Source organism: Nelumbo nucifera, chromosome 1, assembly GCF_055504915.1.
Source record: "Nelumbo nucifera cultivar China Antique chromosome 1, China Antique-T2T, whole genome shotgun sequence".
In the NCBI taxonomy this organism is placed as follows: Eukaryota; Viridiplantae; Streptophyta; class Magnoliopsida; order Proteales; family Nelumbonaceae; genus Nelumbo; species Nelumbo nucifera.
In genome coordinates, this window is record NC_142649.1 from 15,406,348 (window position 1) to 15,550,526 (window position 144,179).

General features: G+C 39.0%; 3 protein-coding genes and 1 non-coding gene across 6 annotated transcripts; 1 reads left to right on the plus strand and 3 right to left on the minus strand.

Moving 5' to 3' along the window:
- Positions 1 to 20,553: 20,553 nt before the first annotated feature.
- RECQL2 (RECQ helicase L2) lies at positions 20,554 to 104,669 on the plus strand. Of its 2 annotated transcripts, none has more exons than XR_737689.3 (20): positions 20,554 to 20,753; positions 22,054 to 22,274; positions 22,629 to 22,775; positions 22,857 to 23,072; positions 23,755 to 23,859; positions 23,942 to 24,046; positions 24,138 to 24,260; positions 24,995 to 25,083; positions 54,665 to 54,701; positions 54,846 to 54,879; positions 56,624 to 56,676; positions 56,755 to 56,832; positions 56,927 to 56,992; positions 67,827 to 67,893; positions 68,008 to 68,061; positions 77,124 to 77,231; positions 78,056 to 78,120; positions 86,135 to 86,213; positions 86,734 to 86,827; positions 103,400 to 103,620. XR_737689.3 is itself a non-coding variant. In XM_010278660.3 (20 exons), the coding sequence occupies exons 1-20, from the start codon at positions 20,693 to 20,695 to the stop codon at positions 104,340 to 104,342; spliced, it is 2,127 nt and encodes a 708-aa protein (XP_010276962.1). In that variant the 5' UTR covers positions 20,555 to 20,692; the 3' UTR covers positions 104,343 to 104,669. The 2 variants fall into 2 exon arrangements, 1 of the variants encoding a protein (XP_010276962.1); XM_010278660.3 differs by lacking the exon at positions 86,734 to 86,827 and adding an exon at positions 104,145 to 104,669 and having other exon boundaries at positions 20,555 to 20,753.
- On the minus strand, positions 101,968 to 102,071 carry LOC148802941 (U6 spliceosomal RNA). Its single transcript, XR_016081793.1, has one exon. It is a non-coding gene; the product is annotated as a U6 spliceosomal RNA (small nuclear RNA).
- A 1,495-nt stretch (positions 104,670 to 106,164) lies between the features above and the next one.
- On the minus strand, positions 106,165 to 109,511 carry LOC104611611 (receptor-like protein 45). The gene is made up of 2 exons (XM_088896563.1): positions 108,476 to 109,511; positions 106,165 to 108,391 (listed from the first exon to the last, which is right to left on the minus strand). The coding sequence occupies exon 2, from the start codon at positions 107,674 to 107,676 to the stop codon at positions 106,558 to 106,560; it is 1,119 nt and encodes a 372-aa protein (XP_088752689.1). The 5' UTR covers positions 107,677 to 108,391; positions 108,476 to 109,511; the 3' UTR covers positions 106,165 to 106,557.
- Positions 109,512 to 119,594: 10,083 nt separating this feature from the next.
- On the minus strand, positions 119,595 to 140,873 carry LOC104611561 (Ubiquitin carboxyl-terminal hydrolase family protein). Of its 2 annotated transcripts, none has more exons than XM_088896813.1 (3): positions 139,551 to 140,873; positions 121,876 to 121,916; positions 119,595 to 121,369 (listed from the first exon to the last, which is right to left on the minus strand). In XM_088896813.1, the coding sequence occupies exon 3, from the start codon at positions 121,319 to 121,321 to the stop codon at positions 120,050 to 120,052; it is 1,272 nt and encodes a 423-aa protein (XP_088752939.1). In that variant the 5' UTR covers positions 121,322 to 121,369; positions 121,876 to 121,916; positions 139,551 to 140,873; the 3' UTR covers positions 119,595 to 120,049. The 2 variants fall into 2 exon arrangements, with proteins under 2 accessions (XP_088752939.1, XP_010276966.1); XM_010278664.3 differs by lacking the exon at positions 121,876 to 121,916 and having other exon boundaries at positions 139,551 to 140,268; positions 140,415 to 140,869.
- Positions 140,874 to 144,179: the final 3,306 nt, after the last annotated feature.

Consider the following 144,179-nt stretch of genomic DNA (forward strand, 5'->3'; position numbering starts at 1 on the left):
TCATTAAATCACCACAAGTTTTTGAATACCTTGAAGGGATGAGAGATCCATCGTATGAACGTTTAAATCTTGTGAAATAAAGGGGCGAATTCCAAAAATTTTTCTCCCTTTCAACTGGGAATCGCATTCCCTATTTAGAAAATCATATTTTCAAGGATCAATCTTGAACAATAAACTAAACCAGATATGAACCAAAAGTAGTAGGAGAAGATTATACCTGATACGGAGAAGTAATATCTCCCAACGAATGTGTTCACACCCAAAGAAGGATCCAAAGACTGCTCCCACTGAATATGGCGTAGTGCAGGATGGAGCAGAATCAGCAGTTCTCTTCTCCAAGAATTATGTCCTTCGCAAAAACAGTAGGATGGCACGTGAGCACAGCTTCCTATCAATTCTTTCTCAAAGAATTGATGTCAATATCGAATCTTGACTTCTCCCACAACTGGAGATCGAACTGGAAAACTGGGCGGCAAGAAAGAATTCTGCAGGGTTGCTTAATTTTTTCTTCTGTGTTTTTCAGCACTAAAGAGGATGTAAAACCAACTCCCCTAAAGGCTACGGCCCCTTCCTTCTCTTGTAACCCTAAAGGATCAGCTCCTAATCCAATTAAGACTTGCTGATCCAAATCTCGGATATCCCTTTAGGTGATAAGGATTAACCCTTATCTTATCTGCAGATCATATTAGCCTTCTCCTAATCTCATTAGGAGGTTTCTAGATCTGAATCACATTCAGATATGGACTCTTTGAGTGGATAGGGTTAAGACCCTAACCCATATGCTAATCCATCTCAGAATTCGCCCTATATTTAACTAATTAAATAGCTCAGTTCAAAATGGGTTTTAGGCCCATTAAGCTTATGTGCTCACTTAACCTTTCTAACTGCTGCCTAGTTGGGCTTCCTTGTATGGCGTGGGACCCAAGCATTGATCTACACATCAGCTACATGGGTTCGGCCTAGCCTTTGTTACAAGGCCTGGCCGAATACACTGTTATGAACAGTGCACCCCTTGAAACCCATCAAATGGGCTCTATGGGCCCAACACATACCCTAAGTGGTCCCTGGGCCAAGCCACCTTGTAACACCCACGGACTGTGGGCAGATGCAAGATTAGCCCATCAGGTATTATCCTCAATGGTCTTACACTTAACCTCTCAGCCCATAATGATCATACACTGCCCGACAAGAGAGGACCTCTCCCTCGGCTGCAAGGAACAGTGTTGCACTCTCTACTTATATGGATCCCGGGAATTAAAACCTTTTTGCAAACCTTTTAGAAACCATAATATATATACTTTTATATCTCATATAAAATATACTTTGCAAAATAAATCTCAACGCTTGAAATCGGCTACCAACAGTTTTGGTTTCCATCAGTGAGAGTGCATCCCCGATCATTACCTTTGTCCGACAAAGGGGCTGATCCTGTCACTATGATCACCCACTCAGATGAATTCTCAAACTATCCCAACATACCCAGGTTTTGACCCCCACTAAGGATTTCACTGATTGGTACATCAAAGACAGCCCAATCCGACACCTAGTGCAGTATCATAATCGAGTTTAGGGGTCGGGTGTAACTTTTCAGTTTTGCTCATCAATCTCCAAGGTCTAGGGCAATACTGGAAATCTGGTACAGTTCAAAGATTCAATTAATCCTACACTGTATGCGCCTAGGGTTTCACCCTGGCAGCTGAGACATGCCACCCCAACCGACTTGGTGGCACAACAGTGTCAACCTTAATAGGATAGGTCTTCCCAGACCGACCCACTGGCTGTGAACATTCTAAACTAACACGAGTCTCATTAAGTGTCCAGTTTAAGGGTATTACACAGAAACATACCAAGGGAACATGAATCAAATATGTACTTTTATTCATTTACAATAAACTCATAATGTACATCATTCTGATTGAAGCTAAGGGCATACAAAACTGTCTAACAGCTCCCACTTGCACTTAGGTCCAATCAAGTACAAGTCGGAGTCTCATTCTTTCCACGTGTTTCTCAAACATTTTCTGTGATAGTGGCTTCGTCAATGGGTCTGCTACATTTTTTGCTGACGCTACCTTCTGAATCAAGACGTCTCCTCTACCAATAATCTCCTGCAGTATGTGGTACTTCCTCTCAATGTGCTTCGACTTCGAGTGGGCTCGTGGCTCCTTAGTGATGATAGTAGAATTTATCACATTTTTATCCCCAAATATTTTGTCTTTCATACCTAATTAGTACTTACTTGGACTCATATCTCTTGTATTTCGGTTTAGGGCATGAAAGAAGGCATCAGGAGCAAAGAAAGGCAAATTGGATGATTTTTCTCAGTTTCGACACCGTTCAATAAACACAGGGTTCATTCGGATTCTGCTTGAAGTCAAACGATTTGATAGCAGAGTCAAAACGGATGTTCCAACTTCTAGAAACTTGCTTAAGTCCATAAATGGATCTATTAAGTTTACATACTATGTTTTCCTGACCTGCAACAATGAAGCTTTGCAGCTGTTGCATATAGATATCTTCAGTAAGATCTCCATCCAGGAATGCAGTTTTGAAACCCATCTACCAAATCTCATAATCATGGTATGCTGCTACAGCTAGCAGGATCCTAATGGATTTAAGCATGGCCACAGGCGAAAAGGTTTCCTCATAATTGATGCCCTCTTTCTAAGTGTACCCATTCGCCACCAGACGAGCTTTGAAGGTCTCAATCCTACCATCGGGGCCCTTCTTCCTCTTGTAAATCCATTTGCAACCGATTGCTTTTACCTCGGAGGGCGGATCTACTAGAGTCCAGACTCCATTGGTCTCCATTGAGTCCATCTCTGCTCTCATGGCCTCCACCCACTTCTGGGAATCTATGTCCAACATAGCTTCCGTGTAAGTCACGGGATCCTCCTCACTAGTCAAGGTTTCCACCAGGTAACTATCCTGGTCATAACCATAACGGACTGGTGGCCTGAATACCCGAGTGGATCTTCTAGGTTAGTCACTACCTGGAACTTGTGGGACATCTCCCACTGCTCCTGAGCTCTCCTCATCAAGAACTATTTTCTAACGATGGTTGTCCAGGATATAATCGGTTTCCAAGAACTGTGCATTTCGGCTGCAGAACACCTTCTGCTCACTTGGGTCATAGAATAGGTAACCCACAGAGCCTTTTGGGTAGCCTACAAATAGGCAACGGCTGGTTTTGGATTCCAACTTGTCTGCACTTGTTCTTTTAACATGTGCTGGACAACCCCAAATCTTCAATTGTCTAACACTTGGTCCAAAGTTCAAGTGTCTGGCACTTTGGTGCTAAGGACTTCTCCAAAATACAATGTTACGAACGCAAGGGGTTTGGTCACATTGCTTCTCATTGTAAAAAGAAGAATATCTACACTTATTGTAAGCAACATGGTCACATCATCCTAAACCACTACTATTTCCTCTTCCAAGGGTAAGGCTTCTACATCTTTTGCATCTATGGATGAGGACAGAATTCAGCAATTGGTATCATATGCATTTTCTGCTATTGGCCTATCTGGTGAGTTTTCTGGTTATTGTTCTTCTCAATCTCACATTTGGATCATTGATTCCGGAGCAACTAATCACATAACATGAATTAACCTTGAACCCTCATATAGCATTTCTAAAACCTATTATAGACATATTATTACTATCAATAGTGAAAAATTGAATATCATTGGTAGCAATGACCTATCCCTTAATCTGTCATCTACTACCTCTTTTCCTCTTACCAAAACTTTTCTTATTCCTAACCTCACTACTACTCTGATTTCTATTGGAAACCTGTTGATGAAGGATATACACTTGCATTTTATTATGATGGGTTTTTGATTCAGGACCGATACACTAGGAAGGTAAAAGAGAAGGGGCGTAGGCTGGGCCATTTATTTGTATTGAAGTTCGAGAATTCTAAAGCACCAACATCATTAGCATATTTTAGTTCATCTATTTCTAAATCTTTTGTTAAGCAAAAAAAAAATAATGTTTGGGATTTATGGCATAAACGTTTGAGATATCCTCATTTTGAAAAATTGAAATTTTTGTTTTACTTTGATTTTATTAAAAATAAAATTCCATTTTTAAATACTTTTAATACCTCATGTGTTTCTTGTTGTTTAAATGAAAACCACACTTTACCCTTTCCTCACACATCTAAGCATGCCACCTCACCATTTGAAATTATACAAAGTGATGTTTGGATTTCATCTGTTGTTTCTCAACTTGGATACAAGTACTTTGTCTTGTTTATTAATGATTGTACCAAATATACATGGATTTACTTTCTAAGACATAAATAAAAAATATATCCTACATTTCAGCTTTTCCATGCTATGATACGAGTCTGGTTTTAGTCTCATATACATATTCATTATTCAAATTCAAGGGGAGAATACATTGATGGAGACTTACTATCCTACCTCAGAAGTCATTGGATACAAGTTCAATGAAGCTGTCTAGATACACCTCAGTAGAATGGAGTGGATGTGTGTAAGAATGGTCATGTGCTTAGTGTTGTTAGAACACTATTGCAAGAATCTCATGCTCCTTCGTTTTGGGTTGAAGCCACTAGTACTGTTGTTTTCTTGATTAATTGTGTTCCCTCATTATTTCTTGCTAATATGTCCCATTTTGAGAAACTATTTGGTCCATCAGACTTATCTAGCCTCCATGATTTTGGGTGTCTTTGCTTTGTTCATCTCCCATCTCGTGAATGTTTCAAGTTATCTACTCAGTCTATTATGTGTGCCTTTGTGGGATATAGTCTAGATCACAAAGAATTTCTTTGTTATGATTCCTCCGTTCGTCGTATTCGTATTTCCCAAAATATTGTTTTTCTTGAGCATATCTCATTTTTTGTTGTTGTTGCAAAGCTATTTGATCCATCTGTTTCTGTTTTGCAAAATTTTGACTCACAAGATGCTTCTCCTCCAGCTAGTATAAAGACCTTTCTTGTCTTCTCTCTCAAAAGGTTATGTGCCCTAGATCCTACGCCTACAACCCCACTTCCTCCCAACTTGGATCATCCTCCCATTGATGCTCCTGTAAGTGATGTTCCTTCAGATTTTGTTACTATTCCTACCACATCTCTTCATCATTCCTCTCGTATTTCTAAACCTCCTATCCGCTATGGTTTCCCTTCAAACCATAGTTCATTGTCTGTTGTGTTATCTTTCATAGATATTCCCTGCTCATATCAATAGGCCATTACTTGTCCTCATTGGATAGATGCTATGGATGTAGAAATTCATGCCCTACAAAAGAATGACACTTGGGATTTGGTAGTTCCTCCCTCAGATGCTTCAGTTATTGGAAGTTGTTGGGTTTATAGAGTCAAGTTGAAATCAAATGGTTCATTGGACCGGTACAAAGCTCAACTTGTTGTTCAGGGTTACACCCAAGAGTATGACATTGATTATGAGGAAACATTTGCTCCCGCTGCAAAATGACTACAATTCATATCCTCTTAGCCTTATCTATTGTGCACTTATGGACCATTTATCAATTAGATGTGAAGAATGCTTTTTTCTTTAGGGTAATCTGAAGGAGACAGTATACATGAAGCCTCCTCTTGGATACAATGGTGATCCCTCCCTTGTTTGTCAATTAAAGAAATCCTTATATGATCTCAAACAAACTCCTCAAGCCTAGTTTGAGAAATTTTGAGATGTCATTGTTGTTGATGGATATCATTAGAGTGCCTCTGATTATTCTCTTTTCATTTGTCAAAGATCTCAAAGCATCACTAACTTGTTGTATGTAGATGATATGTTGTCGGTAGGGGATGATGAGGATGGAATTCAAGAACTCAAGTCTCTTCTTCATAGATCCTTTCATATGAAAGACTTGGGTTCTCTTATTTCTTGGGGTTGGAAGTACTCCATAGTAACCGAAATTACTTTGTTTGCCATCACAAGTATGCATATGATCTTGTTAAGCTTGTTAGTCTTACAGACACCAAACAAATTGATACACCTATGGAATTTAATGTCAAGTTGTCTAAATCTAATAAGACTTTGCTTCCTAATGCTAATCTATATCAACAATTGGTTGGGTCCCTCATCTATCTCACCATGACTCACCTAAGCATTTCTCATGTGATTCAGGTAGTTAGTTAGTTTATTTCAATCCTACATGACTACTACCCACCAGATTATTCATTATGCTCGTGGCACTTTATCTCAAAGATTATTCTTTTCTTCTTCTTCTCCTATTTATTGAGGGCTTATGCTAATGCAAATTGGGCAAGTTGCCTTAACACCAAACAGTCTACTACAAGGTGGTATGTCTTTTTGGGTGGCTCCCTTATCTCTTAAAAATGCAAGAAACAACAAACAATTTCTAAGTCATCTATAGAAGTTGAATACAGGGCTATATCATCAATGTGTAGTGAGATTGTTTGGCTTCAATCTCTCCTTGCTGATCATGGTGTTCACCTCCCTACGCCTATTCCTCTCTATGTTGATAAAACAAGTGCTATCAAGATTGCATATAATCCAGTGGCCCATAGGAGAATCAAGCACATTGAGGTGGATTGTCGCTCTATTAGGAATCTATTTCTTGTTGGCTCTATCTCTCTTCCACATATAGCTTCCAACTTGCATATTGTTGATATACTTATGAAGCCTATGACGAGATCTAGACATCTATACCTTTTAGGCAAATTGATTTTGAGGGGGAGTGTGAAGGCACTTGATGTACTATAGTCCTATGGTCCCTATTATATTATAGTCTTTCTCTCCTTTTTAGCTTTAATCCCTCCAAGGGTCCTTTTTGTAATTATTCTTTTTCTCCTTTAGCCTTTCAAGGGATCCTTTGTAAATGCATATAATTAATATATATTTAGACTCCTTGGGGTGTGGGTCAACTTACTCATTTAGACATCCTAAAATTTTGGTGTATTCTCTTATTAGGATGAATGAATGAACAACATTAGCAAATAGGCATGTACCTCAACTGTTAGGTTCTAAAAAAGAAAAAAAAACAAAAAGGCATAAAATTTTCAATAGGTGCACACTCGGGTTGAGGCACATTAGGTGCATGCCTAGGCACACCAAGCATGTGCCTTTTGAAGCGCTGCGCCTAGGATCTGGGCGAGGTGCCTACCCTAAAATGCACCTCACCTACGTGCTTAGGTGCACTTTTTAAATCATTATTCAGGGGCAAGATGGGTCTGTGCAACTTCATTCCCTTCACCCTTGGGAGAATCATCTTCACCAATCACAATAGCAACTCCAAAATGGATCTGCCCTTAACCACCAAGAAAAATCAAGGAAATGGACTTTGTAGGGGTGGTGGTTACCGTAGCATTGGTCTTTGGCCTCTTGGCTGCAGTTGTGATTGCTTGTGTACCTTTGCCTTTCTTGGCAACATGGCTTTAGTTGCATAGTACAATAGATGCCTTAACTCATGTATACCTGAATGTTAGGATCCAAAACACCCATGGAATGCCCAAAAGTACAAGTCTAAAACAATGGGAGGGTTATGTATAAGTCCCACAAGTATCATGTCGTTGATTTTGTTTGTGGGAGGATTATGTACGTTGCAAAGAAAACTCCAACTGTTATACAAACAAAAAAACAAGCACAAGATCACTTGTATTTGAATGCCATCTTTCTTTTATTCGGTTCATGCTATGGATCTAGTCTCTCTCTCTCTCTCTCTCTCTCTCTCTCTTTGTGTGTGTATGCATGGTTTTAGCTGCACAGAGATCCTAAATGCTGAAATTGCACTCTTGTCTACATAGAGAATAGAGAGATAAAGGAAAGAGGAAATGAATGGGGGCATTATAGGTTAGTAGTCAAGTCATTAATTGAACTTTCAAATGCTCGTGCTGAAATTGCATTCTTGTCCACATAGCATTGTATCAAATAACACATCTCCCTTTTGGGTTAATTCCATATTCTGAAGCAAGTAAACAAACTTGTTCTGTTACCCAAAACAATATATACTTGTAGTTAGGATTATTAACACTATGTTTTGATGATGATAATAAACTCATTGAAGGTGTATTGATGAAGATTGAATCCAAGTGTGCTAATAATGCAATAGTCCTCCCACACATGAATTGAAGAAATGCAAAAAGCATCTTTTGAAAGAAGAAATATATCATGTTCAAGAGTTGTTAAAAATCATATATTTATAGGAACTTGATATAATTAATAAGCATGTGCATGCAAGGGCTTAGTACAAACCTACTTTGGTTAATCCTATGCCATATAGACCAACGGTTAGCTTAAGAAAGGCCTTAAGCAATTTCCCAAATCTTAACTTAAGTGGAAAATTCATTTTTATTGATTAAAAATTTGATTATCAGCCTTTGGGAGCCTAAGGAGTCAACTACTTAAGCTTTCCAGAGCTGTTGTGGCAAGTAGTTGACTACTAGCCTAAGTAATTGACTATTTGTAACAACACATTTTGGAAGTGCCTAAGTAGTCAACTACTTACTACTAGTAGTTGATTACTTGAGACATGCAGATTCCTAACAGGTTTCTAATAGGATTAAGTAGTCAACTACTTAAGCTAAGTAGTCTATTACTTTGCACAGAAAACTTCTGACAACATGAGTTTCACAATCATATTACAACTCCAAGCCTCCAATGACTCTTTCCTCTTTGGGTGGCTCGAAATCACTTGGGAATCATCTCTATACTTTTCCTATTGAGGGAATCTAATGATGTAATGGATTTAAACAGTCACATGGTTCATCTTTTAAATGCTTGATATAAAATCTTAGAGAATGAGAAAGAACTCAAGGAACATGAGAGAGATTCAAAAGGATTTAACAAGAAAAATAAGAAGGAAACAAGATAAGACAAAAAGAAAGATCTATTTAGCAGCTCGAGCTAAAAGAGAGAAAAACCCTTGAGCTTGAATGTGTTGAGTGCAAAAAGTAGAGATTTTAGTGAATCCCAAAAAGCCCCATGGAGCCCAAGCCTTCATTATGTTTTCCTGCATGCTAAGATAATTTTGCCTATAATGCTCTGCTAACCTTGTAGAGGCAAAATATTATTAGTTATTGATTGTTATATCATTGTATTTGTAGATAGTAGTTCTCAGTTAGCTAAAGGGATTATAGCCATGTTGCATTGAAGAGTTCAAAGATTGAACATAGGAAATGTCTTGTTGGCACCCATAAGTCCAACTAAGTTTGTAAGAGGTCTCGTTGGCACTTATAAGTCCAACTATGATACTAATTTGAAATTCTTAGGTGTTGTGCTTGAGGAGAGGATGTAAGCTGGGAGAGCTGAACCTCTATAAATTCTTGATGTTCTTGTGTTTTCTATTTTTGTATTTTACATGTGATTATTTGCTACACCTAATTATTTATCTTGTAAGACAACATTCACACTCACACTCACTCATCGAAATAGGGGGAAGACCTTAGGTGAAGAATCAATTGAAGGACCTAATTCGCCTCCCTCTTGGGTTCAGCTACCAAGAAACAAAGATAAGGTTAAAACTATTAATATATGGGTAATGTATCTAAATCATAGTTTTCAAAGTCCAAAGTGCCAAGGCGAGGCTAGGTGTGACAGGTGCACTTTGTCACCTAGTCCCCTAGGTGATGTTCTTTTTTTTTTGAATAAAAACTATGAATCCTAGGTAAATTCCCTAAGTTCAATAGCAAGCAACAACCATCTTTCACTATTACTTGTCTATAATCTTCAGGTATAAACTTCATTTAAAACATAGAAAATCAACATATCCATAAAAAAAATTGGAAGAAAGAAAAGAATTTTAAGAAAATAAAGGGGCTAAGCCTCTATTTTTGTCTGAGAAAAAGGAGAAAAAATGATAAAAGAATAAGAAGAATAAAATCAATGTGTGTTGATTTTACACAATTTTTTAACTTCTTCCTTACATATAAAATGAGGTTTTGTAGTTTTCAAGGGTTTAGGAAAGTATACCAGATCATTGAACCCTAACAAATAAGATGAATAATAAAAAGAAATTTGTATTTTAACTTACAAAGTGAATAATTTAATTTAATAGTGTTTGCTTTATTATTATAATCTAAAAAGTAAAGAATATAAAAGTATCCAAGAAAACCATGTAAAATATATCTTGGTGATCAAGGTTCTAAGTAATGATATAGTCCGATATGCCGGATGGGGTGTATCAGACTTTACCTAAGGGTGCTTTATATTTTTTTTTTAAGTTTTTTTAAAACCTATTCAGGGGGGGTTGGTATATGGCCTGTCTACCCCCTGAAGCATTAATTATTTTGCATATTTGTGACCCATGATACGGGTTGATGTATAGCAAAATTTTGATACTTCTTGGTGATTAACACGGGCTGATGCTTAAGCAAAATTTTGATACTTGTTGGTGGTTAAGCAAGGCAACACTCCATGAGCACCTTGTTGCCTAGGTGTGGTGTCACATTGACAACTATGATTTAAATTAAATTTATATATTTTAAAATTTAATCAAAATATAATACAAAATTATATGTAAATTCTTGTAAATATGTGTAAGAAATAAATATTTTGCAATTGCCTATTGAACTGACTTGATTTTTGGGTTTCCCATTCTTCTTTTTAATTATAAATTATAAACTATTAATTAATATTTATCTTAATTTGCATTATTTTTTATCATTGGCATGTATAATGTATTATTTAATTTTTGGATGCATTATATATACTAATTTATAATTGTGAGTACTTCATGTGTATTTTGCAAACTGTATTAACTTGTGCCGCTCAAAGGTCAAAATTCCCAATTGGGAACATATGCACATTATAATCGTGGACAATGTGCAATTGATGCATCAAATACAATCAAATCATCTTCATTATTGTCAAAAACAAAAATTCAAATCTATCTAATGTCCATGAGCTGAGAATGATCAAAATTAAGCACATATTCCATTGATTAAAATGATCACCAGTACCAATATGCTAATGTTGCAAACAATCAGAAATCAGTCATCTGTCATCAACTCATCAAAATTTTGCAATGATCCTTTTCAAGTCAAATGCCTCCTTATTTTAGCAGCTAGGTAGGCCTAGATCGAAATAAGTAAAAACAAGCTCTCTTAAGCTAATAATTATCAGAATATATGTAGCGAAACCAACAAATTTTGGGATCACAAGGGAAGACAAGTATTGCTACCAATTTAAACATTCATATACAAGATAGTGAACACATAGTTTAACTAATGTCATAACTTAATCAAAGCAAATTAACACCACTGAGTGTATATATAATCAGTATTAATAATTTATATTAAGCAATCAGGTGTATATCAAGATCAAAAGGGAAGTAAAATACAAATGTAGGTTATTAGAAATTGGTAATTATCCACAAATTGAGATATAAATATCCTCTTTTATACTTTGTTATAGAAAGTTCATTCATGCTTAATATACTTTCCTTCCTTCTCCTGTTTGGGTGATGGTTGAGCTGGCCAAGGATGCCACATGATGATCTTCGTGGCTGCCCCCATTATAAACCACGTTAATGCCACGTGTAATGGAAGAGGATGACTAAGAAAGAGTTTCCCGCATGGACAAGGAAGCGGACTCTGCCGGCAAAGAGTGAACCTTCCGAAGACCTCAGAAGACGCCCTCATCTCGACAACCTCAGAAGCCCTATCCGTTTGGGACATGGACACCCAACTATAAGTAGGTATTTCCCACTTGAAGTAAGGGACTTTTTGGAACCGCACTCTTTGAATACTTCTCTGCACTATCTTTTCGGCTTGGACCAATACTATCTCAACTTGCTCATCCTGGCCACATCCTTCTCTTCCATACTGACTTGAGCATTGAAGTACCTACCCGAGGAACAACTCCTCGGGCCTCTAACCTTTCTCCTAGTTGTAGATCTCGTTGCACAACTTCGTCCTTCCACCTCGGCCTCATCCAGTTGGTAAGACTATCTGATCATGTCTTCGGTTCGGAACACCTCGGGTCGGACATCATCAGATTAGCGCTGTCTATGGGAAACATACAAAAAGTCATTTCACAAACCCCTTTCCATGCACTAAAAGCAACCATGCCTAAGAACACATCCGACCACTCTGGAGCCCATTCCCCATCTCGGGGATCTCACTCACTTTGTAGCTCTCCGCCTCGAGAGCCCTAGTATCAAACATCGGTTGACCTCGCATAGTTCCTCGCCATGCAGTAGAAAGTTGACCATATTCTCACCATGATGGAGACACTGGGACAACTGGCGCACACCCCCCAAGCCACTCGCCCTGCCGCGCAGGCTCCTACTACGGTTGATCCTTGTACTAACGACTCCAAAAGGCACTACACAAACAGGTACAAGGCCCAATTTGATCGCAAATAACTACAACCATCCAGAAGATCCAACTCCCTATCCCGGCCTCGCACGCACAATGCCCATAGTAGATTCCATCACTCCGCCGCTTGGGTACCGATGAAAGAAATGCTCGGCTAATGTCTATTGTAGCTGTTGATCTCGATAGTCAAATCCAGCTCAGTCTAAGACCGACCTACAATCCCAAAAGGGGAAAAGTCCGCAAACATTGTCCCAACTGACAGAGATGCCAAAATTAGAGAACTAAGAGAGTGCTTGGCTGAACTGGAATGCAGCCAAGCGGATATAAGTGCAGCTTCTCTAACAGCCCGACCCTCAGAGCAGTACCACTACTAGCTCCTAGAGGAACATGTCTTCGTCTAGGAGATTGTTGACGAGCTTCCCTCAACTGCCTGATGACCCCCTCAGTTCGAGAAGTACAATAGAGCCTAAGACCCCAACGATCACATTGAGGGGTTCAAGGCGATAATGGTGCTGCATGGCTCCTTTGAGGTTCTCATGTGCAAGGCCTTCATCGTCACCCTCCATGAAGTCACCAGAACCTGGTACGTCTCCCTTCCGTCACGGTCCATATCCTCCTAGAAGCAGTTGGAGACATAGTTCCTGGCATAGTTCACCGCTAGCCAAAGGCACTGGAAGACGTCAGCCAACCTCATGCAAGTACGACAGAGGAAAGGAGAAACCTTGAGGGAATACTTGGCAAGGTTCAATATTGAGGCCCTTCAAGTTTGAGCTCTAGACTAATCGGTAGCTATAACAACCATCATGGGTGGGTTGCACTCCTTAATGTTCAGCTTCTTGTTGCAAAAAAACACACTGCCCAACCTGATCGTGCTCATGAAGCATGCACAAAAGTATATGAACGCCAAGGAAGTCCAAGCGCTATGTAGGAATGAAGAGGACCAACATGATTGGAAGCGGAAGGACCATAATGAGTGTAGATCAGACAGAGAGCAAGAGATAGGATCACCAACCTGACTACAAACCGAGGAGCCCACTGTCGACATACAGGAACTTTACTTCCTTGAATGCACCGCGGGCCAAAATATTGATGTAGATCCACGATCGCAGTTTCGTCACCACCACCTTCACCACGACCACGACACCGAAAGCTGCCATGACCTTCACCACCACCTGGAAGACCTTGTCTGACGTGGATACCTCCATGGGTTCGTCGATATCAAAGAGCATAAACCTAGAGAAGAGTTGCACGGCACCAACGAGCCCTCCAACCCAAGCTCCCCTAATCAGTGTCATCGCCATCATCTTGGGCAGGACGACCCTTAAAAGGGGAAACTAGGTGTGGAAGACCTACTCCAAAGAGTTGGAATGCCAGGACTAAGATGTACTTATGACGACCGGTATTGAGATCTAACGGTGATTGGGTTGTACAAACTCAATAAATAAATAATTTTCTTCAAGCATAAATGACCAAACACCCCCACATAGTTTGACCGAACTCCGCGTTGACCAACGGTCACAACACGATGGCAACTTCGTTAAAGACCTGACTAACCTATAATGGTTAAGGCTCGACAACCATCAAACAAAAGACCCGACCAATCACAGACAATCGGGGCCAGAACAAGCCCCCGACGGGCACCGCGGGAACGACATCCCCGCCACATAATGGCAAGAGGTTGTGTTAGACAGTGTATACCCTTATCTCCAATCAGATTGATGTGCATATACATTTATTGTAAATGAATAAAAGTACATTATTGTTTCATGTTGATATTGATATGCTTTTATGAAATTACCCCTTAAAGTGGACACTGATGAGACTCATGTTATTTTAGAATGTTCTCAGTTATTGGATAGACTTAGGGAGTTTATCTTGCCAAGGTTGACATTAATGTGTTGCCAAAGATGTTGGGGTAGCTTGTCTCAGCTGCTAGGGTTAAACCCAAAGCACATGCAATGTATATTTGGTTGAAACACTAAACCCAAACAATTTTCCAGTTATGCCATCGACCTTGGAGATTGATGGGCAAAACTTGAAAGTTACACATAACCCATAGACTTGATTATGGTACTGCACTAGGTGTTGGAAAGGGTTGTCTTTGATATGCCAATCAGTGAAATCCATTGAAGGTCAAAACCTGAGTATGTTGGGACAGTTTGAGAATTCATTTGAGTGGATGATCATAGTGATAGGATCGGCCCCTTTGTTGAACAAAATGAATGATAGGGCTTACGCTCTCTCTGATGGAAACCTAAATTGCCGATAGTGAATTCAAAATGTGTTTGAGATTTGGTTTTGTAAAATATATTTATATGATACATATATATATATATATATATATATATATTAATGTTTTATGAAAAATGTTTTAATTCTCAGGATCCATCTGAACAGAGACTGTGACATTGTACCTTGCAGCCATGGGAGAGGTCATTCCCTGTCAGGCAGTGTTGTAATCATTACGGGCCAAGAGGTTAAGTGTAAGAGGCCATTAAGGGTTGATTAATCACAGAGGTTGGGCTGAACCCATGTGAAATTATGTGAAGTCATTGTGGGGTCTCACGCCATACAAATCAGGCCTAAATTGGCCATGCAACACCCTTGGGTCGTGAGCTTTATAAGGCCCATAATTAATAAGATTAAGTAAGCCCTCATATGACAACTTACTCTGGGTTGAACCTGGGTTTGGAAATGGGTATGGAACGTACATCCTCTTAAAAGGATAAGGTTTGTTCCTTAATAGAGTCCATATCTGATTTGGATTATGATTATCTTGTAATTAGATTAGGAGATGGCTCCATAAGAAATTATAAAAAAAAAGGGGGCAGACTAGTCCAAGACAACTTCAAAAAAAATCCAAATTAGACCAAATATTAACTAAGTCGGTCCTCATTTTTTTTTATCAAAGAAACTTAACATACCAATAAGGATGTTTGAACCGTCGGCGCAAAAACTTCTCTTCTTGTCTATCTTCTTTTGTTCACCTGCAAAATAAAATTTGATGTTCAGCACCTGACTGCTACTCCATTCAGTCCTTTGACTGGTTGGGATTTGATTGATGGGAGCCAAAAATCAATGGATACTTTTATCCTAGTGCCAAGGAGGTGACCAAGTTCAAATCAAATTTCCCATCAAACATCTTTCATTCTTCCCCTCCACACGTACAATCCTTCTTTAAACTCTTCCATATTAGACTCAAAACTGAAATTATATCATCTGCAAAACAACTGTTGGGTGCATGCCAACCACTCCAACAGTTTATACAATGCCAATCAACTGCAAGACCAGAAAAGCATGAAGCATCCAAGCAGCTGATGGTAGGTAGCTCATTTAAAGGTTATAATTTCCAAATTAAGGAAAAGATAGACAGCTCGTATATAGCTAGGGGATTAATTGAATGAACAGCCAGAAAAACATCATATATAACAATCTTTGATCAATAGAAATTACACTCACGTTATTGTTATTATCCATCTGCAACTCCTGATCATCTCCAAAGAGAAAAGAAAATGTAACTTGAAGGACAAAAATGAATGGTTTTGATGGATTAACGAAGTCAGTTAAGATGTTGCAGAACTATTATCTCTATGTTTTTGGCATTCAATTCACAAAATCGCAACATATTTCGAATGGAACAAGCATCTTTTACTTTCTCGTTAATATTACGAAAAGCTACATTTCTCAATTCTCAATTTCTCACTCGGGGTGTAGCCGGCCGCGAATGGAATAATCGGAAGCTGCCTCCCCTTCACTATTCCTTCTGAAGAAGAATTTTCCGGCGGAAGATCGATCTGGGTGGCGATCACAGGCAATCAAAAGGCCATTTATCTAGCACATGGTCTGAATCCTGGATGAAAATGGAACCCAAAGCAAAGCCCACAAGATGACAATGCTACGAAGATTACACATGCAAACAGATCGATCAAAGGTAGGCCGGCTTACATTGATACCCTGGAACATATATAATTTGCCTTTGAAGTATATGAACGAACATCTTTAGGACGACATCGACAATGCAAATGGCGATTCAGAGTCATTTGAACGAGCAGCAGAGCCTTCTCTATCGTTTGCTTTACTTTCTGAGGTGCCATGAGACCCTACTTCCTCATCGTGGGTTGGGGCTTGATGGGTCTGTGCAGCTTCATTCTCTCCATCACCGGGAGAATCTTCTTCACCAATCGCAATGGCAGCTCCAACGTGGGCATGCCCTTGATCACCACCTCCACCACCAGTAGAATCCACGGAGGAGGACTCGAAAGTGGTCTTGGCCGCAGCTGCGGTTGCCGACGTACCTTTTCCTCTGTTGGCACCCTGGCTTGGGTTGCGTAGTATGATAGCGGCCTTGACGCATGTATAAAGGAATATAAGGATCCAAAACACCCATGGAATGGCCACAAGTGTAAGTCCTGCAATGGGATACCATGTCGTCGGTTCTGTTTCCGGCAAGGTTACGTACATCGACAGTAAAGCTCCACCAGCTGTAATACAAATAAAGAACAAGCAGGAGATCATGTACACTCGGATGTCATCTTTTTTCTTTTCTTCAGCTCTTGCCATGGATTCCAGGCCTCTGGTCCTCTCTCTCTCTCTCTCTGTGGTTTCAGTTGCACGGAGCCCAACAGATCGGATGCAAAATTCTGGAGACAAGAAATCAAGAAAGAGAGAAAGAAGAAATGGTAGAAGCGCGGGGAGATTATCGGTTAGTAGTTAAGTCGTTAATTGAATTTTTCGTGTGTCGATACTGAAATTACACTGTTGTCCATGGCATTGTATCAAATGACAATACCTACTGTTACGGCAAGGTTAAAAGACTTAAAACTATCTAACATATGTATAATGCATGTAGATACAGTTATTTTTTGAATTAATTTATATATTTTGAAACTTAAGTAAATTAAATATAATAAAAAATTATATGCCAATTCTCATAACATTGTGTAAAAAATAAATGTGATTAATTATTGATATATGAATTTTATATTCTTTTCTTATAAATTATAGATTTATAAAGAATTAATTAATAATACTTATGTTAGTTTCCACTGTTTTCACCATTCACATGTATAATGTATTATTTAATTTTGGGTGCATTATATTTTTCTAATTTATAATAGTGAGTTAACGTAGTAGTAGCTGTTGGAATCTATTTCCACTGTTTTCACCATTCAAACTTTGCTTAGTGTGTTAGTAGTAGCTGTTGGAGTCTATTATTAGTGTATATAAAATTTGTATACAATCTCCGCATGTGTATATGTTATTAAAAGATATACAGAATGAAGGAAGCTTGTGGAATGGCAGTTTGGAGAATAGAAATGGAGGTTAATGGATTGAACTGAATGTGGGTGGAGGAATGGCATAGAACTGAATGCCTAAGGGGTGCAACTTGGGTAAGCCTGGGTTAGGCATATGTTAAAATTTGAAAGGGCTTGGTCTAAGGGCCTGGTTCTAATGCAGTGGAGTTTCTTTAAATTGGGTAACCAATTTGCTGGACCCCTTTGAATGAGTTGCGTAATGGCTCAGAGAATGAGTTACATAACCATTCCCCCAGAACCAAATTATCTCTTTCTTTCAACTCTTGCCTTGCTAACCATCTGCCAGGCCATTGCAGTTCTATAAGTCCACTGAACAACAACAAACCTGTCCCTTTTTAGCTCGGGAATCTCCCTCATGATGTGTCTGTACTACCAAGGACATCTTCATTACAAACCCACTCCACCACCAATTAAATGATGATATTGGTTAATTTGGTTCTCTTGGCCAACTTCAACCCTTGTAATACTCCTAGTGCATCCCCTATCTGTACTGACACTTGGAAAGACATAGATAATAGAAATTTTTATGCTTAGGAATGCTCTAGTCATTTTTTCAAGGATGATTTAACACTCAATTCATTAGCATGTCCCATTCTATTCATGCAATTCAATTTTTAAATTGTTTATTAGTTGCAAAATTTTGATCTCGACATTCTTTTGCAGCTCAAGTGTCAAACATCCAAGTTGGCCAAAGTCAGCCCTTACAAAGTGAGAAAACAATATTCTTTTAAGCATTTTACTTGATTTTGTATTTTGAGCATTGACCAATTTTTTACTGGTAAACATAATCCATTCCCTAACAATTTATATGGTACAATTTGCAGGTTCAAGCATTATGTTAAATGGATTTGCATTGGAAGACATGCTACATTATCTTGGAAATTGATTTTTTTTTTAATTCCTTGTACTTTTATACATCAATTGGGTATTGTATTTAAACAATTTGTTTTGGATATTATAATAATAAATAATTCAACTAATAGATTTTTGTTTTAATTGTATTATTTATTTATTTATTTTTTATGTATCACAATATCAATTGTCATGAGATTTGTATTAAACTAGTATTAAATTGAGATTTGTCATGGAATTAAACTAGTATAAAAAATAAAAAAAAAAATTATCAAAGACGGCGGTTAAATAGGATCTAAGCCGGCAGCTCAGACCACTGCCTAAGAAGGCAATTAGAGTGTTTTCACTAGCATAAGGCGGCAGTCAAATAGAACCTAAGCCGGTGGTTCAGACCACCACCTAAAAGGGTAGGTAGAATTTTAATTGACCTAAGGTGGTGGTCAAATATGATCTAAGACGGTGGTCAAAACCGCCACTTTTATTAATTGTACCACCGCTTTAGAGTTAATTGAACCGTTTCAGACCGGCCTTCAAGGGCGGTGATCTTTTATGTCTAAGCCAACGGTCTTGACCTAAGCTGGCAGAGGTTTAGGGGGGGGACTGAAGACCGCTGCCTTAGATAAAAACACCGCCGGCTTAGGCCAATCTTCACTCCCATAATTGAGGGAAGAATTCTTCTGCAATGCCTATGAATGTTACGACTAAAGAAGATGGAAGATTTTTAGATATTAACTCATTGACTTGACCACCCACTAAAGGTATCAAGGCAATCCTTTATCCTTGAAGCTCAGCTAAGTGGGTGGTTCGAGAAGCATGGAACACCGTTCAACATCAATTGCATGAATGATAAAGCCATACACGGAGAAATAAGTTCACAGAAGTGTGAAGAAAAGCCACTTAGTTGTAAGCATTTAATCACAAAGCTCCACTCCTTCCTTTATTTCTAATCAACTGGGGAGAGAATCCACCAGTTCCTGGTTTTGACAGTCCGACGGTCCGGCCTTCATAGGTGCATTATGACACATGACCTTACACTAGAAAAGCTTAAAAAATATTTACCATGGTTGAAAATGAATTATTTTCTATCAAGTATTATTTTGTTTACACTCAATCTATTGCTTGTTATTAACATGCACAAAACCAAATAAAAAGATAGAGCTTATGTCTACTCATTCCAAGGAGGACGTTTGCATCCTTTCGAGTAGGGCTACAACCAGTATCCATTTCTCCTAAGTTTGAATTTAATTCATTTATAATTGGATCAAATATGGATATGCCCCTATTATGCTATGCTATCAGAAAGACATGATATATATATATATATATACCTTCGAACCCTCGATAAATATATACTCATAATAGCAAAGCTGGTTTGAATGTTGTATTTTTCCTAGCTAAATTGTCATAAGCTTAAGTTTCAAATAATTAATTTTCAATTCAGTTTGTTCATCAAATACAATATCAATCATTTTTAATTCATTTTATAATTTATAAATAATATATAATATTTTGATCACTTTTTAATTTAATTTATTTATAATATTTAATATCAAATTGCAATCCAAATTTGATTCAAACTTGATATGAATTCAATGGATAAGATTTGAGTTTGAATATAAATGAATCAAACTTATATCTATTTATATCCAATTTGTTTCGATCCTTTTGCAACCTACTTCAAGAGATTTTACTTATGAACATGTTAGCTTGAAAAAATATTCCCAGCTTTTATTCAATCCTAAATGAGCCAAGTTTTTTTACAAAAATAATATTTACTCCCTGAATTAGGGTTTATCATTTTGGCAACTATTTTCTTCTAAGCATTTTATTTTATTTTTTTGACAATTAGGCTATGTTTAACTAAAATTCTGCTTTTGAGCTTTGGGCTGTGGAATGTGACAAAAGTGCTTTAGGCATTTGGCAAAATGTTTCTTTTAAAAACATAATTAAAAGTAAAAAACACTTTCAAGCCCAAAAACGGACCTAAAATTGAGGGTTTGTCCAAACGCAATCCAAGTGTCCAAGACCGGAATTTTACTTTCTTACATGCTCACGTTTTTCCCACGTGACATCCCTCGTTACCTTAGAACTACAAGTCTACAACAGTACAACTGAAGTACTGAACTCCTAGCAAAAAACCGAAAAAAAAAAAAAAAGAAAAAGAAATACTGAACTGAGAATCGATTGTCCCGTTTGGTTTTGAAAACGACGCGCTTTTTCTGTTGCCGCTAGGTTTAGCGGCTGCCACCAGAACCAGAGGATGGAAGATGATATCTTAGAGGAGCTGCTAAATGTGGAGACGGAGCTTCAAGAAGTTCAAGGTCCTGTTTCTAAACTCACCTCCCAAAACGGTCTTTAGAATTAGTTAGATACGAGTAATCACTCCTTTAGATACATTGAAATTGAAATTCGTTGTGTTTTCGTATAAATTCGATGGAATCGCATCTGTTTTCCTAATTCTTTGTTAGGCTTAGTTCGTTTTTGGTATAGTTTAACTGATACACCATTCCACTATTCATTCAACTCTGAATTTTACAGTGTAGCCCTACCATTAACTGGGAATGTAGGTTTTTTTTTTGTTTAATGCTTTACTGGCATTGTTCCTTTAACTATATTGCCTCCAATCTTCTTTTTTAATAAAGACAATACAATTGATCCATAGATTTGGAATTTTGGAAGGTTTGGTCTACAATGAAAGAAAAAAAAAAAAAACTGTTCTACTATGGTGAATAGAGCATACCGCAATCAGCCTTCTTGTTTAATAATAACAGTAACTTTTTTTTTCTTTGCCAAACAAACATGTCACAATCAATATCTCCCAAATGGGAGATATGCCAGCTTAAGATCAGTAGCCAAGTGATGAAGAAGTAGGGGGATGTTTAGTTGGAGGAATTGATTTGCCGATTCTGATTTTTAAATTTGCCACATGAGCTGGTTCCCCAAATTGTATGAAAATTCCCATTTGGTAAGACTGGTTCCTCAAAAATCAGTAGAGGAATTGATTAATCCTGATTTCCATGATTATGGATGATGCCCAAAACTTTGGGAGATAGCTTTGCAAATTGGGGTGGGGGTGATTCTTGAATTGAGTTCTGACATGGTAGTGACATGTCCATGCCAAAAATGTTCAAACCATGCATGTTTTTATTTATTCTTTTTTTTTGTGACAATTTGCCTCAACAGCGTTATTTCTACCAAACATGTTTTCTTGGATGAATCAGCGATTCTCCAAACCCCTCAAAATCATTGATTCTTGAGGAAACAATGTCGATAAATGGATTCCTCCAAGCAAACATCCACTAGATATATGGTAATTCATCTTTTCTGAGTTGTTTAAAATGGTTTTTCCTGGATCAGTTCTGTTGATTAAATGGTTTGTGATCTTCTTAGGTACTGCCTACTTTGAAAGCTACTGGAGATTTAATATGATTTAATCCATGTATTTATTATCTGACTTTTTGGATTACCTACACCTTTCTAAGAGTACATGTTTTTTATTGCTGATAGCATTGTATGGACAATGGAGTATGTATCATAATAGGGTATGAAACACCTAAATCTTATTTTGAGGAGGTTAAATGGTCATTTTTTCTGACATTATCCTTATATCCTTTTCTCCAGACCAGATAAAAATATTGCTTGATCGGCAAGAGAAGTTGTATGCAAGACAATCTGAACTGAAGATCCTATTAGAAGAATGTAATGCATCTGGAAGCCCAGCTGACGGTGGTGCTTCAGTTACTGTAGAGAACTGGTCAGGGCCATTTGGGTGGGATTCTGAGGCTGATGATATTAGGTTTAATGTTTTTGGCATATCTACATATCGTGCAAATCAGCGGGAGGTTAGTTCCCTATCAGGAAGTTCTTTAATTGTTCTTCCATATCATTATTTCCTATGTGATTTTAGGTTCACATATTCAGTGTCACATTTCCCATCTAAATTTCATTACTACGCTGTCTACAAGTTTCTTCTTATGGTCATTGACCTGATTTTGATAATTCTTAGCTATTTTCTTCTTTTAATTATTGTTTTTTCTAACAACGTAAATAAGTTCTTACATGCTTTCTGATTCATAAATTCCATTACATGTAAGTTATTCTTTCTTCTAATTTTTGCTGATAAATATCTCAAACTGCTGTTCCTCATCATACTACATGTAAATGTGCTTACCGAATTAAATCTCCATTGCTGTCAGATAATAAATGCAGTCATGAGTGGAAGAGATGTTCTGGTCATAATGGCTGCTGGTGGTGGCAAGAGTCTCTGTTACCAATTACCAGCCATACTTCGTGATGGAGTTGCTCTTGTAGTCAGTCCTTTGCTTTCCCTAATCCAGGACCAGGTGCATTTAATTTTGTTCTTATGCATCATCTACTACATTCTGCATTAAATGAATGAACTTTTCTCATAATTATTGATTCAGGTAATGGGATTATCTGCTTTAGGCATCCCAGCTTACATGTTGACATCAACTACAAGTAAGGAAGATGAAAAATTTATATATAGGGCCCTTGAAAAAGGAGAAGGAGAGCTCAAGATTTTGTATGTTACACCTGAAAAGGTATCAAAAAGCAAGAGGTTCATGTCAAAGCTTGAAAAATGCCATCATGGCGGTCGTCTCTCTCTTATTGCAATTGATGTGAGTAGATGGTTTTCTTCATGTTCCTTGGATTTTGTTTCGAACTGTGCTAACAACTCCAAAATTGTCATTGGTCACAAGTTGCTCAATCTACTAGCTTACTATAGAATGTTTTGCCTACTAAATAATATGAACAACAAAGGCTTGAATATGATGCCATAGGTAGCCACTTTAATGTGCTTGTGGTATCTCCTGATTATTTTATTTTATTTTTTTATCATGTTACATCTTGATAGTTTTCTTGCCTGCACCATCTGCAGCTACATTTCCTATTGGATTGGAGATTTTAGCTTTTATCATGGATGGTGTATATGATGAATTAACTTATATTATGACACATGTTATTAGTCATGGGTGATGACAATTAAAAGCTGTGCTAAGGCAAACATCAAAATATATGGTGCGACCTTGACTCATGACCAACATTGATAGTTATAACAAGCACAAACTTTAATCATATATCACGTTAAAGGTATAACTATTGTTTTTTTTTTTTTGAGTTTGTATGAGGATTTTTGTAATTATCAGACATGCCATTGGTATAGATTGCCTGCTTTGATATGTAACTTGGCATTACTGTGTTCCTATTTCATGCTTTTAACTGTTACAGGTACTTTCTTTTAGACACATGCCAGTGAAAGTCCTTGATTGCTTACTTTTGATTGTTTAAATTACTTGTTAGGAGGCACATTGCTGTAGTCAATGGGGCCATGATTTTCGTCCTGACTACAAGAATCTTGGTATTTTGAAGACTCAGTTTCCAAGTGTTCCAGTGGTCGCTTTGACTGTATGTTTCACTTTCTTGACTTGAATTATTGTTATTCCAATGAAATATGTTCAAACTCTACATTATTTATTCTACTTTTCAGGCAACTGCTACTAAGAAGGTTCAAGCAGATCTGATGGAGATGCTACATATTTCGAAATGTATTAAATTTGTCAGCACAGTGAACAGGCCTAATCTATTTTATATGGTATATTGGAAATTATATTTATGTCTCTGATTCTAAACATTTATGTGGCTGAAATAGAATATAAAACTACAATACCTTACTTGCATTGCAGGTACGAGATAAGTCTTCCGTTGGGAAGGTGGTTGTTGATGAAATTGCTGATTTTATACGTAGTTCATATCCAAATAATGAATCTGGGATTGTTTATTGTTTCTCCAGAAAGGAATGTGAACAGGTCTGTGTTAGGTTTATTACAAATCTTCCCCATTCCTTCTATAGTTATCACTTAGATCCCTGGGTTAGAAGTTTCTACAGTATTACAATACAATCTACTTTGCCTTTCTCCAAAAAAAAAGTTTTGGTTATGATACTTAATGGTCATATGGGGTGTTATTAGTGTATAAAGGTATTCCAGCATTGCTTCTATAATCATTTTCATATGTGGGATATTTTTTTTTGGTTCTTTCAGTCTTTTCAAATGCACCAACATAGAACAAATGGACAAGGGGAAATTAACATATGGTGGTTTATTTTTGGCTTTCATTGTTGTTTATGAGGTGAAGTTTTCTAATGGGTTTTAATTTAGAAAGGGGGTTGTAGCCTTGTAGGTTTTAGCCTTTTTACTGCTTTTTCAGTAGAAAGGTCTTTGTTTGTTTGTTTATTTTATTGGCTTTTACCTGTTATATTTGGGTTTTGGAGAGCTAGGTCATGAACTCTAGTAATGAACCCACACCTTATCCATGTAAAACTTTGATCAAGATGACCAGAATATCCATGCAGCATCTGCAATAGGGAAACTACATGTTTGACTTACATACATAGATACATGTTTTATATTTCTCGTGCATTTTTTTTGTTGGTTTAGATTTGTTTGTTTTTTTATTTGTTGTGCTTTTTATGACTATAGTTTGTATCTCACGTTTTGAATGAAGAAAATTATGGCTTCTCTTATATTCCCAAGAAATGTAGGTTGCAGAGGAGTTATGTCAGAGAGGAATTTCAGCTGGTTTCTATCATGCAGATATGGATGTGGGTGCTCGTGAAAAAGTTCATCTACGGTAAATTCATGATCCTGGCAGATTATGAATGTTTCATGTGATGTGCATGGATCCTGTTAACTTTGATTCTATGGATTTACATTTTGGATTAATCTTGGGTTTGGTAATACAAAATGTATGGGTCTGGAGCCCCCAGAACCTGCTATCTATCCCATGTTTTGAGCATCCACATCCGCCAACAGATGGGTCTTACATTTCACATCAGTTGGACCAAAAATCAACCTGTACAGAAAATTATGACCTTTGGTTTTATTGCATATATTTGGATGATTGACAAACTTTTCCTTCTCCAATGCTCCATGTGTAATGCCCAAATTAGATAGTTAAAAAATTATTGATTATGATTATTCTTGCATATGTAATGTTCTAGTTGGGACTCAATTCAGTGGTGCCCCAACCTATACACGGTGAGTGAGATACAAATATTCAAGGTTTAAGAAAAATATTATTTTCTTGATCATGTAGGATGGGAAGCATGTTGAAAATGATGAACGGTTGCAAACCTATAAACCTCACTAAACATTAAAAGGAACTCTGAATACACTACTTGAATCATCACTAGAAACAATCTTTTTGAAATGATTTAATTTCAAGAATGCATATATCTTTGGGAGGGAGGACCACTTAGAGTAAGTTTCTGATCTAACTTTCTTGTATATCAGAAAGTGGTCGAGTGATATGATAAATGCAAAGGAACCTTCATTTTTTTCAAAATAAATAAAAAGGAAACTTCATTCAAAGCAAAGGATAAGGGAATACAAACACAAAGAGAAAAAAAGAAAAGCTGAACACCCTCATTACAACTCTTAGGGATACAATTTTGAGCCTCCTCATAGACTTAAACAAAAAAATTGAGTCTCCCCCACTCTTTTCTCGCCCAAAATCCACAACACCAACCCCCTGCCACACACACAAAGACCCTAACAACCCAAAAAAACTTAAAACAATTACAAAGAAGACAAAGACATTTTTTTTCCAATTCCAATAATGTTTTTTTTTTTTTTGATCAGCAAAAATTTTTTGATTAATAACAGAGACAAAGTTGCAATCAGTTACAATAGTTATAGGTTGCGGTATGCATTAACCAGACTGCAACCACAGACAATCAGCTACAGTTCTGCCCAGTACAAGGTAGATCTATTTTCCCTCTGTTTTGCTAGGGTATCCGCCACCCCATTTGCATTCCGTTTGACCCAACCAAACTGAGAGTTGAGCCTCCTTGCAAGTATGTCAATTTCACTGAAGATAAATTTGAGCTTCCAAGGTACTGATGTGATGTTTTTAGCCTAAGAAATGACCAGTAGTGAGTCTCCTTCTATTTCTAAATTTGTTGTTCCAATCTGCTCAGCCATCTTCAGACCTTGAAGTAGAGCTAGATATTCAGCCTGTATTGAGTCACCAATACCTATTGGTCCTGAGAACTGAGAAGAGTGCCACCACCACACCCAGATGGTTTCTAATCACACCCTCTACGCCTGCCCTTCCTGGGTTACTAAAAGAACTCCCATCAAAGTTTAGTTTTAGTTTGTTCAGTACAGGTGGCTTCCATTCCACTCTAAAAACTACTTTGGGTGCATCTGTTTGTGATACTTCAGTCCAACTTCTTAGAATCTCATTTGTGGAGAAATTTTTGAATAGCTCCATGGTCATCACTCAATGTGCAGTTCTTATTTTAATGACTTCAATAACTTCCTCCTTTGATTTACTATTTCTAGAGAAAAGTCTTAGGTTTCTTTCCTCCCATATAGTCCATACTGTAGCAGCTGTTTTCCTCTGTTGCCTCAGGAAGGAGGGGCTGAATAGACTTACCACATCCTGTGGGGGAGCCCACCTACATCCAAAGAGAGAACAAACAAAATTCCAAATACCAGAAACAAAAGAGTAGGATAAAAGTAAGTGGGGTAGGGTTTCACCACAATCCATACAAAGGACACACATGAGGAGAGAGGCATTTGTTTGGCTTTCTTTTCTGTAGCATGTCACAAGTGTTTACCTTCCCTAGGAACACTTCCCAATAGAAATCTTGTACTTTTGGAGGGATCGATTTACACCAGATTTCTCTCACTGGTAAGTTCACCCCCAAAGGATCGGAGTGAGTGAGCAAACCAAAGGAGGCACAAGAAAATAAACCATCAAGAGTTGGGGACCAGACTCTACTATTAGCTATAGATTGGTCTAAGTAGACCTTCTCAAGTGTTGAGATCAAAAGCACTAGGGACTTGCATTCATTTTCCCTCAACCCTCTTCTGAAGCCAAAGTCCCAAGAGATACCTGTAGAGAACACTAATGTGGACCCCACTAAGGTGGTCCCCACTGTTTGTATGTCAGCAATAAGTTATGATTAGGATTAGTTCTTTATGATAAGATTAGGACTAGTTTTTTTCAGCTTTATCTTATCTTATCTTGCCATGTAAGCAATTCAGTCATTTTACAAGTATGATACTATGTATATAAATTTAAGAGGGGGGCGGCTGTTTAAACACACCAACCACTCTCTCTTTTCTCAAACCTCTCTACAAGTTCTCCTTTTCCGTCTCTCTACTTCTTTTCTCCTCTCCTCTTATCTTTTCCTTTTCTTTTGTTTTCTGTTCGAAACCCAAGGCTGATTGTAGTCTTATACGACTACTTGGTATCAGAGCACTCGATTTAGGAAATCTCATGTGGAATTAATTCAGCCGACCACATGAGAATTAATTAGGGCTGGAAGCTTAGAAAAGTTTTTTTTCTTCGGCTGATTCTTGGAGGTCACAAGGAGTCTTCAGCAACTGTCCAAGGATTGGAGGATGCTCCTTGTAATCAGGAAGAATCAGAGAAGAATTGGTGATCAAGATTAGGTCTTTGATCAAGATTGGAGGTGCCGATTAGTTTATTTCTGATCAAGATTGAAGTTTTTTAAAGAGGATTCTCTCAGGATCAGTTTTTTTTTCAGAATTTTCTGAGGTTGATCAGAATCAAGGTCAGTTTTTTGGAGTAAGACTGAAGGTGACGATCAGAATTTCCATAAGATTTTTTTTTGGATGAAGATCAGTTCTTCTTCAGAAACTTCTGGGTAAGATTTCATCCTTTTTTGAGGACGGCAACAAGGATAGCTTAATTTGAGAGGTATGGCTATATATATACTCTTTTTTTATTTAGGGTTTTAAGAGAAAACCCTGAAACCCAGGACTGTTACTGTGTCCAAATAAGAGTTAGACTTGACTTTTGTGATTTAAGCTTGGCTGATATCAGATTTCTGTTCTTTGTTCTCTGTATTTAAAGACCTAGTACCGCTGAATCTGATTTCTGCTTCTAGATTTATTGTTATTAGTTTCAGACCCAGTAGGCTGATTGTTACAGTAATTAGAATGTGGTTTTGATTAACTCCTAACCAAGAATAGTGTTTAAGAGCCAGGGGGAGGGTGTTTTTGGTTCAGGTAACATGACTGAAAACACTTTCTAGATTACAACTGTTAAGTTTGATGGATCAAACTACTTAGAATGGGCCCAATCAGCCATAATGGCCATTGGGGGTAGAGGAAAACTGAACTATTTGTTGGGGGATATGAAGGAACCAACTAAGGAGGATACCATTTATGCTAAGTGGATTCAAGAGAATTATTTGGTGATGACATGGCTGTGCAACTCTATGTAGCCACACATCAACCGAAACTACTCATGGGCAAAAACAACTAAGGAAATATGGGATGTTGTGAAAGAAACCTACTCTCAGCCCCTTAATGTTGCTAGGGCTTATGAGCTGAAATGTGAGGTTAAAAATCTCAAGCAAGGAGAGAAATAGGTCTCTATTTATTTTTCCACCTTGAAATCCCTGTGGTATGAAATTGACCACCTTGAAACAATTGAATGGGAGAGTCAGAAGGATGCACAAACTTACAGAAAGAAGGTTGAAACTAATAAAGTGTTTGAGTTCCTGGCTGGTCTAAATTCTGAATATGATATTGTGAGACAACAGTTGTTGACAAGAGACAGTGTAACTCTATCCCAGGCCTATTCCCTAGTGCACAATGAAGAGGCTAGGAGAAAAGTTATGATACAACAACCTTTCGAATCAGCCCTGGCAGCAGTTAAGCCCAAATCTGGGGGTGATAAAGAAAGGGATATGAAGAAGGAAACTAAGAAGGACCTAGTATGTGAGCATTGCAAGAAATCTAAACATACTAAAGACATTGTTGGAAGTTGCATCCACATCTAGTTCCAACAAAACTCAAAAACAAAAAGGGGAGTGCCAATATGGCTATCAACACTGATAGTGTAGCTTCAATGGCCTCAAGAGGCAATCCTCTAGATACTCTAGCTGCTGTCCGAACTGCTCTAGTTCAGTTGAAAAATGAAGTTGGTAATTCAGCTCCACTTCCTCAGACACCATCAACACCCCCTACCTCAGCTTTTGCTCATTCAGGTAATCGGGCCTCAGCTCCCCATGCCTCAAATACAGGTAATACAAAACATTCATGGATAATAGATTTTGTTTCATTGAGAAAACTGAAGAAGAAGAACAACAACAACAGGCCCCTGTTTTATTGAGAAAAATAAAAAAAAAGGGTGAAGCCCCTGTTTTACTGAGAAAAATCGAAAAAAAATAAAAGGGGCGGAGCCCCTGTTTTTATGCATGCATTGTATGAAGAAGAAGAGACATAGGGCGGAGCCCCTGTTTCAGCTTGGACTACCAACTGCCGCAGGAAGAAGAAGAACAAAAAAATAAATAAATAAATAACATACCTCTGGTTTGAATGAGCTTTGTTCGATTCAAGAATTAGGCTTGGACTGGAACTAGACGAACTTGAGCTTGAAGAGCTTCAACTTCCTCTAGGTTGTCTTCTAGAGTCTAACTTTTGAACGAAGGAAGCCTTCCCTCCAAATTTTCTTTTTTTTTTTTTTTTCTTTTGGTAGTTTTGGCAAAGGGATGTCGATTCAACTTTCTTTTTTTGTAAGTTTCCTATTTGTTTTTTTTTTTAATTTTTTAATATTATTTTTTGAATCATATGTTAAGTCGGATTGTGTATATCATATAGGTGCTCACCTGGGCCGCTTGTCACCTGGCCTGAGGTGCACGCCTAGGCGCAAAGGCGAGTTCCTGTTCAAGTCATGTGCGCCTTGGCCTGGGCGAGGCTCTCAGCCTGGAATGCGCCTCGCCTCTGCGCCTGGGCGCGCCTCAGGTGCACCTTGTAAAACACTGCATTGGCGTTGTCGCATAAAACACTGAGAGATAGGATGCAATGGAGGTGGCAAAGTGGGTGAGATAGGTAGGTCAAACATTGGAGTAGACAAAGGAGTTGGAATAGGAAGTGGTATAGATTGTTCACTTCCTTCTCCAAAAAAACTTCCCTTGAGAAGAACCCCTCGAGAAAAAAGGTGTGGACTCAAAAAATGTGACATCCATAGTAACATATCGACTCCCAGAGATTGGGTCATAACAACAATACCCCTTCTGATTTCCTACATACCCAAGGAAGACACAGTTCTTTACCTTAGGATCCAGCTTTGAGCGGTGGGGACCAAGAACATGGACAAAGCACACACATCCAAACACCCTTAGAGGAATATGGAATGTCTCCCCCTTAGGAAAAAGAAGGCTGAACGGAGTGCTATATCCAAGAACACGAGAAGGCACCCGATTAATCAAGAATACTACTATAAGAACTGCATTACCTCAAAAACGAATTGGAACTGTAGAGCTCAACATCATGCTTCTTGCTACTTCCACAATACGTCTGTTCTTCCTTTCCGTTACACCATTCTGTTGTGGAGTGTATGTACAACTGCTTTGATGGATAATTCCACATTCCAAAAGGTATGATGACAGTTTTTTTTTTTCAAAGTATTCATAGGCATTGTTTGGTTTAAACACTTTCACTTGTGCCCTAAACCGTGTCAACACCATCTGATGGAATTATTGAACCAAAGACGGTACCTCATCACGGGATCTCATCAAATATATCCAAGAGTACCGAGAATAATCATCCACAAAATGAAGAAAATATTGATAGCCACTCATAGAAGAAACATGGTATGGCCCCTACACATCAGTATGAACAATATCAAAAACAAAAGAACATCTTTTATTGCTTGCTTTAAAGGAATGCCTACAATTCTTTCCAAGTTGACAACCCTCACACTCCAAATTGGACAAGTTGACAAACTCAAACAATTTGGGAAACAAAAAATGCAAAGAAGCAAAAGACAAATGTCCTAACCGGTTATGCCAAAGCATAATCTGACCCACTAACTCTGACTCAATACTCCTGTTGACATTATGACTCTGACGACTGGGAAGCGCATTAATAAGATATATTCCATTCACCTCACGACCACTCCCAGTCGTCCTCTTTGATTCCAGATCCTGCAAAACACAATGACTAGGAGAAAAAATCACAAAACAGTTCAAATTCTTTGTTAAGCTACTAACAAATAAAAGATTAGTGCTCTATCTAGGAACATGAAGGACAAAAGGTAGGATAATGGTATCAGTTATCCTGACAGACCCTTTCCCAGCATTGGGAACATGTGATCCATCAACTGTGGAAACTCTTATCTCTGCTAGAGCAGAGGTGGTATGAGGTGAAAATGATGGAAATGTTTTTTGATGAATGATAATAAATTTATTAAATCAGAAGCAAATTTAGAGTGAGTTCATACAACATCCCAGCGAGAGGCGTGAGCTGCAGCCCCCCATTGAACCTTACAAGTAAACTAGGAAAGAAAAGCAAGAATCACAACTGAGTCCAAAATAATTCTTCCCTATTTACCCCTTGCTTAGCTAACACATCTGACAAAGTATTTGCTGATTTCCCCACCCACTGTACAGTGACCAACATATTCCTTGTCAACCAAATAAATTTCTTCATTTCATTCTTGTAACGCCACATAGCCTCTTTAGGATTTTTCAACCAACCCACCACCACTTTGGAATCCCCCTCGATTATTAGGTGTTGTACCCCCAGCTGGTTTGCAAATTGCACCCCTTGTACAACAGCTAAAAGTTCTACCCTGATGGAGTCCCCAATTCCCAAGGGACCTGAGTAGAGCAACAAAATCTCTCCCTTCTCATTTCTCAAAGCACCCCCCATTCCAAATAATCCTGGATTACCCATGCTACTTCTATCAAAGTTCAACTTTAGTGAGCCTTCGGATGGAGGAAACCAGCTTCTAATTGATTTGTCCTTTAGAGATGAACACCTCGCTATTGCTGACCAATTTCTCCAAAGGTCATTAAAGGAGAATTGATGAAAGATTTCCAAGGTCTTTAGCCAAGGTATTGCCCTATTTAACACACAGTCTTTCAAATCCTGACTGCTTCTTTCCTTTTCTTGAAAAATTCTAATATTCCTTTCTTCCAAAAGAGTCCAAATCAAGGCAGCACGAGCACATCTCCACATAATTCTCCCTATTGTTGTAGGCCAATAAAAGGTAGAATGGTTGAAGAGCATGTGAACTTCTGCTGGTAGACTCCAACTACCCCCAAACAATGAAATTAGCCAAGCCCAAAGGTCTGTAGAAAAGGGACAAGATATTAATAGGTGGTAACAATCCTCACCGTGAGCTCTACAGAGGATACACCAATTAGGTGAAATACAAAGGAAAGGTCTTCTCTTTTGTAGGTTATCTAGAGTGTTTACTTTCCTATGGAATACTTACCAACAAAACGCCATAATTTTTGGGGGAACTGGCCTACACCAAATTTCTTTTGACGGAAAGGGTTGGCGAGTAGAAGGTTGAGAGATGAACTTGAAGAAAGAAGCACAGGTGAAGGTTCCATTGGGTCTAGGGGTCCAAACCCTCTTATCGGGCTTGGAGGGATCCAAACAAACCTGCAAGCAAAACAGAAAGAGAATCAATTTCATCATCCCTAAGTCCTCTGCGAAACCCAAAATCCCAAGTAGGATCTAAGGGTGTTCCAAAAGGTGAGAAATTTTGAGACCACCTCTTTTTTGTACAAAGAAACAGAAAATAGCAAAGGGAACAAATCCTTTAAAGGTGTGTCTCCTACCCAAATATCCTCCCAAAAAAGGACAGAGTTGCCAAAACAAACTTCATACCTGATAAAATTGAGGAATTGAGGAAGGGTGTTGTGAATAGCCTTCCAAGGTGCTGCTAGGTTAGCTTGCCTTGATACACCAGCATCCCATCCATTCTCTGACCTCCCATGAATGCTTCCCACCACCTTATGCCACGATCTCTCTCTCTTTCCAATGGCCATCGCAACAACCATTTCTCTAACAGAGCTTGATTTTTTCTAGTTACCCTCCCAAGTCCCAAACCCCCCTCTTCTTTACTTCTGCACACAATTTCCCAATTAACCAAGTGATCCTTTTTTTCTTGTCCCGGCTCCCATAAGAAATCTCTCATCAATTTCTCCAGTTTCCTAGCTTCCCTAACTAGTATCCTAAGAACAGACAAAAAATAGGTAGGTAAGTTAGCCAAGGTAGCTCTTATTATGGTAATTCTCCCTCCTAAAGAGATATAATTCCTCTTCCATGAGGCTAATCTCTTCTCAAACTTTATAAAACTGGGGTCCAAAATCTACTCTCCCTAGGATTTGCCCCTAAAGGAAGCCCTAAATAAGACATAGGCCAAGCAGAGGTGGAACACTCAAGACACTCCGCAATAGCCTCGACCTCCCCTACCTCCAAATTTATACCTGCTATGCAGCTCTTTTCCAAATTTATACTCAAATTAGAAATACTTTCAAATCCTTTGATTAGCTCCTTTAGGTTTGCTACCTTTTCGCTAAAACCTCCTTCACAAAAAATCATTAGGTCATTTGCAAACTGAAGGTGGGTGATGGGGACTTGGTGTCTCTCTATTCTCCAACCCCTAATGGCATCTTTACTGTCAGCCTTAGTAATGATCCTACTAATCACATCAGCTACTAAGGTAAAAAGGAAGGGTGAGAGTGGATCCCCTTGCCTGACACCCCTACAAGCTGGAAAAAAGTCCCTCACCATACCATTTACCAGAATAGAGTAGTGACAAATACTAATACACCCAAAAATCCAACTACACCACTTGTCCCCAAATCCACAGTTTTGCATAACCTCTAATAGAAACTTCCAGTCCACCAAATCATAGGCCTTTTCAAGATCCAATTTACAAATGAAACCTCTCTTACTAGACCTTTTCATTTCCTCCACACACTTATTCGCAATTAAGATCTGATTTGTTATTTGTCGCCCTTGAATGAAAGCCCCTTGGGTTTCACTAATGATAGAAGGGAGGACTGTTTTGATCCTCAACGAGAGCACTTTAGCCAGAATTTTATAGATGCTTGTCACCAGACTAATAGGCCTATAATCTTTTGGGTGGTTGGCATCATTCTTCTTAGGTATCAAGGCCAAAAAGGTGGCATTATTTCCAGGTCTTATAGTGTGATTGCCTGCAAATTCCTTAAAGACTTCAACTAAATCCTCTTTCAACACCTCTCAACAGTCTTGATAAAAACCCATTGTAAAGCCATCTGGACCTGGAGCTTTGGATCTATCCATTAGAAAGACAGCTTTCTTAATCTCTTCTTTCCAGAAATCCCTTTCTAGCCATCTTGCCACTCCGTCATCAATTCTTGGCCAGTCCACCCCTTCCACGATTGCTCTCTCACTCAAAGGTCTTCTATAAATTGATTTGAAGTGGTCCACAAATTTTCTGGCTATGTCATCCTGGTTGGTAATCACCTCCTCTCCTATCTCTAGCTTGGTCACAAGATTCTTTCTTTGTCTCCCATTTGCCAAATCATGGAAGAATCTAGTGTTCCCATCGCCTTCCGTAATCCACTTGTGTCTAGATTTTTGTCTCCAACAGATTTCTTCCCTCAGTAACACCTCTTCCAAATCCTTTTTCAATTGTCTCCTTAACACTCTGTCCTCCTCGGTCAGCCCATTTTGAGATTCCTTTACATCCAAGTTCTCTATTCGAGAGATTAGGCACAATTTTTGCTCCTCAATTCTACCAAAATGATCTCTATTCCACTCTTTTATTTTGGCTCTCAACCTTTTTAATTTCTTATGAAACTTGATCCCCTTCCATCTTACCCTCCTCTCCTCCTCACCCCACATTCCTTCACTTTTTTCACAAAATCTGGATGGGTAAGCCACATATTTTCGAATCTAAAAGGTTTGGGTTCTATAGGAAAAAACTCAGTACCTATCTGGATAGGACAATGATCGGAGGTGACCCTGGTTAACGCTCTAGCAACCAAGTTTTCCAAACTATTCTCCCAGGCAAGGTTAAATAAGAACTTGTCCAACTTCGAACACAAAGGGGTTTCCTGAAGGTTGGACCAAGTGTAACTGGATTGCAGCAGAGGTATTTCCTTCAGTTCACATTCTTCAATAAAACCATTAAATTTCCTCATGCTTGTTGTAATTACTTGTTGGGGATTACTGGTTTCATCAGAGAATCTAATGACATTAAAATCCCCGCCCAGGCACCAAGGGCCATCCCATAGCCCCTTGATTGCATATAGTTCCTCCCACATCTCATTCCTCTCTCTATAGGAATTAGGGCCATAAACATTGGTTAAGACCCGTACACACCCATTCTCTACATTCTTACACTTAATGGAAACTGAGAATCTGCCTCTCAATTCTTCCACTACTTCTACCACATCCTCCCTCCACAGTGTTACGATCCCCCCCGAGACTCCCCAAGAAGGAGACGAGCTCCAACCTAAACCTCTAGACCTCCAAAAACTCCTCACCCATCTCCCATCTAATTCCATCATTTTGGATTCTTGTAACAGCACAATATTGGGTCTTTCCCTTCGGAGTAGGTCTTTGATCACTCTTCTCTTTCTTGCACTCCCTAACCCTCTTACATTCCAGCTAATAAATTTCATCGAGACAAAATAGCAAAAAATCCATGAAAAGGCCATAATCACTTCATTTTAGGCCTTTCCTTCTATCCCCTCTACCACTGAATTCTAAATCCCCCTCAATGTCTGAAATTAGCCTTTCCACTTCAGATCTTTTTTTCTTCTTTGTTCCTTCCCCCCCTTCCTAATACAACAATCATCATTTTTCTTTTCTCCATCCTTTTCAGCCAATGTCTGAGGAAGAATTTTACCCTGCTCACACTTATTTTGGCTACAACATCTTTCTAAGAATCCTTCCTTTTTTTTTAGTTCCTCCATCATTGTACAGATCAACTGATAGGCTCTAGTAACATTTTCATTCTATGAATAGGTTTTTGCTACTCCATCACAAATCTCCTCAGTTGTGTTAGCCTATAAAAAGTTTTTACTTATATGGGGTAACATGGAATTACACAACCAAGTCATCACCATGTAGTTCTCCTATACCCATCGGGAATGGTTAGTTTTAGGTTTCTTTTCTTTACCGGTGACTTACCCCAATTTCCCATGAGCACCAATGGCCATCTTTGTAGATTGTGACCATTCTAAGTAGTTTGTACCATCCAACTTGACTGTAGTGATGGTTCTGGCCCCAAAGAGGTCTCTAGCACCTCCTTTCCCGGATTCCATTTCTCATGAAAATTTGTTTTCAACTACACAACCCTCCATAACTTTCAGAATAGGTTAGGAAATCAATTTGAGATGAAAAAGAAGGTATTTATCTCCTTTAGAAACTTCAAACACCCTCCTGGAGCCCTAGAAGCCCCTCCCTCCAAAGATTCCTTTTTCTGTGGAAGCGGGAGAAGAGAGAGAAGAGGCTGTCGCTCCCTCCAGAGACCTCCAAAAAGGTTAGGACTTGAACCACCCCCTTCAAAAAACCTCAAGGAACCCTAAAAAACTAGAGCACCACTTCCTAGGTTAAAATTGAAGAGTCCTACTAAAACAGGATTCTCCCCCTTTCTCCAATTCTTCCTGATTTTGGTGTAAAACCCTAGAGCAGCTACAAGGGATTGCAATTCTACCAAAAAATCCAAAAACTGGGCTTACCTGAAGTCTTCGATCAGCCCTTTACCTTATCATGTAGTCGGCCGATCTAGGGATGCATGATGGAGTACCTCGAGAAATGTTTAAACTTGCTTTGATACCAAGTAGAAAGGTTTGGACAACCTGTTTTGGTATAAAAACTGTAAAAAAAGAAGAAAAGAAAGAGGAGAAAAGGTTTTAGCAAAGAAAGAGAGAGATGAGAGATTGAAGAGAATGAGAGAAGCTCAGAATTAGGTCTGGCCGCTCCTTTCATTAGATTATATACTCATAAATAAAAGAGAGTGCAAAGACAAGTATGCCCATAGTACGTTAGCTACTTGTGAGAACTTAAAAAACACTCTTAACTTATACCATAAACTAATGGGCCTAAGGCCGAATAACTCCCTAACTATGTTATGTAAATAAAAAACATGTTATATCAGCCTAGAACTCAACAGTTATAGATGCCAATCATGCCTAATTCATTGTTCTACAAATACTGTAGGCCCTTTGTAAGAGCATTTGCAAGTTGCTCCTTGGAACTAACATATGGAGTACACACCTCACCTCTTTCAAGCTTCTCTCATATGAAATGTTTGTCAACCTCAATATGCTTAGTTCTATCACGGAAGACTGGGGCAGCTATGTTGATGGCTGCTTTATTGTCACAATAAAGTGACATGGGGCTATCTACTACAAAACATGGTTCTTCGATTAAGTTCTTTAACCAAAGTACTTCAGCAACTCCATGTGCCATGGTTTTATATTCAGCTTAAGCATTGGACCTTGTAACAACACTTTGTTTCTTGCTTCTCCATGTAACTAAGTTTCCTCCTATGAAGGTGCAATACCCACTAGTGGATTAGAACCAATATGATGTCCTTGAGAAGAACCAGTTATAGTACTATTGGTTTGGGACCCTAGTTCTAATATGCAACATTGGTTGTATTGTACTTCTTGGGCTTTTGCTTCTTGGTGGGTTTCTTTGGTTGCACTGCTAGATGCCAACAAGTCTCAAGGGTGTGTCTAGGGCATTGACACTTGACAATTTGTGCACCACAATTTGTCTTTCTCATCACCTTTTGGCTTTCTGTCAATCTCATTCTTCACCCTAGCCCCCACTACTGCCACCCTATGCAATGAGAGCAATCTATGCCCCTTAGTAGGATTCATAGCATTTCTCATGCTCTCCTCTGACTGTACCAAAACATACACCTCTTGTATTGAAGGTAACTCCTTGCTCATTAGATCTAGACTTTGGTGGGTTCATATATTAGATTTGGACCCAATTGAAGGCAAAGATTCTCAATTGAGACACCGGTTTCTTGTAAACTTTGGCATCATCCTAATCCTTTTTGTCAATAAGCTGCTAGTGATCTAACTCTTTCCACATAGAGGTAAGGGCATAATAAGTTGAGACTTGAGAGGCTCCTATCTCTTTGTTTACAAGCTAAGTACTTAGGTTGTAGTTGGTACATCCTGGCATAGTGCCTCTATTTTGCATAGTAGTGTTCACTTGTTCTCAGATCTCATAAGCAACATCTACACAAATTTCTTCCTTAGATGGGGTTGCTTAGACGCAAGAAGCCAAGACAAGATCATACTATTTTCCTGTGGTCCCACCTATCATGTTCTACAATGCTAATTTTAGGTTCCGTAACTTTTCCATTGAGATATCCAGCTTCTGATCTCCCTTTCCAACAATGAATAATCTAATACTCTTGGACCATTCCAACTTTCTAAGTAATTTAATCCATCCAAAGGTGTAATTTCCATAGGGAAATTAATGCTATCCATGCCACATTCAGCATTGACTATGAGAAAGCCTTAAGTGGCTGAATCCTCATTGGCCATAGGGAAGACTTCTACAACTTCTAACTTCCCTTTCTAATGAATGGAAGCACTGAAAAACTCCAAAAGGAAAGTTATGCCCTTAGCTCCAAACGGATTAATGTACATAGACTTTTATGTATGAATGATATAAGTACATTATTGTTTTATGTTCAGATTGGTGTGTTTTTGTGAATTTCTCCTTAAACTGGACACTTATGAGACTTGAGTTAGTTTAGAATGTTCTTGGCCATTGGATAGATTTGGGGAGTCTATCATGATAAGGTTGATATTGATGTGCTGTCGAATTGGTGGAGCAACTTGTCTCAACTACTAGGGTTAGACCTCAAGCACAGTCAATGGGTGTTTGTGAGAAGCACTAAACCAAGACCAATTTCTAATTATGCCCTGGACCTTGGAGATAAATGGGCAAAATTGGAAAATTACACTTAGCCCCAGGCTTGATTTTGATACTGCACCAGGTCTTGGACTAAACTACTTTTGATATTGTAGAGTAAGATGGGCCGAATGGCCCATAGGCTGTTTATTCTTTCTTACTGTTTATGTTCTTTTCTGTAACGGGCCTTATTCCGGGCCCATCCTTTCTATGTTATGTTCTTTGTAATTTCTTGCCCAACTAAGGGCCTCCTTGTAATTATTCAAATATATCTTAATAAAATAGTGTTAGGGTGCTGAGAGGGAGAAATGTTCGAAACTCTCACTCTCAAAACCCTCATTGCCGAACTCTCAAGGTCTGTTTTCTTCAGTTTTCTTCATGGTATCAGAGTAGGCCTGAACTTCAGTATTCTAGGGCTGGAAGCTTCAACTCGTGTTGCCTGATTCTTGGAGGTCATTGGAAGGTGCCCAAGACTCAAATCTCTTGGAGAAGGGGTTCGGTGGCCAAGAAGAATCAGAGAAAAAAGGGAAACAACTTGGTTTCTGATTTGAAGCTTAAATATTGTAAGTTGTGCTCAGATTTCTAGGTTATTTTTTCTGTGTTTGGACTGTTGAAGTGTCCGAAATTTTTGGGTTGTTTCTGTACAGCTATTCGGCTGTCTTTTAATCTGGTTTAACCAAGAGATCTCTGGGTTGTTTTCACTCCTTTTTGGACTATCAAAACTGCCGAAACATCCTTGGATTCAGTGCTGCAAATTGTTGCTTCTTTTTGGCTGTGTTTTGGGGGCCTGTACGGATTGTTCTTGAGACTTTTTTCACCTTCGACAGTGGGGTCTTTTCTATTGCCCACACTGTATTTGTAAAAAGGCCTCTTCATCAATACGGACTGGTATTTACTCTTCTTGGCTACTTTTTGGTGATTACCTTGAAGTTCCTGATTAGAAAAGGAACTTCGATTGAGTGCACAATGCTTAGAAGTTTTCTGATTACTTCTTGAAGGCCGAACCAAGGTTCTACTTCAATCTTGGTTCTTGCAACTTCCAGGTGTAGTTTGGCCTTGTGTATTGCTGTCTTGAGGTTGGTTGAACTCAGTCCTTGCTTATCCTCATTCGGTACACTTGTAGAAGTCATCTGAAATCATATTTGAAGTGTTTACATGATGAACTCCTCAGAATTTGAAAACAAGATTGGTGCTGAATATGGACTGATTCAGGGGACTCCAGGTGATTCTTTATTGACTGTGACCACAGTTAAACTAGATGGAACTAAATATCTGGCATGGTCACAATCGGTAAAGATTTATATATGTAGTAGAGGAAAGTGGGGGTTTATTTCCGGGAGCAAGAAGGCTCCCCCAGAAGATGATCCATCCTACGAGAAGTGGATGCAAGAAAATTACACTGTCATTGGGTGGCTTGTAAATTCAATGCAGCCACAAATTAGTCAACACTACCTATGGATGAATTCAACAAAGGAAATTTGGGACAGTGTTGCAGAAACCTATTCCCAAAAACTAAATGTGGCTAGAGTCTATAAATTGAGAAGTGATGTGAAGAATTTAAGGCAAGGGGTGAAACCTTTAGCTGTATACTTCTCAACCCTAAAGTCTCTGTGGCAAGAAATTGACCTAATAGAAGCTGTAACTTGGGACACCACCAATGATGCAGAGACTTATAGAAAACTGGTTGAAAGGAACAGGGTGTTTGAGTTCTTAACCGGACTAAACCTAGAATATGATATCACAAAACTGAATATTCTTTCCAAGGAGAGTGTCTCATTGTCACAAGCTTATGCTTTGATGAGCAGTGGAGAGAGCAGAAGGGCTGTTCAGGTTCAAGGGGCTGGTATTAGTGATCACTTTGCGAATATGGGGGTTAAACCCAAAGGTGTTGTTGGGACATCTAGTGGCTCAGGAAAGAAAGAAGTTGTATGTGAGTACTGCAAGAAGCCGAAACACACCAAAGACAAGTGCTGGAAATTACATCCTGATCTTGTTCCCATTCAGTTTCAGAAAAAACATGATAGTAAAAGGACAGGAAGTGCAAATGTGGCTGTTGGGCCAGATAGTGATAAGTACTATACTGAAAAGATGTCTGCTTGTGCACAGTTGGCAGCCATGAAAGCAGAATATGAAAAGTTTGGGAAGATGATCAGTCATCTAGAGGATGTGACTTCTTCTTCCAACCCTTCAGGAAATTCAGCTTCTGCATTTGCTCATTCAGGTATAAGGGCCTCTGCCAATCATGTAACCACTTCAGGTAATCTTAAGATCCCTTGGATTATTGACTCAGGTGCTTCTGATCATATGACCAACCTTTCTACCTTGTTTGTTTCATATAACTTGCTTCCTGGACGTGATATAATCACTTTAGCTGATGGTTCACTTGCCCCTATTTCTGGCAAGGGAACCATCAAGGCTACAAATTCCTTGTTCCTACCTTCTGCCCTTCATGTACCTAGACCAAATACAAATTTGTTGTCTATAAGTAGTTTAACCAAGTCACTAAATTGTTGTGTAACATTCTTTCCTTTCTACTGTGTTTTTCAGGATTTGGAGTCTCAGAAGGTGATTGGGAGTGGCCATGAGGCGAACGGAATATACCTGCTTGATACTCCGGGACAATGCACTGATCATCTTGGGAATGTTGCTTTCGGGTCTGTTTCTTCAAAGTCTATAAGTCGGATTATGTTGTGCCATTGTCGTTTGGGTCATCTGTCTTTTTTTGCCTTGAGTCATCTATTCTCTGAACTGTTTAAGGGAATTAGTTTGTCCAGTCTTCATTGTGAGTCTTGTGAGTTATCAAAGCATTGTAGAACAATTATCCTTTGAGCAATAAAAGATCTTCTTTTCCTTTTAATATTGTGCACTCTGATGTGTGGGGGCCTTACCACTTACCCTCCATGGGTGGCTATAAATATTTTATATTGTTTATTGATGACTTTTCTCGGTTCACTTGGATATTCCTGATGAAATCCCGTGATGAAGTTCCAAGACTTGTAAGACAATTCCATGAATTTGTTCTAACCCAATTTGATACCAGGATTAAAATTTTCAGATCTGACAATGCAAAAGAATATTTTGAGAAGAACCTATCCTGCTATCTCTCTGACATGGGGGTTATTCATCAAAGCTCCTGTGTTAGGACCCCAGAACAGAATGGAGTTGCTAAGAGGAAAAATAGGCATATTGTTGAAGTTGCAAGAAGTATCTTATTTGCTTCACATGTTCCTACAAGGTTTTGGGGTGATGCCGTTCTCACAACCACCTACCTTATAAACTATATGCCATCCAGGGTTTTAGGTTTTAAGTCTCCCTTCAATCTCCTTCATCCGGACAAGGATCTTTTTCCTATTCCTCTTTGTGTCTTTGGCAGCACCTGTTATGTACATGTTCCAAGTGTCCAAAGGCATAAATTTGAACCCAAAGCCCACAAGTGTATCTTCCTTGGTTATTCCCCCACACAGAAGGGCTACTATTGTTTTGATCCAAAGACTGGCTCTTGGTATGTCTCAATGGATGTCACCTTTGATGAGCTTTCTCCCTTTTATGGTTCCTCTCCGGATGGACATTGTCCACAGGGGGAGGATTTGTCACAGGTGTTTGCTCTTCCTCTTCCTGTCCCAATTGAGTCTTTTGATGAGTCTGCTTCTCCTTCAAATGAATCAAGGGCGGATTATTCGTTCCATTCTCCCTGTCCCAGTGTTCTTCCACCTTTACCTCCTCGTCCTATCCTCAATCCCAAGGTGTATCAAAGGAAAAGATCCAGAAATGAGCAGGTTGTTTCTCCTACAACACATGAGCCTTATACACTTCCAGTCATAGATGAGACAACAGGTACAGTTTCAACACCCTAGGAGTCATCCTTCCCTGACCTTGATATTCCCATTGCTGTTAGGTAAGGAAAACGGAAGTGCACTGCTCACTGCATTTCCAAGCACCTTTCTTACAGGCTGCTTTCTCCTTCATACTTTGCCTATCTATCTTCTGTTGCTTCTAACCCTATTCCCAGGTCTGTGTCTCTAAGCTCTTAATATTCCAGAATGGAAGGATGCTATGAGGTCTAAAATTGATGCCCTACACAAGAATGACACATGGGAAGTGGTTGATTTGCCTGAAGGGAAGGATCCAGTCGGTTGCAAGTGGGTCTTTACTATCAAATATCGAGCTGATGGCACCATTGAAAGATACAAGGCCAGGCTGGTTGCAAAAGGCTATACACAGACATATGGGATTGATTATCTGGAGACCTTTGCACCTGTTGCCAAGATGACATCTGTGAGGGTTCTTCTATCTTTAGCTGCTCACTTTGACTAGCCCCTTTATCAATTGGATGTGAAGAATGCATTTCTGAATGGTGAATTACATGAGGAGGTTTATATGTCTCTTCCTCCAGGGATGTATGGAACTGATATGAAAGGAAAGGTATGCAAGCTGAAGAAATCCCTTTATGGACTAAAACAGTCCCCTAGAGCATGGTTTGAGAGATTTAGAACAACACTTGTTAACTTTGGTTATGTGCAGACACAGTCTGATCATACTATTTTTGTGAAGAGGAGTGGACCTCTGGCAGTATACCTCATTGTATATGTAGATGATATTGTAGTGACTGGTGATGATGTTTTAGGAATTCATGATTTAAAATCTTTCCTCCATACAGTGTTTGAGATTAAAGATTTGGGGGAACTGAGATACTTCCTCGGCATAGAAGTTGCTCGATCCAAGGATGGGATTCTTATCTCCCAAAGGAAGTATGTTCTTGACTTGCTCTCTGAAACTGGAAAGATGGGTGCTAGACCAGTTGCTACTCCTATTGATATGAGTCATAAACTCTCTGCCTCAGATGGGACATTGTTAGAAGACAAAGGAATCTTCCAGAGACTTCTTGGGAAACTTCTGTACCTATGCATAACTTGGCCAGATATTGCATATGCAGTCAGTTGCATTAGCCAATTCATGCATTTTCCCCGAGACACTCATATGGCAGTAGCAGAGTGAATCCCATGTTATTTGAAGGGCTCCCCACGAAAGGGAATTCTGTTTGCCAAGCATGGTCACATGAAACTTGAAGCCTACACCGATACTGACTGGGCCGAAAACATTGATGACAGAAGATCTACTTTTAGATATTGCAGCTTGGTGGCTGGTAATGTTGTTTCTTGGAGAAGCAAGAAACAATCGGTTGTTGCTCGGTCTTCAGCTGAAACAGAATACAGGGCCATGGCACATGGAGTTTCTAAACTATTATGGCTAAAATCATTGATGAAGGAACTTGGGGTTGAACATGACAAGCCAATGATGTTGTACTGTGATAATCAGGCTGCCATCAACATTGCTCACAATCCAGTGCAACATGATAGAACTAAGCATATTGAAGTTGATTGACACTTCATTAGAGAAAGGGTCTCTTCGGGTGAAGTATGTCTTCCTTTCATCTTATCTGAAGGACAGTTGGCAGATTTTCTCACCAAAGGCATTCCCAAGGCAAAACTTCAGCATGATACTAGCAAGCTTGGCATGATTGACATCTATGCTCAGCTTGAGGGGGAGTGTAGAGAAGATGGGCCGAATGGCCCATAGGCTGTTTATTCTTTCTTACTGTTTATGTTCTTTTCTGTAATGGGCCTTATTCCGGGCCCATCATTTCTATGTTATGTTCTTTGTAATTTCTTGCCCAACTAAGGGCTTCCTTGTAATTATTCAAATTTATCTTAATAAAATAGTGTTAGGGTGCTGAGAGGGAGAAATGTTCGAAACTCTCACTCTCAAAACTGTCTGTTTCAGATATGCCAATTAGTGAGATCCATCTAGGGTCAAATACCTAGGCATGTTGGAGCAATTTAGGATATTTCCTGAGCGGGTGATCATAGTTGTAGTGAGAATGGGCCGAATGGACCTTAGTGTTCTTTATTTCTTTTAAGTAGTATTTAAAAGTTATGTTTCTTAGTTATGGTCCTTCTTTTATTTTCTTTAATTATTTCTTTAGTGCTGGCCGCCCCATTAAGGGCATCCAAGTGATTGTACATAGACTTAGAATTATTAATAAAAGTGATGAAAGGGGGATAGAGAGAGAGGTTCGAATTCTTCTTTTCTCTCTTCCCTTCTTTTCTTCTTCGACAATCTATTGCTGAAACTTCTTTCTTCTTTCTTTTTCTCTCTTTTCTTCTTTTCTTGCATTATTTGAATTACTATAGGTGTAATTTTCAACTTGGTAAGGATTGTATTCTGACAAGGGCAATCCTTTAGCTAAAATCTATAGATCTCTTTGTGGATTACTCTAGTGATGACCTTCGAAGGAGTTGGGCAGCAGTAGTCTTCACATCATCCAATAAAAATAGAACACATGCAAGTTGGTTACCCCCTTTGGAAGGAGTTGTAAAGTTGAACTTTGATGGGAGCAATTAAGGCAATTCAGGACCTTTGGGTATAGGAGGGATCTTGAGGAATAAGGATGGCAACATTTTGTCCTTATGGAGACTCTACAAGGGTTGAGATATTAGCTGTGCTACAAGGACTACAGATTTCCAACCAACTTGGAGTGACTAATTCGATAGTTGAAGGAGACTCTAAGGTGATAGTGGGATGGATGTCAGACCCAGAAACTGTTGTTTGGGGATATAGAGACGTCATTAAAAAAGTAAAATGGCTTATGAGAACCATGTCGGTTAGCTTTCAGTGGGTTAGTAGATCGGCAAATGCTTTGGCAGATTCTTTGGCCAAACAAGGGGCTTCAAGGGATTCTTTGTTTTTGGCTAACTGCAATATGAAAGGAGTTGGGTTTGGAACCACCTTTAAGGGGAGGAAACACCTCGTGCCTCCTCTTAGGGTGCTTCATGCTTGTACTATTTCTATCTCTATTTAATAAAATACCATTCATTCATAAAAAAAAAAAATTTCAACTTGGTATCCGAGCGGGTTCTCACTTTTGACTTTTTTCTCCTTTCTTTGCCCATACATAGTGTGTATGGAGGACTGATCGGTTGATCAATCAGCTACTTATGCAGCCTAGTTAGGAAGGTTTTTGGAGAGTTTTGTGGAGGTTTTTCACTTGGAGATTTTTCCTGAAATCCCTAGATAACTAGAGAAACCTTGTTATAGGTCGTAGAGATAGTTTGAACCAGGCACTTGTGGATTAGAGGTAAGCCTTTTGATTTCTATTAGGCGGTTTTGGTTGGATTGAATTCTGGATCCTCTGGAAGCGGCAGTTGAAGTTTCTCTCTTTCTCCCCATCCCACAAGACCCTATGAAACCCTAATTTTGGGGGGTTAAAAGGTTGTTCTTTGCTTAGAACAGTAAACCTAGCCTAGTAAAGCCCTAATTTGATTTTTGTTTGCATCCGTTTACTCAATGGAGAAAATTGGAGAAGAGACCAAATATTCCACAGATTTCGGGTTTGGACATGGGGGGTCAATGGAGAATCTTTTTGAGGCTGTGACTACTGTGAAGCTAGATGGGACCAATTATTTAACTTGGTCTCAATCTATTAAGATACATGTGTGTAGTAGAGGAAAATTGGGTTATATTACTGTGAGCAAGAAGAAACCGGAGGAGGATGATCCTACCTAAAGGTGGATGCAGGAAAACTATACAGTAGTGGGTTGGTTAGTGAATTCCATGCAACCACACATTAGTCAACATTACCTATGGATGGAAACTGCAAAAGAAGTGTGGGATAGTGTCACAGAGACCTATTCCCAAAAACTTAATGTTGCTCGAGCCTACAAATTGAACCATGATGTGAATAATCTTAGAGAGAGGGAGAAGCCCTTAGCAATCTACTTCTCTATGCTGAAATCTCTTTGACAAGAGATTGATCTGATGGAGACTATTGTTTGGGGTTGCACAAAGGACGCAAAAACACGTAGGAGGTTGGTGGAGAGAAATCAGGTCTTTGAGTTCCTCACCGGACTCAACTTAGAGTATGATATTGTGAGGCAGAATGTTTTAGCAAAGGATGGGGTGACTTTGTCTCAGGCATATGCTATGGTGAGCAATGAGGAGAGCAGAAGACAAGTTTAGTCAGTTGAACTGCAGGTTGATCACTATACTAATGTTGGGAAGCCGAAGGTTAGCACTAGGAAGAAAGATGTTATCTGTGAATACTACAAGAAGCCTAAAACACACTAAAGACACATGTCAGAAGCTGCATCCAGAGCTTGTTCTTGCCAGATTCAAGAAAGAAAATGGTGGAAAAAAGGGTTGAAACTAGAAAATGTGGAAATGCAAATGTAGCCACCTCTTCACAAGGTGAACAAGGACAGGGTGGAGAGAAGTCAGTGGGAGAACAACTTGCAGCCGCCAGGGATGGATATGAGAAGTATGGCTGAATCACCAATCACTTAGAGTCCACTGCTACAGCTCCTTCAGAGATTGTTCCTTCCTCTACAAATGCTAACTCAGGTATTTGTGCCACTGCACATCATGCTTTTGTCTTAGGTACTCATAAAACCCCTTGGATAATTGATTCTGGTGTTTCTAACCATATGACTAGTGTTTCTTAGTTATTCACCTCTTACCAACTTCTTTCTGGCCAGGATAAGATATCCCGTGCTGATGGCTCCCTAGCCCCTATCACGGGATAGGGAGACATTAAGAGCTCTAATGCCCTGACCTTATCATCTATCCTTCATGTACCTAAACTTAATACCAATTTGCTTTTAATTAGTAATTTGACTAAATCCCTAAATTATAGTGTGACCTTTTTCCCTTCATATTGTGTTTTTTAGGACATGGAATCTTAGAAGGTGATTCGGAGTGGCCATGAGGCGAATGGGATCTATCTGTTAGACATGCCTGAGTAGAGCCAAGTACAACCTAAGAGAATTGCTTTTGTTTCAGAGTCCTTTAGTCATATTATGTTATGTCATAGTCGTTTGGGTTATTTGTCCTTTTCTTTATTGAGTCAATTGTTTCTAGAGTTATTTAAAGGAATTAGTCTATCGAGTCTTCATTGTGAGTCTTGTGAGTTCTCAAAGCATTGTAAGAGCACTTATCCTTAAAGTAATAAAAGATCAACTATTCCTTTTAATATTGTTCACTCTGATGTGTGGGGGCCTTACCATTTACCATGTGGGTGTGTATAAATATTTCATCATGTTTATTGTTGATTTTTCATGATATACTTGGATTTACCTTATGTGCTCTCGGGCTGAAGTGCCTAAACTTGTACAACAGTTCCATGAACACATACTCACTCAGTTTAATACTCTTATCAAAATATTTCGGTCAGAAAATGCTAAGGAATATTTTGAGAATGACCTTACCTCTTATCTTGAGAAGTTTGGAGTTATTCATTAAAGTTCTTGTGCCCGCACTCCACAACAAAATGGAGTAGCGGAGAGGAAAAACAGACACATTGTGGAAGTTGCAAGGAGCATTCTTTTTTCTACCCATGTTCCTATGAAGTTTTGGGGTGATGCAGTTTTAACAGCTACATACCTTATTAACTGCATGCTTTCTCGAGTCTTGTGGTTAAAATCTCCTTTTGGAGTCCTCTTTCCTAATGTTAAGATTTTCTCTATTCCTTTGAGGGTCTTTGGTTGCACTTGTTATGTTCATATTCCTAGTTTCAAAAGTTTGACCCCAAGGCTCAGAAGTGTATCTTCCTTGGTTATGCCTCCACACAGAAAGGGTACTATTGTTTTGATCCCATTAGTGGCACCTGGTTGAGTCTTGTGTTGAGTCCTTCACAATTACCCCCATTCTCGTGGAGGGATCCTTTCCTTTGATGTCTTCCACTCCTGCTCCTTCCCCTCATCCTACTAGTCCTCTAGTTGTTTTCACTCATCCTATTCTCTAGAGGTGGTTCCAGTAGTAAAGGCTAAGGCAAACACAGGTTGATCCCACACCTCCAGTTGAGTCTCAGGCACTCTTGATTACTAAAGAGAGTACATGTCCATCACCTCCTCCACCAGCACCCTTTTTTCCAGACCTTGACCTACCCATTGCTTTGAGAAAAGGTAAGAAGAAATGTACAACTCATTGTATTTCCAAACACATTTCCTAGAGCTTGTTGTCTCCATCCTACTATGCGTTTCTAGCCTCCATTTCCTCTCAATCCATCCCAAAGCCTATTTCAGAAGCCTTAGCCACACCAGATTGGAGGGATGCTATGAGTATTGAAATAGAAGCCCTTCATAAAAAACAATACCTGGGATATTGTTGACTTGCCAATTGGGAAGGAATCCGTTGGGTGCAAGTGGTTTTCACTATCAAGTATCATGCAGATGGGTCAATTGAGAGGTATAAGGCTCAACTTGTTGCCAAGGGATATACCCAGGTATATGGGATAGATTACACTGAGACCTTTTCTCCAGTTGCTAAGATGACTTCGGTGAGAGTTCTTTTATCCTAAGCAGTGACCTTTGGTTGGCCTCTGTATCAATTTGATGTTAAGAATGCATTCCTAAATAGTGATTTCATTGAAGATGTAAATATGTCCCTTCCTCCTGCTATATATGGCAAGGAAATGCAGGGTAAGGTGTGTAGATTGAAGAAATCACTTTATGACCTGAAACAATCTCCATGAGCTTGGTTAAACAGGTTTAGGGCTGCTCTTGTTCGGTTTGGCTACACTCAAAACTCAATCAGATCAGACCTTCTTTGTTAAGAGAAAAGACACTCTGGCGACATTTCTTATAGTTTATGTAGATGATATTGTGGTTATTGGCAGTGATATAGAAGAAGTTAGTGCTCTCAAGTTTCTCAATTCTGAATTTGAAATTAAAGATTTAGGGGAGTGTGGTATTTTTTGGGCATTGAGGTTGCTAGGTCCAAGGAATGTATCTTTATTTCTCAACGGAAGTATGTGCTAGACCTTATTGAGATTTGAAACTTGGTGCTAAACCTGCCTCTACCCCTATTGTTGTGAATCATAAACTCTTAACTAATGATGGATAACTTTTAGTTGATAGGGGAGTGTTTCAGAGATTACTAGGGAAACTTCTTTATCTATGTATGACTCGTCCAGACATTTCATATGTTGTGAGTGTCATCAACCAGTTCATGCATGCTCCCAGAGACACACATATGACTGCTGTAGAAAGGGTGTTATACTACCTTAAAGGAACCCCGAGGAAGGGTATATTATTTGCTAAACATGGACACATGAAGGTAGAAGCATATACAATTGCTGATTGGGCAAGAAATGTGGATGATAGGAGATCCACATCTGGATATTGTGCTATAGTAGCCAGAAATATTGTTTCCTGGAGAAGCAGAAAGCAATCAGTGGTTGCTAAATCTTCAGCTGAGGCAGAGTATAGAGCTATGGCCTATAGTGTTTCTGAGTTGTTATTGGCTTAGATCTTTCCTTAATGAGATGGGTGTTTCATGTGACGAGCCACTGATGTTGTATTGTGATAACCAAGCTGCTATTAACATTTCTCACAACCTAGTGTTTTAAAAGCGCAAGGTGCAAGGGTTAATTTGCGCCTGAGGTGCAAGGCGCAAGGCGCAAGGCGAGGCGTGTGCCTGTTTGAAGCAAGGCGCAAAAATACAAAAATGCTAAAAAATAAAAAAAGTCCGAAATTTCCAAAAAAATAAAAAATAAAAAATATTAAACATAATATTAAAAAAATATAAACTTAAATTTTAAAATAAATGTTTTAAAAAACCTATTATATAAAATTAAAATACTTAAACATAAGATGTAAAGCATATTCAAATGAGAATTTAAAAATAAAATCAAACATATAAAACATTTTCAAGCATGTAAAACCTCTAATCTCTTTTTTTTTTTCACTCAATTGCATTACTTCAAGAAGCAAATGTAATGTAAAACACATTACATTCCTGTTCTACGAGCCACCTTTATGCCACACTCCTTGAGGCAAGCCCAAACAAGTCCATGTTAGGTGTTAAATTCTTAGCTCTCACACAAAAAATAATGAATTTATAATTTTAATTGCTTTCTAAGAAAACATTTTATTAGGATGAATGAATGAACAATATTAGCAAATAGGGGGTTCTCGAAAGGCGCACGCCTAGGCTAAGGCGCAATGTGCACTAGGCGTGCGCCTTTTGAAAGGGCTGCACCTAGGACCTAGGTAAGGCACATACCCTGAAATGCACATCACCTATGCGCCTAGGCGTGGCTTTTAAATCACTGTCACAACCCAGTTCAGCATGATAGAACTAAGCACATTGAGGTAGACACACTTTATATGGGAGAGAGTGGCTTCATGAGAGGTGTGCCTACCTTTCTTTGCATTAGAAAAGCAGCTAGTAGATTTTCTAACTAAGGGAGTCCCAAAGGCAAAGCTTCAACATTATGTAAGCAAGTTGGGCATGATTGATATCTATGCTCAGCTTGAGGGGGGAGTGTAGTGAGAATGGGCTTTAGTGTTCTTTATTTCTTTTAAGTAATATTTAAAAGTTATGTTTCTTAATTATGGGCCTTCTTTTATTTTCTTTAATTATTTCTTTAGTGTTGGCTGCCCCATTAAGGGCATCCAAGTAATTGTGCTCGGACAGAATTATTAATAAAAGTGATGAAAGGGGGCTAGAGAGAGATGTTTGAATTCTTCTTTTCTCTCTTCCCATCTTTTCTTCTTCCACAACCTATTGCTGAAACTTCTTTCTTCTTCTCTCTTTCTCTCTTTTTTTCTTTTCTTGCATTATCTGAATGACTGTAGGTGTAATTTTCAACTATAGTGATAGGATCAGCCCTTTTGTTAGACAAAGTGAATATTGTGATTTACATTCTCTCTGGTGGAAATCTAATTTTTTTTTTGAAGAATCAAGAAAAATTTTCATTAAAAGGAAAAAGAGTTACATCCTAGCATCCTTGGTTGTCTAGATGACACACCGCATGCATTCTCAAAACTTCAAATTGAAAATGATTCTACATTACAAGGCTGTAATTCAAGGGTATTCCAGAATTTTTCTGACAAATCTGCCTTAGATACTTGATCAAAATCTGGAAGTCTGAAAACCCACTTGAAATCATATTTGTCACTGCAACTACCATGTATTCAATGTTGTTTGATCTATTCTCAAAAACTTTTCTATTTCTCTCCTTCCATATAGACCAACATACTGCAAAAGGGACACAACTCCACATCATCCTAGCTCTTTTACTGCCTCTGAGTTTTGGCCACAGAAAATATTTCTGCTGAAGTTGATGGATTGAACCCACTCACCCCAAATAGAAAAGAAAATAACTTCCATATGAAACTTTCTATACTGCATGAAAAGAACAAATGGAAAACTATTTCTTCCTCCTGATCTAAAATTACCGACAATGGATTTTATTTGTATTTGAAATTGGATTTGCAAAATGTGTTTATACATATATTATGTTATTTTCTAAAAAAAGAGGTTTCCATACGGTTTTGATCCCGGGATCCATTTGAGTAGAGGGTGTGACGCTGCATTTTGCAGTTAGGGAAGAGGTCCTACCCTATTATACAAAAAAAAGAGGGCCTTTCTTGTAAGCAATGTTTTGATTATTTAGGGTTGAGAGGTTAAGGGCAAGAGACCACTAGTGGATTGATAACCTGATGGGCTTTTATCTCACATTAGTTCAAATCAACAGAGAAGGGTTGCTGAATTGACTTCATACATACAACTGCACCATCTTCAATTAGAGGTCGATTTAGGTCTAATATTGGGTGTGAACTACCACTCTGGAGCTGCATTCAGTGTACTTTGTATCAGGTGTGATCAGTTCTAAATTATAGTTCCAGATCTGTTCCAAGTTTGGTGCAAGTTCAATCCAGAAATTCAGATTTCAAAATACCAAGAAATTGGTTCTTGGATTGGAATTGTTTTTTTTTTTTATTATAAATTTGGCCAGCAACTGTGACAGGTTTGGCCATGTTTAATTAATATCTCAGTCCATCCAACACTAAACCCAAAAAGACAACCCAAGAAATATGTAACTTTCAGCCAACAGTAGGTAAGCACTTTAGGCCACTAATTCTTCATAGCCAAGAAGAAAAACTGCCTAAATAGATTTATAAACCCTTGCCGACTTGAAGAGAAAACCTAATACTGGCTACACAGCCTTCAAAGAATCACAAACCATACTCTTGTTCAACAGACAACTCATCCGAGAGCAGGAAAACCTGATCAGCAAGGCTCACACCTGTGCCGGAATGGATCCCTTGATCCACAAACACCTAAAAACCAGGTTTACAAACCTTTAGGCCGTGTTTGGTTTGAAGGAAAATGTAGGGAAACCTTTACAAACCTTGTGTAGGTTTCCCTATGTTTCCCTTCCTTTCCCTACCTTTTCCTTCAAACCAAACATAGCTTTAAAGTTTCATCACAGCACCCAGTCATCAAAGAATAGGTTTTGCTTGGTTCTACGATCAGGGAGAAAGGAGGAAGCAGAAACTTGCTTCTCAGATCAGATTGAACAAGTTCTTCAGTCTTCAATCAGAAAAAGGATAAGTTTTTGATGGAGAAATTGAATGGATCTGCTTCTAGCACCCAGAAATGTGTTTTGATATCTTATTAAACAAGTAAAAGCAAGAGGAAATCAAGAAGAGGAGAGGGAGAGAGGGAGAGAGGGAGAGAGAAGAAGAGAAAAGTATCTTACTTAATGAAATTCTGGTTATTGATAAAAAAAAAGAGAAGTATTTTGAGGCTCAAAAATCTAGGCTGGCAGCACCTAGGTTATTACTATTTATACTAGAGTAACAATGTCTGCATGGAGCTTAAAAGTAAAATGTCTAAAATGCCCTTGCAATACTAATAATAGAATTACAACTAATTATCTTAAAACCAGTAATCTTTTGGTTCTACCCTTGACACCTCACCTCCCCTTCTACCAAGTACCCATGATTGGCTGCCATGGTTACAGGTGGAGGAGCTCTCCTGCCAAGTTCCATGCACCTTTCTTCTAGATCCTAAGGGCTTCAGCCTCAGAGGGGAAGATAAAGAGGTATTTGCTCCACTCTACTTACCTTACCCTTACCCCATAAGGGGCCTCCCATTTTTCTGCTGCCCAGCTTTGCATTCTCTCTACTGACAATCCTTTGTTATCGACAGACCCTAGTAGGAAGGCTTTCAAAAAATCCAGGTATTTGTCTCTTGTCAACAGGTTCCATTGAGATGAAGAAACAGTATGGACATGCTCTGATGGAAACTTCACCTTTTGTACTCTACTTTGGCTACACAATCATTGCTAGGTGCAATTTTGCTCTCATAAATTATTTGTTGTGGATCAAAAAGAACAAAGGAACAACAAAAAGCTTGTAGAAAGAAAGAGTTGAAATGTGCAATTATGAAAATAATGAACAATGGAAATCAAAACTATATTCTTTTTTTATCTATAAAACACTGACAAAACATTTATGATAGAATTGACAATATGATGACAAAATGTGCAATTCCATTATGTTTAAAGCACCTAAACTTTTTAAGACCATACAAAAATAGTTAGTGCTTTCATTTCAATTTGCAAACATTCCCTTTATAGACTTCTTTTGAGCATTGGACATGATTTATTGATGTCTAACCCAACTAATTCTTTAATTGAACAGGTGGAGCAGTAACAAGTTGCAAGTCATTGTTGGTACGGTATGTTTGATTACACTCAACTCTTTCTCTCTCTCTCTCTCTATCTATCTATCTATCTCTCTATCTCTCTCTCTCTCTCTCTCTCTCTCTCTCTATATATATATATATATCACACAATTTCCAACATCTTTGATTGCATTGCAGGTGGCATTTGGTATGGGAATCAATAAGCCAGATGGTGAGTATTAAATATTTACTTAATCAGATTTTTCCCCTGAACTGGAGCTGGAATGAGTAACAATTATACTTTTCCCATGCCAATTTTCTGGGATACTACCTCTATTTTTTTGATTGGTACTAACCAAGCAGTTTGCTTCCCTCTTTGTCCATAGAAATTGAGCCTTGCCTAGTCCTAGAAACAGCCCCTTTAAAAAGTCTGTGCTTGAGCATGTGCCTTGGCTCCTTCGTTTGGCCTTGCCTCAAGGGGCTCAGTACAAAGCAGCTCATAGAATCAGGGTAATGCAATTTGAAAAGAAATAAAGAGAATGAAATTTTCATGTGCTTGAATTGTTGAGTGCATGAATATGTTTTATATGTTATATTTAATTTTTTTTTGAAAATAAGTTAACTTTATTCATAAAAAGGAAGGTACATGAGGAGATGTACACAGAGATCAAACACTCAAAGAGTTATACAGGCAGAAAACTATGACTGAATAAGTAATCCCTGTGAGCACCGGATTTAGCTAGACTGTTGGCTTCAGAGTTTAGCTCCCTCGGAACCCGGCCCAAGTGTGCATTCAAGGAGGAAAGGATGTCTCTCACTTCAGCCAATGTTATATTTAATTTTATTTTTACATTTTCACTTTGAATATGCTTTATATGTTATTTTTATATATTTAAATTTGAGATAATAGGCTTTTTAAAACATTTTGTTTAAAATATAAGTTTGTATCTTTAAACTTACTATTTTTAATATTTTCTTTTGATTTTTTTGCATTTTTGAAAAATTTTAAAATTTTGCGTTTCGCTCCAAAAAGGCACGTGCCTTGCCTTGTGCATTGTGCTTCAAGCGCAAAAAGCTCCTTGTGCTTTTAAAACACTTATTGACTCTATCAATCACTGCTCATTGGAGACCAAAAATGATTGACTCTAGGGTTCCCTCCCGAAGGAAGTCCCAAGTACTTCAAAGGATAGTGCTTTGAGCATTCACCATTAGGAAATTGACGCAACAAAACAAAGTAAGTAGAAAATTATAACTTCTAACCGATCCAATGGCTAAGAAGCTACAAATAAACCCTAACAATGACCTAACTAGTGGCTGCCACAGCTTTCTTTAAATCTAATAAAATAATTTCTTCTGCTGATAAAAAAAAAAGACCTAACTAGTGACTTAAAATGGCTAGACCCACGAAGAATTTAAAATGATCAAAACTTCTTATGGCTCAAAATTTAGAAAAAATCAGAAAAAACAGGAAATTCTTAGATTCAACTTATAAGGTAATGTTATGCTGCCTATCTTGGAATGGTCAATTGGGCAAATGTAGGGCATTCCAGGGGGAAATCCATCAAGGAATCAGGTCAATCCCACAGGAATATGTTGATCTGTAAGTTAACTCGTAGTTTTCTAATGACAGGGCAATAGATGTTACACAGATCTATTTACATGAAAACTACTTTAAATTACTACATTAATTGATGTTATTGAATAACTATGTTTGCCTTATTGATTGCATCAATATCGTTGACCTAGATATTGAATGTTAAGGCTACAATTTCTGTTTATTTTGTTGTCTGTTATCATTTACCTATAACTCTTATACAGCAAGTGGCTACTTTTATAGTTTCCTGAATTTATGTTTTTGTGATTTCTGGGCTTCTCCTGTTTACTTATGTGCTCTAGTGATTCTAATACTTGTTTCTTTGTGGATTTTGCAACTTTTTATTCTTTACCACTTTTTAATAAATGATAATTGCTTATAGTCAGGTTTGTCATCCATCATAGCCTAAGCAAATCAATGGAGACATACTACCAGGTGGTTGTCACTAATTTGCTTTTTTTTTCTTTTTTTAATAATATGTTTTTTTCCCAATAGAAAAATTCTCCACTGCAGGAAAGTGGTAGGGCAGGACGAGATGGGCTTCCTTCGGAATGTGTACTGTACTATAGGCCTGGTGATGTTCCTCGTCAGGTGGACTTCATCTCAGCAAAATTCTGAAATTTTCTTTTGTTTCCTTTTTGTCATTTACTCTGATAACTTTTGGATGTGCTATTAATGTTTCCAGAGTTCTATGGTCTTCTATGAAAATGCTGGGTTGCAGAATCTCTATGACATGGTGCGATATTGTCAGGTATTATTTCTAACAAGTAACAATGGATTTTGTATGGCAGAATCTATATTACAAATCAAGTAAAACTTGTTGCATGATTTCTTGTGGTCAACCTATAAATTTCAACATGAAGTCTGCTTGCTTTTTTTGTTTTTTGTTAAAGAGGATTTTAACATATACAAAAGAGTCATAGAAACTAATCTTGTATTATTCATACTTGTAGCACGCATTTAACAGGCTGGGTTTCTTAATGCACTAACAGTTGCACTATAAAGATATTTTAGGTTAAAAATTTTAATCAATTGATTGAAATTGGGAATGAAATACTTGTCTAGTAGAGACTGTGATCAGTCCTACTCTAGATGAGAATTCAACAAGGAAAACAGAGACTAGAAGAGGAAGAAGAGAGAGAGAAAGAGGGGAAGAAAGAAGAAAGAAGTCGAAGAGAAAAGAATTCAGAAACGAGCGTGGGTTAACTTACACATTGCTGCCCCACTCAGCTATTTATATTAAATATTTAAAAAATAGTTAACTTACAATATTTCCCTTACATAACTTATCAGCAACTAAAGAAAATAACTGAAATAACTAACTTGCTGACACTACTAACATGCTAACAGCTAACAAATAGTATGCTAACAGCAACATAAATAAAGACATTATTGCCCTACAACTCTACACTCCCCCTCAAGTTGGGAGTAGATATCAGTCATTCCCAACTTGCGCAAGTTTGTCTCCAGCTTGGTCTTTGGAACTGCCTTAGTGAAGAGATCAGCAAGTTGCATGTCAGAGGCAATATATGAAAGACACTTCTTGAGAAGCAATTCTCTCTCTTTGATAAAGTGTCGATCTACTTCGATATGCTTAGTTCTATCATATTGAACTGGGTTATGGGCAATATTAATAGTGGCCTGATTATCACAATACAACATCAGGGGCTTCTCATAAGCAATGCCCAATTTTTCAAATAGAGATCTCAACCATAAGACTTCAGCCACACCATTAGCCATAGATCTGTATTCAGCTTCAGCATTGGAACGAGCAACAACATTCTGTTTTTTACTTCTCAAAGAGACAAGATTTCTTCCTATAAAGGCACAATACCCAAGGGTGGATCTCCTGTCATCAACACTTAGCCCAATCAGCATCTGTGCAGATTTATATTTTCATGTAACCATTATCTCTGAAGAGTATGCCTCTGCTTGGACATCTCTTTAGATATGCTAGAATCCTTTCAACTGCAAGAAGGTGAGTGGTTTTAGGGGAATGCATGTACTGGCTAACAACACTGACCGCATAAGAAATGTCCGGTTGTGTGAGGCAAAGATAAAGGAGTTTCCCAACCAATCATTGAAACATAACTTTATCTTCAAGGGGCTCTCCACCTTTTGCACTTATCCAATGATTTTGTTCAATAGGTGTGTTAGCAGGTTTAACACCTAGCTTTCTAGTTTCTTTCAAAAGATCGAGAACATACTTCCTTTGGGAGACAAAAATCCCATTTTTGGACCGTGCTACCTCAATTCTCAAGAAATACCGTAATTCTCCCAAATCTTTGACCTCAAACTCTTGGTGAAGCAATTGCTTAAGAGAGTCAATCTCACGGGTATCACTCCCTGTCACAACAATATCATCCACATATACAACAAGTAGGGTCAAAGAGGAGTCCATCTTCTTAATGAAAAGGGTGTGATTTGATTGGGCCTGTACATAACCGAATTTTTCAAGGGCCTATCTAGATGTATCAAACCATGCTTTGGGAGATTGCTTCAATCCATATAAGGCCTTATTTAGTCGGCAGACCTTCTTCCCTACTTTTGCATTACAGAATCTGGGAGTTAACTCCATATACACCTCATCTTTCAAATCACCATTGAGGAAGGCATTTTTGACATCCATCTAAAATAATAGTCATGAGAAATTTGCTGCAATGGATAGTAGAACTTTGATAGTATTGATCTTGGCTACTGGTGCAAAGGTCTCCAAATAGTCTATGCCATATGTTTGCTTTGCAACTAATTTGGCCTTACATTTTTCAATAGAGCCATCAACATTATGTTTCATTGTAAACATCCATCTACACCCAACCGGTTTCTTCCCTTTAGGCTGATCAACTAACTCCCATGTATTGGTCTTTAGAAGAGCATCTATCTCCACCTTCATTGCATCCTTCCACTCAGGTGCTGACAAGGCTTCCTGCATTGTTTAGGGAATGGTAATAGCAACAATATATGCCAAAAAAGACTTATAGGATGGAGATGAATTATCATAAGACAGAAACTGAGAAATACAATGGGCTGTAGATGAGGTACAACGACACTTCCCTTAATGAATTGCAATTAGAAGATCAAGATCATCAAAGGAGGAGGAGAAGGCTCAATAATGGGAGGCATGGGAGGTATCTCATCTGTCGTAGGGGGTAAAGGGACTATGGTACCTGAATTTGGAGCCACAGAGGGAATTGGAGTTGGTTTGGACTGTTGATGACCAAAATCAACCTGCCTTCGTTGCCTGTGATACGCCCTCAAATCCCAACATCTTTGACAACCCTCCTCACTACACTCCCCTTTAGTGGTTGGGACAGGTAATGTAATTTCTGATGAATGAGGTCCCATCTCACTACTCTCCCCTTGAGAATAAACTATATGATAATAGGGTACATCCTCAAAGAATGTGACATCTATAGAAACAAACTGTTTCCCAGAAATAGGCTCATAGTAGCAATATCCTTTTTTATTTTGTGCATACCAAAGAAAGATACATTTCAAAGCTTTAGAATCAAATTTAGAGCAATGAGGTCCAAGAATCTGAACAAAGCAGGTGTATCTAAAGGTTTTAAGAGGAATGGTAAACAAGTTTTTATCATGATATAATAGGTTAAATGGAGTTCTCATGTTAAGGACCTGTGAAGGAACTTGGTTAATGAGGTACACAAAAGTGTGGGTAGCATCTCCCTAGAAACGTATGAGAACATTGGAAGTTAGCATAATGCTTTTGGCCACCTCCAATATTTTCCTATTTTTCCTCTCAACAACCCCATTTTGTTGAGGTGTATGGGGACAAGTGCTCTGATGGAAAACCCCATGGTCAAGGAGATATGAAGCCAATGGTTTCACAAAGTACTCTTTAGCATTATCGGATCTAAAAGCTTTGATTTTGACCCCAAATTGGGTCAAATCCATCTAATGAAAAATCCAAGTTAGGTTAGGGACCTCATCTCGAGAACGCATAAGATACACCCATGAGAAACAAGTGTAGTCATCAACAAACAACAAAAAATATCTATATCCCTCCATAGCAGTGATGTGATATGGTCCCCAAACATTAGTATGCACAATTTCAAAAGGAATACTACTTTTATTGCTCAAAGAATAGGTTGTTCTACAATGCTTTGCAAGTTTACAATTCTCACATTTTAAACTAGACATTTGAACTGATCCAAACAAACTAGGAAATGAACTCTTCAAAGACCTTAAAGACAAATGACCTAGCCGATTATGCCAAAGCATAACCTCGCTTACAGACTGAGAAACTAATGACCTTCCCACTTCTCTATCTTTCCAATGTGAATGCCCTCCAAACAGGTAAATTCCATTCATCTCACGGCCAATCCCAGTCACCTTCCTTGTCTCCAGATCCTGAAAAACACACCGATTAGGAAAGAAAGTCATTGAATAGTTTTGATTTTTAGTGACTTTCTTTTTGTCTTTAGGATACAACCCAAGGAAGCTAAGAAGTTGGAGAAACTAATGAGGGATTTCCTATGGGAATCAAGACAATGGAAGAAGGACCATTTGGTAAAGTGGGAAGTTGTGTGCAGAAGCAAAGAAGAGGGAGGGTTGGGTCTAGGTAAGGTGATTCAAAAAAACCTAGCATTGTTGGGGAAGTGGTTGTGGCAATGGCCTTTGGAGAGAGACAGATTATGGCATGAAGTAGTGGGAAGCATTGATGGCAACTTAGAGAATGGGTGGGATGCTGGTGTATCAAGGCAGGCTACTTTGACAACACCTTGGAAAGCCATTCACAGTGTTCTTCCTCAGTTTCTCAGGTTTGTCAGGTATGATGTTTGCTCTGGGAATAGTGACCGGTTTTGGGAGGATATTTGGGTCGGTAATCTTCCTTTAAAGGACCTTTTGCCTTCACTTTTCTTTGTGTCTTTGTATAAAAACGAGGTCATTTCAAACTTTATCACAATTAAGGGTAAACCTTTGGCTCCAAATTGTGACTTTGGTTTTCATAGGGGGTTAAGGGATGAGGAAATTAATTCCTTATCTAATCTATTATGTATCTTGAATCAAGTTTGTTTGGAACCGTCTAAGACAGATAATAGGATTTGGGTTCCTCATCCCAAAGGGACCATTTCTTGTGCTTCCTTTTTTAAGTCCCTTTGTCAGTTTCCCTCTTAACAGGTTTTCCCTTTGTTATGATTCGGCCTGGCTTGGAGTAAAGTTTGTCTGAGATCAGTCACGTAGAGAGAGGTAGAAAGGTGGAAGAAAGAGAGAGAGAGAAAAGAAGAAAATCTGGTTCGAACTGGAAGTCAAAGAACATAACCCCCATTCGGCCAGACATGATCTTTTATTATTAAAATTAATGGAAAAGACATATGTGCCCAGTAAGGAGCACTGGTTCTAACACAATATTACAGATCAACAACCTTAATCTAAGTATAAAGACAGAAATACCCCTACGCTAACACTCCCCCTCAAGCTGGTGAGTATATATCATATACTCCCAACTTGTTACATATGTAGTCCACTCTTCCCCGACTCAAGCCTTTTGTAAACAAGTCTGCCCATTGGTTTCCTGTATTGACATATGTAGTGTCTAGCTCTCCATTCAGCACCTTCTCCCTCACAAAGTGACAATCAACCTCAATGTGCTTGGTTCTTTCATGAAACACCGGATTAGAAGAAATATGAACTTCAACCTGATTGTCACAATAGAGCTTCATTGGAGTATTGATGTTGTACCCTACTTCCTGTAGAAGGTTCCTTAGCCACACTAATTCACAAGCAGTATGTGCCATAGCCCTATATTCTGCTTCTGCACTACTTCTTGCCACGATTGTCTGCTTCTTACTTTTCCATGTCACCAGGTTACCTCCCAGGAAAGTGCAATAGCCTGTGGTAGACCGCCTATCAGACATAGAACCGCCCCAGTCAGCATCAGAATACCCTTCTATTTCAAGTTTTCCGCCACTTTTGTATATCAAACCGCGACCTGGAGCCCCTTTTAAATACCTCACAATTCTCAGAACTGCATTCCAATGAGGAATCAGAGGTTTCTGCATGAACTAACTCACCACACTAACGACAAATGAGATGTCTGGCCTAGTAATGGTTAGATAGTTCAGTTTACCTACAAGTCGTCGGTATCTGCCAGGGTCAGTTTACCTGAGTGAGCGAAAGTCGCCGTGTTCTGCTGTAATTGGATAAACCTCTCATATTCATCACGGGGAACACTCACCATTTCCTTCACGGGATCATCTGTGGATGTAGGAGTTATTTGATTAGATGAACGATTCTCCTGTCTAAATCTGGAATTGGTGTCACTAGTCACGACATGATTGGCCCAGGTTGAGGGTGGACCATGTAGATCATAACAATAGTTAATGGTATGTCCATCCATACCACAATGAGTGCACCTCCTCGGGCCTGAGCCACGTCCTCTACCACGGACTCCCCCTGTATCTCTGTCCCCAGTACGACCACCACCACGATTATAAGTAAGCCCACCATTGCCACTTCGGCCATAAACCGAACCACTACTACCACCACGGCCAGATTGAGCTCCCCGAGCTCCACCTCTAGCACCACGGCCTCCCGACACAGCAAAGGCAGATCTATCTGAGATATTAGAGTTCTCAGTAGATCCGATAGAAGTCCTCCGGAGTCGAGCAAATACCTCTTCTAAAGAGGGGAGAGCTGATCCTCCTAGTATCTGAGCCTATATTGGTTCATATTCAGATTTCAGTCCCACCAAAAATCTAGTCACATCAAGTTGTTCTCTTTGTTGTTGCTGAATCTTGACATCAGAAGTGAGAGGGTGATAGACATTCAACTCATTACATATGTTTCTCATACTGGCATAGTACTCCTCAAGACTTTGATTGCCCTGTTGCAGATTAAAGTACTCCTGAAACAACTGATACACTTTGGTTGTATTGTCCTGACCCGAATACAATTTCTTCGCATGGTCCCACACATCTTTGGCAGTGTCAAGAAACATGAAGTTCACACTAATCCTGGGTTCCATACTATTCCATAACCATGTGATGATCTAAGCATCCTCTTGCTCCCAGTCTTCATACTCGTGAGAGTTAGTGGAGGGTTTCTCCTCTCTTATATGTTTCACCTTCTTCTTTGCCTTTAGAAAGACTTTGATGGATTTAGCCCAAGGCACATAATTCTCTCCATTTAGTTTAATGGAGGTCATCTGAACATTCAGGTAGTCTGTAGGCACCATCACATTTGGTTTACAATCACTGTTATCTCCCATTTTGTTATCACCGATTCTGCACACTGCACACGACTAGATCACACTGATTTCAGCACTTGTTGCTGAAAAGTGTACTCTTTACACCACAAACCCTACTCCTATAGCTACCTGAAATCTCACCACTATATGATCACAACTCTTCCTTCGAAATACACAAAAACAGCATAAACCCTAGCACACTACTGTCTGAAACCCCAGCATATGATCTGAAACATACTTCTTATTTGATCCACAACAGAAATCATGCACAGAAATCTCTTACCTTATCACTGAAAGAACAACCACACGTGCAGAAAATCAGTCCACACAAGACTGCCATTGCACCACACAGATCGGCCCTCTTCTCTTCATCGATTAGGGGAGGGCGATCTTAGAAACCACAACAACCGACCACACTAGACACGACTGGAGGCATAGAAACCTCCAAGGGGAGAGGGCGATCACTCCTTTTCAGCCCTTTCCCTTATCTCCAGTTGAATGCAGGAAAATCAAGAGAAACCCTAGATAGGGTGCGCAAAGAATAGAAATCTAGGCAGATTCGAGTAGCTCTGATACCATGTTATGGTTCGGCCTGCCTTGGAGTTCTGTTTGTCTGAGTTCAATCACGTAGAGAGAGGTAGAAAGGTGGAAGAAAGAGAGAGAGAGAAAAGAAGAAAATCTGGTTCGAACTGGAAGTCAAAGAACATAACCCCCATTCGGCCAGACATGAGCTTTTATTATTGAAATTAATGGAAAAGACATATGTGCCCTTATTTAAGTAAGGAGCACTGGTTCTAACACAACATTACAGATCAACGACCTTAATCTAAGTATAATGACAGAAATACCCTACACTAACACCCTTCAAAGAAAATTTGGTTTAGGCCGGCTCTCCCAAAGATAATGGTTTTTTTTCTAGGAAGTGTACAATGGGAAAGTGAACACTTTAGATAATCTACAAAAGAGAAGACATTTCCTTTGTATTTCACCCAATTGGTATACTCTTTGTAGAGCTCATGAGGAGGATTGTTATCACCTACTAATGTCCTATCCTTTCTTTGTAGAATTGTGGGATTGGCTTTTTTCATTGTTTGGGTGTAGGGGGAACATGCCAGCAAAAGTGTGCATGATCTTTAACCCTTCTACCTTCAGTTGGCCCAAAAAAAGAGGGAGAATTATGTGGAGATGTGCTAGAGCAGCCTTGCTATGGACAATTTGGGAAAAAAGGAATGCTAGAATCTTTCAAGACAAGGAGAGGAGCAGTCAAGATTTGAAGGAGTGTGTAATGAATAGGGCAATCCACTGGCTGAAGACTACGGAACTTTTCCATCACTTTTCCTTTTCAGACTTGTGGAGAAATTGGCTAGCAGTGGCAAGGTGCTCTTCTGGGAAGACTAAGGCATCTACACGATGGACTCCATCGTCTGAAGGTTCAATGAAACTGAATTTTGATGGGAGTAGTCAGGGCAATCTAGGGCGCTTTGGAATGGGAGGGGTCTTGAGAAATGAGGCTAGAGATATTATATTGCTTTATTCAGGTCCTTTGGGATTTGGGGATTCAGTCAAAGCAGAACTATTAGCAGCCATACAAGGAGTGCAACTCGCAAATCAGTTAGGAGTAAGACAGCTTGTTCTAGAAGGGGACTCCAAGGTGGTGGTGAGGTGGTTGCAGAATCCTGAGAAAACTATATGGTGCTATAGAAATGAAGTCAAAAAATTTAAGTGGCTGATAAGGAATATATCTGTTAGTACACATTGGCAGGGAAATCAGCAAATGCTTTGGCTGATGGCTTAGCTAAGAAAGGGACAAATAGGGAAGTTTTGTTTTGGACTCAGCTGTAATGTTCATCTTTTCCTTTTCTTTTCAAGTTTCTTTGTAATTAGTTGAGAAAGGCTACCGCTCATGCCTCTCCACAGGCTGTTGTATGAGATCTTTTTCTTTTGAAGTAATAAAACTATCCTTATTCATAAAAAAAAAAAAAACAGTTTTGATTTTTAGTGATACTACTAACTGAAAGTAGGTCAGTACTAAGTTTAGGAACATGCAAAATTGAAGACAAGGAGATGGCATCAGACAATCTAATGTCTCCCTTGCCAGAAATGGGAACAGGGGAGCCATTAGCAATGGACACTTTGTCTTTGCCAGAGGATAAGCAATAAGTATTAAACAATGAGGATAAGCCAATCATATGGTTAGATGCATTTGAAGTGCCAACTTCACTTCCGAACTGAGTCAGGGCAGCTCAGACAGCAGCTAAGGTGTCCAAGGATGTGGTTCTTGTGCTAGAGGATGAAACACCATCACTAGTAATTTTCACATTGGCATTCCCCTTTTTGTTTCTGAGCTTTGCTGGAATTAGATGAGGATACAACTTCCAACATGTGTTCTCGGTATGCTTCGGTTTCTTGCAATGATTACAAACTAACTCCCTCTTGTCCTCTTTCTTCATATCCCTTTGTCACCCCCAAACTTCGGTTTCACTGCTGCTAGGGCTGATTCCTACCTTTGTCCTACTTTCTTCACTGTGCACTAAGGAATAGGCCTGAGACGGGGTCGCACTCTCTCTGGTGAGAAGTTGCTGTCTCACAATGTCATATTCTAGATTCAGACCAGCTAGGAATTCAAAAACTCTATTGGTTTCAACATGTTTTCTGTATGTTGTGCATCCTTTTGACTTTCCCACTCAATTGTCTCTAGGTGATCAATTTCATGCCACAAAGACTTAAAAGTAAAGAAGTAAACTGAGACTGGTTTCTCTCCCTGCTTAAGATTATTGACTTCACATTTCAGTTCATGGGCCCTAGCAACATTAAGTGGCTGAGAATAGATTTCTCTCATGATGTCCCAAATTTCCTTGGCAGTTTTGGCCCACAAGTAATTTCGGCTAATATGAGACTGCATGGAATTGCACAGCCAAGTCATGACCAGATATTTCTCTTGAACCCATTTGGCATATAATGGGTCTTCCTTGGCTGGTTTCTTTACATCCCCCATCACATAGCCTAATTTCCCTCTACCTCCTATAACCATCATAGCTGATTGGGCCCACTCCAAGTAATTTGATCCATCAAATTTCACTGTGGTAATCTGAAAGGTATTTTCAGTTATGTTTCCAGCCCCCAAAATACCTTCCCCTTGAGCTTTTAACTCAGTTCCTGCCATCTCTACCAAGAATTTATCACAAAGAACTGTTTTTTATGCTGAAACAAAGGTAATTAACACCGTGAAACTGCTAACAGCCAACTTGGAATGCTGAAAACAGGTCTAGTAAACACCCAGAAATTCTGAAACAGGCCTAATAATCCTAAAAAAATCATTACCAACCAATCTGGAATGCTAAAATCTGATCAACTGTTACCCAGAAACTGATAACAATTAGATTAATAGGGTTTAAAAAACAGAGGACAGATCGTGGGTTTGGGAAAACCCTAAAAAAGGTCAGGAGAAATCAGAAAAGAAAAACACACCCGCTCCTTCCAGATCACTTTGATCAGTCTTTGATTGGTGTCGATCTCGAAAAAGGACTGAAACTTACCCAGAAAAGACTGGCCGCCACTTCCAATCCTCAGTCTGAACCCTAATCTTGAATTCCTTTCCTTCCCTCTGATTCTTCCTGATCACCAGACTCTTTTCAAGGCTCTATGATCTCTTGAAAAGCTGCTGCACTCTACCAATGATCTCCAAGAACCAGCCGATTGACAAATCTTGCTAAAACTTCTAACCCTGGGAAGTTCTCATGCAATTGGCCTGATTAGAGTTACATGAGATACCCTAGGTTGGCTCTGATACCAACTTGTCTAGTAGAGACTGTGATCAGTCCTACTCTAGATGAGAATTCAACAAGGAAAACAGAGAATATAAGAGGAAGAAGAGAGAGAGAGAGAGAGAGAGAGAGAGAGAGAAAGAGGAAGAAAGAAGAAAGAAGTCGAAGAGAAAAGAATTCAGAAAAGAGTGTGGGTTAACTTACACATTTCCGCCCCACTCAGCTATTTATATTAAAGATTTAAAAAAGAGCTAACTTACAATATTGCCCTTACTAACATAACTTATCAGCAACTAAAGAAAAAAACTGAAATAACTAACTTGCTGACACTACTAACATGCTAACAGCTAACAAATAGTATGCTAACAGCAACATAAATAAAGACATTATTGCCCTACAACTCTACAGAAATTAAGATGATGTTATCCCTCCTTGTCTTTGAAGCTTCATTTTAGGATTTATGTGATAAGTTTGAAATTTGTTTTGCACTAGCTGCCAACATGGTGTAACTTCTGGTGGGAACTAGCAATGAAGACAAAGCTTCCGTATACAGACTAGCATGTTCATCTGTAGAATACTTTTGAGATTCTAATTCAGCCTTTTCTTTATTATAGTCTAAGAGAGGGTGCCGTCGAAGTGCTTTTTTCCATCATTTTGCTGAGCCATTACAGGACTGCAATGGTATTTTGATATTTCTTGTCACTATCAAATTTAATCCCCATTGTACACCTACACGTTGTTGAAGCCCTTCAATATTACCAGTCTCTCAAGTGTATACCTCTTTCTTTTTCTCAGGGATGTGTGACAACTGTGCATTTGGAACTGAGCTCAATGAAGTGGATGTGACTCGTATGGTGAAACCCTTTTGAGTTTCTGGTTACAAGTACTCTTTGCTTTTCTGAAGATTTTTTATGTACTTTTTTTGGATAGATAACTGATCAAAGGGTTTTCATTACTGAAAAAAGAAACATATAATTGTTTTGTATTCTAGGCTTGAGGGTGTTTTTAGAAACAGCAGAGAGATAATTGCTTTGTATTCTGAACCTATCTGTATAGAGGACTCAACAAGGGCAGAATTATTGGCAGTCCTGCAAGGTTTAAGGCTGGCTTAAGATTGATTCCCAATTGCTTGATGGTGGAAGGGGACTTTTATATGGTGGTGAAATGGCTGAAATTTATATATATGGGTTCTTGGACATTTAGACATGTTATAAGAGAAATTAAATATCTGATAGCTGAACCGAATGCAAGCTTCCATTGGATTCCTAGATCTGTCAACAACTTGGCAGATGACTTGGAAAACAAGAAAAAACCAGAAATCATTTTTTTTAGGATTTGATTCCTTAAAATGGGAATTTGTAGAAACAGAGGTGTGGCTAGCAGGGGCTAAGGTCAAATATAGAGGTGCTTAGGCATTATAATGCAATGTTATCATTCTTTATTTCAATCAATAAAGTTTTCAGCTACTGATAAAAAATGGTATAAGAAATCTAGATGGACTGAAGCAGCTAGTAGAAACCCAGCATACAACCAATGTTGTAAAAACCGACCCAAAGGCCGAACCGTTTTTGCCTTCGGGTCGCGGGTCACCGGTTTGACCGGCCCAGTGTATTAAAAGCGCAAGGCGCAAAAAAGGCGCAAGGGCCATTTTGCGCCTAAGGCGCAAGGTGCAAGGCGAGGTGCACGCCTCGCCTATTATCTAAAATTAAAATACATAAATATAATATGTAAAGCATATTCAAATGAGAATTTAAAAATGAAATCAAACATATAAATCATTTTTTTTGATAAATAACATCAATTTCATTAAAATAATGAATAGACACAAGAAGATCCCCTTAGAGGCGCAAGGAGCAGCCTCTCCAAACAGAAAATACACAAACTACAACAGAGAAAACATGAATGTTGAAATTAAAACAATAGTTACAATTGTGCCCAGAACAATGTTTCCCTATTTATCCCTTGTTTTGTCAAGACATCAGCAAAAGCATTTGCTGATCTCCCAACCCATTGTACTGTTATAGACATATTTCTTGTCAGCCATTTGAATTTCTTTAACTCATTTTTGTAGCCCCAAATGACATCCTCCAAATTATTTAACCAGTCCACCACTGTCTTAGAGTCTCCTTCAATCAGAAGCTGCTCCACGCCCACTTCTTTTGCAAGAAGTATTCCTTGTATTGCAGCTAGCAGTTCTGCCCGGATAGAGTTCCCAACTCCTAAAGGGCCAGAGTAGATTAAGACAACCTCTCCAGCCTCATTCCTTAGTGCACCTCCCATCCCAGAGGGACCCGGGTTACCCTGGCTACTCCCATCAAAATTCAGCTTCAAAGAACCAAGAGGAGGGGGGACCCAGCTAGTTACTGGCCTTCCCTTGTAGGAGGAACAACTTGCTACCAACTTCCAATTCTTCCAACAATCAATAAAAGTAAAATGGTTAAATAATTCTAGAGTCTTTAACCAATGTAAAGACCTGGACAAAATGCAGTTCTTTAAGGTTTGACTTCCTTTTTCTTGGTAGATTCTGGCATTCCTTTCTTCCCATTACTGTCCATAACAATGCTGCTCGTGAAAACATATAAATCATTTTCAAGCATATAAAACCCACAATCTCTTTTTTTTTTCTCAATTGCATCAAGTAGCTAATGTGACATATTACATTCCTAATTCTACAAGCCGCCTTTGTGCCACGCCCCTCGAGGCAAGCCCAGACAAGGCCATGTCACCGAAGCTTCAAGAATCCCCTATTTGGTAATGTTGTCCATTCATTCATCCTAATAAAATATCTTCTTAAAAGCAATTAAAACTATAAAATTATTATTTTTTGTGTGAAAACTAAGAATTTAAGACCCTAACATGGCCTTGTTTGGGCTTGCCTCAAGGGGTGTGGCACGGGGGGTCGGGGGCTGCCAAACTCAAAATGGAAAAAGCGGCAAATTTTCAAAAGGCGCACGCCTGGGCTAAGGTGCAAGGTGCACTAGGTGCACCAGGCATGCGCCTTTTGAATGGGCTGCACCTAGGCCTTGGGCAAGGCGCCTACCCTAAAACGCGCCTCGCTTGTGCGCCTGAGGCGTGCCTTTTAAATCACTGTACCGGCCGTGTTGAATGGTTCAGACTATGCCACATCAGCGCATATATGTGTATAAGTATATATTTTAGTAATGTATAAATATGTTTTAGATATGTTATATGTAATATTGTATATTTAATATATGTTATTTAATTCAGTTTTTAATTTTTTATTTATTAAAATATTTAAAATTGCAATTTGAGGCCAAAAAAGGTTTTTTTTTTCACGAAAATAGCGGGGCAAGGCACCTACGGCTCCTTGGGGCGCATAGATCTCGAAAAGTTACCCAAAATAAGAAAAATCACCTCAATCAGACATCAGAGTGCAAAATTATGGCCTCTAAAAGTATGCATGTATTTAGTGTGCAACCCTCGGCCTGGTCACCGGGTCGAACGGATCAACGGTTGAACCGGCCGGGTCGAACAGTTTTTGACCGTCTAACAGGTCTTGACTGAATCGGACCCGGAATCCTGTCCGGGTGACGGTTCGAACAGTTCGACTGGTCGAGTCAACGGTAGGTTGAAAACACTGCATACAACACATACCAGAATTTACACTATCGTATTTTCCTACCCGCTTTGGCCAGCCCCCAAAATAGAGCTTCCCTGTCAACTCCTTCCCTAGCTAAGGAACTGCTAAAGATTTGGCTGATCTTTAAAAGCAGTTGTTTCGAATGCTGCTACAGTAACCCGAACCAGGAAGTGAAGGAAGAAGAAGAGGAAGAAGAAGAAGGAAATAAGGGTCTGTCGAAAACTGATGGTTGCACCTCCAATCGACCCCCTTAATCTTTATTAGAGTCTAATAATCTTTTACAAAGACTAAATTGCCCATACTTAAGTGTGGGGCAGAGTACTCTAATAAAACAGCCACATAAGCAAACTACTTAACACACATTAGATGACTAAACTACCCCTATTCGGCTCACTTTAACACTCCCCCTCAAGCTGGAGAATATATGTCATTTAATCTCAGCTTGTCACATAGGTAGTTCACTTTTTCTGAGCTTATTTTGTAAACAAATCTGCCCACTGATCATTCGAGCCCACATGTTCTATACTTATCTCTCCAGCCATAACCTTCTCCCTCACAAAGTGGCAATCAACTTCTATGTGCTTTGTTCTCTCATGAAAGACAGGGTTGGATGAGATATGGATTGCAGCTTGATTGTCACAGTACAATCTCATAGGTTTATCCATGTGAAACCCAATTTCTTTTAGGAGATTCCTCAACCACACTAATTCACAGGTAGTGTGAGCCATGGCCCTATACTCAGCTTCAGCACTGCTTCTGGCCACAACCGTCTGCTTTTTACTCTTCCATGTCACAAGATTTCCCCCAAGAAATGTGCAATAGCCTGTAGTAGATCTTCTATCATTCACTAAGCCTACCCAGTCTGCATCTGTATACCCGACTACTTCAAGTTTTCCTCCTGGTTTATACAATAGCCCACGGCCTGGAGCTCCTTTCAAATACCTTACAATTCTAAGAACTGCATCCTAGTGAGGTATACGAGGGTTTTGCATGAATTGGCTCACCACACTGACTGCAAAGGAGATGTCGGGTCTCGTAATAGTCAGATAGTTCAGCTTTCCCACTAGTCGTCTATATCTTCCAAGATCTTCAAATACTTCTCCTGTATCACTGCTCAACTTAACATTTGGTTCCATAGGGTTCTCAGCCGGTTTTGCACCTAGCAGTCCCGTTTCTTCCAATAGGTCAAGAACATATTTCCTTTGGCACAGATTTACTCCTTGTTTTGACCTAACAACTTCTATTCCCAAGAAATATTTTAATGTTCCAAGGTCTTTTGTTTGAAAATGATTTTGCAGAAATACCTTTAGTTTGTCAATCCCCAATTTATCACTACCAGTGATGACAATATCATCCACATAGACCACCAATAAGATCTTCCCAGCTTCTGAGTCATAGCTGAACACAGAGTGATCAACCTGGCATTGCTTCATTCCAAAACTCTTCACCACTTCGCTGAACTTCCCGAACCAAGCACGTGGTGATTGCTTCAACCCATAAATTGCCTTCTTCAGTCTGTACACCTTACCATCCTCCCCCTGAGCAACAAACCCAGGCGGTTGCTCCATATATACCTCCTCCACCAGATCACCATGGAGGAAGGCATTTTTTATGTCAAGCTGAAACAGAGGCCAATCATACATAACTGCCAGGGAAATTAGTACACGAATAGAACCAATCTTAGCCACCGGAGAGAATGTTTCCATGTAGTCCACTCCATACAACTGTGAGTAACCTTTAGCAACAAGTCTGGCCTTCAGACGCTCTACACTACCATCTAGCAAGTGTTTCACAGTATACACCCATTTACAGCCCACAACATGCTTACCAGGTGGGAGAGTAGTAAGTTCCCACGTTTGAGTATGTTGAAGAGCAGAAAGTTCCTCCTCCATTGCCCGTCGCCACCCAGGTGAACTAAGATCTTCATGAACATTGTTAGGTATGGAAATAGAGGACAAAAGTGAAACAAAGTGGCGATGTGAGGTAGAAAGACGAGATAAAGAAACAAAATTGGAAATGGAATGGAGGGTAGAACTGCGTTTACCTTTCCATAAGGCAATGGGTAGGTCAAGGTCTGAAGGTTCAGCAGTAGGAGCCATGAGAGGATCCACAGATGAGGTAGAAGCTGGAGGAGGGGCCGGTGTCGTTCGATGTGTATACACTTGTCGGATCGGTGGTCGTCCGGTGGTGATCAGCACTGGATGAGGTGATGAGTCGGCTCCAACAACAGCATCTGGAACAAGATCACTGATAGGAAGAGTTATAGGAAGTAAGGATGGAGACAAGGGAGCTTCAGGACTCGAGAAGAAGGGTACAGACTCAAAAAAGGTGACATTAGGGCAGACATAGCATTTTCGGGTAATGGGATTATAACATTTGTACCCTTTTTGAGTCCAAGAGTAGCCAAGGAAGACACATTTAATTGAGCGTGCATCTAGCTTGTCTATTCCAGGACTTAGATTGTGGACAAAGCACACACAACCAAAGACATGAGGAGTTAATGGAAATGGAGATAAAGTGGGAAACAAGATAGAGAAAGGGGACCGACCTTGAAGAATAGACCGAGCAGTTTCAAGGAGCTGACGGTTCTTCCGTTCAGCTACCCCATTTTGTTGAGGGGTGAATGCACATGAGGTCTGATGAATAATGCCATGTTGTTCTAAATACTGTTGAAATGAAGTAAGAAAGTATTCACGACCATTATCTGGATGAAGAACTTTGATTGGAACACCAAATTGTGTCCGTATTTCAGCATGAAATTTTTGAAAAATGGAAAATAATTCACTTATTTCTTTCATTAAGTAAATCCATGTCATTCTTGAACAATCATCAATAAAGGAGACAAAATACTTGTACCCATTATAAGACTCTATTTTGATTGGACCCCAAACATCTGAATGAACCAAAGAAAAAGGACTCAACATACGACTCTCATCTCTTGGACTGAAGGACACACGACGATGTTTCCCAAACTGACATGACTCACATTGCAAAACTGACAAATGACTCAATGACGGAACCAATATCTTGAGAGCCTTGAGAGATGGATGTCCCAGACGGCAATGCCATTGTAGAGGAGTAAGTGAAGTCTAAAGAGCAATTGAAGATCCATCACCGTCAAGATAATACAATCCACCAGCTTCATGCCCCCCACCAATCTTCTTCCCCGTCTTGAGATCCTGAAAAACACAAGTGGAAGGAAAGAAGGTAACAGAACAGTTAAGAGCTTTGGTTATTTTACTAACAGACATAAGATTGAATGGAAACTTAGGTACATATAAAACAGATGATAAGGGCACAGAAGCCATGTCAACATTACCAACACCACAGATGGGAGATGGGGACCCATTGGCAAGAGTAACAGTTTGTGATGTGGAGGTTTCAGAAAGAGAAGAGAACACACCTGGAGACCCGGTCATATGATCTGAGGCTCCAGAGTCAATAATCCAAGGAGTGGGCAAGTGTGGCAGTGGTATGTTGTGAAGTAGTTTGAAGGAACTATTCATACTTATCACGCGGTACACTCACCATCTCCCTCCCAAAAGTAGATGTAGATGTGGAAGGAGTTCGGTCTGCCTGTTTACTGTCACTGATGTCAATTTCACCTACTACAGCATGATTAGCCCATTTGGAGGGAGGGCCATGTAGGTCATAACAGAAATTCACTGTGTGTCCTTCCCTACCACAATGAGTACACTTCCTTGCAGAGTTATTCTTCCCTCTACCACGGCCTCCCCCTGAGTCACGACCACCCCGACCAATCATGGAACTGCCACGGCCACCCCCACCAATCATGGAACTACCACGACCACCCCGACCAATCAGACTGTGTGGGATTCTCTGTTTGTCCCAAAGAGATTCTGCGAAACCGTGAGAAAACTTCCTCAAGTGTAGGAAGGGTGGAGCTCCCTAATATTTGGGCTCTAACTGGTTAATACTCCGGTTTCAGCCCAACCAAAAATTTTGTAACATCTAGTTGTTCCCTTTGCTGTTGCTGAACTTTAATATCTGGAGTGAGGGGATGATAGACATTGAGCTCATTCCACATATTCTTCATGCTGGCATAGTACTCTTCTAGTGTTTTGTTTCCTTGTTGCAAATCAAAGTACTCCTGGTAAAGTTGATATACTCTCATTGTATTATCTTGTCCAGAATACAACTTCTTAGCATGTTCCCATATATCCTTAGCCGTATCAAGAAACATGAAGTTGGCACTAATTTTTTGTTCCATACTGTTTCATAGCCAAGTCATGATTTGATCATCTTCTTGTTCCCAATCATCAAACCCTGGGGAGTCAGCTAATGGTTTCTCATCTTTTATGTGCTTCACTTTCCTCTTTGCCTTGAGGAAAACTTCCACAGATTTAGCCCATGGAACATAGTTCTCCCCATTCAGTTTAATTGAAGTCATCTGTACACCTAGGTAGTCAGGGGAAACCACCACACTAGGTTTCTGATCATTACACCCATCTCCTATTGCTGCCATGGTACCTTTCACAGTTGCCCCTAACCTGAATTCTCAGCAACAAGCCGACTGCTGTTATCCAGAAATTGATGTTCCAGCACTTATAGCAACCCCTAAACACAATAGTGGATACACACGCCTTGTTCTTACTCACACTACTGCTGATTTCACAACACCACGAACTACATAAGAATCAATTTAACACTTCAGTAATCACATATAAGCCCTCTTATAATCCACTCAATAAGGATTGTGCCACACAACCACCACAGCATAGTCAAACCTGTTACACCCAGTTCAGACTAGTTTAACACTTTTAAGAGGGCACAACACAGCCACAAAAGTTCGGCTAGGTCACAACATTACACCTTACACCACTCGGCCACTTACAGCAGCCCTAACACCACTAAACAACTTACAGCAGGCCCTACACCATTCGGCTACTGTACACACAGCCCGCTCTAGGGCAACAGTGAACCTAGTTCTCTAGGTTCTGATCAGTACTAACAGCCTCTTGAAGGGTTTCTACCCAGAAATACGAGCAACACAAGAAGAAGAGATAACCGACCTTCCTTTGAGGGTCTCAATCAACCATTCACTGCTGAAGTCACTTTTCTTGGTGAAGAGGAATATGCGCAGCAGAGAGAGACAAGCTGTGAGATTTCAGACCTAGGGCGAACTAGTTTTCTCCACTGACTGAACAGAAATGCAGGGAAGGAGAGCCACGAACACTGCTGAGGTGCTTTACCAACTGAAGTAGGTCAGGAACATGGCTCTGATACCATGTTTCGAATGCTGCTATAGTAACCCGAACCAGGAAGTGAAGGAAGAAGAGGAAGAAGGAGAAGGAAATAAGGGTCTGTCGAAAACTGATGATTGCACCTCCAGTCGACCCCCTTAATCTTTATTAGAGTCTAATAATCTTTTACAAAGACTAAATTGCCCATACTTAAGTGTGGGGCAGAGTACTCTAATAAAACCACCACATAAGCAAACTACTTAACACACATAAGATGACTAAACTACCCCTATTCGGCTCACTTTAACAGCAGCTAAATGAGGTGTTTACCCAAGAGCCAAAGTTCTAACTTCTAGTGTAGGTACACTTCCCTGGCTAAGGAACTGCTAAAGATTTGGCTGGTCTTTAAAAGCAGCTAAATGAGGTGTTTACCCAAGGGCCAAAGTTCTAACTTCTCTTCTAGTGTAGGTACAACCATGGACCTTATCCCTCACCTCTTGTCCACCTTATCATTGCCTCAGAGTTACCTTCAATTTCCAATCCATTATAACCCAGTGAAGCTGATAATCTCAAACTGTCATAGCAGTTAGGTACAGGTTTATTTCCATAGTCTATTGGGCCTGAATCTATTCTGAGTCTTCTCAAAATCTGTTTTTGAAGCCTTACAAAGCTGGTGATTTCTTGGTGCCTCATCCCTCTTGCTACTCTTTGGTGTATCTTGATGGGAAGAAACAGCAGGGTCTTTAATGGCAAATCCTCACAGTGGGATGAAGTCTGCCGGAACATCTTTGCTAAGATCGCTTCTTGGGAAATTCTTCAAACTCTTATACTGCATAACTTTTTGTATTCATTATACATTTGCTGTTTTGGGAATGGTGCATACTTGTACAGCTTCTCACTGTATAGGGGTTCTTCCTCTTTATACATCATAATGAAATTATTCCTTACTTTTTCTAATATATATATATGTATGTATGTATGTATATAGGAACATACTAGGTTGACAATATCCTAGAAGTAAACTCTTGCATTTCTCATTTGAATTTTTATTGACCTATGTGCATTCCTTGGTAGTTAAGGGTTACATTTGAAATCGTTCTTTACAGGTCAGGCAAAAGCTATTGTTTCTCTACTACAGGAGATACAAGAAAAAGACCAGAGGGCGACAATGTTGCAACTGGTAGACAAGGTCAAAGTCAAGTATAAGGAATCAGGTTAGCTGAATCTGTTTTTTTTTTTTTTGATCAATAACTGAAATTTTATTAAGAAGCCTGATTATGATTACAAGTATACATCTACTCAAAGAGAGATACAAAATCCTCCCCTTTACAGAGCATTAAACACTTACCCGCCCCATTACATTACATTTTACAACTATGCCCAAAATATTTGCTCTCATCCCACTCCCTGTTTAGCCAAAAAGTTGTCCATACAGTTTGCTTCCCTTTGCACACATTGTACCCTTACTTCCATTAGTGATACTATGTGGTGAAACTGAATAAAGAAGAGGAAAACAGAGGAGAAAGAGAGACTGAGAGAAGAACAAGAGAGGAAGAGGAAAGAAGAGGAGAGCTTGAGCCAAATAGGATTGAGTCAATAGTGCCGACTCACCCATTTAGTTTTATATTATTGTTTAAAAGAATAATAAAGTTACATTACTGCCCTCCCTTACAAAAAAGTGCATAAAACACTTAAGTATTACTACAAAAACAATGGGTGCTATTGAATGGATTGAAGCATTTTGGAAATTTCCTCCGAACTACATGGTTTTAATGTGCATAGGTTATATTTTTCATGAGCATATAATTATAGATTTTTAATGGAATGGTTTTGTTTAAAATGCATCTTATTGTTGCACAAAATTCGTGATTGTTTTATTCTCTGTCATTGTTTCTTAACTTTATACAATGTTCTTTTATTAAATATCATGTATATCTAGCAAGTTAGCAACTAAATACTCCTATTACTGATTATATATTAACAAAGTTGTATGGTGTGACTGCAATATAACCATTCATATTGGTTGGTGAATTTCCAGGCTCGGACCTAAAGAAAGAGGAGACCGAACAGCTCATCATTCAGCTTATATTAGATCGCGTTTTGGTAAGTTCCTTGACTTTTCATGCTCTATCTCCAATGATACCAAAGACTTTATCATCCTCACAAACTTACTGGGTAAATTCCTGTAAAATTAAACAACTTTCAAGTTTATCTCTGCTAATTAACATTGCTAAGAAGCATTCAGTAGCTAATATTTAGATATGGCAGCCCCTGATTTATAAGTGGTTGACTAGGGTCACATATTCTTCTTATGGGTACTAGTTTTCATCAGTTAAACTTTTTGAAATTTGTTTTGTGAAATTTTCTTGTTTTCTGCTATTGCAAATATATGACTTGCAAAGTATGCCATAGCTGATACAGATTTGTAGCTTTCTTGAAGAAAAAATACTATTACTGCTCAATGTTATTGAAATATGAAGCACTGATGTCAATGCAGTGAGGTGATTTCTAGCTGTTTGGCTTCCCTATGCTAATAACTGACTAGTCAACCGCTAAAAAGATGTATTGCAAATTTTAGATATTTATGCTATTTTATAAGCTGTAGATTCAAGTATGCACTAAAAGAACACATAGAAAATTATTATACAGTTTTCATTTTACAAACATAAAGGCTGGATGGGCTGGGGGATAGGGAGTCATAGTCTTTGTTTTTCAAAGAATGAGTATAATTTTGAGCACCTGATGTGGATCCCTTGTTTTAGTCAACTTAATGTTAGGACAGTGTTGATTGGAAGAACATAAAAAAACTCCCTTGTCATTACCACATCATAGAAAATTGTTATACTGCTCCACACAGGAGTCGGCTTTGAGGGTGAGTCAACCTCCTAAGAAGAAGCAAAAGGAGATAGGGAAATAGAGGGGAAAATTCTCATGCCAATTCCATTGCTCTACTGCTACTTATACGCTTTACATGTGAAGCCATGTGCACTTAGTTGTTCCCAGTATCCTGACATGGCTTCCTATGGTAAACATACCAGATGAGTGGTTTAGCTGGTGAGGTCGAGTGTGAGGGACCATGGTCATCCCTGAGTTTGTCTGGGCTCGGGTTTGGAGCACACCCAACAGGTGAAATGGGCTGGGTTCTATCACAAATTGTCAAGGCAAATGGCATGCATGTAATAAAATAGATGCGTTCTCATCGGTATCAACATGTAATAAAATAGATGCATATATAATATTCTTCTTTGACCCATCTCATTGCTGGTCCTTTGCCTCCATCTTTTCCGGTCAGAAGAATATGGCTCCCTTTTGTCCCTCGAAAGGTTTCCTTCTTTATTTGGGAGGTCTCTTGGTGATGCATTAATACAGGTAATATCATCCACAAGAAAAGTTCTGACCAACTTTATGTGTCTCCCTACATTTGCATTATGTGCATGAGGGATGGTGAATCTATTGGTCACCTCCTTATCAACTATGTGGCTGCTAGATACTTATGGAAATTCTTCTTGGACATGCTTCATGGTGATGTTTTCATTGGGTCTCTCCCAATTCTGTATCTGATCTCCAATGGCCTTCTTGCAAGCTTGGCCATAGGGGAAAAATCTTTGGAAGGCTATCTCTCATGCTGTCATGTGGTGCGTCTGAGAGGAGCATAATAGAATTTTGAGATCAAATCATCTCCTTTGAACGATCTTACAGGTAGAATTTTTCATAAAATCTTCTCTTGGATGCTTTCCTGCAAGAAATTCAAAAGGGTTAGGTATGGTGATTTGGGCAGGAATCTGATCAGTCTTGAACTCATCTGTTGGGGATCTTCATGGATGCCTACCTCTCAATCATAGGCAGAATGCAGGCTTCGTTTTAAGGTTTGATGGTGGCTGCTGATCTGGTTTCAGTAATAGAGGGGTGGTTGGTATTGGTGGGCTTATTCTCAATAGTGTTGGCAGTGTGGTTTGGGTCTTTAGTGAGGCTGTTGGTATTACTGATGCTTCTGAAGTCGAAGTTAGAGCCCTTCTGGTTGGTTTGAGGGATGACAAGTCTTTATTGGCTACACCTCTTTCTGTTGAGGGTGATTCTAGGAATGCTATTGGTTGGGCGTCCAGTATGGACCTAGGCTCTTTGAGGTTGGCACACTTTATTAATGAGATCTGTGACATTTCAGCTTCTTTCAAATTCTCCTTTAGATGGATTCCAAGGGATCTATTTGGTGGCATAGCCTATGTTACTCTAGATGTCATAGTGCCTTTTTTGGTTCTTTTGTTTGTGCATTCCCTTTCCCCCTTTTGTTACCATGAAATGAAAGTAATCTTTTCTGAAAAAAAAAACTAAGAAAAAAGGTTATTTGATATGGGATATGAGGTGATTTGATATGGGAAGAACTGAAGTTCCAGATTTGATATGGGATATGGGATGATTGAGTATTTTGTCATTCTTTGCCATCCTGTCAAAAAGGTTATTCTTTTTATTGATGGGTTGATTTCTTTATGAATTGTTAGGTAAAAACATGTTTTTCATTTCCTTTGATATTCATTAGTTCCAAAATTTATAAATATAGTCTATGAAAATAAAAAAGAAAAGACACAAAACTTATTTTAGCAAGTAATCTTGCAAGGATATAAGATTGCCATCCTTATTATTTCTTTCATTATTTTTTAAAAACAGGCATGTTCATAATGCTTATGCACTCATAGCTCCTGCAAGTGGAATGCCTTACACCACCCCTCCAAGCAGTTATTTAAAAGGAGCACCTAGGCACATAGGCGAGGCACATTTTAAGGTATGTGTCTTGTCTATTCCACCAGGCACAACACTTTCAAAAGGCACACACCTGGTGTGCATAGGCATGCATCTGGTGCGCCTTGCACTTCAGTCCAAGCACGTGCCTTTTGAAAATTTGCACATTTTTTATTTTTTATTTTTGTTTTTTATGCCTAGTGGCTGGGCTGGGGCCTCCATCCTGGACCCCCAACCAATCTCCTCAAGGAAAGCCCAAAAAAGTCCATATCAAAGTCTTAAGTTCTTAATCCCTATAAAAAAGACTATAACTTTAATTGTCTTTTAAAAATATCTTTTATTAAGATGAATGAATGAGAAACATTAGCAAATATGGGGTTTTCAGAGCTTCGATGAGCGAGCAAAGTGAGTGAATGTGAGCAAAGTGAGTGAATGTTGCTCATTCATTCACATTAATAAAAGATAATTTTAAAAGACAATTAAAGTTATAAAATCTTTTTCTATAGGGATTAAGAACTTAAGACCCTGATATGGACTTGTTTGGGCTTGCCTCGAGGGGCTTGGTTGGTATAAAGGCAATTCGTAGAATTAGGAATGCATAATGTTTAACATCACATTAGCCACTTGAAGTAACGCAATTGGGAAAAGAATAAAGAGATTGAGGGTTTTACATGCTTGAATATGTTTTATATGTTATGCTTGATTTTATTTATTTTTATCAGTGAATATTCAGATTTATTAAATCAAAGTCAAAGATAGTACAACTTAGGGAGAGGCATGAGATGCTACCTCCCCTTTAAAGAGGGGAGATGGAAGAAACCATCAACCCTTTAGTTAAAGAACATAACAAAGGAAAAAGAAAATTACAAGGAAGCCCAATACAATGAAACCCGAGTAGCCCCTTGTTTAGCAAGGTAATCAGCCAAGGCATTAGCCGATCTACCCAGCCACTGAACTCTAACTGTCATACCCCTCAATAGCCATTTAACCTTTTTTAAAATACCCTTAAAAGTTCCAAGTGACAGTACCGGGATCAGCCAACCATCCTACTACCACCTTGGAGTCTCCTTCAATTATTAAGTTTTGCACTCCGAGTTGATAGGCAATCTGTACCCCCTGTGCCGCAGCTAGGAGTTCACCCCTCACAGAGTCTCCTATTCCCACCGGACCCGGAAAAAAGGCAATAATGTTGATGTTCTCATCTCTCAGTACACCACCAATCCCAGACGGTCCTGGGATACCCTGACTACTTCCGTCAAAGTTCAGCTTAATAAAACCCTCCATCGGTGGAGTCCAAGTTACTTGGACTCTAGGCTTCGTAGAGGAAGTGAGGGGTGAACTCCTCATTAAATCCTCAAAGGAATACTTATTTCTTTCTGAAAAATTCTGGAATTCATCTCTTCCCAAATAGTCCAAAGGAGAGTTGCTCTTATACACTTCAACATGACTCTCCCTCTTCTTGTGGTCCACACAAAGGTAGAAGGGGAAAACAGCAAATTTACCTCAGCTGGAAAGTTCAACCTACACTCAAACAAATCAAATACCCAATTCCAAATGGCTGCAGCAAAAGGACAAGAAATCAATAAGTGGTAACAGTCCTCATTTTGCGCTTGCACAAAATACACCAGTTAGGATATAAACACAAAAAAGGTCTTTTCTTCTGCAGCTTATCCATCGTATTGATTTTACCCAAGTAAACTTCCCAACAAATACAGCAATTTTTGGGGGAATAGGCCTAGACCAAACTTCCTTAACTGGGAAAGCCCGAGAGGAAGAACTGGAGCAGAGAGAATTAAAGAAAGAAGCACAAGTAAACAGCCCTTTCGGAGTCAAAGTCCAATCTTCCTATCAGGATTTATTGGGTCCAGGCAAGCAGAATCAAGTAACAATAGGAGCTCAGAAACTGATAAGGATTCCTCATCCCTCAACCCTCTACGAAATCCAAGGTCCCAATTTGTCGACAAAGGGGTATACGGGGGCAAAATAAAGGAAGACACTGGTTCTTTTTTATAAAGGGAAATAGAGAAGAGAGAATGGAACAGATCCTTAAGGGGCAAATTTCCCACCCAAGTGTCTTCCCATAAAAGAATACAAGTCCCAGAGCAAGTATCATACCTTACAAAGTGTAGAAACTGTGGGAGGATGCCATGAATTGCCTTCCAAGGTGTTGCAAGAGTTGCCCGCCTGGATACCTTTGCATCCCAACCATTTTCGGAATAGCCATGGATACTTGCCACCACTTCATACCATAACCTCTCCCTCTCTAAAGGCCACCTCCACAACCACTTACCTAGAAGGGCTACACTCTTGAAAGTGATATTCCCTATTCCTAATCCTCCCTCCTTACTTTGACTAACTATCTCCCATCTAACCAAATGATCCTTCTTCTCTTGCCTCGACTCCCACAAGAAGTCCCTCATCATTTTCTCTAACCTCTTAGCTTCCCTAGCAGGAATCTTAAAGACAAACAAAAAGTAGACCGGCAGATTAGCAAGTGTGGATTTGATCAAAGTCACTCTACCCCCCAAAGAGATAAAATTCTTTTTCCAACTTGCCAACTTCTTACCAAACTTTTCCACAACAGGGATCCAAAAGCGGCTTTCCTTTGGGTTACCTCCTAGGGGAAGACCTAGATAAGTTAAGGGCCAGGAAAAGGTGGAGCACTCTAAGCAACCTGCAATAGCCTCTATTTCTTGAGCATCCATATTGACTCCCACCACACAAATTTTTTCAAAGTTGATTTTTAGATTTGAGGCCTTTTCAAAAAAATTAATTAAATTCTTAAGGTTCCCAACCTTCCTCAAATCGCTTCCTTCACAAAAGATTATAGTATCATCTGCAAACTGAAGGTGAGTCACAGGCACACTATTTAAATTTTCATTTTAAATATGTTTTACATGTTATCTTTATGTATCTTAATTTGAGTTAATAAGTTTTTAAAGCATGTATTTTAATATTTAAGTTTATATTTTTAATTAATATTATGTTTAATATTTGTTTTTAGCTTTTTCTTTTTGTTTTTTTTTGAACTTGTGGCAATTTTTTATTCTTTTAACCTTTTTTTTTTTTGCATTTTTATGCCTTGCTTTGAAAAGGTATGCCTTGCCTTTCTTCTTGCACCTTGGGCGTAAAATGCCCCTTGTGCTTTTCTTGTGCCTTGCACTTTTAAAACACTACCTCTGAGTCTGAAAACACTAGTTGAAATTATAAAAGTTCTAAGTGGACCAACTCAATTATCAAGGATGCCCGGTCACTATTGAAAGGGATGGTAAAATCCATCGTATGGACGCCAAAACATTTGCGGAATAGGTGGGCGAATTTCAAAAATTTTCTACCTACCTTTCAGTTGGGAATCGTATTCCTTAATTTTAGAATCAAGATTCAAGGATCCTACTTGAACCAGAACAGAACTAGATCTGAACCAAAAGAGAAGGGAGTAATTATACCTGATCCAAACAAATAATATCTCCCAAAGTTGGTGTTCATGCCCAAAGAAGGTACCAAGATCTGCTCCTGCTGAAGATGACACAGCAACTGTGGAACAGAACCAGCAGAGTGCGTCCTACACACTGAATCCTTCAAAAGAATCCTTTGGATGACAATGAGCACCAAACAGAATCAGCCTTTCAACAAAGACTGATATCAAGAACTTTTCTTGATCTTTCTCTGACAGAGAAAACGAACTGCAGTGGATGGTGGTGGCTGCAACAAGAGGAAACTAGAGAAGAAGATGGCGAACTGCTTTTTCTTCTCTAGGGTTTCTGAGATCCTACCTCACAAAACTGCAGGGTGTGTTCTGTGTAAATCCCCTAGGGTTCGAATTCTTGTAATTCGAATAGGGTTTCCTCCAGATGCTTAATGATTAAGAAAAGATCTCCTGATCATATCAGGAGTTGCCCTTATCCAAATCTGTATTTGGATTAGGACTCTTCTTAATCCTATCTGCAGATTAGATAAGCTTTTGGGCTCATCCTAATCTCAGATCCACCCCTTGTTAATGACTGATCAAATCAGCCCAGTTCGAAATGGGCTTTAGGCCCAATAAGTATCAAGTGCTCAAAAGTCTTCCAAACTGCTGCCCAGTTGGGCTTCTTTGTATGGCGTGGGACCCAAGCATTGATCTACACACCAGCCACATGGGTTCGGCCCAGCCTCTATTACAAAGCCTAGCCAAATTCACTGGAGAGCCCAGTGAACCCCCTGAGCCCATCATATGGATCGTATGGGCCCAACACTTACACTAAGTGGTCCTTGGGCCAAGCCATCTTATAAAAACCCAGGGACTGTGGGCAGGTGTAAGATTAGCCCATCAGGTGTTATCCCAAATGGCCTTACACTTAACCTCTCAGCCCATAATGATCAAGCACCGCCCGACAAGAGAGGACCTCTCCCTCGGCTGCAAGGAACAGTGCTGCACTCTCTACTTACATGGATCCCGGTAATTAAAACCATTTGCAAATATTTTGAAACCATACTTAAATATATATCATATATAAATTTTGCAAAACAAAATTCCAACGATTGAAATCAACTACCGACAGTTTGGTTTCCATCAGAGAGAGTGCATCCCCGATCATTACCTTTGTCTGACAAAGGGGCTGATCTCGTCACTATGATCACCCACTCAGATGAATTCTCAGACTGTCCCAACATACCTAGGTTTTGACCCCTGCTAAGGATCTCACTGATTGGCATATCAAAGACAGCCCAATCCGACACCTAGTGCAGTACCATAATCGGGTCTAGGGGTCAGGTGTAACTTTCCAGTTTTGCCCATCAATCTCCAAGGTCCAAGGCAATACTGGAAATTTGGTCCGGTTCAAGGGTTCAAGTAATCCTACACTGCATGTGCCTTGGGTCTCACCCTGGCGGCTGAGACAAGCCACCCCAACAGTTGGCAGCACACTAGTGTCAACCTTGGTAGGATAAATCTCCCCAGACTTATCCAACGGCTGTGAACATTTAAAACCAACACAAGTCTCATTAAGTGTCCAGTTTTAGGGTCTTACACACAGAAGTATACCACACAACATGAATCAAACATGTACTTCGTTTATTTACATTAAATATCAAAAGTACATCAAAACTGATTGAAGCTAAGGGCATACAAAAACTGTCCAACAACTATTAATTGATATCCTTGATACAAGGTATGCACAAAATGGAGAAAACATGTTGAAAAGTTTGCGAATTACTATTTAATTTGCATAGAGTCTAGTTTTTGGTATTTGACAATCGCAGACTCTGATCTATTGTGGATTTTTATTGATACTTCCTACTCTAAAATACAAGTAAGCATTTGATCTAGGGAAGTTCTTATCCTTTTTTTTATTTATTTTTTGAATTTCGATATATAATTTATGACCTTCTATTTCTTATGCAGAAAGAAGAGTTTCAACACACACCTTATGCTACAAATGCTTATGTAACAATAGGACCACTATGGAAACAAGTATTACAAGGTAAGGAAACCGATCTCTTTAAGATCTATATTGAGTGCTCATGAATGGGATGTTTGTTAAGTACATATTACTAATAGATTATTAATGTTATAATTGTGGATGTATGTATTTTATCCCTATTTATTGCAGAAGTAAAAGAAAAGGTTTAAATGGATTACCAGGGGTATGGATGTTAGAATCCATTGTGCTCCAAGGACAGCTAATAGCATGGCTGATTCCTTGGCAAAACAAGGGATTGGAAGAGCTCGAATGTTTTGGGCTATTTTGTAAAGCTTTTTGGTATTGGAAATAAGCTGTTTTATCTCCTTTTATATCTTGTTTATACCTTATTCATTTTAATTGTGAGCAAAATATTGGGGGAGTTTTACTGTGGACAATAGCAAGCTAATAGCATACATTTACATTATAAGAGGATCCTTCATTGAATATCCTAAATTGGAGATAATCTTAACATCTTACCAAAACCTTAATGGATTTGTTAATGATCAATTTGACATATTTTTCTTGGTCCACATACTAGGTGGCTGCAACCAAGGTTTTGAAAGCTAAAGGCATAGTTGAGGCATAATGGCTCAAAATGTGAGGGGCGAATCGATACGGCCCTTAAACAAAAGGTAAAGGCATAGTTGAGGCATAATGGCTCAAAATGTGAGGGGAGTATCGGGCCGTGTCAATATTTTGAACCTTGTATCTAATACAATAGAACTTATCACTTATACAAAAGAAGTCTAAGATGATATAATAGTAGAAATCTGCTGAATTAAAAAATATGAAAGAAAGTAGTTTCTTGAAGAGAGAAGGAGAAGAAGAGAAGTTGAAAGAAAAGAGAGCAATAATCTAGCTGCCCCCTTCACTTATTATTTAAACTAAAATAATAGAACAGTACAAAGACAACTATGCCCTTATAGGGCGGCAAAACATAAAACAGCATATATAACACTCAAAAAACATAATAAAATTTGGACTCACATAACTACTGTGGTTCCCACCTCCTATCTAACAACTAACATAAAACATATACTCAGAAAAACATCATAAAACTAATTAATCTTCAACACTCCTCCTCAAGTTGGGAGTAAATGTCACACATTCCCAACTTGCGTAGATCATGTTCAAGCTTGTTCCTTGCCACCCCTTCAGTGAGGACATCAACCAACTACAATTCTAAAGAGACATAAGGCAAACAAACTTCTCTGGTTGTTACCCTTTCTCTTATAAAGTGTCTATCAACTTCAATGTGTTTTGTCCTATCATGCTGAATTGGATTGTGGGCAATATTGATTGCAGCCTAATTGTCACAATATAACATCACAGGTTCCTCTGCTTTCACCCCAATCTCATTCAAAAGAGATCTAACCCAAAGAAGTTCTGAGACACCATGAGCCATGGATCTATACTCAGCCTCTGCACTTGACCTTGCTACAACCGCTTGCTTCTTACTCTTCCAGAGATCAAGTTTCTACCTACAAAGGTACACACTCCTGATGTAGACCTCCTATCATCTAAGCATCCTGCCCAGTTTGCATCCGTATAGGATTCTATCTTCAAATTCTCATGATTTGAGAAAAGAATGCCTCTGTCAGGGTGATTTTTCAGATATGCAAGTATTCTTTCAATAGCTTCCCAGTGCTGAACCCGAGGTGCATGCATGTACTAACTCACAACACTGACAGCATAAGAAATATCTAGTCGTGTCATACACAAATACAACAGTCAGCCCACCATTCTTTGATATCTCCCCACATCCTTTACCAATTCACCATCCACACCATTAATTCTGTGATTTGGATCAATAGGAGTGTCTGCTGGTTTGGTTCCCAGCTTCCTAGTCTCTCGCAGTAGGTCAAGTACATACTTTCTCTGTGAAATGAAGATCCCATGTTTGGATCTTGCAACTTCAATCCCTAAGAGGTATTTGAGCTCACCAAGATCTTTGATTTCAATTTCTTGCTGCAATGATTTTTTGAGATCATCAATATCCTCCAGATCATTTCCTGTCACCACTATATCATCCACATACACAATCAGAATTGACACCAAAGCATCTCTCCTCTTCACAAAGAGGGTGTGATCAGATTGTGTCTGTGTGTATCCAAAACGGATGAGTGCCCCTCTGAACCTGTCAAACCAAGCCCTAGGTGACTGTTTCAGTCCATACAGAGATTTTCTAAGTCTGCACACCTTTCCTTTACCAACATTTTCATAAAAGCCTGTTGGAATGTTCATATATACCTCCTCTTGTAAGTCACCATTGAGGAAAGCATTTTTGACATCAAGCTGGAACAAGGGTCATGAATAGGTGGCTGCTAGAGATAAAAGAATACGAACTAAACTCATCTTAGTTACTGGTGCAAAGGTTTCCAAATAATCAACACCATAGGTCTAAGTATACTCTTTTGCTATCAACTTTGCCTTGTAACCTCTCTATCTTGCCATCGACCTTATACTTCACTGTGACTACCCATCGACATCCGACTGTCTCCTTGTTTGGGGGGATATCAACTATTTCCCAATTTTGGTTTTTGACCAAAGCATCCATCTCATCTTGCATTGTTGTTTTCCACTCAGGTTTGAAGAGAGCCTCAGTAGCATTCCTGGGTATAGACATAGAATCCTGGGAAGAAAGAAAAGCACGGTAGGAGGGTGATAAGAAACTGTAGGAAAGATGGTGTGGTGTGAAATGCAGTGGGTTGTACACTTTCTCTTCCCCTTATGAAGTGCAATGGGAAGATCAAGGTCAGTGGGATCAGCTGTGATAATGGTGTTAGGGACAAAAACATTATCATCAGAAAACATAACAGGCTCAAGAGGAATACCTGGAACTGTATCTGTCGAATCTGGAGTTTCAGAAGGACTGACAGAGGGTGGTGTGACGAAGATGTGTAGTCAACCATCATCTGCCGGCGCTGATATTGTTGTGAGGCTGCCCTTAGTGGCTCAGGTAATGAAACTGGAGGTGTAGGTGCTAGCTGAACCGATGCTGGCTGAACTGATGGTGCAGGTGAATTGATGTAGATGCTGGCTGAACTGATGGAGGCACCACAGAAATAGGAAGAGAAACAGATTGTGAGTTCTCCCCAAAACTCTCCCCCTAAGGAGAATCACTCGAGAAGAAGAATGTGGATTCAAAAAAGGTAACATCCATAGTGACAAATCTGCTCCTCGACACTAGGTCATAATAGCAATATCTCTTTTGGTTCTGAGCATACCCAAGAAAAACACATTTCTTGGCCTTAGGATCCAATTTCTTGCGATGAGGGCCAAGAATGTGAACAAAAGAAACATAGCCAAAAACCCTCAGAGGTATATGAAATATCTCTCCATCTAGAAAAAGGAGGCTAAATGGCACCTTAAACCCCAAAGTCTGTGAAGGAACACGGTTAATCACATCGGCTGTAAGAACTACATCTCCCCATAACTGCACAGGAATAGAAGCACACACCATAAGACTCTTTGCCACCTCCACAATGTGTATGTTTTTCCTCTCAGCAACTCCATTCTGTTGTGTTGTATATGCACAACTGCTCTGATGAACTACATCATGTTCTAAGAGATACGTGGTTAGGTCCTTCTCAAAGTACTCTCTGGCATTATCAGATCTAAAAACCTTAGTTCTCACTCCAAATTGTGTGAAAACCATCTGGTGGAATTGTCGTACTAAGTTAGGAACATCATCACGTGATCTCATCAAAGATATCCAAGAATATCGTGTATAATCATCCACAAACAAGAGAAAGTAACAAAATCCTCCCATGGAAGGGATTTGATATGGCCCCCATACATCAGTGTGAACAATATTAAAAGCAGAAGTACTTCTTTTATTACTTGGTTTAAAAGACTGTCTATAATGCTTTCCTAACTGACAACTCTCACACTCCAAAGTAGATAATTGAACAGACTCAAACAATTTTGGGAAAAGACATTTCAAAGAACTAAAAGAAAGATGTCCCAAGCGATTGTGCCAAAGCATAATCTAGTTTACTGACTTTGACTCGCTACTACTGCTGCTGCTAACATGATGGCCCTGTTGTCTCGGAATCTCATCCAGAAGGTAGACTCTATTCATCTCACAACCACTCCCAATCATCTTCTTTGACTCCAGATCCTGCAAAACACAATTACCAGTAGGAAATGTCATAGAACAATTCAAATTTTTTGTCAAAGAACTAATAGACAGTAGGTTGGTATGAAGTCTATGTTAGACAATTTTTGTATGCCCTTAGCTTCAATCAGAATGATGTACATTATGAGTTTATTGTAAATAAATAAAGTACATATTTGATTCATGTTCCTTTGGTATGTTTCTGTGCAATACCCTTAAACTGGACACATAATGAGACTCGCGTTAGTTTAGAATGTTCACAGCCAGTGGGTCGGTCTGGGGAGACCTATCCTGATAAGGCTGACACTGATGTGCCACTAAGTCGGTTGGGGTGGCCTGTCTCAGCTGCCAGGGTGAGACCCAAGGCACATACAGTGTAGGATTAATTGAATCTTTGAACCGGACCATATTTCCAGTATTGCCCTGGACCTTGGAGATTAATGGGCAAAACTGGAATGTTACACCCGACCCCTAAACTCAATTATGACACTACACTAGGTGTCAGATTGGGCTGTCTTTGATGTACCAATCAGTGAGATCCTTGGCGGGGTTCAAAACCTAGATATGTTGGGATAGTCTGAGAATTCATCTGAGTGGGTGATCATAGTGACAGGATCAGCCCCTTTGTCGGACAAAGGTAATGATCGGGGATGCACTCTCACTGATGGAAACTCACTGATGGAAACCAAGACTGCCGGCAACCGATTTCAATCGTTGAGATTTGTTTTGCAAAATATATTTTATATGAGATATAAAAGTATATATATTATGGTTTCTAAAATGTTTGCAAATGTTTTAATTCCCGGGATCCATATAAGTAGAGAGTGCAACACTGTTCCTTGCAGCCGAGGGAGAGGTCCTCTCTTGTCGGGTAGTGTTTGATCATTATGGGCTGAGAGGTTAAGTGTAAGACCATTGAGGATAATACCTGATGGGCTAATCTTGCATCTGCCCACAATCCCTGGGTGTTACAAGGTGGCTTGGCCCAAGGACCACTTAGGGTAAGTGTTGGGCCCATAGAGCCCATGTGATGGGTTTCAGGGGGTGCACTGTCCATAATAGTGTATTCGGCCAGGCCTTGTAACAAAGGCTGGGCTGAACCCATGTGGCTGATGTAGATCAATGTTTGGGTCCCACGCCATATAAGGAAGCCCAACTAGGCAGCAGTTAGGAAGGCTAAGTGAGCACATAACCTTAATGGGCCTGAAGCCCATTTCGAACCGGGCTAATTTAATGAGTTAAATATGGGGCGAATTCTAAGATGGATTAGCAGATAGGATAGGGTCTTAACCCTATCCACTCAGAGAGTTCAGGTCTAAATGTGATTTAGATCTGGAAACCTCCTAATCCATTTCGAACTGGGCTAATTTAATGAGTTAAATATGGGGCAAATTCTAAGATGGATTAGCAGATAAGATAGGGTCTTAACCCTATCCACTCAGAGAGTTCAGATCTGAATGTGATTCAGATCTGGAAACCTCTTAATGAAATTAGGAGAATGCTGATTTAATCTGCAAATAAGATAAGGGTTTATCCTTATCACCTAAAGGGATGTCTGATCCAAATATGATTTGGATCAGCAACTCCTAATAGGATTAGGAGCTCGTTAAGGTTAAAAAACAAGGAGGGGGCGGCAACCTTTAGAAGACAAATAATCACATCCTCTTGAGAGCTGAAATCATAGAAGGAAGAATTAAGCAACCCTACGAAATTCTTTCTTGCCGCCTCCTTCCAGTTGCCGCCTACCCTGCCAATTCGATCTCTAATTCAGTGGGAGAAATCAAGATTCGATCTTGATATCAGTTCCTTGTGAAGGGACTGATAGGAAGCTGTGCTCACGTGCCATCCTGTTATTTCTTGCGAAGGACTAGGTTCCTGGAGAGGAACACTGCTGATTCTGCTCTATCCTACATTGTGCCATCTTTAGTGGGAGCAGTCTTTGGATCCTTCCTTAGGCGTGAACACCTTCGTTGGGAGATATTATTTCTCCGTATCAGGTATAATCCTCTCCTACAGCTTTTGTTCAGATCTGGTTCAGTTTATGGTTCAAGGTTGATCCTTGAAAATATGATTTTCTAAATAGGGAATGCGATTCCCAATTGAAGGGAGAGAAATTTTTTTTTTTTTTGAAATTTGCCCACCTTATTCTGCAAGTTTTGGGCGTCCATATGATGGATCTCTCATCCCTTCAGTCTAGGGACATGTAAAACAGAGGATAGAGTTATATCATTGGTCACTCTAATTGTCCCCTTCTCAGCAATGGGCATATGTGAACCATCTGTTGTAGAGACTCTGTCTCTACCAGAGCACAACTGATAGGAACTGAGAATGGTAGGGGCATTAGTCATATGCTCAGATGCTCCTGAGTCTATAATCCAGGGAGGTCCCTCTTTACTTGAAGTGGATGCAAGATTCGCAGTTGCATATGAACTACCTGTATGTGCAAAGGAAGTGGTGTAGTTGGCTCCTGCATTATGCTGTCCATCTAGAAGGCTAGAACTGGGTGAACCTTTCTTCCTCATAAGCTGTCTAAACCTCTCCAATTCCGTTCTCACTGTGCTACTACTGAAGGGTCTCGTGTAGTGGCTACATTTACATTTCCCTTCTTGTTTCTTATCCGAGCAGGCATAAGATTTGATGAAGCTTCCAACAAGTGTCCCTGGTATGCTTAGGCTTCTTGCAATAATCACACACCAAGTCCTTATCTTCCCTTCTAGTTTCACTACTCCCCCTGTCTCCATTCGGCTTAGGTTTTGTTGTACCAACCATAGCCGACTGGTCAATTCCAGGCTGTCTCAGCATTACATTCCTCCTACTCTCCTCTCCAGAGACAAAAGCATAGGCCTGAGAGAGTGTCACACCCTCCCTAGAAAGAATTTGCTACCTAGCAATGTCAAATTCAGGGTTCAGCCCTGCCAAGAACTCAAAAACCCTATTCCTCTCTACCAGTTTGTGATAAGCTGCTGCATCATTTACACTTTCCCATACCACAGTTTCTAAGTGATCTATTTCCTGCCATAGGGTTTTCAGCATGGAGAAATACACAGCAAGAGGTTTTTCTCCTTGTTTCATACTTATCACCTGATTTCTTAACTGATAGGCTCTGGCTTCATTTTGCTTCTGAGAGTAGGTTTCAGTCACTCCATCCCAAATCTCCTTAGTAGTATTAGCCCATAGGAAATTTTTTGCAATATGAGGTAGCATAGAATTACACAACCAAGACATTACCATGTAATTCTCTTGCACCCATCGGGAAGAGTCTGTATCAGGTTTCTTCTCCTCTCCAATGAGATACCCTAATTTTCCCCGGGCACCAATAGCCATCTTAGCTGATTGTGCCCACTCCAAATAGTTTGTACCATCAAGTTTTACTATAGTAATGATCCCAGACCCAAAAATATCACTACTACCTCCAACACCCAGTCCCACAGTACCGGTAGATTTCATCTCGGTATTCCAACTCTACATTTTACTTCAAACAGTTCAACAATAAGAAAAAAATAGATTGGAGACCTTCAAAAAATAATTTAATACCACACACACAGAAACCAACCCTTTCGGAAGAAGAAAACCCTAGTTGGAGGGAAATCTCTCTCCTCCCCACACCTCCCAACAGAGAGAAAAGTGAATCGATCACTCCGAGAAGCCTAGAAAATTTTAGAAACCAAACCGCCCTCTTTAGAAAATCAAAAGAAAACTAACAATACCTGGGCGCCCAAGATCAGATCAAAAACAAAGAGTCCAACTTTTCTGGGACTCTTCCCTATAATCCAGTTCTTCCTGATTTTGATGCTGAACAGTAGATCACCTTCCTGATGTCTTGATCCCACCAAAAACTCCAAGAACTGGGCAATCTATAGCAGATCGATCAGCCCTTTACTACTTCATGCAGTCGGCTGATCTAGGGCTGCATGAGAATGCTTCAAGAAACCCTAGCCGATGCTCTGATACCAAGTAGAAATCTGCTGAATTAAAAAATATGAAAGAAAGTAATTTCTTGAAGAGAGAAGGAAGAGAGAAGGAGAAGAAGAGAAGAAGAGAAGTTGAAAGAAAAGAGCAATAATCTGGCCGCCCCCTTCACTTATTATTTATACTAAATAATAGAACAGTACAAAGACAACTATGCCCTTATAGGGCGGCAAAACATAAAACAGCATATATAACACTCAAAAAACATAATAAAATTTGGACTCACATAACTACTGTGGTCCCCACCTCCTATCTAACAACTAACATAAGACATCTACTCAGAAAAACATCATAAAACTAATTAATCTTCAACAATAATCAAGTTTGACTTAAAGGTCAAATAATCCATGTAAAATGGCTCTTTATTCAACACATGACAGAAAATAAACTCAACATATAGTCTTAAATAATGTAAATAAATCAGTTTCTAGTAAGGTCTTTAAAACAAGTCACCCTTGACAAAACTAAACATAAATAAAACAAAATGGTTTATGTTGTATTGCTTTGAATCACAATGAATCGCATGAATCATTTAAATCATAAGATTTATGAACCAAATTGTAGGATTCAATAAAAAATTGTAAGATTTTTACAGAAAAGGATTCAGGCATAATATTCAAATCGAAACCCTTGGGATTCATGATTCAAATTGTGAACCGTATTGTAAATCGTAAGATTTTAACAACATTGGCTATAATAAAATGAAATAGTAAAATATAATTGAATTGTCGACACATGGGTTGCGGGTGGCATGGCCCGCTCGTTCATGTCGTGTTGTGCCGACCCATGGGCTTGGAAACCCAAACCCAGAATGGCCCATCCCATCGTGTCGTTCCCAGCACGACCCGTGTGCCGTTATGCCGGGCTATGCCAGCCCATAGGCGGCACAGCCCGGTTTATAGCTCTACCAACCATAAACCTTTTATATTTCAAGTTTCAAAATCCAAATTTCTCAAATTGTTCAAATGACCAATCATATGTTTTAAGTTATCAAAAATTCCCCATCATCAAAGTTTCTTTCACCAATGAGATCATCTAATGAATCATCCATATAACTAATACTAGATTTCTAGTTAATGAACATTTTAGAAGAAAGGAAACAACTTAGTTGGTTTAATCTATGCAAAAAAAATCATAAAAAGAAATTAATTTTTCATAAAAATGAAAGTATTTTCTACTTTCCTTCTTACTCCTCTTTAGGAGGCTTATGCCTCTTATATTTTGAATTACGCTTCATGCCTCCAGGTCATTTAAGACATTTGTATGCCTCACATAGCAAAATGGAGTTGCTGAGAGCAATGTTGTTAAAATCTCACAATTTATGATACGATCCACGATTTGAATCATGAATCCCAAGGGTTTCGATTTGAATATTATGTCTGAATCCTTTTCTGCAAAAATCTTACAATTATTTATTGAATCCTACGATTTGGTTCATAAATCTTAAGATTTAAAACAATTCATGCGATTCATTGTGATTCAAATCAATACAACTAAGAATTAGTTCTCTACTTTATCATTTTGTTTTATTTATATTTAGTTTTGTCAAGGGTGACATGTTTTAAAGACCTTAATAGAAACTGATTTATTTACATTATTTAAGACTATATATTGAGTTTATTTTCTGTCATGTGTTGAATAAAGAGATATTTTACATGGATTATTTGACTCTTAAGTGAAACTTGATTATATCATCTTAGACTTCTATTGTATAAGTGGTAAGTTCTATTGTATTAGATACATGAATGGTAGAAAATAGAAATACCTATATTTAGCATACCTATATTTAATTTTTAACAAGTTTGTAAAAAATACAAAGTGTTACGATTTATGATACGATTCACGATTGGTTTCGATTCAACTTTATCTACGATTTATGATATGATTACGATTTTCAGAACATTGTCTGAGAGGAAGAATGAAGAATTGCCACATTCTTAAAGTGGCAAGGAACTTCTAGCTAGGTTGTCAGGTTCTTTTTGGCTTCTAGGGAGATGCCATACTCACTAGCACCTTTCTGATTAATCATATGCTTTAGCATACTCTTGACCATAAAACTCCTTTATGTATCCTTGAATTGAGTTTTCTATCGCACTGAATCTTTGGTTGCACATGTTATGTTCATGTTTTGGGCCCTCAAATCAAAGTTCAACAAGGCAATTAGGTGTGTGTTTTGGGTCGTGCAATTACCTAGAAAGATTATTGTTGTTTTAATCTTTAACTCTATTTTTATTTGGAAGTATGTCTTGAATGGTTATTTATTTTTATGTACTTAGGTGCAGGGCTTTTCTGTAATTTTCATGTTTTCCCTATAAATAATAATAGAGTGGGAGATGCCACTATTTTTCTTCTCCTTATACTTTCTTCTTGTCTCTTTTCTGCTTCTAACTCTTTTCTATGTAAGAAAAAAATATGTATCCATGATTCCATGGATGTTATCTTTGGTGAGTATACTTATTGGCAATTCTGGTGAGAGGGAGGTTGATGCCAGCTTTGATTCTTTTGTGTCTGTTCCATTAACTATTCCTGTTCCTCAAACTATTTTTTTTTTCTTCTGATAAGTAAATAGAAAAATTTTATTAAAAGAAAAGAAGTTACAAATGAGGGTGATAAGTCATCACCCGAGTACAAAAACCATCTTTCAAACTATTATTATTGCTCTTATTTCTCCTATTCCATAAGTTCTCTTTAGACAAGTCCACATCATGAGCTTCAGGTGTACTAGAGACACAAGTGAGTTCTTCTCTATTCTAAAGTAGAGTGTCCTCCACGACAAATCAACTCAAGGAAAAAAGATCCAGGCTCTAATGCTTCCTCACCTACCCATTTCATTGATTTGGACCTTTCCATTGCCTAATGTAGCACATCCACTACTCATTGTCTTGTTCATTTTTTGTCCTATGATTTAGTATCACCCTTGTACAAATCCTTTCTTGCCTCTATGTCTTCTGAGTTTGTTCCAAAAATGTGTCAAAAGCTCTATATAGGTTAGAATGAAGGGATGGAATGCAAATTGAGATGGATGCACTGATGAAGAATTATACTTAGGATGTGGTTGACTTACCAAATGGTAAAAAGCCTATTGGTTTCAAGTGGGTGTTTATAGTGAAGTACAGAGTAGATGGCTCAATCAAGAGGTATAAAGGTTGTAGCAAAAGGTTACACAGAGGTGTATAGGGCCAACTATCTAGATTCTAGAAACCTTTCCCTCAATGGTATAGATGAACTCAATATGGGTTTGCAGCATTCTATTCATCATCTTTGTATTAGCTAGATGTGAAATATGCTTTTCCTAGACCTCCATGAAGAGGTATTATGGAACTTCCACTTGGGTTCTACAGTGGTGCAACAGGAAGAAAGTATGCAGACTTAAGAAGTCTCCATATGGGCTTAAGCTGTCTCCAAGGGCTAGGTTTAGTTGATTAAAGAGTGCCCTAGTCCTAGTGTGTGTAGGGTGTACACAAGCTTAGTCTAATCACAGCGTTCATTAAGAAGAAAGATTCGTTTCTCACTACTTTGGTTGTGTGTTAATGGTATATTTGGAACTGGGAATGAATACCAGAAATTGAAATATCAAAGGCCTTTCTTTGCAGTGATTTTGAGATTAAGGATTTGGTTAGATGAGATAGCTTCTGGGAATAAAATTTGTCAGGTCAAAGAGTGTATATTCATTTTCCAGAGGAAGTATGTGCTGGGAAGGGATAAACTAGCTGATATATTCATTTTCTAGAGGAATGGTATATTCATGTTCTAAAGGAAACATGAAATTTGGGTGTTAAACTAGCTGATACACCATTGATCCTAATCATAAGCTTTCAGTTGGGAAGGGATAGTTGCTAGAAATTGGGGACAATACTAGTGATTGGTAAGGAAGTTATTATCTCTGAATGACTAGACCAGATATATCATGTACTGTTAATATTATTGGCAATATGTATGCTCCTAGGAACTCCCATCTAGTAGTGATTGAAAGGATATTGGCATATTTGAAAGGACAGCTTGGCAAAGGAATTTTACTTGCAAGTCATGATCACATGAAAATTAAGGCATTCATAAATGCAGATTGGGCTAGTTCTTTAGATGACAAATGGTCCACATTAGGATAAGGTCATTGTTAGAAGATCATGTTGTGTGAGATGCTTTGGATGAGGTCATTTTGGTTTCTTGGAGAAGCAAGAAACAATTAGTTGTAGATTGGTCCAGTGTAGGAATATAGAGCTATAGATCATGTTGTGTCTGAGATGCTTTGGATGAGGTCATTGTTAGAAGAGCCAGGTGTTGTCTTTGAAAAGCCATTGATGATGTACTGTGATAATCAAGTGCCCATCATGGCTCATAACCTAGTCCAAAATGATAGAATGAAGCGCATTAACATTGATAGACACTTGATCAGAGAGAACTATATCAAGAGAAGTTTGCCTTCCTTTTGTAGCCTCAGGACTTTGAGAGTGGCGGGCAGATGCATTTACCGAAGGAGTCATCTTGTCCAAGTTTCATTTCTGCATTGGCAAGCTAGGCATGGTTACTATCTCATTTCTGCAGTGGCGGGCAGATGCATTTACTGCAGACTTATGGGCTTGGTTACTCTCGTCGTTTGGGAGTAGTTGGAGCTTACCAGGATTTGCTTGCATGATCTTTGACCATTCTACTTTATCTTGGCCTACAAAAAGAGAGAGAATTATGTGGAGATGTGCTTGGGCAGCCCTGATTTGGACATTATGGGAAGAAAGGAATGCCAGAATTTTTCAAGAGAAGGAAAGGGGCAGGCAGGAACCGAAAGACTGTGTTGAATAGGACAATAAATTGGCTGAAGACTTTGGAAATTTTTCATCATTTCTTATATAATTATTTTTGGAGAAACTGGTCAGCAGTAGTGAGGTGTTCTTGCTCTAAGAACAAGAGAGTTACAAGGTGGTCTCCTCCTTCTAAAGGTTCACTGAAGCTGAACTTTGATTGAATGGGGGGTGTTCTGAGGAAAAAGATTGGAGAGATTATTCTGATTTACTCAGGCCCTTTAGGATTCGGAGATTCTATTAGGCAGAGCTATTAGCTTCTGTACAAGGGGTGCAAGTCCCAAACCAATTAGGTAGAGCATTTGATAATTAAAGGGGATTCCAAGGTGGTGGGCTGGTTGGAAAACCCTGAGGATACTGTATGGTGCTACAAGAATGAAATTAAGAAGTTTAATTGGTTGACAAGGAATATGTTGGTTTCTATACGGTCGGTGGGGGGATCAGCAAATTATTTTGGCTGATGTGTTAGCTAAGCAAAGGGTAAATAGGGAAGAACTGTTTTGGGCTCGGCTGTGATTTCTGTAATTTATTTCAAGTTTACTTGTAAGCTTTTAGGAGGGGCTGCAGCTCATGCCTCTCCATGGGATGTTTTACGAAATTACAGTTCTAAATCAGTTTCTGAATTAATAAAATTTTACTATTAATCATCAAAAAAAAAAAAAAAAGCTAGGCATGGTTATTGGTTAATCTCTATGCTCAGCTTGAGGGGGAGTGTTCAGAGATTGAACAGCATGTTATGGGCCTATTTTTATTGGCATTTTTCTTTTATTATTTTATGGTTATGCTAGGTTTCTTTGTTATTGAGCTGTTGAAGGACTAGGGAGGAGTGGAGAGGAATGCTAATTCCAGAGGGAGAAATCTGCTAGAGGCCACTATTGGGAGGATGTGGAATGTTGAATGTGGATACTGATTCAGATCCTGATATTGATCCAAGTGCTGCTGAGGTTGCTGAGACATGCAATAGGAGAGCGAGGAAAGAGACCTGAAGACTGTTCTACTAGGGCCTCAAGAGGAAGAGAATGTTTGGACAATTCAAGTGGGGTTTGCTGACATCAACTGTCAAGTGATTCTGAATCTTCTTTAGAGCAATTGATGAATTTGGATAAAATTAAGAGTACAGAATACAAGGAGGCAGATCCTAAGAAGATTGACCAGAGATAAGACCAATAGTATTATTGGATCCTTGTTCATGAGGAGAGATGCATTAGGCTTTCAAGTTATTTAATTGATTGGAGGAAAGGGACCAATAACATAGGATGGGGATGCTTTGGTGGGAAGTAGGAAAGAAGAATAGAATGAGCTGATGAGGCTTCAAAAATTGCGTTCAGTTGGGAGGAAGCAGAGGATCCAGTCTCTAAATAAAAAAAGATATAGGCAGGAAGTAAAAACCAGTTACAAGTGGGAGAGGGAGAAGAATGAAAAGTTTGTTTATGGAAGGAGTTGCTTTCACGGGGTTGGGATGGAGAAAAGGAAAAAATTGTGTAGACACCCTGATAGCATGGCTTCCAGCCGTACATAGGGAATATCTTCTCATGAACTTAAGATACAAGTATGGGAGATATTCCTAATATGTGGCTGGATGCTGTGCTCTCAGGGTGTGTAGATGATTTTTGCTTTCAGGAGATCTGGGCTCATTGCAGTGGGGGTTCTCGGTTGAAGGAGTTTTTGTTTGTCTATTTAATGAATAGGGTACCTGTGAAAGTGTTGTGCATGGTTTGGCTCTTTAGTAGGGTGTTTCTGTCTGTTTTTTTCATTTTATATTTATTTAGGGGTTTCTGTTGGCTGTTAGGCCCTTTTTTGTTAGGAGTTTGTGATGCCATATGGGGTTGGCTAGACAAATCTTGCTTTGAGATTCTTCTCAACTGAGGGTCATGTTAATGGTTAAATACTTTTTATTAGTAATTTCATATTTTATTAATTTGTAATTTGGGAATATAGGTAAAGTGATATAGAGTATGTGTAGCAAGCATCCTAGGAAAGCCCCAGCTGCCTCTGCCACCAGTTCCCATTCTGTTTTGTTTCCATTTGGATCCCGGGTTCCCTATAAATAACCCCCAAGTATAACTGATCCCTTGTTTGGCCAATGTAGCTGTCAAACGGTTGGCTGATATTTGGGTCTAAACAAATTTTATTCTTATCTCCCTTGACAAATGTCTTCTTATAGATTATGTTTGGTTTGAAGGAAAAGGTAGGGAAAGGAAGGGAAAGACAGGGAAACCAATACAAGGTTTGTAAAGGTTTCCCTACCTTTCCCTTTCTTTCCCTACATTTTCCTTCAAACCAAACGTAGCTTTAGTGTATGCCTGTACCTGTACTGCTGGTGACCAATATTATTATTCTTCATTTACCTCAATACAACACAAAAGTCCCTTACATCACGAAGTCCTCTAAATTTGGGAGATTTCCCTCAACTTCAGCCCTTGTAATGATGCTAGTAACTCAGTTATTGCCCCAAAAGACATCATTCCAATTCCCTGATCCATCTTTTTCCAGGCCTGCCCCAGCTTTCCTAAACACTTCTTACTAGTGCAGTAGTTTGACTTCTTTCTACATGCCCAAATCATTTTAGTCTACTTCTTTCTACATGCCCCATCTTTTTCCAGGCCTGCATCTATTGAGGTGAATTCTACTAATTTGTGCATTTCTAATCCCATTTTTTCTAGTTTTTCCACTGATCCAATTTGACATCCACATCTATACTAAACACATTCTTTGGATATGCTGCTTATTGTCTGCCAAATATTTGCTCCATACAATACCGGTAACCTTTCATTGTCTAATAGAATTTTCCATTGAACCTGATAGGTATATTCTCCAATAACTCATGCCTCTTCTTGAGCGAAGGCATATATGTTGATTTGTCTAATATTATTGCCCTACAACTCATAATGTTAATTTGGACCATTTCTTAATTTGTGCATGCCATCCTTGAGTAGGGTCATGCTAACCTATTCTGTATGATGCCAGTTTTATTAGATGCCTTTAAATAAATGTTAATTTGTTGGTGAAGGAGGTCTAAACGAGAGTATACAGTTACTAGGTTTAAGTTTTGTGTTTATTGTCATGTTCGTGCCTTGAATTCTTTGTGGCGACCCGCTTCATGAATCCGCTCTGAATTATTTTGAGAAAAACCCGAAGGCAAAATTTCATAGTGGTTTGTGGTGGATGCGTAGGGTTTGAGCCGCTAGGTCCAAACCGAATATGAAGAGTCATGTATTTTTGGGGGTTCTCTCTCTTGTATATAGTCTTAGTCTTGTGAGAGACGAGTGAGGCATTGGGTGTATTTGGGGCTTAGGGTTTTCTGTGAGGGCACAACTATGTATTTCTTCTCCATTACCAACTTCATAGTGGATTTCTGTTTCTCTTTCCCCCGTGGACGTAGGCTATAAGCCGAACCACGTAAATCTGTGTCTGTTCTCTCTGCTTGTTTCTCTTTATATCTGTTTTACTTTCTTTTTGAGTGCCATTCGAATCTGTTTTCTTGGGTTTTTCCGCAACATTTATATTGTCCTTAATTGAAGTTTACAAAAGCTACTAATGTACATCAAATGCATGAAAATGTAAAGAACTCCAGAAGCATATCATAGGATTAAAAATTTCGATACGGTATGCTCTGTAGTGTATCTTTCTGGGACTGATACCTCTTTTTTAAGGTATTTTAAGAAAAAATTTGTTTTTGGTAATTAAATAACATAAAAGTCCCCCTCATAAATTTTGAAAAAATAACTACAAAAAATTGTGTGAGGTTCAAAGTACCAATACACCCCTTCTGCCATATCGGGGTATATTGATATTTTGAACCTTGATCATAGGTAAAAAAATCTACCAAAAACCTGCAAGCAATGTCCACATAGATTTTTTCATTGTACCTATATTTGCACATAATATCTCTAACTCTGATTAACTTGTGAATCAGACATATTTCTAAATCAAACAGGAAACTAAATGAAAAAACTTTAGGGGCCTAAAACTAGATATTATGCTTATTTATGACTTTACATTGTTGCTTAGATTGCACGCGTGGTTTACTGAACTAGACTTGTACTCTTGATGCTCTCTTTCTTTTTGGTATGGTTACTTTTAAAGATATTCTTTTAATTCAGGATGCAACATGTGTGGTTCAATTATGATCAGATTGCTAAATTGTTGAACCTGCCCATTGCTAAAAGAGTGTAATTGCTATATTGAAACCTTAGCTTTATTTGGCAGGTTTACTTGACTTGATATTTGCAAGGGTCCAACAATGGAATTGTATAATCCCATCTTTATATATTCTTAAGTATTGCATATTTGAATCTTAATATTTCTCATATTATGTATAGGCAAGAGGACAGTTAAACTTGAGATTTGTGGTGGACGGAAAAGTAATACTGGTAATATAAAATCAGTGAAACGCAATGGATCAGTCTCAGCTTTGGAAATTAAGCTTGACAACCTGCGGAAGGAACTCTCTTCCACTCATGGGGGTATATTCCCTCATGCTGTCTTGTCCACTCAACAGATTAGTTTGTTAAGTGCACAGAGACCAACTTCCATTGAACAGGTATTTGCTCAAACATCTTGGTCCGTCTTCTGTGTTATATGTGAAATGCATTAACTTATCTAGGCATTTTTCACCATCACCCCCCATCTCACCTCTGCATCACCCTCAAGGAAAAGAGAAGTGCCATTATGCAATCCGCAATTATGTTTAGTCATTCCACTTCTAATCAAAGGCCTACTCAGATGGAAAAGAAGCCAAAACTTATACTGACCTATTTATACTAGGTAAAATAATGTTTTTGATTCTCTACAGTTAAGGATCAATTACTTGATGTCATGGTAAAATCTTGGATTGACATTGTAAGAATGGGATTTCCATCCCTCCCAAGACCCCAGATAGCTGGGACCAACCTTGGGTAATGTCCCTTTTTATTTTCTGCAATTAACAGAAGGGAGTTCTTCATTACAGATTAGTGATAGAAAGAAAGGGGTCTACTGTGGTTTCATCTTGCATAACCAATTGATTAGTTGATTTAAATGGTCAAGATTGTGGTTGAAAAGGAACTCATGTATTGTCTCTTGCAGTTGGAGAAGATAATAGGGAAATTGAAGACAGAAAAGTATGGAAAGAGAATTCTTGAACAAGTTGAGCAGTATATTGAATCTGGGCAACCTGATGAAGATAAACGGAATGAAGAGGAATGCAGTGAAAACAGAGCTAAGAAGAGGTTGAAGACCAAGAAGGCACCTGTTTTAATTGAGAGCAGTGAAGATGAAGGATGACAGAGCTCAGAGCAAAATATAATGTCATTGTGTGTATTGCATTGAACTTAATCTGCCAAGTGAGGTAAACGCCTGCTATTACTAGATTGGAGAGGTGAACTCCAAGGCAGTCCCTTTGTTAGTTGTTACTATGGCCTGATGATGTCACCTTTCATATGGTCCACACACATGACAGATTCATGAGTCCAACCTTTTCAAGTTGTAAGCCATCTTTTTTTCCGGTGACTGTAGATTCTGAATCAGGAAGTCAGCAACTGTAATTCAGGTGATTACATGGTAAATTTATTTGCAACTTGATATGCATAGTAAAGTGGTGTGTTCATTCTACGCAAGGTTCAAAATATCGATAGACCGGTAGAGGCGTATGGGTAGTTTTTTCTTTTTTAGGTTTTACTTATTTTTATCGAAACCGGTTCAGAGGGGTTGGTTTAAGGCCCGGATACCCTCTGAACCAGTGGCTGACCCGATACAACCCCTGGAGGGGCGTATTGGGAAGCCATCGGCATGATATGTATCGGCTGATACGGGCTGATACGTTGAACCTTGATTCCATGCCATGGTTTTCCTTGACAAGGACACAGGTGACCTGTGAACTTGTTTGTTTTGCGGCAAAGCATTGGCATCAATTGCAAATGCCAGTGTCAAAAACACCAAATGGTGACCGTGGAGCTAACTAGATGGGGAGATGCTGAAACTAATATACCAATTTCGGTAGCAAGTTCAGTCTGTGTAACCTCAGTTTCCCGTTCATCTACGATTCCACAAATAACTAATTTATGTTAAAAAAGTGAACTTTAATGAGATGCTGAGAGAAAAGTTAAAAGAAAAGACTTCAAACGGTAGAAGTTGTCAGATGGGATGTATTGTTTATGATTCTAATGCCAAATGAACAACAATTCTTAGTTGAAGATGAAAGACGATGTTATGCGGCCAATGGCATTGTCAATTTAGCTTTTCATGTGCAATGGTACCATAGGAAAGCAAACTTGCAATCCTTGGTACGCTAATATCTGATTTACTCATTTTTTGTTTGCTGAAATTGGAATTTTATCACTTTTATGTGCTTTTCTGGTTTTGATTGATCAATTCCTAGTTGTCAATGATGATAGTAGGGGTAGTGAAATGTCTGTCTTTCTACTATCATATCATGACAATAATACCTACACATCATGCTATATCTTTTAATATAAGACCATCATCCTCCTCTCCTCTTACATGCATACGGCACATTTTCTTAGTTCTAAGTTCTTACATAAATCAATACATGTATCATACTCAATACAAGAATATATAATTGTCAAGTGTAAAACACATTATATCAACTCAATTGCCACATCTTTTTGGGTTGGGTTCACCCGACGAAGTTGCACTTATAGGAATTGTGTTACTTGTGTAGAATAATTCTATTTGTTTGAAGTTGCAAAATATGACCAATTGCGTTGCGTCATTCGACAGTGAGAGAGCACATCAGATGCTCAAAAAACAGAAACCTGGAGCACTCATAACTTGGTCGAAAATTCATTTTTTATCCCAGAAATAGCACACAGACGATAGTAGAAACTTAAATTTGTTGCCAAGTGATCAGGGTAGATTCGTTCCCAAGATGAAGGGGAAGGAGTTTAATGTTGTCTGAATGATTTAATGAAATCAAGCAGATCAATCTCTATGGTATTTACCCAGAAAAAAAAAATATGGAGGGAAGAGAATTAATTGGCATGAACAACCAAAACCATGCTCTTAAAATTTTCGATCCATTGTGAATTTGTGATGTTTTCGCTCTTAATTTGAGAGAGAGAGAGAGAGTAGATTAGGCTTTGTTTGAAGAGTACAAGATACAGATATATTCAGTGCAAAACCCTTGTATACAGTATTTTTAAACCTTGTATTTGCACTGTAAGAGAAATTTAAAAGCAATAACCTATTGCCCGGTTCATTAAGAAAGGGACATGCTTGAACCAGCAACCCATCGCTAAGTCAGGAATACAGAAATAAAGCTTTCCCATCACGTTCTAGCTTTTGATTTCCATTAACAGTTGAGAGAGCAAAGCAGTTTCATGGCCAGTTATCGTTATTACTTAATCAAAAAAGTAAGAAAAAGAACCTAAAAAGAGGACAAACATGGAAAGAAACAATTGAAACAAAAACATATTTATTTAGAGCATAATTTTTTTATAAAGAGATGATTATTTTAGTAGCAAAGCATTCTTGAGAGATTCTAAAGGCAACAGTCAATAAGCCTATCCAAGAATCCAAAATACGCCCATCGCCATCTCTTACAAAAGAGAAGAGGACCAATGACAACCCAAAATCCCAGAGTAAATGAGATAGCAATGAATGAGTAGAAAATCATCTGGTTGTTTAGAATGCCAGATTCATCTTCATCACCACCTTCTTCCTCTTCCCTGTTAGCTGGTGTTGGGAAATCTGAAGAGCAATTCCTTTCCAACGGTTGACCACAAAGACCAGGATTCCCAAGGTAGCTATTTTGATCGAAGGTCTTGAATTGCTTCTCATTTGGAATCCTGCCAGACAGATTGTTGAAGGAGACGTTGAAAATAGCAAGGGAATTGAGCTGAACCATCTCCGGAGGAATCGTTCCAGTGAGATGGTTCCGAGAAAGATCCAAGCTTTCTAGGTTTTCCATGTTTCCAATAGAAACAGGAAGAGGACCTGTGATGAGGTTGTTGGACAAGTTCAATGAGTGGAGCATCTTTAGATTTCCAATTTCAGAAGGAATACTTCCCATCAATTGATTGGATGCCAAATTGATCCCAGTCATCAGATAGAGTGGTTGACTGATGTAAGTGTTCTTTCGCTCTTTTGTTGTAAAATCAATGATTGGCCAATTTAAAGAAATATCCTTGTATTGAATTACAGCAGATGGGAACATTGAAGGCTGATCATCCTTCCACGTAGTAACATTGTTGATGCAAGAGGGAATTTCTCCTGAGAGGTGATTGCTAGAGAGATCGATGAACTGCAAGCTCTGTATTTGACAGAACTGTATTGGGATTTGACCTTCCAATCCATTTTCATCTAAAAGGACTGCTCCTATCAGAGGAAGTTCATATAACCCACTTGGGATATTGCCATAGAACTGGTTATTTCCAATGTCTAAGACAAATAATCCAGTGTGGTTGGACAAAAATTGTGGGATGTTTCCAGTAAAGGCATTGCCGCGAAGCATCAAACTTCTCAGATTTGGCATTTGGAAATCAGTTGTCGAAATCTCTCCTTGTAGGTCATTGTTTGATAGGTGTAAGTGTTCCAATCGACTGGTGTTGCTTATCAAGTTGGGGGGGTATAAATCCAGATATCTCATTGTCTGATACATCTAGATAAGATAGAGACCTGATTTTGCTAATGGATTCCGGAATTCCTCCATGAAAAGCATTTCTTGACATGTCAAGAGCTTTAATAGAAGGAAATAAAAGGTTGATGTTCGCTGGTATTAACCCAGAAATATGATTTATGTGCCATGTCAAAAACTTTGAGTTGTGAAGAATGGTTATGGAAAGGAAGTGGAAGCTCACCATCAAGAAGGTTGCCTGCTAGTAGCAACATTCCTAAAGAGGAGTTGTAGAGTAGTGAGGAAGGGATATTCCCACGAAGAGAGGTGCCTGACAAATCTAGGATGTCGATTCTAGACTGGTTGAAGATGAAACTTGGAATATTACCACCACTGCGCTTGTTGAGAGGACACCCTCTCAACCCAAGGAATTCTAGTTGGAAAGATGGAACCCAAGTTCGGGTGGTTTCAGTTTCAATCTCTAATTTATGATTTCCAGAGGATTCAATGGTGAGCAACTCTGAAAGGTTTGCAAACATAGAAAAAGACAGCACACCCTGAAAGTCATTGTCACCAAGCATAATGGTACGAAGGTTGGTTAGATTGTTGATAACAGAGGGAGGAATGCTACCTTGGAGTTGATTACCAGACAGGGCTAACACTTTAAGGGACTGCATGCTACCTAAGCAGAGAGGGATGTCGCCATTGATCAGGTTTCCGGAGAGAGCCAATATTGTTAGGCTCTTCAAGTTGCAGAAATCTGCAGTTCATAATTAAACAAAGAAGAATGTTAAAAACTAATATCAGATGGAAACTCCGACTTGGTGGAGTTAAAATAAAATACCTTTAAGTCGTCCTCTCATATTGTTGTCTTGCAAGTTCAGTAATTTAATTTCCTTGAAGTGAGCAAATAGAGAGATATTTGGGTACCAAATTCCTTGGCTTCGACTCCTTACAGAAGCAAAATCAATGGTAAGCACCCGGGATGTTGATTTGTTGCAAGTTACTCTATCCCAGTTGCAGCAATCTTGGCCTTCATCCCACTCCGGATGAAATGCGTCGGTATTGTTGACGGATTCTCTGAGTTACAACAGAGCCGACCTTTCTTCTTCTGGACATGCTTTAGAGCAGCAAAAATGGTTACAGCTACAGCCGAGGAAGATAAGAAACAGTAAAACTTGTACAGACCATTGTGCACGTAAAGCTCCTGCTCCAACGACAACGGATTTAGGCTCAGTATGTTGTAAAATGACGATGATGATCTAGGATATTTAAGCTTCTCCAAGTCAATGCGAATCTTCTTCTACAAATTAATTCTGTAATAGCTATTAATTTGTGAGGACTGCATGAACAAAGCAAAGGAAAGATTTCCTGCGACCGCGATGAACACGCTAGTGTTTTAAACCAAACACTCAACCAGTCATGGCATCACTCCAACTGAACTTAATTTCAGGAGAGAATGGCTTGCCGTTGTCAACACTCAATATGAGAGTGGAAGCCTGTGCGAGAGACTGAAATTTAGAGGACTGAGGCTCATGATGCCAACCTACACTTGGGAGGAAGAGGATCAACATGAGTCGTTCCATGACCCATCAGCTTAAATTATGATCACATGATCAGTTTGGTGCGTCTGCTATGGGTTTAGACTAATTTATTACGCGTCTTGTATACAGGATACATTGGAAGAGCAGTGACAGTGAGATGCATTTAAGGCACATTTAATTAGCAGTCACTATATATTGATCTTCGGAGTGATTGAAGATATCACAAGAACCTCTCAATTTCTTTCTTTACGTGTGCGTAGGGAAACAGAACATGGGTTTAGTTTGTTGGAGACTAGCCTACATCTTCTTTGTTTCCTTTCGGTCCATTTATCAATTAAGCAGTTGGTTACATCTGTCAATTAAGTAGTTTGGTTTAGTCTTTTAAGAATAAGCTTGAATGCTTCATCATCAATGCCTACATCATTTTCAATATCGATCGATGACTTGCAAAGCTGGCGTGGAGATGGATTAGCTCAACAGGTTGAAGGAGATCCGACAAGGAAATGCATGCTGAAGTTTCACCGCCATTTGTTGGGCTTGTTTCCACTGTATTCTCTAGCTATGACCGGTTTCTCCATGGTTGAGAATTTAGTGAAGTTACAATACAAGTATACAACTACAACTTAAAAGAATAATATGGGCTGTCAATAAAATAAAATCTCTGGTACAACAACTGATACAATTAAGGGCTTTTTTTTTTGGTGAAATTTCGTTAAAACAAACAAGATGACATTATTATGGTTACAAACATGGTTTTTGAACCGCAGTTGACTGGGACGGTCAGACCATTCAGCCCAGGAATCAGGTAATCGGTTCCATTTTACCTCAAACCCGGTCCCTGGTCAAAAATCGTTGAATTGGTTAATGATTCGTTGACTTGGGTGATCGAACCGTCGATCCATTCAACGGTTTTGACCGTTTTTAAATTATTTTTTATATTTTTATTTTTGTTGTCAAAATGGACCGTTCATTCAAATCGAACGGTCAAACCATCAACCCAAAAACTGGTGGCTAAAATGATTCCATTTCCAAATCATTTTTTAAAACCATGTTACACAACACGGGGTTAGTAACCCCTCCCCAAACCGGCCCCTAGACCCCCAATGTAACATGACACAGATGTCATACAACTTTACTAATAATGCATCAATTAAGAATCCATGATACATACTAAATAGTTTTTTTACAAATTATAATATGCTTAAAGACATTAATAAGTTACTATTTATTTAAGTTAAATTATTAGTTAATATTAAAGAAATATATAATCAATCTAAAAAATGTATATTAGATCGATTATCAAGAATGGAAGGGGTTGAGACAGGGTTACCCCATCTCACCCTACCTATTCAACATAGGGATTAATCTATTTTTATTCTTGAATAATAAAACAGTTGAGGATGCTATGGTATCAGGTGTAAAGAACTCGATGAATTTCCCACCTATTTCCCTAAAAAACTTTGGCTATTTGAAAGCTTCCTATGCATGATTCGTTGCCTCGACCAGTTTTTTGCTTGTCTTTTTGTCAAAGAACATTGATTGGAAATATTCTTTTGCCCCAAATCTCCAAACAGCTAAAGTTTTCCCCCATGACCCCTATTCTCTTTGCAATCACCCTCTAAGTTCTTGAGTGTAATTCCACTTGCCAAGGAAAATGAGCAAGATTGATGAGCATCACACTCATAGTGTTGGTTGTGCTCTATCTATGGCAACTGGAAGGTTGAATATGCTAGTTTGTATCTACAGTGACTTTATCTTCAAGATTCAACAAGGTTTATGACAGAAGACAAATGAATGGAATGGTCATTGGAGTCCAGATTTCCATTATGATTTTATCACCCGATCGACATTGCAATCAATTTCTCTTTCATCACTAGATCCAAACAATCATCTACTGCAACATGGAGTCGGTGCTTCACCCCACAAGTGACATATTCATGGCTAATTCTAGCACAAAAGATACAATTTCGAGAGAGGTGCTTATATATATTGAATTTGAATTTAAGTTGTTTTAACACTTACAGAGCGTTTTTTTTTTTTTTTGGATTTTGAGAGGGGGAATGTTGGTCAGTAGGATTTTGGTTTCCATTGATCAAGAATTCTATGTTCTTTTTTAAGATTTATGTGGGGATCAGGGAAAGTTTATTTTTCTGGGTATCACTTACCCGAATAAGTGATACTCATCTCCTAGGTGCATAAACTTATTCAGATAACTACATTTACCTGGATAAATAACTTACCGAAGAACAAACATAGCCTTACTAGGGGACTTCATGGGATAAACCAATAAAGGTTATGTGATGTCAACTAAAATCTTTATTCCCATAACAACTCCACTTAGCAATTTCCTTTTCAATTGGTTCGTAAGGTTTTCCAAGTTCCAAAGCAACGTGCTTAATGGCACTATCCTTCAAGTATTCCATTGGTAGCCCAAATAATTGGACCCAAAAATCCGCTGATTAAATCATTTTCAAATAACCATGACCTTCTATCAACAACTTGGTACCTCTCAAAGTAAATGGCAAATTGACCCTATAAGTATATAGTGTGAAGTCCTATATTAATGATCCTTCTATTTGTTGGGCTTTGGAGACCATCACTAAGAAATTCGAAATAAAGAAAAGAACTCTATTCAAATTCATTATCATGATGCTTATATAGATACAAAGAATCAAGAAACAATAATAACTCGGGTCTCCAGTTAGGTCCCATTTATATAATTTTCGATGACAGTTGGTTTAATGCACCCCCTCAAGTTAGGAGAAAGAGGAGGCCGAATGCCCAACTAGAGTAGCAGAATAGTAAAGTATGGAACTGATCTTGGCCAAGAGCTTTTGTAAAAATGTTAGTGGGTTGAAATTTGGAGGAGATGTATGATGTAGTAATCAATTTTGACTACAAATATTCTCCTACGAAATGGCAGTCAATTTCAATGTATCTAATACACTCATGAAAGACCGAATTAGCAGCAATGCAAAAATCCACTTTATTGTTGCAGAATAACTCCATTGGTTGTGAACGAACAAGCCTAAGATCGATCACTGTGGAATTGCTTAAGCCAAATCAATCCACTAGTTGTAGTAGAGATGGCACAATACTCTACTTGGTTGATGAGCAAGAAATGGTAGATTGCTTATTAGACTTCCAAGATAAAGGAGTGTTTCCAAGAGGGATAAAATAGCATATGGTTAAATGCCTAGTAGTTGGGCAACCAGCCTAATCAGATTCATAGAAGGCATGGAGAACCAAATCATTATCAGAAGGAAGAGACCATATGTAATGGAGGACTTCATATATCAAAGAATATGCGTACAACAGTGTTTAGATGAGCTTGTTGTTGTGGGTTAAACATGAATTAGTTGAGAATGTGAATAGAATAAGTGATGTCTGGTCTGGTGATGGTGAAATAAAGAAGGCACCCCACTAGGCCCATGTACTATTCTAGATTATCTACTAGTGGGTCTGAATCAGGCTTGAGGTGCCAATGTTGAATAGGGAAGTGGCTAGCTTTGCATTCAAACATGTCTGCATTCTTGAGAATTCCATGCATGTAGATATTTCTGCAAGGAAAATACCATCATGGGACCAAGAGGTCTCAATACCCAAAAATAGTGTAGGAGCCCGAGATCTTTTATGGAAAAACATTGACTGAGATTTGTCTTCAATTCAAATATTATGGGAATCAATCCCACTAATAACCAAGTCATCCATATAAGCAATTTCATTAAATCTAGTTAATCTCATATATGGACTTATTCAACTTGCAAACTCTTTTTCACCACAGACCAGGAGGAGGCCGTATGTATACCTCTTTATGAAGAATTACATGAGAAATGCATTATTTATATCTATCTAATCTAATTTCTGTTTTCATGCCACAACAAGCACGAATAGGCAATAGACTGTAACCAACTTAACAATTGGAGCAGATGTCGCTATGTCATTAACACCCTTTATTTAGGTGTAACGCTCTTTGCAACTTCTATCGGGTTTTGTCTTGATTTTGAAGACCTATTTGCACCCGATCGGGACCTTGTCAAGTGGAAGATCAACCAAAGTCCAACTATGAATATTCTTCAAGTTTAGCTAACGTAGTTGTCATGGCTTGTTACCAATGAACATGGTGACAAGCTTACTGATAAGTAGTGGGCTCAATTCGTGTGTAATCAATTGAAATATGTTGATGGGCCTGGGTCATTGTAGATCCAGTGGTAGGGCAAATATAGTCACTTAGATGTGTAGGTGGATGTTGGGTCCTTGTGGGCCTAGTAGACATGGATGGTTGAATCAGTTGAATGAGTTCAGTTTCATTTTGAGTGTGATGAGGTGAGGAGTCAGATTGTTCCTCTATAGTAGGCAAGGTAATGCTATTAATGGGTCGAGAATGGGCCTAGGTAAAGAAATCATCAAAGTAGTCTTAAGAATAGGAGTGAAATCATAGGCAATGAGGAGGTTTTATTGTGAAGTTTCTTGGTAGTATAATTAGTACTCTTATAAGGGAATTGATCGTAAAAAAGGTGGCACCCCAAGAAACAAATAAGTGCCCATCAGCAATATTATACACAGGGTAACCCTTTTGTCCATAAGGATACCCAATAAAAATGCAGGGTTGTCCCCATTGTGCAAATTTATCACAACCATACTTGCATAATATAAGCATCCAAAAGCTCGGAAATGAGCATAAATAGGTGGATGATGATATAGAATCTCATATTGTGTTTGACCTGAGAGGATGGGAGTGGGCAAATGATTCACAATGTATGCAACTATAAAATCTGAGAGCTCTAGCCACTTCTAGCAAGTGGTGATGTTTTCACTCGACGACACCATTTATGTTGAGGTGTGTTGATGCATGATCATTGATGACATATACCATGTTGATGAAAATAGGCTTGCATGGGCCCAAATGTAGACTCAAGCCCATTGTCTGATTGGATACATTTTACATGGGTTTCAAATTGAGTCCAAACCATGTTATAGAACATAACAAGATAGGAGTAAACATCAGATTTACACTTCATTATGTAAACCCAAGTAACTCGTAAATGATTGTCTACAATAGTCAAAAAAATACTAGCATCTGGAAAGAGGAGTTTTATAACCTCCCCAAATATCCACATGCACTAAGTCAAAGCAATTATTAGATCATGTTATACTAGTTGGAAAAGATAAATGAGTTTCCTTGCTTTATATATAAAAATCACGACAAAAATTATTAGGTATTTGAATCTATAAATCTAGGATTAAAGATAAGTAATCAAATGAAGCATGTCCTAGTCTAAAATGCCACAAATTGGGGGGTGGTAGCAGCATAGCAGGTATGTGAATAGTTGGCTAAATCAACTGGTGGATTAATAGTAGTAAAATGATATAGACCATCATGCATCTTGCCAAGCCCAATCACCTTCTTGAACCTCAGGTCTTGCAAAATGTAAAGGTTAAGAAAAATAGGGACACACAATTCAGATCAAAGCAACGTTCTAAATATCAACACCGGCCAATACGTCGGTAGGGCGTATTGGCTTGTGTCAGTACTTTTTTTAGTGTTATTTATTATTATTTTTTTTTTTTTTGAAACTGGTTCAGAGGGGTTGGTTTAAGGCCCAGCTACCCTCTGAACTGGTGGCTGACCCGATACAACCCCTGGAGGGCCATATCAATAAGCCATTGGCACGATATGGCCGATATCGATACTTTGAACCTTGAATCAGAAGTTAGCTTACTTATAGATAATAATTTGCACTTGAAATCAGGTATGAGAAGCACAATTTTGAACTGTAAATTTGAGGACAAATTGATATTGCCTTGTGAAACAACTGCAAGATATTCCTGTTCAGAATGTTAACGGGTATAGCCATCGTGGCATGGTGTTGTGAACATATTGGTATGGTTGTGGGTGGTACCATGTGATCTGATGCACCACTATCAAACAACCAGATGTCAATATTTAATATATTAGGAGGATCAGAAGACTTACCAGTGAAGTTAGAGTAAGAAGCATTACGATCCACATTGATATATGAAAGCAAATGGTTAAGTTATTCCAGAGATAAACCAGTAACTAGGGACGTAGCAAAGGAGCTGGTTTCACTTACTATACTATTCTGATTAAGAGAGGCATTCTTTCCACCTGATTTGTTCTTGTCCCATCCAAGAGGGTAACCTATCAATTCATTATAGTGATCGTTTGTGTTATTGGTTTTCTTGCAATGATCACGCCTCGAATGATCCTTTGGCTTTGTATCGTTCTTGGTCAATCCTAAAACATGAAGTGCTGCAACTTCAACTATAGGAGATTGTTGTGTAATTAACAACTGGTGTTTCTCTTCTTAAGAGATTAGAGCATAAACTTTGTTAATAAAGGACAAGGGGTCCATGCCAAGTATGTTGGATCAAATGGTGTTAATTCGATCCCTTAATCCCTTCAAGAATTGATAGACCTTTCACGCTCTCTCTCAGTATTGAAATCTCTACCAGCACCACAACTATAGACTAAAGCAAGAAGGTAGGTTACAAGTTCATCCCAAATCCCCTTCAATTTAGTGTAATAAAGTGAGACGGAGAGCTTTTCTTGTTTCATCCAAGCCAACTCCCTCTTTAGATGGAAAATTCAAGGAGCATTTCTCTCTGAAAACCGCTCCTCCAGGTTCCCATGCGGGAGAACTGAAAATTAGAATTCTGTCCAAGATTTACTATAATGATGCTTATATAGATACAAAGAATCAAGAACCGATAATAACTAACCTGGGTCCGCACTTGGGTCCCATTTGTACAACTTGCGATGACAATTGGTATTAAACAAAATGACAGCCATTGTAGGTGATTAAACAAAATGACACCTGAACAGTTAAAACCCCTTGTATTAATCACCTTCAACCTAGTTTGTGTTTGTTTGCAGTGTAAATACGGGAGTGGTGTTATATTACATTCTAGTCCAGTTTTGTAACCATTTGGATGGAGTGTAATTAAACACCGAAAATTGATGTAAAATTCCATGACATCGAGTTTTATATCAATAATCGAAGAAAAAAAACATCAACAAAACCGAATTAAAAACTTTCCTCTCTCCCATCGAAGTAAAACTCCTCCCATCATTGAGGTAATGTCTCTCTATCTCCTCACCGCTTCATCGAATCTGCAACCCCCTGAGCCAAGAGTCAAGCCCCTTCTACAACCCACCAGTTTCCTCAAGACCAGTGACTTCCTATACTGGTACTCAGGAACTCTTTGAAGTTCTTACTCAATTTCAAAATTGTAATCAAACTGAGAATATGAGATCCGTACTTGACAAATATATGAAATAAAATAGGTTTTCGCATATAATTCCTATGACCTTTCTTATCTTTACTTTTACTAGGCAAACATTTGGGTCAGGTGGAAAAGACGAGGACAGGATTGAATCCCAGTTAAATAATAACCACATGAACTGATTTAATAGAGTTCGGATCTCCTGCCCACAGCATAGTATTATGCAGGGGGAGATGTTCCCAATTCACGGGGGATAGTATATTGCGGGTAGGCATGGACAGAGTTCTCGTGGACAGGAGATCCATAATCGATTTAATAAGCTGAGCCAGTTGGTACCTACATGAGCTTTGGTTGTCTCTAGAAGATAGATCAGACAGTTTGAATAGCTCTAACAAGGCATGGTCAAATATTCAAACCAACAATATATGAATGATGCAAGGCAACAGAGTAGAAATGCAGAACTGATTATTGATCATTAGTAGCCAAACTTTGAGCCATAGATACAGCATCATCCATAACCAACTAGAAAGCTCTGAACTACAACAGTATTTGAGCGTCTAACTCTTGTTCATCCACAGACACTACACAGGACTTCTAGTTTCTTTTTCTTTTTCCTTTGTTGTCTGTTTTCTCCATGGTCTTCAATCTCTATGAATGAAACCTTCTATTCTTGCTCATTGAGGTTGTAAGAAAAAAGCACAATGACAGATTCCTTTTGGAGAAAACCCATATGGTTCGTCAAATCTCCAGCACCCCTAACCTGCCTTGCCTTTTAGCGCAAAGAAGAATAATCATTCTTCAAGAAGAAATGATGGGTAATCAAGAAATCTTACTTTTGTTTATCGGAAGAGTCACAGAGCTTCTCCAACTGTTCTTGAGATTTGAACTCCACTCCGCTCGATGAAAATTAACCCACTACGGACGAACTAGCCTAAACGCCCTCGAAGGCTCATACCAGCAGGGATCCGAAGAAGTGGCAATGGTCATCTGCGTTTTTTTGGGTGTAACCAAGCAATTTTTTTAACGAATGGTTGAAAATGGCGCATGGGCTAATAAGACACCCACGGCCGTTATTCAAACACAGGTTGAATTTACATCGATGGAGTATTATCCAAACGATGGCAAAAGTGCAACGTCCATTTACATCAACTACCTAGAGGTGTAAATCGGGCGGCACGCCCGCACCCCGCGGTACGGCCATATATATTATTTATATATTTATATAATATTATATAAATTATAATTATATAATAATATATAATATATAATATATTAATAAAATAATTAATTTTTTAATTTTATTATATTAATTTATTTAATTATTATATATAAGCAATTGTATACACAAAATTCATATAAAATTAAAAAGTTTAAATTTTTTGTCAATTTTTTTAAATAAATAACTTTGGCCCGATGCACGGCCCGACCTGGCCCAAGGCTCTGCCCGCGGCACAGTACGGGCCTGCATGGATTTGGGCCGTGGGCCGTGCCGGACCGACCCCCAAAATTTTCACCGGAGAAGGCGGCACAGCCCGTAATGGCCCGCAAGCCAGCACAGCACAGCCCGCACTTTGCGCAAGCCACCCGCGGGCCGTGCCGGTGTAAATTTAGTTTTACACCTCTAAACCTACCAAACATGAAGAGTGTTAATGGGCCAACATTCCGATTGTTATTATAATCCTCGGTGTAAATTTAGTTTTACACGCAAACAAACGCACAGTTCTCCAAGTTTTGTTGTCCTCCACTGCTTCAACAGGATTGTTAGATTTTGGTAGAAGTATCCAAGAGAGATCTCTTAATAAATCTCTCTCTCTCTCTCTCTCTCTCTCAACCAGATAAGGGGATGAGTGAGAGAAGATTCAGAGCCTAGGCAATGATAGGAGAGAAGCCTACACAACAGAAGAGAAGTCTGATTTTATCAGTTCTTCCGTATGAAATGAACTCAATCCGAATTAATCCCCTGTGGGTTTTCTTTGGATTCTTGCATGAAATATTAGGTTCCATTTGAAGGTAACATTGGACGTTTTGTACAGAATAGGGAATGCAGAAAAAGAAATGGCCTACACTAAGGATGTTGGGAAAGATGAGTGCCTAGGTTAAGGAGGATAAATTGGAAATATGTACATTTGCAGGAACCAAAGTATAGCATTATTAGGTGACAGGCCTTAGAGAAAATTGAAGTGGCTTTACAATTAATCCCTTACAAAGAGTAATGAATGCAAGTGCGAACAAGTGATATGGTTTAAGTTTAAAATTTTGAAAGGACAAAAATTGGAAAAAAAAAAGAAATGGTTGAAAATAGTAACAACACTTCGAAGACTTATGATTCTCCAGTAAGATATGGCTCTGCATGGGTGGGCTTGCAATGCAGAATTTGTCTAGCCAACCTTGCAGCATGGATACTAAATTCTTTATGATACCTAATAGAGACCAGCATGGAAGCTAAATTCTTACACAGTTACACTTAGTTATCAGATTTCAGAAATGCTACCTCATATTGACTCCGGTTGGTAGGATAATGAAGCCCCAAGTGTTCAGGATGTTTGAATGTATGCATTCTTCAAGAATTACTTCCTGTGAATCCTGTCATGGAATAGGAAGGGGAAAAAAGAGCATTTGCATAATGAAAGTACTTTTTGTTAAGCAAATAAATAAATAAATAAAAGCTGAAATCCAGAACTAATTTTCTTGTTAACTAGAAGAGAGATCCTAATTTTGCTTCCTTTCAGGGACATTAAAACCTTCAAATAATTATGGAGAAAGGAAAAAAAGAGGAGCATGTATTTGTGGGATATTATTTCATAAATTAATCTGATATTCTCTCTACAATTTTCCAGAAGTATAGGTTGATGATAGATGGATATTAGGGGTAAACTACCATGACAACCCTTGAATGGACAACAAAATTCTTCCTGACCGCCCTTACTCCCCCCTTGTGTTTCCTTTTCAGAGGCAAATTCAATTATGCTGCACAGCTAGACAAACCCTGCTGTCACCCTAGCCTGCCAAGAACATAAAGAGCCATATCTCCTATTAAATATGTCTTCTCTCTACGTCCATTGACGTCTTCTTTTGCTTTCTCATTGCCTTCTAGAGTCTAGACCTTAAATTTTATGTCTAACCACCTCACTGTCAAAGTAATTGGTCTTCAAAGTATGTAGCTGAACGGTCTTAGCCAACTTCCCCTCATCTTCTCATTTACAGAGATTTAAATATCATGCAAATTAATTTGTAATTTTGTTACACATGGAAGGGGCTACAAGAACTTAGGGTAAACCAAAAAGGACATGGGTATATGTAGTAAGAAATGATTTAAGCACTAATAATTTAACAGTAAATATGGCTTTAAATTGAACAAATGGAAAAACACGATTCATGTAGCCAACCCCATGTAGTTGGGAGAATGCATGGATGATGATGACGATGATGAATTATTTGTAATTTTGTCCTCATCTCAACCCATAGGTTCCTAGAAGATTTTTGTTTTCCTTCTTTTCCTGTGGACAAGGTCATAGCAAAAGTGCAGAACAGAGCAGTTCCTCTTGCTGTCTTGAGTTCTATTCAGAAAAATTTCTAGTAGTGGCAACTGCAGTTAATAGCCCCAGGAACAGTATCATCAGTATTTTTCAACAAGGAGCACGTAAATTTTCATCTAAATTATCTTCTGAAAGAATATTGTAAGGGGTACTAAATTCCAATTCTTGCAGACTGTGATCTTTGTCCTCCTCTTGGCTTTTACATGGGGAACTCTTATACAAGCCCCTACTCCTATTGAGAAGTCCCTCCTTCATCATGGCTGCATATCTTTCCCTGATCCCCACTAAAGGATGCTTCTGGAGCAGTTTCTCACAGTCATAGGCCTCCCTAAGAATGACGGTCTGTGTTGCACACTTATGAGAAATGTAGAAAATGCCTGGATGGCGACCAAACACCTTTGTGAACTTCTGGGGCAGGCCCAAGGGTTTACGGAGATTGCTCACATTCTTACGCTCAGTCTTCTTTTGTAGGGTGAGGTGGAGAAGCTCATGAAAGACTCCTACAATTCTTTTCTCAGAAACATCTGTACGGGGATCAAGATGGGATGCATCCACATAAGGAGAAGTATATGGGAGCTGTTGCCACTCCTCTAGCCATTGCATGCACTTCTTCTTCAATCCAAAACCCCTAGTGAACCGAATTGGGAAACCCAAAGTTTGAACACCTTGTTGCTGCCATTGGTGGTGGTAGTGTTCAACTGCAGCTGCAAGAGAACTTTTCTGCAATTGCGAGACAGCTAGACGCTCATCCCAGCATAAGAGTTTCAATCCAATCCGATCATCAGGGAGGTGGATGAATGAAAAGAGCTGTGGATAATGGGGAACCAAGGAGAAGGAATAGTCATTTGGCAAACCCATATCCCATTTCAGTTGGTCAATGGTTTGCAAAGGCAGGATCCTATCTCTAGTGAGCATGAGCAGTTTCTGGAGCCTCTCAACAAGGTCAGTCTCATTCGCCTGGAAGATTTCAATCTCTTCTTGGTGCAGTTTGAGTGCCCCGTCTGTCAAGCAGAACCACGGGACAGTACTGCCTCCAGCAATAACAGGAAATTCAGAGAAAAGGGTCGGGTATCTTCTAATGAAAGTAGAGAGCCTGAGATCTGGGGATAGACCAAGCTGCTTGCGATGTTTCAAGAGATGGTATATGGGAAGACAATGGCGAGGATCACAGGCGAGGATAGAGACAAGAAGGCAAGCAGCTCTGAGTTCACCTTCCCCAGCCACAATGGCATCCAAGGCTCTGTCCTTCACCCATTTCAGCTTTATATTAACCAGACTAAACCTCTGCTCATACGCAAATCCATCTCGACGTAGGCTAATGACACTTGAGCTTCCTGCTCTTCCCAATAACAATCTAAGCATTTCTTTCTTTCCCGATCAGGCTCCTTTTTGGTTCATAAGAAGGTAGCCCTGAAAAATATAAGAAAAAGAATCAGCTTCATATCACTTTTGCAAACAAGACTGGTTCACTATTTAATACTCAGACCCTTGACAAAAACAATCTGCACCATGACCATCTCTTATAATTGTTTTTTTCTTTTTTTGCATCCAAAATGCAACAGCTACAAACCATTCACATAAATACTAAAAAGGAAAACAAAGGAAATTGAAAGAAGCACAAAAATCGGTTCAAACTTCAGAGAAACCATTTAAAATTCACATAAGTTTAGGTCAACTAGATCCATTTATTAATTTTCTACTACTAAATCCATAATCACCAAGGTTAGTAATCTTTCTTTTGAGATTTCAAATTTACATGACATTCTAACAACTATCAACGGCAAGTCCAATAGTGAAACATTTGTATAGTTTTTATTCAATAAAGTTCAGTAAATGGTCACAAGCTGAGTATCAGATTAATTTTTTTTTCTTTCAATTTTTCCTTATCTGTACAGCCAGTTAAAAGGGTCCTTTACCATGTGATTGATCTCTATTTCTATCTTGTTTGGTAAAGGTCCTGTTTAGAAGAAAAAACACACAAACAGAAATGAGCTGAATGCAGACTATATATCACCTTCAAAGAGCAAGGGAATATAATTAAAAATTAGCACAAAGGAAAAAAAAGGAGCTAATTACAATTGTTAAGAGTCATAAGAACCAAGAACAACAATTCTCATATCTTTATTTAAAGTTTGGACTGTCTCCATCACTCCATGAATGTCACAAGGAGAGTAACTTCAAATACTGTCGGTGATATTGGAGAGTGGCAAACAAATGGGACATGAAAATCATCGACAGGAAGAAGAATGTCTATAAGCTGTAGAGAGGGGAATATATTTCTGCAGAAAACAAAGAAATCATCTGTGGAAGATGCCCTCTCATCATATCAGTACAAATTGGGCATGCAATAGTTTATATTCCACTATTAGAATCCCATGGTAAATCAAAACTGTGCACATATACAGTAGTTTTTGTGTCTATAAAAATTTATGATTGTTGATGTAAAAACCAAGAACTATCAGAGCTGAACACAACTAATATATCTATAAAAGATTACCATTTGAAACCAAAAAATAAACAGAAATAACAGCTTTCAAGTGGGTCATTTTGATCAGAAATGCCAGACGGCAGAGTAGATGCTAACATCAACTAAAAAAATAGGACTGACTTTGGAGATGATCGACTACCAATGGTGTTTCTTCCGTTTTTCTTCTTTCTTTTTTTGGCAAAACTAAAGGAGAATTCACTAAGAAGAGTTTAAATTACATCTCCATGCTCAGCTAGGGCCAGAGAAGTGCTCCCATAGCCAGCTTGGTGGAGTTTCAAGATATTCCATGTCACCTTGTTGCCTAGCTTTTCCTGCTTTTGTATGAGCTATGATATTACGGTCTCTTTTGATACAAGTTACTTTACAGCTGACAAATTGATTAACAACATACTCAATTTCTTCAATCAGTGCCTGCCGTAGTTGTCAAGGCAATGCCTAGGCGGGCGCCTAGGTGACAAGGCGCCTTTTGAAGCTCGCCTTGCCTAATCGCCAAGCAGTTTTGTAGTATGTATTATAAAATTCTTTTTTATTCTTTATTTTTTTGACATTATAATTATAAAATAGAAACTATTAAACTAAAATATTCATTTTGTGTGTGTTTATATACAAATTTATTTTTATTACTTTTCTTAGAGAGAATGACTGATCAGTCCAGGTCAGAATTTTGTAGCCCCACCATACAGGGGAGATGAATCCTGACCGTGAATTGATGCCATGGGCAGGATGCGGTTTACGGGGGGGGGGGGGGCTACTAGTAGACTATGGGGTGCTGTCATTCAGAATTCTGCATTGGGTTGCAGAGTACTTAACCCCTTTTCTTATTTGTTAGGGTTTAATCAATATAAACATTGCTAAATGCTGTATTGAACCCCTAAAGACTTTAAAACCTGAACCAGTAAGAAAGAACTTAAAATTTTGTCTAATCAACACATTTTCTACTACTACTACTACTTTTTCTTTTCTTCTTTTCCTATAACAAAAATAAGGGTAGTTCCCTAGGTACCATAACCATATTTCCTTAATAATTATTCATAATTTTCATAAGAAAAGTATAGAGTTCATGTTAAAGTATAAAAAATCAACATATTCATGAGAAGAAAAAGAAAAAGGAAAAGAAAAGGGAAAATTCCCGATCAATACCTTGTACTTTGGCTCGAGTGACAAGTTGGTCCCCGAACTTTAAAATGCGACAATTCAGTACCCGAACTTTCAAAATGTGACAATCCAGTACCCGAACTTTCAAAAGGTGACAATCCAGTACCTATCGTGACCAGTCTGTTAATCAGCCGTTAAGTGACATTTGAAAAGTCAAAAATGCCCTAAGAATGCCATCTAATTCTCTTTATCAACCATCCAAACATTGACAATAAAATGAATAGTCCCAAATTCTAGATTCTTCTAAACAGTCACCAACCATTTTTGAATAGAAGAGGCTAGGATTTGGGACTGTTCAGTTTTTTGTCAACGTTTGGATGGTTGATAAAGAGAATTAGATGGCATTCGAAGGGCATTTTTGACTTTTCAAATGTCACTTAACGGCTGATTAACGGACTGGTTAACGGCAGGTACTGGATTGTCACATTTTGAAAGTTTGGGTACTGGATTGTCGCATTTTGAAAGTTCGGGTACTGAATTGTCGCATTTTAAAGTCCGGGGACCAAATTGTCACTCGAGCCAAAGTACAGGGTACTGATCGGGAATTTTCCCTTTTCTTTTCTTTCTTTTTCTTCTCATGAATATGTTGATTTTCTACACTTTAACATGAACTCTATACTTTTCTTATGAAAATTATGAATAATTATTAAGGAAATATGGTTATGGTACCTAGAGAACTACCCAATCTATGTTTTCTACAGAAAAAAATCTATTACCTAGGCGACTAGGCCCCCCCCCTGTCGCCTAGCCTCACCTTGGCACCTTGAAAACTATGGTGCATGTTCCAACCATCTTCTGTTTTTGCTTTTGTTAGATACTTGAGAGACTAGAGTAGCAGAATCTGTGAAGACTTGAACCTGTTTCAGACCAAAATTTAGAGCCCAATTTAATGCAGTTAATATGGCTCATTACTCTGCTTGTTCTAGACTTAGAACCTTCAAATGTTTCCCAATTGCTGCAACAAAATAATTTGTTGGGGATTGATAAAATTCAGATCCGCACTGTTATTAGATTAAGAATAACAGTAGGAGATTGTATGAGAGAGAAGAGAGAAGAAAAACGGGTTTGAACAAGAGAGAAAAATCTCTCTCTCTAGTTGGCCAGGATGATGTATTTATTGTTTTACTAATCATAAAACAATTATTGTTATGCCCCTACTTCAAGTCACACATTACACCTCACCCCCAATATAAATAAAAGGACCAAACTGCCCCTATACAGCCGTCACTAACACTCCCCCTCAAACTGGTGAGTATATGTCATATAGTCCCAACTTGTTACATATGTAGTCCACTCTTCCCTAACTCAACCCTTTGGTGAACAAGTCTGCCCATTGACTTCCTATGTTAATATATGCAATACTTATCACTCCACTGAATACCTTTTCTCTCACAAAGTGACGATCAATTTCTATATGTTTTGTTCTCTCATGAAAAACTGGATTGGAAGATATGTGGACTGCAACTTGGCTGTCACAAATAAAGCTTCATAGGGGTATCAATCAAATACCCCATCTCCTGTAAGAGGTTCCTCAACCACACTAGTTCACAAGTTGTATGTGCCATGGCTCTATATTCAGCTTTTGCACTGCTTCTTGCCACCACTGTATAGTGGACCTTCTATCAGATACAAGAAAGGTACAATAACCTATAGTGGACCTTCTATCAGATACAAAACCAGCCCAATTAGCATCAGTGTATCCCTCTATCTCAAGACTTCCTCCACTCTTGTATAGCAAGCCACGACCAAGAGCTCCTTTCAAATACCATACAATCCTTAGGATTGCATCCCAATGTGGAACCCGAAGGATTCTGCATGAATTGGCTCACCATATTAACTACAAATGAAATATCTGGCTGAATAATGGTTAGGTAGTTTAACTTACCCACCAACCTCTTGTACCTTCCAAGATCTTCAAACTCATCACCTGCACCACTACTCAATTTGGCATTTGGTTCCATAGGTGTTTCAGTTGGTTTGGCACCCAACAAACTTGTCTCTTTTGACAAATCAAGAGCATACTTTCTTTGACACAAATTAATATTGCGACTTTTATCCCCAAGAAATATTTTAATTTGCCAAGGTCCTTTGTCTGGAAGTGATCATGCAAAAAAGTCTTAGTCTATCAATCCCCAACCTATCACTGTCGGTAATAACAATGTCATCTACATATACTACCAATAAAATCTTCCCAACACTTGAATCATAGATAAATACTGACACTATTTCATGCCAAACTTCTTTACCACTTCACCGAGTCTACCAAACCACGCACGGGGGACTGTTTAAGTCCATAAATGGCCTTCTTTAGTCTACACACTTTACCATCCTCCCCTTGAGCAACACACCCTGGTGGTTACTCCATATAGACCTCAAGAAGATTACCATGTAAAAAAGCATTCTTGATGTTATGTTGAAACAAAGGTCAATCATACATAATAGCAAAAAGATATCAAAACATGAACCGAGCCAATCTTAGCAACAAGAGAGAAAGTCTCTATGTAGTCAATACCATACATTTGGGAGTAACCTTTGGCAATTAGTTGAGCTTTCAGCCATTCTACACTACCATCGGGTAAATGCTTAATAGTGTATACCCAATTACAACCTACAGGCTACAGCATGCTTACTAGGAGGGAGCGTGGTGAGGTCCCACATATGATTATGAGCTAAAGCGGAGAGTTCTTCTTCCATTGCATGGCGCCACCCTAAAGAGGAAAGAGTTTTCTAGACATCCTTAGGAACAAAAACAGAAGACAGCATAGAAACAAACTAGTGATGGGAAGTAGAAAGGTGAGATACAAAAACATAATTTGAAATGGGGTGAAGGGTGTAACTATGTTTACCTTTCCACAATGCAAAAGGAAGATCAAGGTTAGAAATAAGGGGTGGTGTTGGTGTGGGACCAACTGCCAGATCTGTCAACAATGCGTATACACTTGGAGAATGGGTGGCCGTTCAACAGCAAGTTGCACTGGAGGTGAAGACTTGGTCACAACTGGAACAATAGGAATAGGATCCTCAACATGAACTAGAAGAGGAGGTGAAGAAGAAGAACACCCAACCTAGAAAAAAAAAAACGGAACAGACTCAAAGAAAGTAACACCAGGACACACAAAGGAACGTCAAGAATTGGGGTTATAACACTTATACCCTTTATGAGTCCTAGAATATCCAAGAAAGATACAATGGTGGATCATGCATCAAATTTATCCATTCCAAGCCCAAGATTATAAACAAAACACACACACCCAAAAACTCTAGGAGTAAGAGGGAACGGAGACAAGGTAGGAAACAAAGTGGTTAAGGGAGAATGACCTTCAAGGATGGGCATGGGCATCTGGTTAAAAAGGAAGCAAGATGTAAGCATAGCATCACTCCAAAAACGTTTGGGTACATTCATATGGTGCAAAAGGGTTCGAGCAGTTTCCAAAAGATGACGGTTCTTTCTCTCAGCCACCCCATTTTGCTAAGGGGTGTAGGTACATGAGGTCTGGTGGATAATGCCATGTTGTTCCAAATATTCCTGAAATTGTGTATAAAAATATTCTTGGCCATTATCAAAACGAAGAATCTTAATGTACACACCAAATTGATTGTGGATCTTAACATAAACCTTTTGAAAAATGGAAAACAATTCATTCCTTTCTTTCATAAGGTAAAGCCATGTCATCCTTGAATAATCATCAATAAAAATTACAAAGTATTCGTAACCATTATATGACACTAATTTATATGGACCTCAAATGTGTGAATGAACTAAAGAAAATGGACTCGACATACAACTATCAACCCTAGGACTAAAGGGAACATGATAATGTTTCCCTAACTGACATGATTCACAGTCCAAAATAGAAAGACGACTCGAGGACAGAACAAGTAACTTAAGTGCTTTAAGGGATGGATGACCAAGTCTACAGTGCTACTAAATAAGAGAAAGAGATGTCCGAAGGGTTGTTGACGAACCACCACCACCATCAAGGTAATACAATCCACTAGCTTCATGCCCTCCACCCTTCATCCCTGTCTTGAGATCCTAAAAAACACAAGAAGAAGGGTAAAAGGTGATAGAGCAATTAAGAGACTTGGTTAGCTTATTAATAGACATAAGGTTAAAAGGAATTTAGAAACATACAAATCACACTATAACACCCATACTACACACTAGAAATCAGACCTATACTCGACTATATACTACACCACTTGAAACTGCTCTCTTCAAATCATCGATTAGAGAGTTTTCTACAAACCACCACAAACTAGAGGCATGAAAACCTCCTAAGGGAAAAAATGGTCACTTCTTTGCAGCCTTTATCCTAATCTCCAAGGGATTACTGAGAAATCTGCAAAATCCTAGAATAAATGGCGATAAAAAAATTCTGGGCAGATCTGAACTTGTTACAACAGCTCTGATACCATGATAAAATTCAGATATGCACTGGTATTAGATTAAGAATAACAGTAGAAGGAGATTGTATGAGAGAGAAGAGAGAAGAGGAAGAAGAGAATAGAAGAGAGGAGAAGAAAAACCGGTTCAAACAAGAGAGAAAAATTTCACTCTCTAGTCGGCCAGGATGATGTATTTATTGTTTGCTAATCATAAAATACAATTATTGTTCTGCCCCTACTCAAGTATGGGACACATTACACCTCACTCCCAATATAAATAAAAGGACCAAACTGCCCCTATACAGCCGACACTAACAGGGATAACACTACAAAGCCAATACCAGCCTGCAGATTTGAAGCAAATGCGTCAACAGAAATAGAATAAGTGCCATCTCCAGAGGATGAAACATTCTAATTCAATATAGCCTCCTCCTGATTGATCATGTTAGTGGAACGTGTAGAAGGTTCTTGCATATTCAAAAAGGAGTTCAGCTTATTTAAGGGGGCCATGGGGGATCCACTTTTTTGCCTCAAAAGAACTTGCCATTTCTCACATCCCATATTAATCTCATAAGAACAACCCATTTTCCAAATAGCCTTTGTTGCATACTTCGTTCTATTTGAAGATTTTGGATCCATTTGATTGCAACTTGGCACATGGGTTGGACTTCAAAAAATTCTGGATTGAATCCAATGTTGGCCTGAATCCATACAGCTCTTGCAAATGGACATTCAACCATTAAGTGGAAATCAGTTTCATCACGTTCTCCACAAAGGATGCAAGTCTTTTCGCTTACTATTTTCTTTGGAAATAGCTTAACTTGAGTGAGCAAGCCACCATTTACCAACTTCCATGCAAAAAGCTTGTAACATTGAGGTATTTTTGCTTTCCAAATCCATGTGTGAAGAGAATCTCATAATGAGAAACCTTCTTGTTTAGCTAAAAAGGACTTATAGACTGATTTAGCATAATAAATTCCATTATTAGATGGCTTCAAAAGCAATCTATCATGTGTTTCACTTCCGCTGAATATCACCCTTAAGATTGCTTCTTTCTCTAGATTCCACCCTCCATTAGGCATGCAAAGGTCTTTTACTTTCAGCTTTTGGTATCTCTCCTTGATGCCTGATTTACCATTCAACAAACCATTGTAAATTGTTGAAACCCAAGGGTATTGAAAAACATAGATGTCATCTCCTATTTTAATATTCCAAAAAGAAGTCTAAAAAAAAAAGTCATTTTTAACCTCTTCTTTCACTTTCATTACTTGTTTCCACCATGAAGAGTGTGATTGATGAGCCTTTGCTGTACAGAAGCTTTTATTTTTCAAATATTTAGCCTTTAATGCTTCAGCCCATATGTTGTTCTTGGCATTTATCAATTTCCATAATTGCTTCAAACAGAAGTTCCTTTTTCATTAGTCTATCATTTCTAATCCCCAAGCCTCCTTCATCTTTTGGTTTGATTATGGTTCTCTAAGGAATTGTTGGTACTAGACTCTTTCTATTTTTGCCTGTCCACCAAAACTCTCTTTTTTCTTTCTCCAACTCCTTAATAATCTTTTGAGGCAACAAACTTGTTTGCATTTGATAAGAGGGAATAGATTGAGTTATCGCTTGAACAAGAGTGGTTCTACCTGCTTGTGAGAGTGTCTTAGCCTGCCACGATTCCACTCTTTTTAGAATTTCCTTATAAACTTCCCATCCTTTACTGTTGATCCATAGATTGGAGCCTAAATATTTGTAATTGAGATTCATTTTCTTTATACCCATAATGTTCCTTAGAATTCTTTGATGATTCTTTGGGACATTTTCACTGCAGAACTGAAGGGATAGGAGATTCATCATATGGATGGCCGAACCCTGTAGGAAGGTTGGGCGAAATTTCAAAAAATTTCTCTCTCCCATCCGAGAATCGTATTCCCTAATTTAGAAAACCGCATTTCCAATGTTTGTCTTGAATCCAAAACCGGACCAGATCTGAAACCAATAGGAAGTGAGGGATATACCTAATACGAAGTAGCAGTAACTCCCAACGCAGGTGTTCACGCCCAAAGAAAAGACCAAAACCCGCTTCCACTGAAGATGACACAGTGTGTAGTGAAGCAGGATTAGCAGGATGGTTCTTCAGCAAGAATCAAGCAAGGGCTGGTGAGCACGCCTTTAGATTGCTTCTTCAGCCAAGAAACAATATCAAGAACTCTTCTCGATCAGATCCACAAGTGGAGATCGAACTGGGTAGCGGCGGCAATAACTGGGAAGAATTCTGCAGTTTGCTGTGTTGTGTATAATTTGAAGAACTGCCCCCTTTTAATTAACTAACTTAAGCCCAATTCGAATTGGGCCTTAGGCCCATTAAGCTTATGTGCTCACTTACTCTTTAACCTGCTGCCCGGTTGGCTCTCTTTGTATGGCGTGGAACCCTAACATTGATCTACACATCAACCACATAGGTTCAGCCCAGCCTTTGTTACAAAGCCTGGCCGAATTCACTGTAGAAGACAGTGAACCCCCGAGTCCATCACCATGGGCTCTTAATGGGCCCAACATTTACACTAAATGGTTCTTGGATCCAACCACTATGAAAACCCAAGAACTGTGGAAAATGCAAGATTAACCCACTAGGTATTACCCTCAATGGTCTTACACTTAACCTCTCAACCCTTAATAATCAAACACTGCCCGACAAGAGAGGATCTCTCCCTCAGTTGCAAGGTACAGTGTTGCACTCTCTACTCACATGGATCCCGGGAATTAAAACATTTTACAAACATTTTGAAACCATAATATATATGTATATCTTTATATAAATATATTTTGCAAAAACAAATTTCAACGTTTGAAATCAACTACCGACAGTTTAGGTTTCCATTAGAGAGAGTGCATTCCTCGATCATTCACTTTGTCCGACAAAGGGGCTGATTCTGTCACTATGATCACCCACTCAGGTGAATTCTCAGACTACCCCAACATACCGAGGTTTTGACCCCCTCTAAGAATCTCACTGATTGGCATATCAAAGACAGCCCAATCCGACACCTAGTGTAGTACCATAATCGAGTCTAGATGTCAGGTGTAACATTCCAGTTTTGCCCATCTATCTCCAAGGTCTAGGGCAATACTGGAATTTGGTCTGGTTCAAGGTTTCAAGAAAACCCACACTGCATGTACCTCAGGTCTCACCCTGGCAACTGAGACAAGCCACCCCAACCAACATACCGAGGTTTTGATCCCCTCCAAGAATCTCACTGATTGGCATATCAAAGACAGCCCAATCCGACACCTAGTGTAGTACCATAATCGAGTCTAGGGATCAGGTGTAACATTCCAGTTTTGCCCATCTATCTCCAAGGTCCAGGGCAATACTGGAATTTGGTCTGGTTTAGGGTTTCAAGAAAACCCACACTGCATGTACCTCAGGTTTCACCCTGGCAGCTGAGACAAGCCACCCCAACCAACTTGGCGGCACATCAGTGTCGGCCTTGGTAGGATAAATCTCCCCAGATCTATCCAACAGCTGTGAAGATTCTAAACTCACACGAGTCTCATAAGTGTCTAGTTTAAGGGTATTATACAGAAACACACCACAATGACATGAATCAATTATGTATTTTATTCATTTACAATAAATGTCAAAAGATACATCAATCTGATTGGAGCTAAGGGCATAACTGTCTAACAAGAACATTGTTGATTTTTGAACAATTATTTCTTTCACCATCTAAACCTGAGTGGGTTCAACCTTACAAAATATGAAGCAATCATCTACAAAGAATAAATGGGTAATTGAAGGAGCACCTTTTGCTATTTTGATACCCTAAATCTCTTTTCTTACTTCAACTTGCAAGAGCGTATGAGTTAGAGCTTGCCTGTCAATGATAAAGAGATAATGGCGACAGAGGATCACCTTCCCATAATCCACTTTTAGGTTTAAAAAATTTAGTAGAACTTCCATTTAGCAAGATAGAATAAGAGACTATAGAAATGCACTCAGAAATCCAATGGTTCCACTGATCTGGGAAACCCATTTTTGAAGCACACTCCTCAAAAATGTCCAATCCATTCGGTCAAAGGCTTTGGACATGTCAATCTTGATTGCTACCCATTGGTTTTCTTGCTCTTTTTTATTGTGTGTATTATTTCTCAAGCTAGAATAATATTGTCCACCACCTGTAGACCTTTTATAGGCCGGGTAGCCCAACGGCCCGGGCCAAGCCAACCTGTTCTAAGTCGGGCTTAAACATGATTTTAGGCCCGCAGGCTCAAGCTCGGGCTTTCTCAAAAAAACTGGCCCGAGCCCGAGCCCGACTTGATAATATATATTACATAATAAAATACATATTTTATTTAATAAACAATATATATATACACAATATTTTTTCTTTGTTCCCCTTTGTTAGCGTAGGGGTATTTCTGTCTTTATACCTTGATTGATGTTGTTGATCTGTAATGTTGTGTTGAAACATGTGCTCTTAACTTAAGTAAGGGCACATAGGTCTTTTCAGTTATGTTTTAATAATAGTATAAATACTTATTGGCCGACTGGGAGAAGTCAAGTTGACTCTTTCAGTTCGAACCAGAATTCTCTCTTCTCTCTTTCTCTCTTTCTCTCTTTCTTTATCACTCTTTCTTCTTCTACATAACTGAACTCAATCAGACCGAACTCTAAGGCAGACCTGAATTATATCATGGTATAAGAGCTAGGTTAAATCTGCCTATATTTCTGCTTGCCTAGGGTTCATTCTCTGTGCACCCTATCTAGGGTTTTCTTTTTTTTTTCTGTGTTCGATTGGAGATAAGGGAAAGGGCTGAAAAGGAGTGATCGCCCTCTTCCCTTAGGGGTCTCTATGCCTCCAGTCAGGTCGTATGTGGTCGGTTGCTGTGATTTCTGAGATCGCCCTCTCCTAGTAGAGGAAGAATAGAGGGCCGAACTGTGTGTGGCTGTTCTGTGTGAAGCGGCTGTTGTGTGTGGACTGCTCTCCTGCTCACATGGGTGTTACTTCAGCGATAAGGTAAGAGACTTCAGTGCATGATATCTGTTATGGATTAAATAGAAGGTGTGTTTCAAACCATTTGCTAGGGTTTCGGCCAATAAGTATTAGGGTTTATGCTGGTTTCTTTGTGCATTTTGAAGGAAGAGATATGATCATATAGTGGTGAGATTTCAGGTAGTTGTAGGAGTAGGGTTTGTGGTGTGAGCACACTTTTCAGCAACAACAAGTGCTGAAATCAGTGTGACAGGTGTGATTTAGGGTTTGTGGTGTAAAGAGCACACATTCCAACAACAATTAGTGCTGCAATCAGTGTGACAGGTGTGACCTAGTGGTGTGGAGTGTGCAGATCTCAGTGATAATAGAAGTCAACAAGTGTGCAGAATTGGTGATAACATAATGGGAGACAATAATGATTATAAACCTAGTGTGATGGTGCCTACAGACTACCTGAATGTTCAAATGACCTCCATTAAGTTAAATGGAGAGAATTATGTGCCTTGGGCTAAATCCGTTGAAGTCTTTCTAAAGGCAAAGAAGAAGGTAAAACACATCAGAGAGGAGAAACCCTCCTCTGACTCTCACGAGTATGAAGACTGGGAGCAAGAGGATGCTCGGATCATCACATGGTTGTGGAACAGTATGGAACCCAGGATTAGTGTAAACTTCATGTTCCTTGATACTGCCAAAGATGTGTGGGACCATGCAAATAAATTGTATTCGGGGCAGGACAATACAACCAGAGTTTATCAGCTTTATCAAGAGTATTTTAATATGCAACAAGGCAATCAGAGTCTTGAGGAGTACTATGCCAACATGAGGAACATACGTAATGAGTTGAATGTCTATCATCCTCTCACTTCTGGTGTCAAGATTCAGCAACAACAGAGAGAGCAGCTTGATGTGACTAGATTTTTGGTGGGACTAAAGTCTGAATATGAACCAGTACAGGCTCAGATATTAGGGGGATCAGCTCTTCCGTCCCTAGAAGAGGTATTTGCTCGACTTCGGAGGATTTCTATCAGATCTACTGAGAACTCTAATATCTCAGATAGATCTGCCTTTGCTGCATCGAGAGGCCGTGGTGGTAGAGGTGGAGCTCGGGGAGCTCAGTCTGGCCGTGGTGTTGGTAGTGGTTCTGCATATGGCCGAAGTGGCAATGGTGGGTCTACTTATAATCATGGTGGTGGTCGTACTGGGAGCAGAGATTCAGGGGGAGCCCGTGGTAGAAGACATAGCTCAGGCCCGAGGAAGTGCACTCATTGTGGTATGGATGGACATACCATCAACTATTGTTATGATTTACATGGTCCTCCCTCAACCTGGGCCAATCATGCCGCGACCGGTGACTCAAGTTCCAGCTTTAGACAGGAGAATCATTCATCTGACCAGTTGCCTCCTACATCCACAGATGGTCCCATGAAGGAGATGGTGAGTGTTCCCCGTGATGAATATGAGAGGTTTATCCAATTACAGCAGAACACGGCGACTTTTGCTCACTCAGGTATGGCTTGTCTGGCATCTACACCCAATCCCTAGATCATTGACTCTGGAGCCTCCGATCACATGACTGGAACTCCGGGTGTGTTTTCCTCCTTATCTCATTGCTCAACATCACAATCTGTTACCCTTGCTAATGGTTCCACATCCTCAATTTGTGATGTTGGTAATGTTGACCTAGATCCTGTATCCCTCTCATCAATTTTGTATGTTCCTAAATTGCCTTTTAACCTTATGTCTGTTAGTAAGCTGACCAAATCACTTAACTGCTCCATTACCTTTTATCCTTCTATGTGTGTCTTTCAGGATCTCAAGACGGGGATGAAGATTGGTGGAGGGCATGAAGCAGGTGGACTGTATTATCTTGACGGTGGTGGTGGTAGAACTTCAACAGCTCTCCAATCATCTCTTTCTCCTCTCCAGTGGCACTGCCGATTTGGTCATCCGTCGCTCAAAGTTTTTAAGTCCTTAGTTCCGTCCTTGAGTCAGCTTTCTGTTTTGGATTGTAAGTCATGTCAGTTTGGGAAACACCATCGTGTTCCCTTTAGTTCTAGGGTTGATAACCGTGTGTCAAGTCCTTTTTCTTTAGTTCATTCAGATGTTTGGGGTCCTTATAAAGTAATGTCATATAATGGATACAGATATTTTGTCATTTTTGTGGATGATTTTTCAATGATGACATGGCTCTATTTAATGAAAGAAAGAAGTGAATTGTTTACCATTTTTCAAAAATTTTATGCTGAAATTCGTAACCAATTTGGTACCCACATCAAAGTTTTTCGTTTTGATAATGGCCGCGAATATTTATCCTCATCATTTCAGGAATACCTGGACCAACACGGCATTATACATCAGACCTCGTGTACCTACACCCCACAACAAAACGGGGTGGCTGAGAGAAAGAATCGCCATCTCCTTGAAACAGCAAGATCCCTAATGCATCACATGCATGTTCCCAAACCTTTTTGGAGTGATGCAGTGCTTACCTCTTGTTTTCTGATTAATCGGATGCCCACGTTCATCCTTGATGGTCAATCTCCGTTTCAGGTCTTGTTTCCCACTTTGTCTCCGTTTCCTCTTACACCGAGAGTTTTTTGGTGTGTCTGTTTTGTCCATAATCTAGGTCCCGGGAACGATAAGTTTGATGCCCGTTCTCTCAAGTGCATCTTCCTTGGCTATTCTCGGACCCAGAAAGGGTATAGGTGTTACCATCCTGGTTCTCGACAGTCCTTTGTGTGTGCTGATGTCAGTTTCTTTGAGTCTACTCCGTTCTTTTTGGGGTCTGGTGATGCTTCATCCTCCTCATCACCTCCTCCTCTTCCACTTCCCGTTGTCGATCCTCCTCCCTTTGTTCCAGTCGTGACCAAATCCTTGCCTCCGGTGCCACAACCTGTTGAACGCCCACCTATCCGTCATGTGTATACACATCGCCCACGTGCACCAGATACTACTCCTCCGGCTACATCTCCGTCGACGGATCCGGCACCAGACCCCCACTTAGCATCTGAGATTGATCTACCCATTGCTTTGCGGAAAGGTAAACGTACTTGCACCCTTCATCCCATTTCTAATTATGTTTCTCTTACTCACCTTTCCGCTTCCCATCGCCAGTTTGTTACCTTGTTATCATCAGTTATTGTTCCTAAAGATGTCCAAGAAGCTCTTGCCTCTCCAGGGTGGTGCCGTGCCATGGAAGAAGAACTCTCAGCCCTTCATCATAATCATACTTGGGACCTCACTGCTATTCCTCCTGGGAAGCACGTTGTTGGTTGTAAGTGGGTTTATACGGTTAAGTATCTGCCTGATGGTAGTGTTGAATGCCTGAAAGCGCGATTAGTTGCAAAAGGGTACTCCCAAACATATGGCATTAACTACACAGAGACCTTCTCACCGGTTGCTAAGATAGGGTCAGTTCGTGTTGTGATCTCTCTTGCAGCCATGTATGAGTGGCCACTATATCAGCTTGATATCAAGAATGCCTTTTTGCATGGTGACTTACTCGAGGAGGTCTACATGGAGCAACCTCCAGGGTTTGTTGCTCAGGGGGAGGATGGTAAGGTGTGCAGACTAAGGAAGGCTATATATGGGCTTAAACAGTCTCCTCGAGCATGGTTTGGTAGGTTCAGTGAGGTGGTAAAGTTTGGCATGAAACAGTGCAAAGTTGACCATTCTGTATTTAGTCATAACTCTCCGGGAGGAAAAATACTGTTGGTGGTGTATGTAGATGATATTGTTATTATTGGGAATGATAGCATTGGTATTGACAGGCTGAAGACTTATCTGCAGGATCACTTTCAGACAAAGGATCTGGGTAAATTGAAATACTTCTTGGGGATAGAAGTAGCGAGATCCAAGTATAGGATTAACCTGTGCCAGAGGAAGTATGTGCTTGATTTGCTGGAAGAAACAGGCTTGTTGGGTGCCAAACCAGTGTTTGAAACACCCATGGACACAAATACCAAGCTAAGCAGTGATATGGGTGAAGTGTTTGAAGACCCTGGCAGATACCGACGACTTGTGGGTAAACTGAACTACCTAACCATTACCAGACCAGACATCTCATTTGTAGTTAGTGTGGTAAGCCAGTTCATGCAAAAACCTCTAATTCCTCATTGGAATGCGGTTCTGAGAATTGTGAAGTATCTAAAAGGGGCCCCGGGTCGCGGTCTGATATACAAGAGTGGGGGAAAACTTGAAATAGAAGGGTATTCTGATGCTGATTGGGTCGGTTCTATGTCTGATAGGCGGTCTACTCCAGGCTATTGCACGTTTCTGGGAGGTAACCTGGTGACATGGAAAAGTAAGAAGCAGACGGTTGTGGCAAGAAGCAGTGCAGAAGCAGAATATAGGGCTATGGCGCATACCACTTGTGAATTAGTGTGGCTAGGAACCTTCTACAGGAAGTAGGGTACAACATTAATACTCCAATGAAGCTCTATTGTGATAATTAGGTTGCAGTTCATATCTCCTCTAATCCAGTGCTTCATGAAAGAACCAAGCACATTTAGGTTGACTGTCACTTTGTGAGGGAGAAGGTGCTAAATGGAGAGTTAGACACTACACATGTTAATACAGGAAATCAGTGGGCTGACTTATTTACAAAAGGCTTGAGTCGGGGAAGAGTGGACTACATATGTAACAAGCTGGTGAGTATATATCATATACTCCCAGCTTGAGGGGGAGTGTTAGCGTAGGGGTATTTCTGTCTTTATACCTTGATTGATGTTGCTGATCTGTAATGTTGTGTTGAAACATGTGCTCTTAACTTAAGTAAGGGCACATAGGTCTTTTCAGTTATGTTTTAATAATAGTATAAATACTTACTGGCCGACTGGGAGAAGTCAAGTTGACTCTTTCAGTTCGAACCAAAATTCTCTCTTCTCTCTTTCTCTCTTTCTTTATCACTCTTTCTTCTTCTACATAACTAAACTCAGTCAGGCCAAACTCTAAGGTAGACCTGAATTATATCACCCTTCTCTTTTTTCAAGTAATAGTGAGACCTTTTATTATTTTTGAGTTTTGAGGGCCTTTAATATAAATAAAACACTTTTAGCAACTCTTTGGCCAAGCTCAAAAGAAAAAAAAAAATTCTTTTTTCAAATTTTTGGCCAAGCACGGGCTCAAGACCTAGGCCCGATGGTCAGGCCAGGCTTGGGCACAAGCCTGAGTGTATTCTGTTTATAAAGAAAAATCCTAGCCCGGCCCATGAAAAGGTCTAACCACCTGTCTAACCTACACAAAACCAGTATAGTCTCCCACGCTTTCTCTTTTGAAGACAATTTTAGCAACTCTTCTGCTTGAGTTTGGTCAATAGTATTAAAATTCAGGTTTTGAAAAAAGTCCTCATCAATTGATGCGGCAGTCCCACAAGTTTTAAGATATTCTTGTTCGAGGCCTTCCTCTATTTCTTCTTGTGTTGTTAATTCATTACCAACATCATCTCTTAGTCATTTAATGAAATTGAATTTCCTTCTATTTTTCACCATTGAATGAAAGAATTTGGTGTTTTTTGTCTCCATACTCTAACCATAGTGTTAGGATTTCAACTGCCACATTTATCCTTCTCTTTCTAGGCCTTCTTCCTCCATTTGTTTTAATTGCTTGGACAAGCTAACTATTTTGTCTTGAACCCAACCAAAACTTTCTTTATTCTACCTCCTCAACTCTTGTTTCAGCTTATGAAGTTTAGTGACAACTCTATAAGCTGCACATCCAGAAACATTAGTTTCCCACGTTGCTTTAACTAATCTTTCACATTCTTCACTTTCTCCCCACATAGGTTGAAAGATAAATGAATTTTTACACATTACTTGTGAGGGTTGAGTATTAAGAAGTATGGGGGAAATGATCAGATTCAATAGGTGTTAGATGCCAATTTTTTGCATTCTCATACGTGCTGCACCACTCTAAATTGGCAACCGCCTTATCCAATCTTTCTTTCACCCAAGAAAATCCAGATTTTGTGTTGGACCAATACAGCCCAAGTTCAGCATTCCTCTATTTTTTTGAAAGGATAAAAGATGAGAGGAGGCACGTTTCCTCTTTGTTTCTCTTCCTATATATTCATTTCCCACACCCAAGTCATTAAAGTCTCCCATTACTAACCATGGCAAGTTAGTGATGTTTGCCTCTAACTCCATCTTTCTCCAAAATTCTTTTAGCTGTATGTGGGCCATAAATAAAGGATATCTGCCACTCACCAATAGGAGGATGTGATTGAATTATTAGCTCAATCAGATTACTATTCGAATTGATTACTTTAATGACTATATTTTCTTTCCAATCACAAATCAGCCCTCCACTGGCCCCTATAGAAGCAGCTATGTGCCATTTTGTGAAAGCCAGTTTTGAAACAAGTTTTTCCCCTTTTATGTACTTAATTTTGTTTCTGAAAGAAAAATGATGTCTGGATTATGCTCAGAGATTAATTTTTTTCAGGTGTCTACGAGTGTCCATATTTCCACACCCTCTAGTATTCCATGCTAAACATTTCATGTTGAGAAGCGGAAAAAACACCAGCAACGCAGCTTTTCCCAAAACAAAGATAAAAGGTAGCATTGGGAAGTACCTGGCTTCGATTTTCTTGACCCAGACACCAGTATATTGGCTGTGGATTTTTGTCGAACAGTTGGGATGCCAAACTAACAGGATAATACAACACTTCACGAAACCTGGTCTGGTGTATTTTAAACTTTGGATCTCGGAATGTTGACTATCTTCCTTATTCCTTGGTTGGATATCGCACTTGCAAACTCACAGCTGAGTCTTCACCTTACAGGTTGGTCGCCGGAATTTCCACAGTTTTTTTTTGATGAATGGAATTGCCGGAGTTTTCACCTTCAAGGGCAGCTTCCACACTCACTTTACGGGAATGGTCGCCGGAAATTCCCTTCAATTATGATGAAAATTCTATTTGAACAACTTCAGATCTCCTGTTGTACATAAAAACTGAAAGCCACCAGATCGACGAGAAACGAAAGTTCTGACCAACTTTGAAAAGTTGAGTTCTTGGTCCTTTTTCTTTTCTTTTTTTTTTTTCTTTTTCGGAGGAGGAGATTCCGTTTTCCACTTTCTTTTCTTATTCTCCAGTTAGAAACAAAACTAAAACGCCAAAACCCCTCTTAATCAGACCTCTTTCCATTAAGAAACAATCAAAAGAGAAAGTAAAGATCAACCAAACACGTCATCTTCCTTCAGCTTCATCTGGAAGGTAAGAAACGACGATTCCGCCTTTTTTAGTCTTTTATCCTCTTCTCCTTGTTTATATCTGTTTCGTTTCTTGAACCCTACAAGTTCAGATTTCGTAATTAATTTCCTGGTCTTGTTGTTTTTTGGTATCTTCAGAATTCAGATTAATAAATATTTTATATATGATATAATATACGCCATGGAGTTCTTTAACAAAGCCCAGGCCGTTAGACTCCGAAGCCACCTTGACCTCGGGACGTATCTATTCGCCGACGACGATGAAGAAATAGTTCGACAAAGCCGTAAGGGATCCACTCGCAGAGCAAGGTGGATAGTGGAGATAGTCCAAGGGAACAAACAGCTGGTGCGCCTCAAGAGTTTCTTCGGCCGATATCTGACTGCCTCCGACGTGCCCTTCCTCGTTCCTCCTAGTCCTAGCTCCTATGAATAACTGGGAAGAGAGTACTACAGACTGTGCCGGGAACAACACCGGAGGCGTAATCGAGTGGGAGCCTATCAGGGACGGGTTTCAGGTGAAACTCAGAACCATAGCAGGAAATAATGGCGCGCAAACGAAGGTACTCCGCATGGAGGAACTCGGGAATTATGACGTCCCTTGTAATACTGCTACACTAGGATTGGGTGTTGTGGGACGTTGAGGCACGTGAGGTGGTTGAAGTACCGGAGTACGGAAATGGACATTGAGGAAAGAAAGGACGAAAATGGAAGGGGGAGAGGGTTTATTTTCAAGCAAGAATACTTGCGATTTCACATAAGTGCCCCTCCTTTCACGTGTAAAACAGGCACATGGGTTTTCGTGATTTGATCACTCCAACCTAATGTTTTCGAACCGTCGTTGAGCCGGACGGTCGGACGGTTTGGACCGGAAACCGTCCAAGCGACCGGTTCCATTTTACTCCAAATTGGTCTTTGGTCAAACTATTGAATTAGTCAACGAGTCATTGACCCAGACTGAACAGATTGAATCGCTAACCCTAAAAATTGGTGGTCAAAGCAGTTCTATTTCCAAGTTGGTTTTTAAAACCTTGGTTTTGCCTATGCCTATCCTTAACTTTCCTCATGTCTATTGAGACTAATCCACTACCTACATCACCTTCACCATCCCCATCATCATCTCATGCCTACTCATCTTTGTCATTCCACTCACTCCCATCACATCCCTACTTATCTTCAGGATAATCATTGTTTGCTTGCTAGTTTTTCTCAAGTCATCAAGGACCCTAAGTGGAGAGATGCTATGGCCTTTGAAACTCAAGATCTTAAGCTCAATAATAATTGTAAGTGATTTACAAAATTAAGTATTGCTCAAATGGTTCCATTGAACATTATAAGGTGTGCCTAATTGCAAAGGAGTACATCCAAACTGAAGGGATTGATTACCATGAAAATTTTGCTTATGTTGCCAACATTATTGTTGTGCTTGTGTAACAACATTATTGTTATTAGTAATGATCCTATGGCTATCACTACTTCGAAATTTTTCTTCAATCACAGTTCTATATCAATGATATTGGCACGTTGAAGTATTTTCTTGGTATAGAGGTTGCTCGTTTTACTAAGGGTATTTTCTTGTCTCAATGAAAATATACTCTTGATATCCTTTATGATACTAGTTTTCTTGTCGCTTGACCAACTGAGTTTCCTTTAGAGCAAATTCTCAAACTCTCTCCCATAGAAGGTGTTGGATTTTAATCTCATAAGAGATTAAATCCAATGGGTTTGATTGGTCAATTACATGAGAAATTGCACCTGCACACTTGATTGAAAAATTAGCTTTTCTCTTGCAAAACCCAGTTTTGAACTTGTCCCACATTGGAAAATTATAATCTTTTTTTTCAGTATTTTAATAGGAGCTGATTTACACTCCTTAGAATTAGTAGAGGAGAGTATGGGGGTTCGATACTACGCAACGCACGTGCACGCGTGTGTGTGCGTGTGTGCGGCGCAATGAGGCGCTTTAGAAGTGCACTTTGCTCGCGAAGGGCGGCTTTGGTTTTGGTGCGATGTTGACCATTGATCACCATTGATGAGATCAACGATCACGATTCGATCGGGTGTGATCAAGACGCACAATTCAAAGTTAACAGTCATTAATGTTAACTACTTTTTAAACGGCCACAATGTTTGAAACTGTGACTGTTCAAAGTGCCTTCTCTAAACCAGCACCTACCTTTTCTTCATACCTCTTCATAAATTATTTAAGGAGCATGAATCAGACTCTAAAAACACACAATTTCGAAATTCACGCTCTCTCTCTCTCTCTATCCGATCTGCTACAGTCTCACAGAAGGTTTCTTTGGAGACTCTTCAACTTTGCTGGTTGCAGATTCTCGCCCAAGGCTCTGTTGTATCCTGGGAACGAATTTGCCTGTAACCCAATAGCAAACTCAATGAAACTGAGTGGAGGCAAATAACGTTCTAAAGACAGTGTCTTCAGACGCGCCTCAGAGCTTCTCTTCCAAAGTTATAGTGACCCCATTTCTTCCAACATAAGGTAATTTGCTTGATGATCCCACTCAATGTCGACATCTTATTGGTCGTTTCTTTTATCTCACCATAACTCATCCAAACATTGTTTATTTTGTTTAAGTCCTAAGTCTATTCATACAAGCCCCTTACACACATCATCTTGAAGCAGCTCATTGCATTATCTGCTACACCAAATTTGCATCGGAAAAATGGGATATTTTTATCCTCTTTTACCTCCTTGCAAATATGTGCTTACTACGATTTTAACTAGGTGGCTTGTCTTACCACTTGTTGCTTTATTATTGGTTATTATGTGTTGCTTGGTGATAGTCTCATTTGAAAAGTAAGAAGCAATTTATTGTTCCTCGTTCACTGGTTGAAGCTTAATATTGAACTATGGCATCTAATATTGCCAAAATCTTTCATGCCTCTAAGAGCATGGCACATGGAGGACTCAATCATATTTTCACAGGCTTCAAAGGGCATTTACAGGATTTTTCCCTTGGTCTTAATGGTGAGCACCCTCTAAGTTTTACAACCTTGGTTGAGTGTTCCAATCCATTAAATGCCAAAGTAATGCTCAGCCATGTGGTTCTTGTTATTAATGAAGTCGTCCATTAGTTTGACTTGACATGCAAAGCTGTTCCAAAATCCTCTTAATGCCACATTTATTAGGGATCCTATATAACTAGGACAAGAAAGAGATAGGAATGACTCTTATGCACCCTGTTACTCTTGCCTCAACACCTCAACTAACTTAATCATCAGAGTCACTACCCCTACAACCACATCACAAGGCTTATGATGTCTTTTTGTGCTTGTGGGTGGAACCTTCAACCAAGTTATCTTTGGAGACCTTTATTTCCAACTTTGGTAATATCAACATCCAAAACTTGTAAGCTTATGTGTTCAAGTAATTATTACAAGATCTTGGAATCTCTCATGTCCCACCTATGCAATTATATTGTGACAATAAGGATCGTCTCCACATAGTAGCCAACCTGGTATTAGTGCAGAAAGCATATCGAAATCGATTGCCATGTTGTTCGTGAGAAAATTCAAGCTTGTTTCATTACCACTACTCATGTTCCATCCAAAGATTCAAATTGTTGATCTTTTTACTAAGGCTCTTGGTAAAGGTTTATTTTTTTTTTCTTTCACACACATGTTGGGTGTTCATTATATCCATGCTCCAACTTGAGGGAGAGTATTAGCATGATTTATGGAAATAATTTGGATCCAATCCTCCTATTTTGGGGTTACTCTTTTCCTTTTCTATTGGGTTTTGTATATATGCAATTCTTGTATAGTTCTCAAGATTGAAAGGAGATTGAGTAAAACTTCTCTTTGACGGACATAGGCTCATTGTTGAACCATATTAAGATATTTTCTTTGCTTTGTTTATGGGTTTATATTTATTTATCACTTGCTGCCATTGTTTAGAGCAAAAATTTTGAATTAAGTCTATTAGTGGGTTATGAGATGAATGAGCATAAAAATATGGAAGAAAAATTAACTA

Bases quoted from the DNA above. Each gene is read 5' to 3' on its own strand.
- LOC104611561 (XM_088896813.1), bottom strand. From the start codon at position 121,321: ATGCTTAGATTGTTATTGGGAAGAGCAGGAAGCTCAAGTGTCATTAGC.
- LOC104611611 (XM_088896563.1), bottom strand. From the start codon at position 107,676: ATGTATCAGACAATGAGATATCTGGATTTATACCCCCCCAACTTGATA.
- RECQL2 (XM_010278660.3), top strand. From the start codon at position 20,693: ATGGAAGATGATATCTTAGAGGAGCTGCTAAATGTGGAGACGGAGCTT. The intron at 22,776-22,856 runs GTGCATTTAATT...TTATTGATTCAG, and splicing joins TTTCCCTAATCCAGGACCAG to GTAATGGGATTATCTGCTTT. The intron at 78,121-86,134 runs GTAAGTTCCTTG...TTTCTTATGCAG, and splicing joins TTATATTAGATCGCGTTTTG to AAAGAAGAGTTTCAACACAC.